Genomic DNA, 101,105 nt, shown 5'->3' with positions numbered 1-101,105 from the left:
AAACTGGTTCGCTCAGAGCCCTCTCCAGCCTCCTCCTAGCATGCAAATACTGTTATTGCACTAACTATATGCTACACACCATTTGAATTGCTTTATACTTATTAACTCACGCCATCCTCATAAAATCCCTGTGAGGTAGATACCACTATCATCCCCATTCTCCAGACTGAGAAACTGAGGTAAAGAGAGATTAAATGACTCTCAAAGTCACAGAGCTAGTAACTCATGGAGCCACAAATGGAACCTATGCAGTTTGGGTTCAGAATCTGTACTATTGATCGCTACATTATGCTACCATGGATCAAAAACAACTATGTTAGCTGAAAATGGGGAAATCCATTGTCCTAAATGTTCAGTGATTTAGATTCATAAGTATTTACTTAATTTTAGTGACCAAAAAAATCAGAACTTGTAGTGCACACCCATTTCCTAAAAACAGAGCCTTGTTCCCAAAAGCATCATCCAAAAGTGAAAATATATAACAGTTTTTATTAGGAAATCCTTGGTGATCTGCTAATCAGATGGTGGCAAAATTACTTATCACCAGCTTGGTAGTCACAGCTCTCTTAGAAAGATCTGCCAGCTCTTGTGAGGTGTTTCCTCGTGAAATTTCTCTTTTAGCTTGTGCACCTAGAATGTCTCCAGCTCAGCAGCAAGTAGCCTTTATGTCATGAAATTTATGACATGTTCTCAACACGACGTAGCTTGGACTGAGTGTATCAGCCAACTATTGCTTCGTAACGAATTATCCCCAAATTTAGTAGCTTAAAACAACAAAATTTTTAAAGTTATTTCATAGCTCCGGTAGGTCAGGAATCTGGGCATGGCTTGGCTGGGTCCTCCGGCTCAGGGTCTCTTACAAGACTGCAGTCAGGGTTTCTAGTGGGGCTGTAGTCACCTCAGTGTTCAACAGGGGGAAGAGCTGATCCAAGATCACTCATGTGGCTGTTGGCTGACCTCAGGTGCTCAGTGGCTCTTAGTCAAAGATGTCAGTTTCTTGCCATGTGGACCTCTCCATAGGACAGCTCATAAAATGGCAGGTTGCTTTCCCCAAACCAAGGCCTCCAAATGTGAGAAAAAGAGAGAGAGAGAGAGATGTAAGTCACAATCTTTTATAATCTAATCACTTTTGCCATACCCTAGTTGTTAGAAGAGAGTCACTAAGTCCAGCTCATACTGCAGGAGAGAAGATTAACAAGGATGTGACCACTGGGAGCCATTTTAGAGGCTGCCTGCCATACTGCCCATTAGTGTTCTTATCATCCTGCCATTAGATGGATTAGGCCATGCGATATGGCCAAACTAGTCAAACCAGTCCTGACAATTCATACTTCAAGCACACCCTGTATCTTTCCACTAATACAATGGTGTGCATATTTTTAAACAAATATATAATGGGGTGGGGGTGGGGAACCTTTTACAGCAATCTCGTTTGGATGTGTTCAGGTATTTAGACTCCCAGATCAACGATGTAACATTTGGAGGCAGGAGGCTCCGCTCCCTCAGAACATGCCTATCTCCTCTCCAGTATGTCCTTGAAAGCTCTTTGCCCTACCCACGCTCTACTGAATGTCAATGAGTTCGAACTAACTATGCAGGACAAGACTCAAAGTTTCCCCATGAGTGCCTGGGTCTAGGAAATGCAGCTGCATAGAGTACCAATGCCACGGACTGTCAGGTTTGCTATACTTTCAAGACTCTGTTCTGAATAGTCTGAGGGACACAAGCACAGATGTAGAGAGGACTTAAGAAGGATGGGTGGTTTGGCAGGGGAGAAGAAATGCAATGGACAAGAAGTTCCTACAGATGCTCTGCGAAACCCCCGGGGGGAGTTTAGCAAGTCATGTCACCCCTCTAGGCTTGAGTTTATCCTCTCTAAAATGACAGAGTTGAAGCAGATAATCTACATTTTATGGGTTAATGACTAGTAGAAAGAATTTCTGAGATAGCTAGTAGAGAATGAGTTTAAGCTGTTTGAAAATGAAAGGGATAAGTCAGCGCTGATTTATGAGTTACTGAAAAGAATTTATGAGATTTAAAAAATAACATATCCTTTTTTCTAATTTTAATAAAATGCTATATTGTTGTGAAGATTATTGCTTTGTAAATACAGAGCTCCTTTCCTTCTGGAAACAACTGCCTAGTATTCTTCTCTTCAATCTCTCCCCCCCGCCCCAACCCCGGGCTACACACACACACACACACACACTCCATCCACATGATTACCACAGAGGGCACCATGTTAGTGCACCGTGATTCTGCCCCGTCTGCAGGTGAGTGGTCCAGGGTGGCGCACTTATCCGAGCTGGGACACTTTCAATCCTTACCTGGAAAGTTGGATCTAGAAACAGGTGAATTCTAGTCTTTCTCAAGAATCCCAGGACTATAAACTATGAAGTCAGGGGCTTTCAAGGACCATATTTTCTCTCACTCAGACCAGAGAAAATTGGTCCAGAGAGAAAGTAGGGAGGAAACGAAGCAGACACACTGAGAAAAAGCCACTGAGATGGAGAAAGAACACAGGCTGTATTTGCATTTCTGCTTCCAGTAATTGCTGAGGTCTGGCTGCTTTCCTGTCATTGCGTTCCTGAGATAGAACAGGATCCTCATGATAACTTGCCCCTTTGGGTAAAGTGTATTTGACTTGGGTTTCTGTCCCTGGCAACCAAAGAGGGGAAAACCTAACTAATTCACAAGTTCATTATAGAAACAAATGTCAAATTTTTTAAAAGATAACGAAAACAGAAAATGACCAATAATTCTACTACTTTGAGAGAATTTCTCCTAACATTTTGGAATATTTTTCCTGCCACTTTTCTATGCATCTACGTAAATGAAATTAGATTTTTTTTTTTTGAGGAAGATTAGCCCTGAGTCAAGTACTGCCAATCCTCCTCTTTTTGCTGAGGAAGACTGGCCCTGAGCTAACATCGTGCCCATCTTCCTCTACTTTATATGTGGGATGCGTACCACAGCATGGCTTGCCAAGCAGTGCCATGTCTGCACCCAAGGTCTGAACCAGCAAACCCCAGGCCGCCAAAGCGGAATGTGTGCACTTAACCGCTGCGCCACCAGGCCGGCCCCAAAATTAGAATTTTGACAGGAGTTTTAAATTCATGCTTTTTTCACTTAAGGATTATATTGTGGGCATTTTCTTGCGTCAATATATTTCTCAAAAATATCATTTTCATGACGCTATGACAACTTCACGTTCATGAGATTTTAATAAATATATTCATGTGGTATGAGTGCAAAGAAGAATTCAGTTTGATTTGATCCATTTCTGAGCACACGATCCATGATGTAATTAACAGGAAAGAAGGACGTCTGTTAACAGGGAGGGGAGATTTACTGATTTCTGTGAAACGGGAGAAAGAATAAGGCCACGGCATAAAGTCACGTCCTTGGAAACCTGATGATTGGTAAAAGCCCTTCACCATTTAGCCAAACACAGGGAAGCAGTTCTAGAAAAAAACAGAACAGTCAACATTCACTGAGCACTCACTATCCAACAGGCATCGTGCTGCGCATGTTAGGCGGACTACTTTTTTTTGTGGCAAGAACACAACATGAGTTCTACTCTCCTAACAAATTTTTAAGTACCCCGTTCAGCACTGTTGACTGTAGGTACCATGTTGTACCGCAGATCTCTAGAGCTTACTCATCTTGCTTCACTGAAACTTTCCGCCCATTGATTAGAAACTCCCCATCTCTCCCTCCCCCCAGCGCCTGGCAACCACCATTCCACTCAAATTCTATGACTGTGACTATTTTAGATGCCTCATATAAGTATTTGTCTTGCTGGGACTGGCTTATTTCACTTAGCATTATGTCCTCAACATTCATCCTTATTGTCATATCCGTATTGCAGAATTTCCTTCTCTTTTTAAGGCTGAATAGCATTTTAGTTCGTTCATCTGTCAACAGACATTTAGAGTCTTTCCACAGCTTGGCTATTGTGAATAATGCGGCAATGAACATAGGTGCCAATATCTCTGCATGATCCTGACTTCAATTCTTTTGGATACTCAGAAGCAGGATTGCTAAATCATATGGTAGCTCTATTTTTATTTTTTTGAGGAAAACCCGTACTGTTTTCCACAGTAGCTGTACCATTTTTCATTTCCACCAACAGTGTGCAAGGATTCCAATTTCACCACATTTTCACCAACACCTGTTGTCTTTGTTTTTTTGACAACAGTTATCCTGACAGGTGTGAGGCATCTCTTTGTGGTTTTGATTTGCATTTCCTTGATGATTAGTGACACTGCACACCTATTCATACACTTGTTGGCCATGTATAAGTCTTCTCTGGAGAAACGTCTATTCCAGTCCTTTGCCCATTTTTTAATTGGGTTATTAGTTTTTTTGCTACTGAGTTGTCATGGACCGCTTTTAAAATACTCAAATATTTATATGTAACATCCAGTTAACAAATAGGTATTTCAGATTTCCCTCTTGTTACTTACTGCAAGAGAAAAGAGACGCAAATTAATCCTAGATAAGGTTTCAGAATAGATAAAATATTTCATAATAAAACTAGCATTAAGTTAATACAAAAGTTGCAATAAAGTATGCAGGTCATAGCCAAGGCCTGATTAAATTGTCTTACCATGAGAGCAGCTTTACATGCCTTCAAATGGACTGCTAAACAATGTGTTCATGTCTTCTGTCCTGGGATTCTTTCTCAGACCTTTTCTGATCGTTGATTTTACCATGTGGAGGCTGGCAGGAGCCAGGTCATGGAGCGCCTGTATGAGGGGTAAGGATTTGCATCTTTATTCTAAGGCAATGAGAAGGCCTTAAAGAATTGTATGTGAGTAAGTGACCTGATCTGAATGGCATTTTAGAAAGATTCAGGCTGCACAGTGGGGATCAGATTGGAGAGAAACAGGTGGAAAAATGAGATCAGAGACATTGATAGAGGATTCCAGGTGACTGCCCATGCTGGTTAAGACCAGAGTAGTGACAGTGGGGATGCAGAGAAGTTGAAGGGCTCAGAAGAGAAGAGTCACTGGACCTTCGGAGTTAATCAGGGCCAGGGAGTAAGGGGAAACAAGACATCTAGAGCAGCTCCCAGCTTTCCAGTTTGGACAACTGAGTGAATGGTACAGTCATTTTATTAAGACAGAATTCTGAAGGAGAAGCAAGTTTGGAAAGAATAAAACAAGTTTAATTTTGGACATGTTGAATTTTCAGTGCTTTGCAGACATTCAAGTCTTGATACATGTATGGGTTAAAGAAGGAGATAAAGATTCAGCAGTCATTTGTGTCTACAAGGTAATTAAAGCCATAAGAATAAATAGCATCACCCAGGAAGAGCGTTGAGTGAGAAGAGACCTAAGGAGGGTAGAATAAAGAATTTCTCCCACGGAGGCTAAGAAGGAACAGCCAGAGGGGTAGGAAGGAAACTAAGAAAGTAGAACATCATCAAGCCCGAGAGAAGAAATTCTTTCAAGAAGGAGGAAATGCCCATAGTTCTAACCAATGAAGGGGCCAAGCGAGGTCAGGCAGACGTTGACGGTAGTCTTCCCAAAGTCCATTCTCTCCTTCTTCTTGGCTTGTCATGCTCAGTCCCAACTGATAGACAAGATGAGAACTGAAAAGTGTCCTTTGGGTTTTGTGGCTTGGAACTCACTGGGGCCTTGGGAGAATGGGCTCAGAAGATTGGAGCAGACTGAGGAGTGCGAGGCGGGACAGCGAAAACCTAAATGAAGATGACTCTTTCAAGAAGTTCAGCTGGCTGGTAGAGGGCAGGGCATGGGGTGGGGAACATAGTTTGAGGAGGAAAATAGGATCAAGGCACCGGTTTTGTTTGTTTTGAGATAAGCTAGAGTAGGGCTCATTGAAACAGTGATGGGCAGGGTCAGTAATGACTAAAGGCCCAGGGAGACAGAAGATAATAGAGAACAAAGGTTCCTCAGAGATAACAGGTGATGGCAGCCAGGGCACAGGTGCAGGGACGCCACACAGACAGAAGAAGGCCAAGGAGGCCAGTCTGGTGGTGTAGTGGTTAAGTTCATGTGCTCTGCTTTAGCAGCCCAGGGTTTGCTGGGTCAGATCCTGGGCGCAGACCTACACACTGCTCATCAGGACATGCTGAGGTGGTGGCATCCCACATACAAAATTGGAGGAGGATTGGTACAGATGTTAGCCAAGCAACAATCTTCCTCAAGCAAAAAGAGGGATATTGGCAATAGATGTTAGCTCAGGGCCAATCTTTTTCACAAAATAAAAAGAAGAAGAAGGCCAGTCTTCCACTGTAACAGGAGGGACAGAGGGAAAAATGGTGGGATAAAGGCAATGCGAAGCCAGGGGTGATGGGGAGTGTGGACAAGGAGCCATAACCTCTCTGAACAATGCTATTAGAGCTAGCATCACAGAGCTAGGGAGGGTTTTCCTTCCTATCTCCTCTATTAGCAAAACTGCCCATTTAATCTCCAGTGACGGCTCTATTCACAAATAATAAAGCCGGTCTTTTATAATAATATAACAAATCTGAGACCAAATTGTCTAAATTCATCTCCTCCTGAATTAGTTTCTTCAACATGTATTTACTGGGTCAAAATTAGATAGCTTGGTTACAATGCCTGGGCACACCATTTCTGTATCCCACAGGATGCCTCTAGCTACCATGAGCCTCAACTGCCAGCATCTAGAATGGAAGAGAGGCCTCAAAAAGAAACTCACATGGATATCCACACGGAATAGAATGAAGTTGGACCCTTACCTCACACCATATATAAAAATTAACTCAAATGGATCAAAGATCCAAATTTTAAGAGCTAAAACTGTAAAACTCTTATAAGAAAACATAAGGGTAAATCTTTGTGATCTTGGATTTGGCAATGGATTCCTAGATATGATACACCAAAAACAAACAACAAAAGAAAAATAAGTAAATTGGACTTCATCAAAATTAAACCTTTGTGCTGCAAAGCTACATCAAGAATGTGAAAAAGGGGCCGGCTCCGTGGCCGAGTGGTTAAGTTAACTCGCTCCGCTGCGGCAAGCCCAGTGTTCGGATCCTGGGTGCAGACATGGCACTGCTCGTCAGGCCACGTTGAGGCAGCGTCCCACATCCCACAACTAGAAGGACCTGCAACTAAGATATACAGCTATGTACAGGGGGGGTTTGGGGAGATAAAGCAGAAAAAAAAAAAAAAGATTGGCAACAGTTGTTAGCCCAGGTGCCAATCTTTAAAAAAAAAAAAAAAGGAAGATTGGCAACAGTTGTTAGCCCAGGTGCCAATCTTTGGGGAAAAAAAAAAAAAAAGAATGTGAAAAAAAAAAAAACAATCTACAGAATAGGAGAATATTTTCAAAGCATATGTCTGATAAGGGACTTGTATCTAGAATATACAAAGAACTCAACTCAAAAAGACCACGTGGTTAAAAAATAAAGGATCTGAATAGACATTTCTCCAACTCCAAGGAAGATAGACGAATGGCCAACAAGCCCATGAAAAGATGCTCCATATCTTTAGTCAGTCACTAGGGAAATGCAAATAAAAAATACAAAGGATACCACGTCACACCCACTAGGACAGAAAGAGTCAAAAATCAGATACTAACAAGTGCTGGTGAGACGTGGAGAAATCGGAATCCTCATGCATTGCTCATGGGAATATAAAATGGTGCAGCCACTTTGGAAAACAGTCTAGCAGTTCCTCAACATGTTAAACAAAGAGCTACTATTTGACCCAGACGTTCCACTCCTCGATACATACCCAAGAGAAACGAAAACATGTGTCCACACAAAAACTCGCACACAAATGTTCATAACAGCTTTATTCATAATAGCTAAAGATGGAAACAATCCAAATGCCCAGACTGATGAACGGATAAACCAAATGTGGTATATACATACAAGAGGTGATTATGAGGCCATCCAAATGAACGAAGTTCTGATACATGCTACAATGTGGATGAACCTTGAAAACACGATGCTGGTGGAGGAAGTGGAAAAAGCAATTACAGAAGACCACATACGTGATTCCATTTATATGAAATATCCAGAATAAGCAAATATATAGAGACAGATAGATTAGTGGTTGCCTAAGGCTGGGGGAACATGAGGGGTTGGGGACTGATAGGCAAAGAGTATGGGTTTAGGGGCTGCCCCGTGGCCAAGTGGTTAATTTTGGCACGCTCTGCTTCAGTAGCCTGGGTTCAAATCCTGGGTGCGACCTACACCACAGCCTTCAGCATGGCCATGCTGTAGAGGCATCCCACATACAAAATGGAGGAAGACTGGCATAGATGTTAGCTCAGGGTGAATCTTCCTCAGCAAAAAAATAAAAATAAATAGAGTATGGGCTTCTTTTTGAGTTGAGGAAAATGTTCTATAATTGATTGTGGTGATGGCTGCACAACTGTGAACATGTGAAAACTACTGTATTGTACTCCTTAAATGGGTGAATTGTATGGTATGTGAATTACATCTCAATAAAGCTGTTACCAAAAATAAAAAAAAAAAGAAACTCACAGCGGGAGGACAGCTTCCTTCTACTCAGCCTGTGCTCTCTGTGAGTCACAGATACCCTCAACCACCCGGTCTAAGTAGAGAGGTGGCCAAAACTGGGCGGTTGGGACAAGCCACAGGACTGTCCTCTGGACTGAGCAGCCGTGAGCGTCATGCTGGAATTTGTGTGTCTAAGTTGCCCTTTGTCTGGACAACTTGGCTCCTTTCTGCCTGAGTCAGTCCAGGATAGGTTCTCCTTGTGCCGACAGCACACTGAGCCCTTATTCCCCGGCATGTGTTATGCTCTTGCGAAGAAAACCGACAAATTTTGAATCTCCTCACACACAACTATACATCAAAACGGCCATGCAAAGGCAGGAAATGGCATGTGTTATGTTACGTTTTTCTTACCACCTACTATAAACAGAGGCTGTTTAATTTCTTGGCTTTTAACTCATTTTTTTTTAAAAAAAAATCATAAAACATTTATTTCTTGAATTCCTCGTGTCCTTTCCTAGCGCTCCGTTGTGTGGAGGACCTTCAGGTGGGGCTGCTCGTTTGAGGATGTCACTGTGTTTCAAAGGGTTGGCAGGGGTTCTTGAAATCGGATAACGAACGTAGCGGTGCTATGTGAATGGAAAACACTGCAATTATTTTTATTTGATTTTATTTTATAAAAATTTCAACTTTACAGTAAGGATTGAATCCCATAATCGTCTGGTTAATTTTGCCATTTCCTGTGAGGCAAGGCACAGGGTGGGTCGAATGTTCAAGAATTCTGGGAAATCAGGCCCTGTGACCAGAGGCTCTGAGGCGGGATGAAACTCAGCCTCCTGGTAGAAAAAGGAAGGGTATTCATACATGCTCACAGGCTCTGAGGATACAGAAATAGCACCCCTTTATGAAGACATCAGGCACAGACGGTCCCACATTTGGAAGCTGGGGAGAAATCAGGGAAGTGATCTTGAGGTCGGTGAGAGCCAAAAGCTTCAGCGAGGAAGGGGCTTGAAGGGGCAGCTGCACAGCCTGCTGTGACGCTGTCTGAGCGCTGTTAGGGAAGGACGCACCGGAACTCTACCACCTGATTTAGAGGAACTTCTATCCACAGGACGATGCTGAGTGAGAAAGGCGAGATGAGAGAGGTTCCCCCAAATTCATATGATCTCTCGGAGGGTCCCCAGCAGGACTGAGCCCCCGCTGCCCACAGCGATACCTTGCTTTTAATGCACTCGACTGTTTTCCCTCCTGTCCTACTTTCCCACTTGTTCAGAGCTGCCTGGATCACTGGCCAAATAAACTACTTGCACCCCAATCTTCGTCTCAGAGTCGGCTACCAGGGGAATGCAAACTAAGACGGACAGACCTTAGGCAGCAGCCAAGATGGACTGAAGGTCATAGACAGACTTCATATACCCTAAGACTCCCAGAGAGCTCTAAAGAATGAGGGAGGAGTCCCTCTAGCTTGGTAACTACGAATGAATATCCAGTAAATCTAACTATATATAATGACTGAATTTCCAGTAAATCTGGGGGGATGTCATGAATTGACCTAAGTCAATTTGGCCATTCAGCAATTGTGACGTTCTTCTGGTAAATGGCAGTAGCTTCTGGAAGTCAGAAGTCAGCGGGGCTATAGCTCTCTGCCACCATCACTACAACCTCTTTAGCAGACGGTGATATACAATGAAAGCCAGCCTTGGACCAAGTCTACCAGATGTGTGAGTATTTATTAATAGCACCAAAGAATCGTATTTCCTGTTCTTAGGTTGTGGGGAAAGACCCTCTCTCTGTGCTCAGGCCTCTACCCAGTACTTTGCATCAAAGTTTCACTCCCAAGATAGATGCAATGAGAGAGCAGAAGGAATTAACCCTATGGTCCATCAGGTGATGTGGAGGACCAATGGAGTTTTTAGACCTCGTGCTCTGCTCCAAAGTGTGTACACTTCTGGACTTGATGGATATTTATATCCTGTAGGTCTGAGGATGGGGCCTCAACGCCATTTCCAGCCAACCACATCTCTCAAGTACTTACTCATTTCACCATTGAAAGCTGATTTTTTTTTTTTTTGAGGAAGACTAGCCCTGAGCTAACATCTGCTGCCAAGCCTCCTCTTTTTGCTGAGGAAGACTGGCCCTGAGCTAACATCCATGCCCATCTTCCTCTACTTTATATGTGGGACGCCTACCACAGCATGGCTTTTGCCAGGTGGTGCCATGTCCACACCCGGGATCCGAACTGGCGAAACCTGGGCCACCGAACTGGAACGTGCGCACTTAACTGCTGCGCCACCAGGCGGGCCCATGAAAGATGATTTTTAATGTTCCTTGTGCTGCTCAACAAACCCTCAGGGGTAGATTTTGAAAACATTTAAAGTGCTTATACAGCCAGCTTTGAAACTTGGATTCCCTGTTTAGGGTATTTCAAATGCTAACTGCTCCTGGGGTGGAGAATAAAGTTAATCTACGCACACCAATCCCTCTGTTTACATGAAGTATTTGAAAGACCACATACACCATAGCAGTTAACATTTATTGAGCATTTACTATGTGATGGGCACTTAGAAGGAACTTATCTTTAACCTTCCAACACTCCAGTGAGCTGAGTTCTATGAACACTGCCATTTTACCGATGAGGAAACTGAGTCAGAGGGATGCTAACTCCTTTGCCCAAGTCCCACAGTTCCTAAGTTGCAAAGCAGGGGTTCAGACTCAGGCAGTCTGGCTCCAAAGAGCTCAGATCTTTAACCACTGCACTACACAGCCTCTGATGGGGGCCCGTGCCAGCGTTAATTTAGAGAAATACAAAAAAGTGACATTCATATTGTTACAAACTTTGAGGATCTGCCAGAAAGATGACTGTGTCACAAATAGTGAGCAGTTAGTAGCCATCAGTCTTTGCACTGGGCAAGTCTTTTGCACTGGGCACTAGGAAGCCATGCATACATCACTCAGAGCGAGTGGGAACAGCTCTAGTGCGACGTGAAGACCTTGCCTCAAAGCTGGCTGGCGCAGACTCTCTTCCCCCAGAATTTGGAATGAGGACCAAGATTCCAGCTTCAATCTGACTGTCTCTTAAAAAAAAGCGTTCCTGTGGAAGTTTCGTCCCATTTCATTAACTGGAAAGATGAGAAAGTGGTTGTGCAGAGCAAGAGCAGCAAATACCACTCCGAAAAGACTCCACGGGTTTCAGGTACTGAGATCCAACAGCATCTATGACCTCAACCTTCACACACACACAATTCCTCTTTTTGACTTAAGTTACTGCATCCGTCCATTTAATGGATGCATCTATTAAAAAGTTTTCGAGCCAAACAATGACATGACTACTTTAGGAAGATTCATCGGCAGCAGTTTATGAGCTACATAGCAAGAGGAAAGGGACCAAAGGCAGAGAAAGGAGCTTATAATAACAATCCAGGCAAGAGAAAATGATGACGCAGAAAGACAATGGAAATGGAAAAGGGGGATGAAAGACGGGATGGGGAACATAAACGGTCTAGTTCCTTCTCCAAGTTCCATTATATCCTTGCGCTGGCCAGGTAGTTTGCTAAGGACAGGATTTCTCTTTCCCATAAGGGACTGATGTACTCCCTATACTTTTGTGGTTTTTTTCTTTTTTTTTGAGGAAGATTAGCCCTGAGCTAACTACTGCCAATCCTCCTCTTTTTGCTGAGGAAGACAGGCCCTGAGCTAACATCCATGCCCATCTTCCTCCACCTTATACGTGAGACGCCTGCCACAGCATGGCTTTTGCCAAGTGGTGCCATGTCTGCACTTGGGATCCGAACCTGCGAATGCCGGGATGCCGAGAAGCGGAACGTGTGAACTTAACTGCTGCGTCACTGGGCCAGCCCCCTTTTTTGTGTTTATAAATAATTCTTGAAGGATTTAAGACTTTTTTCCAACAATTTATTATGAAAAGTTTTCAACATAGCAGTTTAAAGGATGTTATGTGGAGACCTATGCTCCCATGTGCCGAGCTCTTGATCATCTCACTGGTGTTTTACTTGATTTATCATATATCTAGCCATGCCCATCCCTCCATCCATCCATTAATCCATCTGATTGTTGGTGCCATTCAAAGTAAACTGCAGACAACAGTACACGTCCTCGTAAATAATTTGTGGGAATATCATTAACTAGAGTTCAATATTTGCTTAGTATTTTCTTTTAACGTAAAAGTTAAATACAATAAAATGTACAAATCTTAAATGTATGTTTGCTGAGTTGTGGCATACACCTGTATAACCCAAACCCTTATCAAGATACAGAATGCCACCATCATTCCAGAACATTCCCTCACGGCCCTTCCCAGCCCATCCCTGCCCCTACTCCAGGCAAAGTCTACTGATGGTTTTCCACCCCACATAGTTTGGGGAAGGGCTGTGTTCAATTCTCCTTGAGGCTACTGCAGTAGCATTTCAAGCCGCAGTCCTCAGGGTCAGTGAGAGGAATAAAATGTGGCCCATCCGCATTCCTTCCCACTCAGGAATGAGCACATGTTCTGTCCTTTCAGTGCTGGTGACAAATGAGCACTACATTCACCTGGCCCCAGACCTCTGCGAAGATGATAATTTAAAAAGTCTTCCAGTCAAGATTTCAAAAAAAAAAAAAAAAAGCCACACAGCCGTTAGTAAAAGTAATACTCAAATCTAAATTTAAAAAATAGTAACTGCTTAACAAAAACTAGACTGGCTAGCAAAACTGTAGTGTTTCTTTTTAAAGAAGGCCAAAAAGCTTACTGTGTGTATTTCCACGTGATTATACACTTCATATCCTTCAATTGCTAAAGGCAGACAATGCAACAGAAGGATTAAGAAGAAAAAAGAACCTGCGCCTGAACCACAAAACAGGCTGAGATGTTTGTGTTTTTAAAGACACAAAACCACCACTCCAACAAATTACTTTCCTCTTGAGTATATAAATGGCATTTGAAACAGGCATTTTGCATTGCCCACGGCTGGCCTGTTTGTCCACACACTCAAGTATAAACACTTGCACACATCCCTGGTTATACTGGAACGCACGGCTCCCATCCTAATCTTCTTTTAAGGGCAGTATATACACTGGCTGTGTGTGTTGGGGAGGTTGTTGGGAGGGCATCTGTGGAAGGCCATGGTCACTAGAGACCTTGACCCTCCAGTGGGGCGAAGCAGGGGTCCTGCCCCAGGGTCAGCTTCACAGATGCCCGAGAGCCCCAGTGGGCAGCAGCATGGCTGAGGAGACTCTCCTGGTTGAGTAACTTTGACCACCATCACAGGAGGAGCTCAGAAAACAGGCTGTAGTGGAGGCTCCTGCTGCCCCTGCTGCCCCTTCCAGGACAGTAGGTGACACGAGGGCACAGAAGTGCCCCCTACCCCCTCGCCCCTGCCTTACTCTTACCCTACCCCCATCCTCACCTGGAAACAGGCAAAATCAGAAACAAGACAGCTGAGGCCACCAAAGGGTCAAGAGCCATTAAATATGGAAAACAGGACTAGAGTCTGCTCATCTATAGGGTCATAAGGACTACTTGGGAATTTAATACAAATATCAAAGAACTGAAACATGTGAAAGAATGTGGTAGCAGTGAGGACTTAAGTTCCAGTGATGTCTCAGAGCTGGCTTTGTGCCATACAGTGGGGGCAGGCAGAGGAGGGGGACGCCTTCTCTCATCCTGACGGAAAGGAGAGGGCTGCCAGGAGGAAAGGTCAAAGAAATGGACTTTCTCCCAAGAAACACAAGCGACAGGTCTCAATCTAGTGTCGAAAATAATCCATAACTAATCTATAGATGAAAATTTGGGTGAGTTTATTCTGAGCTAAAACGTGAGGACCATGGCCCAGGGCCTTTCTTCCCGAAGGAAGAAAGGGCACCAAAGAAGTGAGGTATACAGAGTGGTTATATACCCCCAAACAGGTTGTTTCACATATGATTGAAATGTCCCTCCCACAATAGTCATAAGACTGCTCTGTCGGCACAGCGCTTGATGGACAGAGCAGGTAGGTCTGCTGTCTCGGTGGACACAGCAGGGTGGCATGGCAGGTCTGTTGTTTGGGTGGTCAAAGGTGAGCGCAGCAGTCAGTTCCCAGCCTAAGGAAGGATGCTTATCCTTAAGGAAATGCCAATGTGGGGGGAAATTGCACCTTTATCTTAAGGCGATTTGTTCTTGCCATGGTAAATGTTTAAAGCAGATATACAATGCATGCTCGATGGCCACGTCAGGCCCTTTTGGAAAAACAAAGTCAGGCCGAATTGGGTTTACACCAAATGGCTTCCTCATATACTTCAATATATCCTACTGCTTGCCATTTCTATTTGTCACTAGTGTTAAACAAAACGAAATCCTCTCCTCAAACCCCAACTCAGTGCTGGCTTGCTTATCTTCTCTGGAAGGAAAAAACAAGCCCTTTTCTCTTTCATGGCTTAACTGCGCACAGATCTCTTCCAGCGACAAAACAGTAGAATTCTCATTTTATGTACCCCTATAAAAGCAGAGGCAGTAATACTTAATTCTAGGGATTTTAAAAACCCTTTTCCTTTAATCACCCTTACAGGGCTCACACCTTATTTCATTTTTCTTCACAGCATTTTATCACCACCTGAAATTTTAAATATTTGTTTATTGATTTCCCACTACCAACCAACCACCCAACCAACCACACGCGCACACACACGCACGCGCGCGCCCGCGCACAAGAAAGCCCCAAGAGAGCAGAGCTTTGACCTGCTCACATCTCCTAGGACACTGCCTGGCACCCGGGACACGTTTAAAAACATTTCCTGAAGGAATGAAAGTAATCACTCCATGTGCTTTATCAACCACACCAGATACAGCACTGCTTGTAAATTGTGCTTTAATTTCTGCAATCAGATATGACGCAGTGAGATACAAGTATAAACTTTCATTGTACATCCAGAAAATAAAAAGCACATTTATACAGACTTAGCCCAACAGCTTATTCCCTTTAAAAAAAAGTTTTGAATGTAATTAAAGGTAATTTATCTTCAGTGTAAAAACTTGGAGGTATAAACAAACTCAAGATATTATATACAGTAAATTAATGTACATTTCCAAACTTGCACAGTGCAGCATTTTAAACAAAGTAAATGGTCTCATTTCAGCTTTTCCTGTTAAGCATAATCCGCGTCTCAATCTTGAATATAAATGTCACAATATATAAACCCACTGAGAACTCTGTACACAAATACAAGTTTATAGAAATCTGATTTCAAATATAAATACATAAATTGCCATGACCTTACATGTTACAACAGCTTACTTATTTTTCTATTGTAATTAAAAAAAAATCATAGAAAAATATTTCAATGCACATTCAACTGCTATGACAAAGGCCATGACCTTGTGCCTTTAAACCATACTTTGTGGAGTGTAAAGCATCACACCGGGCATTTTTGGAATGAAAATTACTAAGATCCTAAGACTGAAGAGGCTACTGTATAAATATTCACGTTATAATACGGTAACAAAAATAGTCAGCTCCATAGTGTATTGGGGAGGCAACGGGGTGGAGAAGTGAGTGGAGGTTAGTGCTAGTTTAAGAAGGCCCACAGAATGTACGTGAAGGTAGCTAGTGAACTAGTGTACTCCGAAATTCCCTACCGCAAGCCTAACACTGACCTCACTGCTGAGACTCTTAAGGCAATTGAGACCGGACACGGGCTGGCCCAGTGCAGGATCCTGGCCCCCCCGCAGCCTCTGTCATCTTGACAGACCAACCCAGCTCCTGTGTGACATGGAGCGCGGAGAAGAGCAAAGCAATTTCTTGTACGTACAAAAGATGATTCAGTGCAAACTGAGAAACTTCTTTGTTAACAGTTTCAAAATTTCTTCTCGCCCTTGAGCAACTGAAAGTTTTTCTAAACATGTTATATTCAAATTGGGATCTATACGGAGAAGAAAGGGAGATATAAAAGGCAAACATTCCATAGGAAACATTCTAACGTGAGATTTTTTTTCCCTTCCTTTTGCGAGATTTAACAAGGTTCCACTAAGAATGAAAAAACTGGTCCTTACAAAGTGTACTTTCCCGCATTTAAAAATAGATATCATCTAGACAGCAGATCCAAGAAGGTCACCAGGCATAGTCAAGTTTCTTCTATGGCTTTTTAAATCGCTGAGGTACTATGTGATAACTGTCACTTCTGACATTTACGCTTAACTGCTTCCCTACGAAGCCACGTTCAAAAGCGACCCTACTCATCAGTCTGGAGGGTAACAGAGAATTCGAGGAAACCATGTGAGGGGCTGCTGCAGAGGACTGTGGTCACAAATGCTCCGAAGCCTCGGCACGCTGTTAGAAAAAGGCACAGCAATTGCTTTCAAACACTGCGAGCCTCCGAGAGAACAGAAGCTGGTCTGGGCAAACCAGAGATTCCCCCAGTTCAACCAACAGGTTTACTAGCAGGATCCTGGGACTATGTGCACCAAGATGGGGAGCAGAGGGATGGCGGCCAGGGGTAAGGAGCAGGCCAGAGAAAGACCTGGAGCTGTCAGCACACGCCAAAGAGCGGTGGGGTTGGCTAACGCATCCACTCCGAAAAGTGACACAGTCTACGCAGGAGGGAGGATGGTCTGAAACGGCAGGATGGGTGACCTGGGTGGAATTTCCCCAGCCTTTTATGGGGAAGAGGACGTAGAAAGGAAAAATTCTATGGTTTGTTTAAATGAATTCCATACATCTTAATACCTCTATTTGAATCTTTCAATTCACCATGCACACGTCACATAAAGCACAACTCGCTCCAAACTCAGATGGGTTAGAGAGACACTACTCCCCATGATTGGATAAATTATCTTGGCACAGAAAAGCTCTGAAGAAAGTATCAAGTCCAAGAACATCTTACCAAAGCCCTTTCTAGTAGTAAACAGGCGACTGCGGGTTCTGTATGATACGCACGCATCAGACAACGGCCACCATTCGATTATGGGTCAAGTAGTAGTTACTTTCAATTAATAATACTAGAGATATGATTTCAATTGCATAGTCTTTCAGGACCACAAAAAAAAAATGAGAACCAGCTCTTTTCCCAAAGGCCCAGTCTCGCTCAGTGGAGCACTGGAGGCAGGCCCTCCCTCCCAGCAGTGTGCTTCAGCCGACACACCAATCCAGACACCAGATGCGTTTGACTACCGCCCCAGGCCTCAGCACTCCTCTTTCACAACCACTGAACAGACGAGTCACAAATCCCCTACATCCACAGACTCATCTTCGCGTCTGGCCAAATCTTCTTCATCTCCCAGAGCTTTCCAGCCGCTGGTGGGCAAGACCGGCTTGGAGGAATGTCGCTGAAGCAGAGCAAAAGGGAACAGAGAGGACAGCCGGGCAGAGGCCCGCAGCAGGGAGGAGGCCTCCGCCTGGAGGGCCACCTGGCCGTGGTGTCTCTCGTCGATTTTCTCTTGTAAACTCTGTACTTCCTCCATCATTTCCAAGAGTTTGCTCATGGTGGCCACTCTGCCACCGCCCAGGATTTGGGCTTCTGGAATCCAACGCAGGTAGCGCTGGGCCCAGACTTTGATCTCCGGCCCCTCGATGTGAGGCAACAGCAGGCCGTGGTAGTCAGTGGGCTTGCTATGCCAGCTGTCATAGAACTCTCGAAAGTTGTCTTGCAGCTCATCAGAAGAATTAATTAGTTTGCTAATTCTCTTGCCCAGAAGGTTTTTAATTAAGTGATCTGTTTCTTCCCTGAAAAATCCTCTTTTGGGAGATGATTTAGACTGGGTGAGTGGCAAGGAAAGCTGTCGTTGATGCTTTGAGAGAAAACACAAATAAAAATCTCTGGTTAAACTGAGAGCACAATTACAGTCGTTCCCATCAAAAAAGGGGCACAATCCAGCCTTAACAACAGTCATGCAACATCAGAATTGCCATGTGAACGCAAATTCATTAAAATGCTGTAACATACAGAGAGGAAGGGGCATTTGTGTTTATTCCATGATGCAAACGTGAGGTGCACATGGTAATAATAAACGGATGGGTGAAACCAGGTGCAATGGAGCTGTGCAGAAAGGCAAGTTGTGACGTTCAATTCCCCTCTCCTCTGTCACAGGGGCACCAAAGGGCACTACATACTTTTCAAGAACAAGCTTAACTTAAGACAGGTTGATAATCTAGGGGAGTTTGGGGTGAGGCTTATTCATTCTTTGAAGGGAGCAAAATGTTTCTTCTTTGAGAACTTGAGAGTGCTAGCTTCTATAACACTCTCCACACCCGTGAGGAAGCAGGGCTGACTACCTGAAGGTCCCATCCCTTTAATGAAATAACTTTATAGCTCGTCAGGCATCCAGCAGGCGTTGAAGTCTAAGTCACAAAGATTCTTCTGGACAAAGAGACAGGTGGGAGCAAAAGGAATTTGAAGAACTGGCTAAGTTGACCAGATGTTCTTGACTGACAAGCTTCAGGGAGGAGAAAAACGTGAGCGCATTTCCATTTCTTTCCTCCTCAGTAATTCTACCTGCGGCAAGAGCAAGCTGTTGCACCTTGGCGTGTACTGTGAAAGGCTTGTGAAGATGAGGTAAGTGGTCAGAAGGTTACTAAGAATCCCCAGAGCCCAAAGGAGAAGGTAAAAATGTGAGGAGAAGCTGTTTCTCCCCAACTCTTTTGCTCCTCAGATGACCATTCAAAGTAAGAACAGATAAAAATTTTATTTTCAGGCTAGCCTTATAACTCTCTAACATCTTTCTGCTAGTGGTTCTTCCTTGTAAAAAAAAAAGGAAAGGAAAGGATTCTTTATTATAAAAGAAATACTTTCTTAAAATGGAATATAGAGTTACAATAAAAATATAAAGAAGAAAGCAAAACCATCCACAATACCACAACTTAGAAATGACCAGGATTTTGACTTTCCACCTGGGGATGGGAAAGCCAAAGGCCAGGAGTCAGAGGCCTCTCTTCTCTCTGGTGATCCAGGTGAGGAAGGTGTGGCAGAGGACCAGGGAATGCAGGTGGAAGCTAAGTCACTGAGTGTTTCCTGCCTGCAGCTTCTGTGCTCAGTGCTCTCCATACATCAAAGTCACCATTTTACAAAGGAGGAAACTAAGGCACACAGGTTAAGTGATGTGGCAAAGGCACGAGCTACCAAGTGCAGAGGTGGCTTCATACACAGACAGCCTGGCTCCAGAGCCTGGGCTCCTAACAGAACTCTAGTGTCGTGGAAGGCCCTTCTCTCAATCTCCTAAATGAAGGGAGCATTCAAGACGGGCCAGGTGGGAGCAGTGCCCCATGCTGGAGCCTGGTCAAGGCCTGGGGCTGAGGTTGAGACCACACATCTGATGAGATGAGATGGGGCGCGTTCAGGGTGCTATGGCCACAGATGAGACCACACGCCTGAGTAGGCTCGTGGCCTCCCACGGTAATTCACAGAGCGGCCAGCCACAGCTTCTTCAGTCTCTACAGACCATCTCCAATGCCATCTGTCCACATCGGGTCTTCTAACCCAAACGCTTCACAATTCCTCACTGCCCCAGCCCAACTCTGCTTTCACTAATACAATCTGAGATTCTCCAACCCTTCAGCTCAAACCTCTCCCATGGGTCAGCTCCAGGAACCTAGGCCATCTGCTCCTACCTACAGGGAGAAGGGACATTTAGAAAAACGGGTCTGGGCAAGAAATGAAACCCAGTCTTAGAAGGTGGAGCCTTGGTTTCCTCCCATGTAAAATAAGGCGTTAGGCCTTTGCCTCTCCTCCGGCCTGGGGCCGTTCTGTCCAGGCGAGATATGTGCATGCAGCCACCAGGGGGCACAGCACACTGAAGAAAAACTGCCCTCTGGCCAAGCTGTTCCGGAGCTCAGGGCAGTTCTGGTTCAGCTGGCAGGAAAGAGGTTGAACTGGGAGAGGAAATACGCACCCAAGGCCTGAGGACCCTTGAAAGGGCAAAGCAGCAGTTCTAAGTTGTTCAGCAGCCGGCACCTTCTGCGAGCGCTAGCTTTCCTCGCCTGGGTCCCCAAGCCTCTTTAGAAAGGAGCCGCCTCCATGCCAGAACTGGCAGGCTCCCTGGAACCCCTCAAGGGCAGGCGGGATCAGAAGTACAGTGGTGAAGAAGGCAGAGACACATACTGACTTGGGATTTACCACCACTGCTCTCACCTTTGGGAGGTCTGTGTGGGAGAGATTCCAGGCCAGGAGACAGAGTTAGGAATTGCGATGTAAATCATGTATCATTTAGGGAACTTTGGAGTTTTCACAACTAGTAAAATCAAGAACAAGTATTTGAAGGGAAACCCAAATAATTCGAGATTTGCGGTTTATAGCACAGATCAGCAAACTGCAGCCCGCGGGGCAAATCTGGCTTGGTGCCTGTGTTCGTAAACACAGGAACACTGCCATGCCCACTTGCTTACGTACTGTCTGTGTCTGCTCCTGTGCCACAAGGATAGAGCAGGACTGTGTGGGCCTTGACAGAAAAAGTTACAGGTCATCTCATGGAGAAAGGTCTCGCTATTGAAGACATGAACTGCTACAGATGGAGCAAAGCCCACACAATGTTCCTCTCACTCTACTGACCATACACGCAGGCAGGGGAGACGCAGGAGCCCACGCAGCACGACTACTGGACAGCAGCACCCCAGTGACATTCAGCAAATGGCCATGCCTCAACAGGGCAAAGGCTGATTGGCTGAAAGCAAAGGACTCTCGTGGGCCCTGACAATCTGCCCGTCACAAATCTCAACTCTGCAGACTGTTTCCAGAATCCACGTGTACCTTTCATCCTTACATACATAGGGATCTCTGGGCAGACGAAGGGTGTCAGACATGTGCACATCTTACTTTGAACCGCATTCCTTTCCGCTGGCCTTTGTCCAGTTTCGGCTTTTCCACATAAAGAGGGTTTTTGAGCAACGTCTGGGCTTTCGGCTCAAACTGCACAGACCAATCCCACACGGTGAGCAGATTCAAAGGCTTGCCTTGTGTATCCTGGCTTTCCCTACCCTGCCAAAACAAGCACAGGTCACGATGGCTCCCAGGGAGGGCTGAGGAAAGCAAACACACAACACTGCGAGGCGGGCTCCAGAAAGGCCCCATGCTGCCCTGAGACTGAGCGTTCAGGAGCACTGCATCCTAAAGGCTGCGGCCATCAGTGCTTGTTCATGAAAGGCTGGGGGGGGGCGCGGTTAAGGGGGGGGGGGGAAGGTCAGGTTATTTTTCCAACAGGCCATATGTCAGCCACTGTGCTGGGCACTTTCACAACAACCTTGTGAGGCCGCTATTATTTTTCCAATTTACATTTGAGGAAACTGAGGCTCAGAACACTGAAGTGAATTGCCTGAGGTCATGAAGCTGGTGAGTGGCAGGGCTGGGATCTGAAACCAGGGCTGTGTGACTGGAAGCCCAGGTTCTGTGTTTCCCACTTGGATTTGGTGAAATCCCTCCAGGGGGGCCAGCTAAGCCAACCCTGAGGCCGCTGAAGGCTGCTCAGAGCACTGAGATCAGGGAGGGAGTTAACCGCCGGGAGCAGGAGAGGCTCAAGAGAGGCTCAAGGGGTTTAAGATGGAAGGTGCAGGCCCAGCTCCCCTGCTCTGCCTTGTCTCCTTTCTCTTCTGAGGAACTCCAGGCATCAGGAACATGGGAGAGAAGGCTGACTGTCTTCACAAAGGACAGCTTTTAATTTTGCTTAATTCCCCAGCTCCAACACTTGCTCCCAGCTCCAATATTTACTGTGTGAGCTTGGGCAAGTTACTTATCCTCTCTGTGCCTCAGCTCCTCAGGGATAATAATAATACAGACCATTGATATTTAATCCTCATGGGTGCCATGAGGATTAAATATCAATACACAGAAAACACTCAGAATAGGGTCTAGTATACTGTCAGTGTTAAATAAATACCATTTTTATCGTTCATCTTATTGCATCCTACTTGTGAGACACGGCTCCTTCAATACACAGGTTCCTCAGAGGGACTCTTACCATGTTAGTATCTTTTTGATGAGGCGAATTGAAGAAGAAGGTGCTAAAAATAGGTATGTAAAGGCTATCTGACAAAACAGTCAGGTAAGTCTCCGTGAATTCAAATGCCGGGGGATGCTGGTGCACCAGCTGCCAGACACAATCTAAGAAAAGCAGGAACACAGGAACCTACGTGAAAACAAGACAGGCGTTACTGAGAGGCACCAAGAGTCCAACGTGGGCTGTCCCAAGTTCAGGGGCAGCCATCTCAACAGCCGTGGAATAAACACTTCTGAGCACGATATTCTCTGGGAAACACAGTAGACTCTATCCTGTTCCAAGAGATAAATACGCTCAATTGAAGCCACATTAATAGATTAATATCAGTACTTGGCAGTACCTAACTGTGTGAAAGACATTTCCAAGATGAAACATGTCAAATCTCATCGATCAGCATTGACAGATGAGCATTTGCAACTCATTTTGATGACAAGGAGCACTAACTCTAATCCCCAATTAAAGGAAATGTTATCTCCCCCCAAAAGAATTCCATTCTTCCTGTTAGTAGCACAGTATTACAAAAAACTGTGCTCAATTATTTTGAATTTTGTCAATAAAAAATTGTGGAGGAAAAAACCGCCAACCCATTGCCTGCCCACATGCTAACTAAAGTCAGGGCTTGGTCCTGGAGTCTGGGCTAGATGGAGAGGGCTCCCTTCTCCACCCCCCACAATGGCCCAGAAGACAAAGAGGACAGGAGAGAAGGCAGAAGCAGCAAAAATGAGTTTCTGACATTTTTTTCACAATTTTTCTTAACTGATAGCCCACTTTATTAGCCACCTAGAGGCAAGCCCTTTATTAGGAGAGAGAGGAATTTTCTGGGAGCTTTGTCATTTACAAAGTGCTTATCCTTCTTGAATCACCAGTGACCCCATCAGGTGGACAGGACAGGCTACGGGCAGTCTCCCCTTTACAGAGGCTGGCCAAGGTTGCACGCACAGCTCACAGAGACACATGAGCTGAGAACCCAGCTCTTGAATTGAAGTCCAGTGCTACGTCAATTATACCACAAATTAGACCACCGATTTTCCTTCAAAACTCCAATATGTCAATGTTGAGATGCTGAGAAACCTTTATATAGCAACTTTATTTCACACCTCATTCTATGCTCAATACCATTAGATGGAGTGGGAAATATCTGAACCTCACTCTGCAGGTAGGGGAACGGGCTCAGAAACCATGGGCACCTTCTCCAAGGGCTGAGGGAACAGCAGATCAGATCTTCTCTTGGACTCTTTCTCCACTAGACATGGTGTCCATCAGTCCTCGTTTTCTCAAGATATGCAAAAGCACACTCTTCCTCACACAGTATCAGCTCTCTGCCTATCATGTTATTTGAGTCCCATCAACCTTTCAAATCAGTTTCTCAGAAAGGCAAGGTCCATTCCAAGATTGAAAGGTGGTGATTTCCATTCAGCTCGAAAGGACACAGATGAGTACAGACCAGGCTTGCAAGAAACCTAGCGAGAGGGGCCTGGGTCTCCCAGGAACACACGGAGTCCTTACGGGCAAGAGCCACGGCTCTCTATCCCCACAGCATGCTGTGTGAAGCTGCTCTGCACCGCAGACAGACACGCTTATTATCTGGAGTAAGAAAAACCACCAGTTACGCTACTAGCCTGCGGTAGCTTTGCAGCTGATTTAATTAAAGAAAGTTCACCTGTTTTCATTTTTCCTTCCACAATCATTAACATTGCAGCCAAAGGAGTTTGTACAGCTATAGCCGGGACAACTACACAACAATGTGGGGGTTCATTTTCACTAACTGAACTATACTGCCAACTCTCCTGTGCCATAATTCAGGGCTCAGGCCTGGAGGAACTCACACAGAAGGCAGAGAAAGCTGCGTGCTCAGCTCACACACACTACTGCTAAGGCCCTGGTAATGGACATTAACTTAACTCTATGCTTTATTTTGAAAAGGTTTATGTGCAAGGACAATTTCCTTCATGTTATTATGTATTTTCTGTAGGAAACTTGTACACTGAATATTCATTTTTTTTTCAAAGACTAATAACTTAACAGAAATTACAGGAGCCTCTCCGAGTTAATTTTTATTTAAGTTTTACAAATCAATATTACTCCCATCATGAAATTGAAATGCACCCTTGGTGTACACAATTTAGAAGACTCTGAATGCATCTGTTAATAGCCCTGTCCTCCAGGAAGGGTTTCAGTCCTGCCTGAGGCACTCAGCGTCATCCAGCAGTGAACTGAACAGTCTTCCTCACAAGCTCGCACAGCGTGCACTCTGTGAGCAGTACCCCTTCTCCCGACGGCCTCTTCTCCTCATGAATGAACCGGTCTGTGCTGAGGACACTCACCTCCTCCTTGTCACTCTGACGGAGATGGTTGCAGCGATCCAGGAAACAGTGCCCGCCCATGATCCACTCCTTTTGGACGAGGCTTTGGAAACCAACCCTGGTTCTACAGTGCGGGTCCATCATCACTTGCACCAGAGAGGAAATGAGGCAGCAGAGGTCAGAAGCGTTCTCCTCTAGGAGGGTGCAGCAGCAGTGCAAGGGGAAGGAGGGTACAAAGTGTTAAAAACTGCAAGGACTGCTTGCGCTTGCCCAGTTAATACTGACTTCCCAACACCAAGGTCTGCCTGCTACTGACAGCCAAGCTCCAATTCCCTAAAGGCCAGGGCCATTCGATGGGGAGAAAACCTCCTGTTTTCAGGTTGAGGGACAAACTGCCTCTAGCCTGTCTGGTACAGGTCCCAGCATACACTGGCAGTAAATATGGATTTGCTTACTGAATAAATAAATGCAGCACGGCAAAGCCACGGTCAGCATGTGGGTGCCCAGATGTGCTACACAATGAGGGCAGATCATACACATAATGGTGACCTGCTGGGCTCCCCAGACCGAGTTCAAAACGCTTCTGCTGGTGTGTGAGTCTCCAGCACCGAACTCACTGTCCAAGGCCAGCTGCTGCTCAGACTCCCCTCAGAGCCCCTGCGCTCCGCTCCCGACTCCTCCACGACCTCTGCTTTGGAGAAAGTTTCCTAGTTCTGGACTGCACCAGAATGCTCTCTTGTTCTCAGCCCACGGCTCTCCCCGACTCCGTCTGAGAGTGCAGAGGTGCTGCTTCTCCTTGCCTGGCCTACAGAAGCTCTCCACGGTCTACTTCCACATGCCCACCCCCGAGTGCACTGTACAAAACCCACACGACGAAAATTCCACTCACATACGTGTTTAACACTCACGACTGAGAGCAAATAAAAACATCTATCTACGCCCAGGCATTTGTCCCAGAGTTTTAAGATCCTAAAAGTCAGGGTCTCCATCCCCGGGCGTTCCTCTTTGCAGCTATTTTTTAATTAATTAATTTTTTTTTTTTTGAGGAAAATTAGCCCTGAGCTATCTACTGCCAGTCCTCCTCTTTTTGCTGAGGAAGACTGGCCCTGAGCTAACATCCATGCCCATCTTCCTCTACTGTATACGTGGGATGCCTACCACAGCATGGCTTGCCAAGTAGTGCTATGTCCGCACCCGGGATCCGAACCGGTGAGCCTTGGGCCGCCAAAGTGGAACATGTGAACTTAACTGCTGTGCCACCAGGCCGGCCCCTCTTTGCAGCTATTTTAAAATGTCCGTGAAGATGATGGTGCTGGTATCAGTGGAGTAAGAGAAACCTGAGAATGAATTCTAAGCAGGGAGGTGTAACACTCTTAACACTCTCATTCTGACCCTGAAATCATGGAGCACCATGGGGCCAGGCTTACGCTTGTACTTTTTCTCCTGCAGGAAACAAGCCTAAACTACGGGAATGCATGAGTTTAAACGAAACTGATTTTTAATTCTGTCTTTCTAGTGCTATCCAGCTTTCGAAACAAGTTTCATTTTTAAGAGAATCTTCCTTCTTGCCCCTGAAGGGCATTAATAATACACCTGTAGGTAACAGGAAGTGGGGCTAGAAAACTCGATTTCAAATGAGAGAGAACTCAGCAGTCCATTTAGAAGCAGGGGACATTGCAGCCACATCAGCGAAAGACTCGGATTTCATTTCAAGCAACTCTGTGATTAGTGTGGTCTGGCCCTGGGGACCTCCACCTCTCAGACCCCCGACCTTTATCCCTCTCCACGTCACCAGTTACTGGGTTCTCTGTTCTGACATTGTTGGTTAGGCCTTTTTCAATAACATGCTCAGACCAACTCTCCCATTAGGTTGTAAACGTCTAGAAGACTCAGGTATGAAAGTCTACACACGGTAGGTGTTCAATGAAGGAACGAAAGTCAAAGTCAGCGAGCCAGGGTCAGGTGGTACAGAAGCCACAGGCAGACAGTTTTCCAGTCTGCCCATAGACGCTAAACCTCAGCAGTCAGGGAGCACGTCAGAGAAACGATAAAAGCTTGAGGGGATGAAAGCACGAGATAGTCGACTTAATTTGAAGCGTAGGGCTATAATATACTTAAAATATTCTAAACAGTAGACGTAGTACTTTAGCTCAGCTCTAACCAACTGCAGCAACAATCCTTGTTGCCTGGTGGTTACACCTGCTTTTACACATTCTGAACGTTTATGCCCTGTCCTCACATACAGCAAGTCAAGCCCACTGAGGAAATAAGAGACCACAAAGGTTCTGTGGCAACTGCACAGGGTTGTCAAACACAAAGATACAAAAATAACAATTCAACAATCCATGAGGCTCTTTATATAAAAAGGATTATTCAAAGATTTTAACTTTAACCAAGTTGAGTTAATATAAAACAAAATTCAAAATATTAGGAAATGTGAGCTTTGGTAAAGATACCAAACAATTCCTTCTTGGGTTGTGAATAGGTCTGCCAAGTTCCAAGTGGAAGATTTTATTTTTAAACCATAACAGTGAAATCCAACTCAAAGGATTCCAAGGTCAGGGTAGAGAAGAATGGGGAGGATTTCTACACTAGTTCTTTCTTTTTACAAGACAGTTCCAGCTATATCAAGCTGTATCTACAGAAACTGAAGCTCAAGGGAAGGAAAATGGAAACACCCTTTATGCTATAAATATATTACCTAAAAGAAGAACGTTCATGTTTTGTGCTTCTAGACATTCTGTAATCTCTATTGCTTTCTTCAGGCAACGTCTAAACAAGAAAGAGACAAGAAAAAAAGGGGCATTAGTTCCTGAGTTTGGTATCATAAACATAAGAAATTTAGAGACAGTTTGACTTGATTGTCAGTTTTCTTTTATTTTTTCATGCTAAAATCCTCCAGAAAAATTCCACTTACACTATTCAGATACTGCAGATACACTCATCTGCCTATTGGAAACTTAAAATTTTCAGAAGGGAATCCCAAAACTGATGTAAAAGTGCTCCTAGGTGATTTCTAAACCAGAAATTCTTATTGACAACTCATACCTGAGTCTGCTGGTGAGTCCTAGTAAGACCCTTAAACGCCCATGTCTGGAGACCGTGCTGCATGTCCATACTGTTTAATTCAAGGTCACCTGCCAAACGTGTTGGTGTGGCTGAAAAGGTCCAATATACCTAGAAATCGTTTTTGTCTCTCCCTCAATACAGTATTCCCTTCGAGAATGTTGCCACTATTTGCAGCTTCAACTTTTATTTGTGTGTAACTATGGGCTTCACACCTGCAGTTTCCTGCCTCTAGTGGTGCCCTTCATCTGCTTAGGGACGCTCAACCTTCTCTGCCTGCCCCATATGAAGAAAGGTCCTTTTCTCTTATAACGTGTACCACTGTTTGCAATTATATATTCAAATCACGGGACATGTAGCAGGCTCTTCAAAACAGATTTGTTAATGAGTGTTTGGAGGTCTGAGGCTCCTTTCCACAAAACTCACTGGTGGACCTGAGAGAGAACGCCGTGCTGGCTAAAAGGAAGAATTCTTCTTTTTCTCCAGGTGTTCCCCAGGGCTGGAGCTATTTCTCACCCCTGACCATTTCTGTCTTGTGCCTTCCCTTTGTCCTCTCCTCTGTTTAATGGCAACAGACAGGAGCTAGTCAAACTATGAAGTAGGAAAGGAATAGAATTCTGTTCTCTGGGAATCTCAATCTAATTCCAAAAGCAAAAATGACTAATTGACATTAATCATGATTTTAAAAATCTTTAAATAGGTAATAAACATGTAAGATACAGAATTCTTCTAAAAAGGTATTCAGTAAAAAGCAAGCATCCCTCCCCTTCCCCATGCCCAGGATCCTCCCTGGAGGCCAGCGCTGCGGCCTCAGTTAGAATTTTGGGTTGCCACGCCCCCTTTTTGTGGTCCTTCAATGCCTATAGTCTAGAGATCTCTGTGAGCAGAGAGCATGTCTGCAAATTCTGATCAAATGTGCACAGAAACAATAAATAACAAATGCAAAATCCAGCTGAGGCCTGAATAGAACATGCGATCTAAGAATATGTAACTATGAAATATAAAACAGTTAAATCATTTGTCACTTTGCTTTACTACTCTGAATTAGAGAACTATAAAATTCATGAGCAAAACAAAAACAATGGCTTGAAATACCTGATTATGTCAAGCCAGCTGCTACTTTCCAACAGGGAAAACCATTTTATATCTGTGTCCCAAAACTCGGTACTATTATCTGAAAAATGAAAAAAGAGTGAAGAAGTCAGGTCATCATTTGCTGATTTGTCTGCCATAAAAAACCTGTGCTACTCAACCGTGCTGTTCAGATGAGCGGTCCTAGGCCGAAACTGCGGATCCAGGAGCAAGTCTCCATTTTAAGTCAGGACATTTCAAAACCTCAGTTGAAATGGCTTTTGAACTGTAAGCCCTTGGAACAGTGGGGTAGTCAAAAATAGACTTTTATTGCTCAAATAAAAAGTGCCCTATGACATCTATACACAGCCACAGTCTACCCTGTAACTCAAACGGGGAGAATAACATGCTTTAGGCAGAAATAGTCAACAGGCAGGTTGCTGTTCCACAACTGGAAAACCCAACAGGACACACCCCAGTGCCACAGAGGCCTAAGGGGGAGATATGGCTTCCTCTGGAATCCTAAACACACAAACACCTTCACCTTGCACACTGCTACACAATCCCCCAACCCACCTTGCTACAAAGAGCCCTGCATTTTACAGAAATCTAATAAGTTTCAAAGTTGCAAACTCAAGTCAATGAAAAGGCAGCATACTCCTTCAAGTCCTGGATGGTGAAAACAAAAGTGGAGAATCACAGTCCTGTATCAACTAGTACAATTTAGCACTCTCTCTGCCAAGTCCCTGCTGTTCATAAATCTGTTTTATACATGCATCACGTGTTCTAGTCAGAGGAGTACGCTTCTGTTTCCCATTGTGTCACATTCATCTTTATCGCCGACGCCTAGTATAGTTAGTGCATATAATGGAAATTCAATAAATACTGGCTGAATGAATGAATGCATCCTAAATTAGTTAGAATTTGCTAGGCTAAAAAGCCCAAGTTAGGAAAAGTTACCTGTAAGTGTGACAAATCTCAGAGGGTAAAGACTCATTCAAAAATGAAGAGAATTAATAGGTGACTGAGCTTGATTAAATATGATTCAAGTTCTAAATTATCCATAGTGGGCAGCCTGGGCAGGCAAGAGGGGGTGGCTGGGATGGGAATATTTCATTTTCTACTTGGTACATTTCTGATTAATTGAAATTTTTTACATTGCTAAAAAATGTATATACTCAATCAGAAAAGTAAAATATTTCCACTTGGGGGGAAAAGTCCATTCAGTAAGCTGCTAAGGAAAACAAACTGATCATTCATTTTATAAATCACTGCAAGCAAGGGAATGATTCTAGGTATTGCACGGCTTCACAATTTTCAAAGGGAGAAGCCCAATGCTCACCACTGGGGAAAGGAGAGGAGAGGAGAGTGGCTTTGTGTTCACGGCTAGAGAAGGGGCAGTGGGGCAAAAGCCTGGAGAAAAAGAGAGGAGGACGGTGGCAATGGCAGCCGGACTCCTGGCTAGCATCCTCCACTCCACGACATGGCCATGAGCCTCTGTGCACCACCCTAAGGAGCCCAGGGAAAAGGCAGCAACTTTCACCCGTGTGGCCCAGCGTTCTCCTCACCTATCAGAAAGAGCTGCTTGAATTTAGAGTGTGCGGTCTGGATGTCCTGCAGGGACAGGAAGCTGCTTGATAGGTCTTCAGTTTTAACAATTTCATAGGGTGGCCTGTGGATGGTCTTGTAAACTCTAGGTATCAAAAAGTAACAAGAGATTAGAAGAGCAGATGTGAATTAAAAACAGCTTCTTTTTCCCCTGAGCACTTACGATGTGCCGAGCTCTGTGTGAAGAGCTCCAGAGGTATCCTCCCATATAATCCTCACGAACAGGGTAACCAGCACAGGACTGACACTCCCAGTTAACGGAAGTGGGCACAGAGGCGTGTGGAGCAGAACTTCCTGGCCCGAGATTATGAAGTTTATAAAGTGATCAAGTCACATGTGAACCAAGGCAATTTAACTCCAAAGTCTACTCCTTTTCTGTTTTTAATGTATCCACTTTGAGTTTCTTTCACTTTTTATTTTGAAAATTTCAAACACGCAGAAAAGTAGAAAAGGACAGTGATATATTCCATGACCTACATTTGACAACTGTTAACATTACAGACCTCATGCCACTTCCCCCTAAATGTTTCTGCGTGCATCTCTTAAAACAATGCAGTTGACATTCTTGATGATTACGTTATACTGACTCCTTTCAAAGTAATTAAAAATGACCACTCTGGGGGCCGGCCCCATGGCGTAGTGGTTAAGTTCGCCAACTCCACTTCAGCAGCCCAGGGTTCGCTGGTTCCGATCCTGGGTGCGGATCTAGCACGGCTCATCAAGCCATGCCGAGGCAGTGTCCCACATAGAAGAACTAGAAGGACCTACAACTAGGATGTACAACTAGGCACTGGCGGGTTTTGAGGAGAAAAAAAGAAAATGGGAAAACAAGGAGGGAGACTGGCAACAGATGTTAGCTCAGGGCCAATCTTCCCCACAGAAAAAAAAAAGCATACCCTTAAAAAAAAAAATGTGAGCAATATGTTCCAGCAGTTGTGTGCATTAAAAAGTAATCAAACACTGAAAATTAAAAAGAAAATGACCAGTCTAAGTTGTGTTCCCAACACTAAGCTATCAGCGGGTAAACAGAATCAGATATACTACTAAGAACTGTTTCCTGCTTCTTAGAAAACAACTGATCTAAACAAAAACAAGATGTGGAAGAGTACTGACCCATCCAAGAAGATCTTCTGGACTTGTAAAACGGCGTCATCCTGTTCTTTGGGCAGAGCTGACATTTTCAAAAGGGCACATCCATTGTGGCAGGACCAACACCACATCTGCAGAGGGAACAGAGGTTTCCAGACACAATATACACAACTCAACAGGGGACACGGAAGCTTTGCATTTAAATTCATACCGGGAAACTTCTAACTCCAGTAAGAAATGGCTGGATATACTCAACTTTGTCAAGCCAAGAAATAGTCACTCACAATGAAACGACTGAGTTAGTCTTAAAAAAACCAAACCAGGTCTAGGCGGTCACACTCAGACTCGCTTACAGTCTAACATACACCTTTTAACTTGGCTTTAGCGCTGGGAACCTGGATGATGGGAACAACAACATTGTTATTATTAGGGTAGTAACTGTCGTGGAGTGCAGCTTATGATGTCAGGCAAGTGACATGAATTAACTCAATTCTCACAGTCACACTCTGAGACAGTAAGATTATTAACCGTATTAAGAGCAAGAGCCTGGGGCTGGCCCCAGGGCTGAGTGGTTGAGTTCGCGCACTACACTGCGGCAGCCCAGGTTTTTCACTGGTTCAGATCTTGGACGCGGACATGGCACCGCTTGTCAGGCCACGTTGAGGCGGCATCCCACATGACACAACTAGAAGGACCCACAACAAAGAATATACAACTATGTACTCGGAGGATTTGGGGATAAAAATCAAGAGCCTGAGGCTTGGAGAGAGAGAATAACTTCCCCATGTTGCACAGAAAGCTGCAGCAGCCTGACTTGACTCTGGAGGCCGTGCTCTACCTGGACAGAGCGCAGGGGGAGCTCCCGTTATTAAAGAAAGTTCACACTAGAAAGGATGGGAAGTCGGCTATTCAGTGTACACTGATACCAGACTTGCACACGCAAGCCACTACATTAGGGTGTGAGAGGAGGTAGAGTGTGCTAAGATACAGTGTCTACCTTCTAAGAGCTTCTACTCTCAAAAGGGAAAAACGTTTACAAATAGAATAGAAGGGAGAATGTGATAAATGACAGAAGAGAATTTCAAGGAACAACAAAGGAGGGCAGAGGAGGAAGAAATCATATGAACAGCTGTTAAGTCAGAGTTTCAGGTGGTCAAGGCGGTTTTCCTGGCTTCAGTGGGAGTTTCCATTTGTTTGCTTGCTTTGCAGAGAGAAAAGGAGATGAGAACTGATCTTGGGGCCAAGTCACCCGCCAGTGGAGCTTGGGATGGAGGAAAGGGAAAGGGTGGTTGGGGCAGGTGAGTAATGTAATGGACTTCGTGCCCCATAAAGCCCTGGCTAAGGGCTTCACTGGCTCAAGCCCCACCAGTGCCCTGGCTCAAAGGTAAATCGACAGAAGAAAACACCTTTTGTAATTCTGCCGCCCAGAGGGGCACCTTTTTGCCATCCACCTGCAACGTATAAACACGTGCTGGAAATGCCAGCAGCAGCCTGGGCCGGGACATTAGAGATCAACACACAAGCCAGGTGACACTCTCTGCACTACACTTAGAAAGTGCGAAAGGCGGAAAGAGGAAGACGATGAAATCAGTGCCGGAAATGTGGGGCAGCTAATGCTGTGTGGAGATCTTCATCCATGATGAGGAATATGAGCTTAGGAGAGGCAAGCCTGGAGCCCGGGACATGGGAGCTGACTGTTAGCTGACATGGCAGAGATGATGAGCTTGCCCAGAGGGCGAGGACAGAGGAACAGAGAACTGCTTCAGGAACTGCCAAAATGAGCACTGATTCCCCTCTTGGGACTTGGGGCCACGTCGTACTTTGACTCTTTAAGATTTGTAACGAGGTGGAAGTGTTAGAACACTGAGACAAATCAAAGGGCCCTTTGCTGTCCTCTTACTCGCTTTTCCAATGTCATGCTAAGCAATGTGCAGGAACCACCACACAGTTTTCACTCTGCCACATTTCGCATGCCCAAGCAGTCCTGCCCTCTAGTTGGTGCAGCTCATTTGAATAAAGGGGGAGGCACCTTTGGCCATGACTGGGTAACAGGGTCTAAGAAATTAGGGTTCTTAATCCTTTTTATCTCCTCTCCTGGGGCAGAAAGGGTTGGTTCTTGGTGATATTCAACCCTAACTCATTTTCTATTTGGGGCACAACCGTAACTGTCTCACCTCAACTGAGGCACTCAGGGGTAATTCCCTTACTATTCTCTATTTGAAACAGTCAATAGAAAACAAGCAAAATTCTTGGTCATAGAGAGACTTCTTACAGGAATTTACCAAAAAGTACATCTTCCCCTACTGTAATATGTACAATTTCTATCTGGGTTCTTTTTTTTTTAGGAAGATTAGCCCTGAGCTAACTACTGCCAGTCCTCCTCTTTTTGCTGAGGAAGAGTGGCCCTGAGCTAACATCTGTGCCCATCTTCCTCTACTTTATATGTGGGACACCTGCCACAGCATGGCGTGCCAAGTGGTGCCACGTCCGCACCTGGGATCTGAACCAGTGATCCCTGGGCTGCTGAGAAGCGGAATGTGTGAACTTAACTGCTGTGCCATCGGGCCAGCCCAATCTGGGTTCTTAATATGCATGGCTGACAATACACAAAAATAGTGTGTTAATCCCATTTATTTAGAAAAAGGAAGAGGGAACATGTACAACTGGAGACTAGAAAGCAGAGTAAGAAAGAAGGAAAGGAACTATTACAGAGGTGAAAGGACCAAGACAGCACAGTGTTTCCAAAGCAAGAGAGAAATTTAAAAGACAAACAGGGAGGACATAATCACTGTGAAAAACTAGCAATGGTGTGGAGAACTGGGGCCACGCAAGGCTCAATCAGCAGAGTGGGGGGAGCAGAACTCATGTTGCAAGAAGAAAGCAGTAGAGAGGTAAGTAGAGACAAGTAGTACAGACTCTTTCACTATGTTCAGGTGTCCAGGGAAGAGAACATAGCTTGACTCTTAAGGAAGGGATTCTTCAGGTTAAGGGAGAGGTGAGCAGAACTCATGGAAAGATACATGTGGATGAGGAAAGACTGACAGGAGCAAGTTCCAGACAAAGCAAGGGGAGACAAGATGAAGAGCCCAGGCAGAGGTTTAGATTCAGGATGAAGGAAACAGGAGCACAGAGAGAAACAACAGGAGGTAGAAAAGAAGGAAGCTGGGGTAGAAGGAAGCTGAGGAGTTGTCCAAGGTTCCACTGATGCAGGGGAAAGGTCATCTCTCAGTAAGAGGGTTAAGCGTGGAATCACAAACTTAAAAGAGAAGGAGAAAATGTTTACAGCAGCCCCAGAACGATACAGGAACCAAAGGAGTTAAGCAACAGACTGCTGAGCAGAACAAGGGCCCAGCGAGGCAAGGTAACACAGAGCTTTCATGTATCCCATTAAGTACACTCTGCTGTTCGGTTTGAATGATCTATAGCAATGTTCATTAGCCCTACAGCAAAAAAAGATACATGCTCAGGGCTGGAGAACAGCAGAGGACCCAGGAGGTCAAAGTCCCTAGGACAGCAGCAAGGTAGGACTGAAATGACAAATGATGCAGGTCTTCCCTGAAGAGGAATAAGTGAAGGCAAGGAAGAACAGACTAGGTGAAAAGTCAAGGGTGGCTGCACAACACCGCAAATACACTAAATGTCACTAGCGGTCAACTTCACGTGACTCGAGAGCTCTGTGTTCCCTGGGTAAACGTGCAGATTCTATCTGTGCAGTATCTTTCTGCTGTCCATTCATGTAAACTCCACTGACGACTTTGAGGACACACAATTAAGGCTGATCTAATAAAGCGAGAACACCTTCCTACAGTTTCGATCAGTTATGTTGCTGGCTCCTCATCAGAACATTTTCTAACTTCCCAGCCCCAAGGCCTGGCTAGAACACAGAGTATGGAAATTTCCTACAATGCCGGGTGGAGAAGCAGCCCATTCCCACATGTGTAAATAATTCATCTTTGTTTCTTCCCACAGAGCACATCCTCTTTTCCTAGATTCATCTATGAAAGGCTGAAGGACGAAGACTCTCATTTTCATTCTTCTGGAACAGAGATTATCAAAATGCAGCCTACAGGTCCAAGGGGTCCCAAGACCCTTTCAGGTGGCCTGAGAATAATACTAAGATATCATTTGTCTTTTTCACTGTGTTGACATTTGTGCTGCTGATGCAAAAGCTCTGGTGGGTAAAAGTGCTGGTGCCTTAGCACCACTCAAGGCCTTGCTGGCAAACAGCACTGGTCCACTGTATTCTTCACTGCCACACACTCACAGAAAAGCAAACTGTTTCACTTGAGAAGGTCCTTAAGGAAGGACTAAAAGTTATTAATTTTATTAATCTTGACCATTACATATTAATATTTAATATTATTTTTTATATTCTGTGTGATGGCGTGGGAAGTAAGCACTGAAGTAAGTGTTTGTCTCAAGGTAAAGCACTTACAAGACTAAGCTGAGAGCTAAACTAGGGGCTTTTCCCATGGAACTGAAAGAATGAGTGACAGACAAACTACAGGTGTTCGGACTTTGGTATTTGGGAGAAATTTATTCTTAAAAAAATAAAAATGAATGAAGTGAGCCTATCACTTCAAGGAAAACAAGTGACAATTTGTTGCTAAGGATAAAAAGTGAACTTTCAAGCAAAAATTAGAAGTTTGGAAAACTAGCCTCTTTAGCTAGACAGCTTCCCAATATTTACAGACTTCTCTGATGACACAGAGGTGATATTAATGAATGTGATTTTTATATTATACAAGGAAATATGTTAATATTTGAACAATCTATATAACCTAGTGAACCAATATTTCCCAATGACCAATGTACAGTCATGTGCTGCATAACGACGTTTTGGTCACCGATGGGCTACATATACAACGGCGGTCCCATAGGATTAGCACCACACAGCCTAGGTGTGGAATAGGCTATACCACTAGGTTTGTGTAAGTACTCTCTATGATGTTCAGACAACGATGAAATCGCCTAACAATGCATTTCTCAGAACCTATCCCCTTCGTTAAGTGACGCATGACTGTATTATGTTGTAAAATTTTTATACCATGTTTTAAGATCCTTTCAAAGTACAAGACAGACCAACGGATTTTAATTTAGCAGTGAATGAAAAGTTCACTGATTGTTTTCAGATTCCTTATTGCAACTAACCCTTATGAAACCACCTCATCAATTTTTTGGTGTACCATCAAAAAACAATATTCTCAATTACCTGAAAAGGCTATTAAATATTCTTCCCTTTCCCAAATATGTATCTGTGTGAGGCTGGATTTCCTTCAAATACTTTCAACCAAACCCAGACATACCACAACAGACTGAATGAAAGAAGCCACTGTAAGAACATAGCTGTCTTCTATTTTCAAAAATGTAAAACAGTGCTATTCTATTTTTTTGTTTTGGATAATAGTTATTTTTCAAAGAAATATGTTATTTATGTTAACAGGTCATGAGTTTATTACCACAATAAACATTAAAAAACTTCTCAGTTTTAATTTTTAATATGGCAAATCTCAATAGATAAAACCACATAAACAAAAACTCTTTGAGATCCTCAATAATTTTTAAGAGCATAAAGAGTCCTGAGACCGGAAAGTTTGAGAATCATTGCTCTAAATCAAAGGTTGCAAACTTGTGGGACATGAGCCAACTCTGGCCCAAAGACATATTTTTGAAACATTTGAATCAGTTGCATACATTTAGAAATCGGAAAAACTCACATAAAAATCTTCAAAGAAATCAGGACATCTGGCAAGATCAGGCCCATATTTCCATATGGCATGAACCAACTGGTACAGAAGAGCAGCCACCCCCTGGACCAGGCAGAAGGTCTCTGGTTCAGTGCAAGGGCCATGCTCATTACCTGCCTGGCCTGCTCTCATTTCTGGGCATGTGACCCCTGCTTAGACATTTTGCCTCCGACACAAGAGAGATCTTTTTGTTGAACCATTCATGTGCACAGCACAGCATTTATTTGTAATTCTCATTCCTTACTAAATTCCCTGCAGGCTTGGCAACTCCCAACCACCAATTGGAAACTGGGGTAATTGCCAGAGTCTTGCTTTCCTTGATCAGTGACACATTAAATATGGCTCCCATCCCAGTCTATTCTGTGAAAACTAAGTAAGCTCTCCATGTTGTCTCTGGGAGAAAACACTGCCACACCCACACAAAGATGAATGGTGCAGGACAAAAAGAATCTTAAACTCTACTACCATCAGAGTAGTTGGCTCAGCCTCAAAATGACTTAGGTGTTAAATCAGGCTGGCTTTCAACACTAGTCAGATCTGTAATCCTCTTAAAGCTGTTCAAAGATGTCTCTGCTAAGAACTCCAGTGCATCTGTGAAAACTTTAGAAGTCTGTCCCAGGAAGCCTCACGTCCAAGAGACTCCTCTAGGGAGTCCCTAAGATATTTTTGGATCACTCTTGGACTGAGGACAAACTCTTTAGTACCAAAGCCGAGGGCTGTAAGTAGGATAATTTGCCAGCATGGGCTGATGAGTGACCCATGGCAGTTGGATTTCTAGATGCACTTACTGGTATGCCGTGACCCTGAAAGCGTGGCACATCCTCTTCAGGAAGAGGGGTGGGGACAACAAAGTATTCTGGCAACCTAGAAGAAAGAGATGTCATCAGTTTCAGAACTAGAGGTAACTCACTAAATATGAAAGTTTGACTTCAATGAACACAGGACGCCAAGCAGGGTGGTATGACATGTACCACATTTCCCTGTTAAGAAAAGCCAGTGCAGATGAACTGTTGCTGGTCAAATCAGTTGGGGATCAGAGTTCAAATCCTAGCTCTGCCTCTGGCTATGCATAACCCTAGGGAAGTTATTCCACCTCTCTGGGTCTGTTTCCTCATGCATAAAATGAGAGGATTGGAATACGTGATATTCCTCATCATATAGTGACAATATAAACACCTGTGTTGCTTTCAGTCAGTCTAACACAAAAATCAGTAATTATGACAACTGCTGCCAAGACACTTTATCAAGTGCTCTGACAACAACATATAAGTGCTTACTATATGCCAGACTCTCTCTCGTTCTAATTACTTAACACAAATTATTCATTTAATCCTCCCAACAACCCTGTGAGATATGCATTATTATCATTTCTGTTTTACAGATAAAGAAAGGAGACATAGCACTAAGGCCCTTCCCAGGTTACACAACTAGTCAGCATTAGTGGAGCTGGGACCTGAGCCCAAGCAGTATGACTTTAGTTCTACAGGAGAAAATTTAGGTTCTCACAAGAACAAACCTCCTAAGTAGCAGGACGTGGAAAAGTCAGGTTTTCAGAGTTGCAGTGATCAGAGATATATGGGGACACCATCTCTTCCTCTAATTAGCAGAAGCAGGTTTTATTAATAAGGCCACCTTAGTTCTACCACTGTGGAGCTGTAAACATCTTTCTCTCCAAAAGCTCGAAATAAAGGCTCATGAGAAATAAGAAGGTGCCTATGGTGTAAGAACTATGATGGAAAATAAGCAGATGGTGTTTGTATGCATGCTGCATGTTTGAAGTAAATCTCTTAAGTATTAGCTCATGCATGGGAAAGATGGATTTCCTGAATGGAAGAGATCAGAATTTGACTGTGATCAAGCTGTTAGATCTAATCAATTCAAGGGGGATGAAGCAACATTTTAAACCTCATCATGGAGATGTGATCATCAAAACCCAGACTATGGGAAACTATCAAAAAATGGCCTGGTTTCTTCAAATAAATTGCAAGAAAAAGATGATTCTATGAGAATCTATACATTAAGAGACTTCAGAAACCTATCAACCAATCGCAAGATACCAATCTCACTGAATCTTTATTAATAATACAACAGATAAAAAGATGAAAGATAAATTAATTAAAAAATTTATAAAACAATGGGGAAAATTTGAACACTCACTGGGGACTGAATGATGTTGTTAATGTCATTGATTATGACTCCTAGCAACGCTGTGACGGCAGAGCACCTGCTCAGTCTTTTTGTGCCACCCTCTCACCTTCCAGTACTGTATCAGACAATGCTCTGCTGCTATTCACAGGGTTTTCATGGCCATTTTCTATAGCAGTAGGTGGCCAGGTCCTTCCTTCTAGTCTGCCTTAGTCCAGAAGCTCTGTTGAAACCTGTCCACCATGGGTGATGCTGCTGGTATTTGAAATACTGGTGGCATAGCTCTCAGCATCACAGCAACACGCAGCCACCACAGTATGACAACCAACAGGCAGGTGGTGTGGTTTCCTGACCAGGAAATGAATCCGGGCCACAGTGGTGACAGCACCAAATCTTAACCACTAGACCACCATGGTGAGTGATATTAAGGGGTTAATGTTAAATTTGAAAGGCATGATAATGGTTTTATGGCTATATTTATAAAAAGAGTCCTTGGGGCTGGCCCCATGGCTCAGCAGTTAAGTTCACACGCTCTGCTTCAGCAGCCCAGGATTTCACCATTTCAGATCCTGAGTGCAGACCTAGCACTGCTCATCAAGCCATGCTGAGGCAGCATCCCACATCGCACAACCAGAAAGACCTACAACTAGAATATACAACTACGTACTGGGGCACTATAGGGAGAAGAGGAGGAGGAAGAAAAAAGATTGGCAAGAGATGTTAGCTCAGGTGCCAATCTTTAAAAAAAGGAGTCCTTAATTCTTAGAGATGGGCACTGAAATATTTATGAATGAAATTTGATGAGCTCTGGGGTTTATTTCAAAATAATCCAGAGGAGTGGGGGAGCAGGTGGAGGCATAGAGAAAACAGGAGTAGCTATGAGTTAATAACTGTTGAAACTGGGTGATAGGTAAAAGGAAATTCATATTCTCTTCTTTTACATTGCTTGAAATTTTCCATTAAAACAACCTAAAAAGTAATTAAGAAAAAAGCCCCCATGATATTGTGATGTAAAACCAGGTTTGGGAACCACTGGTCAAGGCTAAGATACCTCAAACTATCAAACCCTGGAAGAATTACTTGGCTTCTGAGGTTGTGAAGCAGATGGAATATTTTCTTCTACGTCTACTTGAGTGGGTGGGCAGAAAGGCATCCCTTCTTCAGGTGTTGTTGCTGAAGTAAAAACCTCTTCACAGACCCATGGCTCTCAAACTCAGGTGGTCCATTAAAATCATACGGGAAGATTAAAAAACTCCCAATGTCCAGGCTCCAACCCAGAACGATTTAATATCAGAAGCTTAAAAGCTTTCCAGGTGTGCCATCAGGATGAAAGCTGTGGTTCTAAAAGACCCTGCTGGGGGCCAGCCCTGTGGCAGAGTGGTTAAGCGGTTAAGTTCGTGTGCTCCACTTGGGCAGCCCAGGGTTTTGCTGGTTCAGATCCCGGGCGTGGACATGGCACTGCTCGTCAGGCCATGTTGAGGCAGTGTCCCACATGCCACAACTGGAAGGACCCACAACTAAAATATACAGGTGCGTACTGGGAGGATTTGGGGAGAAAGAGCAGAAAAAAAGAGAAAGATTGGCAACAGTTGTTAGCTCAGGTGCCAATCTTTAAAAAAAAATAAAAAAATAAGGGACCCTCCTACTCAAAGTATGCAGCAGTATCACCTGGATGCTTTAAGGAATGCAGATTCTCCAGACAGACCCCAGACCTACAGAATCAGAATCTGCATTTTAACAAACCTCCCAGATGACCTAACTGCACATGGACTGTGAGCAGCACTGTTGCAGATGGCAATTTACAAATAGACCACTGTTTCTCAGATAGTACAGCCGAGTCCCCATGGGTTTGTTTAAACCAGATTCTCAGCTCCTTCCCCAGAGGCTCATTCTACAAGGCTGGGATGGAGCCACATTGGTTTAAAAAATTTGCATGTCTTCCCCTACTGGTGAGGTTGAATATTTTACGTTGGTTAACCAATTAATTTTCTCTTATAGTCTTTTACTGAAGGGGAAAAAAAAATGTCAGAACCAAGTACATTAGCATACGTATCATGCAGTCACTCAGGAAAGGAGGTTGCGCAGAGATGGATAGCTGCACACCAGTGAGGGGAGTCTGAGTTGTCCCTCCCATCTCAATGAACTTGAGGTGGTTCTATGGAGCCTCTGCCATGAGACTCTGGTGTCTACAAGCAACGAACCCTCCCCCCTCCTTGGAAAGCACTCATTTTACTCATTAGGATGAGTTTCGAATCCAAAGTAAACAGCCTCTCCAAATATGGGACAACTTTACTCAAGAGAAGTTGTATGATCCACTCAGGCACAGCCCTACTTAGGGCGCAGGAACCCCCAGAGTGACAACATTAGAGTAGCAGTGTCTTCCTGTGGCAGCGTCAGCCAGGTCATAGGTTCCCTCTGTGTTATAGACACCCCACAGGGTTCTGGACCTTCTGATACCTTCACAGGGAGGTGGGATGAGAGAAAGGCTTTTCTGAAAGCACAGGCTCTGGGACTGCAAGAGCCAGCTCTGACCTTGGGAGAAGGTGGAGAGGACACTCAGTTTCTTATTCTTATCCAAACTGACTGAAGCCCCGCATAGCTACAGGGGCTTTCATTCATTCATTCAGTCAGTCTCCTATTTACTGAACACCTCTTACAAACCAGGCACTGTACTTGGCTCTGAGGATATAATGATGAGCAAAACAGTATCCCTGATTCCCCAGAGTTGACAGGTTGCAGAAACAAGCATTAACCAAATGGTGACAGATAAAAATAAACTCACAACCACAGGACGTACTGTCAGGACAGGCCTGCGGTGTGCAATGAAAGCTCTCACAAGGAGACCTGACCTAGTCCTGGGAAGGCTCCCTAAGAAAGTGACACCTGAGTTACGATCTGACAGATGAAGTGGAGGTAACTACACTTGTGTAGCTAGAAGTAAAAGGAGCATTCCAGACAGGAGACAGTACAGGCAAGGTCTATGGTAGGGTGTGGTATGGTGAGAGAGGTATACGCAGTCAGAGAATCAGGCAGGAGTCAAACCACAGAGGGCCCTATAGCACTCGTTAAGAGCATTGCCTATATATAGACCAAGAACAGCGGCGAGCCACTGAAGCAGGGGATAAGATGATCAGATGCACACTGGAGATGCTCGCCCGGCTGGCTACACAGAGTGCAAGCTGGGAAACAGAGAGATAGGAGAGTCCACGCAGGCAGCCACCACAGTGGTCCAGGTGAGAAACAAAGCACGGCTTTTCCCGTATCAGCTCCACGTGACAGAAAGGCAGGAATGGGGAGTGCATGGCTGGGGCAGTCCAAGGGGAGTGCATCTGCACTGAGCACGCTGAGCACCAAAATCTTGCTACAGCTCCATTCTCTCCACTGACCACTAATTAAAAGCTTCCCTCCTGCCTTCTCTACTGGGTTCATTATTGATGTGCTGACATCTACGCAAATACCAATGAATTCAACTGGTATGTGGCAGGATTTTTTTAAAAGCAATTCTGGGAATGGGAATGCCTTCTATCAGTATCAATATCACATTACAAAATTTTCCCTCCTAGGAGCGGGGGTTTCTAGCTTTTCCTTTTCAAGCTTTGTGGCTCTAAAGAGGGGAGGGGGCGGGGGGGGGAGTGTCATACAGACACTTGCCCGCAGGCCGCTCCCCAGTCACCCCAGTTTACGCTGTGACAGGAAGGCTAACCTTATAAATGTTTGAGAGTGATCAAAACCAAAATTGATCTGAAGAGGTCCATCAGAATCATGAAAACAAAGTGCTCCATGAAAATACAAGTTTATGAAACTGTTGGTAGGTATTGTGGAGTATGTTTCAAAATGATACGATTCAAGTTTCTAAACGAGGATTATGCAGAGTCATCCTTTAAAAATGTAGGTCAGAGAACATCACGCCTCTGCTCAGACTTCTCCTCATTGCAGTAGAGGTTCTTGGGAAAGCCTCCTGACCTGGCACCCCCAGCGCCCCTCTCTGCCCTGACCTCACTCCTATGGCTCCGTCCCTTGCTGGTTCCTCTCCAGCACCTGGGCTCCTTGCTGTTCCTCATGCAAGCCAGACAAGATTCCACCTCAGGGCCTTTGTTCCTACTGTTCCCTCTGCCCGACCAACCCTCCCACCAACACCTCCAGCACTTCCTAACCCCTTGCCTGATCTGTTTTTCTCCATAGCACTAATTACCTTTTATTTATTTTTCACTTTAAAATTTTTTTTTAAGATTGGCACCTGAGCTAATAACTGTTGCCAAACTTCTTTTTTTTCCTCCTGCTTTTTCTTCCCAAATCCCTCCAGTACATAGTTGTATATTTCAGCTGTGGGTCCTTCCAGTTGTAGCATGTGGGATGCAGCCACAGCATGGCCTGATGAGTGGTGCCATGTACACACCCAGGGTCCGAACCGGTGAAACACTGGGTCACAAGAGCAGAGCACAGGAACTTAACCACTCGGCCATGGGGCAGCCCCGGGGCAGCCCCAGATTACTTTTTAATACACACAATGAGTCATTAGCCTATCGTCGTCGTTTTCCTCCCTTGAGAAAGCAGCTCCAGGAGGGCAGGCATTTCCGGGCTCTCTGTTTCTGCTGCATCTCTAGCAGCTGGGATGCTGCCTAGCACACGTGGGCACTCAAAAAATTTTATTGAATGAATAAATGAAGTGCTCGATAAAAGGAAAGCAAATACATAATATAAATTCAGAAATGCCTCTAAGAGTTTTACACTTAGATTACAGATACAATAATGGGGTGAAAAAGACACAAATTCACTTTTGAATGTTTTAAGGAACGCTTCAAGGGTTTCTTTAAAAAGCAGAGTATCGATGTGGAGAAAGTGGAACACTCATACTGCTGATGGGAAAGGAAAATGGTGCAGTTGCTGTGGAAAACAGTCTGGCAGTTCCTTAAAAGGTTAAATGCAGACTTACTATATGACCTATGACCTAGCAATTCCACTCCGAGGTAGAGACCCAAGAGAAACGAAAACATGCATCAGCACAAAACCCTGTACACAGATCTTCATAGTAGCGTCATTCATAACAGCTGAAAAGTGAAAACAACCCAAATGTCCATCAACTGATGAATAAATAAAATCTGGTATATCCATATCATGGAATATTATTCAGTAATAATTAAAAAATGAAATTCTGGGGGCTGGCCTGCTGGCGTAGTGGTTAAGTTCATGTGCTCTGTTTCGGTGGCCCAGGTTTGCCAGTTTGGATCCCAGGCATGGACCTACATCATTCATCAAGCCATGCTTTGGCAGCGACCCACATACAAAAAATAGAGGAAAATGGGCACAGGTATTAGCTCAGGGCTACTCTTCCTCAAGCAAAAAGAGGAAGATTGGTAACAGGTGTTAGCTGAGGGCCAATCTTCCTCACCAAAAGAAAACAAGGAAATTCTGATATATCCTAGAAAATAGATGAGCTTTGATACATTATGCTACGTGAAAGAAGGCTGGCATAAAGACCACATGTTATATGATTCCATTTATATGAAATGCCTAGAATTAGGCAAATCTATAGAGATAGAAGTAGATTAGAGCTTGCCTAGGGCTGGAGGAGTAGGGGGCACCTGGGGAGTGACTACTAAGGGGGGGTATGGGGTTTCTTCTTGGGATGATGAAAATGTTCTAAAATTGACTATGGTGATGGGTGCACAACCCTGTGACTATACTAAAAACACTATATTCTTCAAATAGGTGAACTGTATGGCATGTGAATGAAATCTCAATAAAGCTGTTAAGAAAAGCCCAGCCCTGAAGGCTTACCTTTCACTGACTCGATAGCCTTCATTGACCCTCACTGCCTTGTACTTCATGTTGCCCTTGGTCCGCTCCAGTTCCCAGCACCAGTCCTGAAGTGTTTCAAACATCACGGTGTGGTTCTTGGGATCGGTGGCTAACAAAACAAAATTTAAAAAGACAATAAAATCTTGTCCTGAAGCACCGGTATTTTAATGATGTGAGAGTGGATCCTCAGGCCCAAATTTCCTCCACTAAGCCCTTTTTTTTAAAAAAAGATTTTATTTTCCCCTTTTTCTCCCTAAAGCCCCCCGGTACATAGCTGTGTATTTTTAGTTGTGGGTCCTTCTAGTTGTGGCATATGGGATGCCACCTCAGCATGGCTTGATGAGAAGTGCCATGTCCGAGCCCAGGATCTGAACCAGCGAAACCCTGGGCCGCCAAAGCGGAGTGCGTGAACTTAACCACTTGGCCACGGGGCCAGCCCCATACTAAGCCCATTTTTATCCAAGCAGAATGAATTCACTGCTTAGTCCTAACCTTTTTCTTTCTTTATTTTTTGGTCATTAATCCAAAATTACAACCAAAGCTCTGTCTTTTTATACTGGAGAAAAGAAGTTGTTCTTGTTCCATTCCTTGCAAAAGTAATTTATAGCTTCACTTTCAGTCATCTGACCATGAGATAATTTATATAACATAAAAAGATCCTGTGAAGTACTAAAAGACAGGGCTGGTACAAATGCTAAAATAATAAAATATTTTTAGCCTTACCAGTGTGTGCATAGGATGGCAAACGTATTTGAATAGCATGTCAGACTCCTGAATGTAAATCCTCCTTCAATTGGAAGATGCACTGCCAGCAGGAGGACTCTCCAGTGTGACACCTGGTTACTAAAGGCCATGAACAAATCAGACAGCCACAGCGAAGGCCAGGGCCTGCCAACTGATGGCCATGTCACGCTGACAGGTACTATGACCCTAGCCATGCCCTGCTACTACCTGCCAGGAGATGCCCAGGCACACTGCTCTCCAGCCTGGCAGATGTGTCCTTGCTCCTCTCCTGAGCCACAGCATTGCTTGCTGGGGGTGACACGCACCACAATAGTCTTGGAAATTCACACAAATCAGTTAGCTCAAGCCCTTGCATATCTTAAAAACACAAGCCTTCTGGGAAAAATAAAATCTGATAAAACTCCCACCTGCTCCTTTTAATAAAATCAGATCATTGTTAAAAGGATGATAATAAGAATAATGATAAAACCAGCAGTTAAGCTTATGTGTGCCAGGCACTGTTCTGAACATACTACCTTTATTAACTCAATTCTCACTACCGTATCGGGTAGGTAATACTATTTCCTCCATTTTACAGATGTGGCACAGAAAGGTCAAGTAACTTGCCCAAGGTCACAGAGCTAGGCAATGGCAGAGCTTGAATTCAAGGAAATTTCCATAAGGTAATAAATGCAAAAAAAAAAATTCCCCATGGACATAAATAATAATACTCCAATTCAAGCATAGTAGGTCATTTTCCTAGCAATATAGATAGGTCCTTCCCTAAAATCCCATGTTATAAGCATTTAAGACCTTTCATCTAAAGCACATCTGTAAATATTAAGCCTGAGAATAATTAAAGATGTTCAGATTGCAAAGCACCCACCTCTACAAATCCTTACTCAGTGAATAAGCTAATCAGTCAATTCACATCTACCAGTTGTAACGTTTACTTCTAAAAAAAAATGGAGGTTGGAAGGAGGAGAAAAGAAGGATGGAATCATACTAGAATAAAAGAGATGGAACATATCCTGAGCCTTCTGGCACAAAAAGCCACCATAAGGTAATGAAACTGCCAGTGTCGATCAAGGTAAGAGTTTCCGCACAGAGATCAACATATGTTGGCGAGCCGAGAGACTGTCCTACGCTGGGTCCAGACCAAGAATCAGGATATGAGGAAGAGGCAGAACTCCTAAAATTGAGTATGATTTTTCAAACGTAAACCAGTAAAAGTTTATATAAACTATAGTAATCAACAAAGAAGTCATATTTTGTGTATCTTTCATTGCAACAAGCTGTTGTAAGGTAGGACCCAGTTAATTAGCAGTTGGACACACATCGACAGTGAAAAGATCTGTCATTCACAAAGATGAACTTACTGAATTAAGTAACACATTTTACGTTCAGCCTAATAGTCATACTAAGTATATTTACGTCAATCTAATTCTCTGAACATAATCTGTCCTGAATAATACGTAGTTATACTCCCAACCCTCACTTAACAACTGTACCCAACGTGCCATGCATTTAACAATCTACAATCTTTACAACACTTCAAGGGAAGTATGAACACTGCTGTTTTTAAAATGAGACACAGAGGCCCAAGGGTTAAGTGCCATCCCTAGGATCACACAGCTACTAAGCAGCTGAGCAAGGATTTGAACTCAGGTGGGACAGACCTCGAAACTCATACCTTTTCTACTAAACCACCATAGTTCCCAAAACGTAACCTGCTCTCCCAGATATCTACTCTGCACATGCCAATCCTCTACCTAAAATACTCCTCTGGGCATAAGAGACACTCCCACACCCTCCACTATCAGCTCAGGCATAGCCTCGGCCCTCTGACTGCCCTCCCTCCCTCAGTGGGGTCGGAGACTTCCTGCTTCTGTCCTCATGGCCCCTTCCACCAGAGGATACACTGCTCAGCCGCCTGTTGACTTGATGCTCTTAGAGCGCAAGGATTCAGTACTGTTCAGCTCCATATCCCCACACTGCTTGACCCATAGCAACCATTAGATAAACGTTTCCCAAATGAGCAGTTAGTGAGAAAGCATCTCTGCACTACAGAAAGTCTGATCTATGACGTTAAAATTAACATGCCGCTTCCCTGACGAAAAGCACATGGCACACAGGATCACAAAACATCAACTTCCTGTGAACAGTAATGGGCAGAGCAAGTGAACAGATGGAGGGGAGCGGTCTAGAGAAGGAAGACGGACATCTGTGGAAACACTGCACAGCGCTATGCATTTTTAACGGCTAATTCAGATGACTGAAGTTTCTTACTTAAAGACTGCTCTCCTTCAGTGAACTAAAGAGAAAACATTTGGAATCTCAAGTTTTCTAACCAAACTGGGTTTTTGATGTGCTCTCTTATGTACAACTGTTTCATTTCCCCCAAAATATCTGTTGTAAAGTACATTCTGGTTTCTTAAAAACTTTCTAGAATGCAAGAGTCTTATTTTCTAGAGTCTTATGAAATGAAATCAAGTATATTAAAGTAGAAAAAGAACCCAGGACAATCAGGTTATTTTATAAAATAACCTGTATATAAAATATATATACAAAAAAGTGTGTGTGTGTGTGTATATATATATATATACATATATATTTTTTTTTTTTTTGGTGAGGAAGATTAACCCTGAGCTAACATCCATGCCAATCTTCCTCTATTTTGTATGTGGGATGCTGCTACAGCATGGCTTGAAGAGCAGTGTATAGGTCCACACCTGGGATCCAAACCTGTGAACCCAGGCTGCCAAAGCCAAGCACACGAACTTAACCACTATGCTACTGGGCCAGCCCCAGTAGGGTTGTTGTAAACTTGTCTCAATTTCATTTCTTTATAGACTCACATTCCCAGTTACAATATATTGATTTTCTCTTTCATAAAAAACAAATAATCCCTCACAAAAAGTGAACAACCTAAAAGATAAGTTAAAGCAACAAAGATCACAGGAAAAAAAATAGAAACTTTTTTTAAAGGAAACTTGAGTCACCCAAGCAAGAGGTCACCAATTGTTTGAGAAGAGGAAAAACAAAACTCATGGCTGGGTTTTCTTCCACTAGTTTCAGGTAGGAATTGAAAGGGTCCTGCCTCCCCACAAATTAAAACCCAGCGACACTTACCCGTGCTGTTCCGTGCTGCGGCTGCATAGGAAAACAGGAACAGTCGTTTCAGCAGTTTAGGGGCCTGGGTGTGATGAATGATGCCACTCACAATCTGGAAAAGAACCAAGCAATGTATATAGTCAGGCTTTTGGCAGATAACACTGAGAGAGACAAGAACCAAGGTGTCTAGGTTTTCAGTCATGCTAACTCTCACCAAGGTCTGTATCCGTGACTTCATGTCTTGGAATAATGCTAAACAAACAGAATGCTAACTATTTTGTCAGGTTTTCTAAAAGCTTTGAACTTCTAGGGAAATTTTTAAAACACAGTCTAACTTCCTAAAAACGAAGTGCTAAGAAAACTTAGCGCCATATTCAGATACTCTAAAAATCTGACATGTCAAAGACATACAGCTGATGTGAGATAATAACCAAGACTCATTGCTATTCTGATCTACTTGTTGCAGCCTTTAGGATCTTCTAGAAGATAAGGTAAAGAAATCAATCCACCACGCTTTTTGTGCGATGTTTCAAACAAAAGTATGTTTGCAGAGATGACTAAAATCATCATTCAAAATGAAAGTTTCTGGCTTCTCAGGGAATTTTCCATATCTACACTGCTCCTTTTCTGCTCAGAATAGATACTGGAATCGTGTTTATTATTCTAACTGAACGGCCACACCACCTGGAAGAAAATGAAGGGGTTACCTATAAAGTATGCATAACTCACTGCAGCCAAGGACAACAGAGGAACTGGCCTCTCCCTGGCTTTCCCCTGATGTATTCATCACCATGACAGTGGCAACTTTGAGACCTTCAATATCTTCATTAGAGAAACCACTATAACCAGCTCACCCAGTGATACACCTCAATTTGCTGTGGCAACCAGACTAAGTTTACTAAATGTCCAAAAGCACAGGCTCCTTTGGTGATTCGGCTTTGCCCACATGACCCACGTACCTCCTCCTCCTTCCACACGCAGCCACTACCTCCCAGAGGGAAACCCATTCATTCCACCAGGGGGTCCCTGCTACTGCCTTTCGAGAAGGCTGTTGCAGGCTGGGGAAGAGGGTGCTTCCAGCTGCTCCGTCCTTCCCTTTCCCGACCGCGTCCTGATGCTGGTTTACCACCTCCCACCCTGTAGAGGCTTCAGGAATAAAAATGCTATGAAGTAAAGGGCTGAAGGTAGTATGTGCCAAGATAATGCAGTCATGTTTACCAAATTATCTCTCAATTCTAATCAAAGCATATGAGATTATAGTCAGATTCAACTTTACAGAGTAAAAAGTGCCCCTCAACCTTCATGCAATGTAAGCAAAAACTAGAGTTAGAAGGGAAAATCTGACGGGAAATAAAACCTGAAAACACAGGCAACTAGTTACCCTTTTGACTTCCTCTTCTTTTGTGTACCTCAGACAAAAGTGGAATACCCGGAGGTCCTTGCAGTGGATGATGAGTTTCTCAGGGTATTTCTTCAGTTGTCCAAATAGAGTTTTTTTTTTCTCATCAAACACTAGACATCAATGATGAAATCAAGAAGGGAAATCATGTTATAAGGCAACAAGCTAACATTAAAGAAACAAGGTAGACATTAACTTCTTAGACGCCTCTCAAAAGTGAGAGGAAAGGTGCTACCTTCTAGATACTGTCAGCACCAAGTGGTTGAGTCCCACTCAGCAGGGGCCCTGGCTCTCTGAAAACAGTCAGGGTTCTTCATTCCTCCGGGGTAAGCACAAGACCAAAATGGACAGGCCACTGATGGCACAACGGACTCCACTGATGTGCAGAAAACCCAGCTCCGAAAGCTGGGGTTAGAAAGGTGGAAGGGAGATCACCAGTGACGTGCTTTGGGGACAGTCAACTCCTGGGTTTATGGCTAGGGCCCATCCTGACACCTTCCTCCCTGTCCCAGAGTTTGGACCACACAGCACCTACTGGTGTTGGGAACATCGTAAATGGCTACTGAATGATTTCTGAAAAAGCCCTGACCTCAAAAATGGAGAAGTGGAGCAGAGAGAGGCTTGTTTAGGAAGCAGAAAAGACATCCAAGTGCAGTACAACAGACCCTTTTCAGACTCGCCTTTAAAGTAAAACCCACACAGCTAACACTGATAGCAAAAAGTATGACCAACATCTAGCACATAAAGGCATCGTGGAGCATTAGAAAAAACAGGTTCCAAGTTCAAGTCCAAGCTCCTCCAGCTGAGTGACCTCAAATAAGCCACTTCACATCTCAACTTTATCATCCATAAAACTGATTTAAACAGGATAAATATGTGAAGAAATTTCAGTAAAGTATAAAGGACCAAAAAAACATTATCATTATCAGCTATACTTTCAAAGGCTGGCAACACCCCAGGGAAAAACAGACACTTACCTCCATAAATCTGATCAACACAGTGGAGTGTAATGTCGTTTTCTCCTATAACCTTATTCTTAAACTGGGTTTCCTAAAAGATTCAAAAGGAAACAACTGTGACTCATTTCTATGCACTAGACATTTATAGGCAGAGCAAATCATCATTCTCCACTTGCACATTAAGGGAAATGGTGGGGGGATGGGGGGGATGGGTGAAGGGAGTCAGTCAAAGGTACAAACTTTTGGTTATAAGATTAAGTCCTGGGGATGTAATGTACAGCAGGGCGACTACAGTTAACAACACTGTACTGTATATTTGAAAGCTGCTAAGAGAGTAGATCTCAAAAGTTCTCATCAAAGAATAACTTTTCTAACTATGTGGGGTGATGGATGTTAACTAAACTTATTGTGGTAATCATTTCAAAATATGCACACATATCAAATCATTATGTTGTATACCTTAAACTAATGCAATATGTCAATTATATCTCAATAAAACTGGAAAAAAAATAAAGAGTGTACACCTTAAAAACAAAAAAACACAAAAAAACCCCAGGGAAATATAGCCACCTCCCTAGGAAAGGGACGATGGAGCGTGTGAGAAATGCTGGTGAGCACTTGATTTTCAAACATGCCACTCCTGGGCTGCTCCCAGGCAAGCCTGCCATGCCACACATGATCACTTTGAGAGGTGCTGGGAAGTGGCATGCAGGCTAAGATTTCTCCACATACATGCAAACAGGTGAGTGACAGTGAAGCCAGCTTTAGGAGAAAACACCGGGAGGTTCGAGTTTCTGTAAACAGTGTCTTTATACAGGACCAAGCCGTTCCAGAGGACAGCGGCACAGGAGACCACCCTGTAAGACAGCAGTGCGGCTGCTGTTTAAGAAGTGAGGGCGGCCAGGACGGCCGGGTTTCCACGAAGGCACAGTGCTCTCCGAGTGGGGTGGGCCGTTCTCTCCTCGCTCCACTGCTCGTTCTTCAGAAGCAGGGACAAGTCTCACAGGGACACTGCTACTCCACGCAGAGTACATAAACATAAAGTAAACCCAAATTCAAGTGCTGCATTCAGCATCGGTTTCATAACTAAATTCACTTCCTGAATTTGAGAAAGAGTTTAGTATAGAGACAACAGGGGGAACTAGTCTATTTGGGGAGATGTAATTCCAAGGAGCGATATACTGTGCCGAAATACAGAAGAAATTAAGAAAAAGTTGGTGTCAACCTATAAAGTCAAACACAAGCCAACCTGACATGAGGCACAGGTGGGAAACTTTAGAACAGTCCTCCCAATGGAGAAACCCCATAGGATAGAGAGAGGCCTAGTGGTGAGGACTTCTGTCCTTTGTGTTTCTGTGTATTGAGGGGGAAGTCATTGAGAAGCTGGGAAAAAGATAAAGGGTCTGCATTTGCACTGCTTCCCCAAAACTCAGCCAAATGCAGCTCATACATACATCATTATCCAAAGCAGATTCGTCATCACCCAAGAAAGCAATTTTGAAGTCTGTGCAGACAAGTTTCCCATAGATGCCACGCTGACAGGAATCTTCCTGGACATACTTTAGTACTGTGCTGGCTTCACAAAGCAGCTGTTCACCTGATCGAAAGCAAAACAAGTCCTCAGGGAACATACAGTGTAAACAGTAAAAGCTTCCCCAGCCCTAATTACGCAAAGACAAACGGACCATACAGTGCAGCACTCCAGAACTTCCCACTATGGCAGGCGTTGAAAAACGTAGAAGATGAAGCAGAGTGGGGACCACTGATAACTGAAATCGAAATGGCTCAGGTACACCTTCACACAGGCATTTCTCTATCTTCTTACTGTGAGTGATGGAAGTTTCCATGTAGGTGGAAATGATCTCAGCTATACTTGCAAGCGAAGATCATAGTGTTTTCATTACTCGGATGCAAACAGATGTTCCACAGAAGCCATACCCTAAATGAGAGCCAGAAAGGCTCACTAGTGTGCTTTAGAATGTAGATCTCAAGCACTTTCCTGTGAGAGTGGGCCATTTCTCACTGTGGAATTGCTAGAAGAGAGCGGGGAGTCTCCCTGGCCACAGGGCTTCCAGGCAGCTTCCTCAGATGCAGAGTTGCAGCATGACCACACTCATTCTGGCTCCACAGACATGGATGGGAGGAAAAGGGAGGTCAGAGGTTTGTGGGAAAAGAACTGTTTCCTGTCTTTCTTAGTTGAGAGAATTTCCTCTCAGTGTGCCACCTTTCCTGCTCTATCTGCAGGCCCCCAGCTCACAGGAGAAGCCATATTTCCTGGAGATAGAGTACCTCCCTTTACAGTCAAGAAGATTAGGATGGAGGGGTAGGTAAGCATTCTCTGCTCCCCGGAATCAGAGGGGCTCATGAGGGCTGGAGGTCTGTCGGGGGAGGGCAGGAAAAGAGAAGGATATGGGAGAAATGAAAAACTAAGTGTAAATACTTCACAACGAAAAAGAAAAGGAATTTTCTTCTCCTCCAAAAGACAATCATCTCCCCCTCAGAATTTCCCTCTGGATGTCTCCTTCAATGTCTTTAAATTTACTTTTTGGCTAAAAATTCAATATGAAAACAAAGAAGAGCTTCAGACACTAAGACTATCAAGGAACACATATTATGGTATCTTTTTTCATCCTCCAAGGGGTTAATTACTAAGAAAATATTGGAAGATGGCTCAGTCACTAAGTCAGCCTCTAGAGAGAGCACAGAGCTTGAAGAAAACAATGAAGTCAAGGCCTCATTAGGGTTTAAAATAGTCCCAGAAAAAGTGCCTCAGCTAAGTCCAAGGTGGATGATACATGAGCAAGGCTTCTGTGCTTTCAACTCCCAGCGTGAAAGAACTTTCAATAGTGAGTGTCTCCCCACGACCAGGCAAGCTGTCTCAGTCCATGGCCATGAACTGGAGACTGGAAATTGGCATGCAGTGGCTAATCCAGCACCCAGGTGAGGCTGTGCAAGCATGGCGTGCTGCTCCAGTTATCAACTCATGTGTACAGACAGAATCTTGATCTCAATCCAGTCTAGCAAACTGGGGCTCAGAGAAGTTAACTACAAGCTCACAGCTGCACACCTAGAAGGGACCATCAGGTAATCCAGAGGATGGGAGAATGTACCAAACACTAAGCTAAAAATAAAAGTTGATTTCAGGAACTATAACCCAAGAAAAGGAAAGACAACAGGATGTATGGACTAAGGTTTAGGCCATTATTATAGGAAAAAGCCTTTGAAACTGAAAAACATTTAAAAAAAAGTAAAGGGTTCTGATATATTTACCAAATAATGTGGATCAGTCAGAAACTTGCACATATTCATATCCCCTCAATAAACTAGAATAAAACAAAAAGTACCAGAAGCAGACCATTGTTTTGGGAAAACGTCCCTTAAAAACTTATGAAGAAAAAGCTGTTTGAGATTGGAAAGAAGAAAGTGGAAGAAGAATTGAATGCGCAGCTCCCAGGATATCCCATATATGGAGAGGCTACGCCACCAAGTAGTTTCTGTTTCTGAATTCAGACATGATCAAAACTTGACTGAAGTTACAGAGTCCCTGTCCTCCATCTCAAAAATATCCAGCCAATCCAGGCTCTTTGGTGATGACTGCAGAGCAGAGCCTGGCAGCCCCGGGGCTGGTAAACCCCAGCATGTATTGAGTGTAGCGTTCTGAGAGGGACCAGGATTTTTCTGACTGGGGACCAGAATACTGGATGGGGCCAAGAAAGGCAACCTGAAAAAGGCCTCGTTTCTTTGTGAAAGAAGTGAGAATTTCCCAGGTTTATTTTTGTCAGCTTGGGGGAGGGGAAAATAAGAAAAATTCTTTGCAGATGTTGTCATACTCAGACCCAGGTGTGTGGTTACTGAACTAAAGACCTTGATATTTCTGTCCAACTCATTACTGTCACATGCTGTCTGGAGGAAAACAAAGGAGTTTATATATAGTGATACTAGGGATGACATAATTTATCATTGGCTTTGAGCTGCACATGAGGTAGGATGCTAGCATGACTGTTACCTGGCAACAAGTGAAGAGTTACTTCCTTCTCTGTTACTTCCTTTTCATTTGTGTGAATTTCCTAAAAGAGAAGAGCAAATGGTAAGATTTTTCTTTGTTTAAGGGCTCAAAATGAGTAACATAAAGCCATGCTTTCAGAATATACACTAAGAAAACATTTACCCTCAGGAGTTTTTTGTTTATTTGACAAGCTAGTTACTTTCTTAAAAAGTATTTTTAACTAAAGGAAGACAGAAAATTCCAACAAATTAGTTCAATGTATTAAACTAATTACTTAGGACTGACAACTATTAGTAGTCCCAAGCAAAGGGGCAGGGATGGGCACTCCCTATCTAAAGGAACAAATGTCACACGGCAGCTCAAAGTAAGGCAGCTCAAACACAGAGTCAGAAAGAGAACAGAAGACATTCCACAAAATGATTCCCCTCTTCTTCCAGGGAGAATCAAGAATTGAAAGCAAAAGAAGGCTTTTGAGAGAAAAATGGGCATACGTAAAGGGCTTAAAGGTAAGAATAGGAAAATATGAATGTATCAAGTCAATACTGATCCATCTCGGCTGTGGCATACCATGACTCACTAAAGACAGCTGGGAACACTGCGCATCCTAAACTATCCAAACCCACGAGACAGCGCCACGAGATACAATCACTTCTAACGAGGAATCAAGGCCAGCTTGTGTGTCATTGTCTGTCAGTGAAAATATCTTCAAGTGCCTCCATGTTGGGTCCAGTGTTTATTGGATATTCAGAGATAATCAGCATAATCCTTAATGAATTAACGAACCAAAGCAACAGTCAGAAATGACTGTTAACACAAAAAGAGAGGCATGATGGGCCTCCCAATCTACCACATCATCAATGAGGTATTCTTGCCAAAATATCTAACCTCAACCTGCTGGAACTTCTATATTAATCTACCAATTTATAACAAACACTGGACAGAGAAACATGTTAAATGACACCACAGGGACGCAAACAGTCAAATCCTGACTGGAAAATTCTACAAGACACAACCAGTTTTGTCAACAAATAAAATAGGAAGGTTCTTGTTTTGTTTTGTTTTTTTGGCAGAAGGCTCTGGGTGGTATGAGTTTTCTGAAGTTGTTAATCCAGACTAAAATACAGGATGAAAAGAAAGGTGGGAAGAGCTGAGGCAGGGAGAGATTAGACAGCCCATTTTGAGGCTGAAGAAGAAAGTCCAGGCTGTTTCAGAGAACCCATTTTGAGCATGGTCTATTTTAGAGATGGCTACAATTTCCATCCCAGGAGATGCCAATAAACCAAGTCCCTCTGAGGCAGTGCTTCCCAATCTTGGGAGTGTCAGGTCATTTGGGGAGCTTGTTCCCTCTACAGACACTGAGGCCCCACCACATGCCTGAGGAATCAGTGTAGGGGAGGCAGCTGGGCCTCTGGTTTTGCAAAAAGCTCCCCAGATGAATCTCATGCATTGCTCTAGGTGATGCAAGAGGGACTATTCTTGCATACATAAACGATATGAGTATTTGGTAATTTAGAAATTCTCACTGAGAATTTTCATCATCTGTCATTGGCAAAGAACTAAATTGAAGTATAATTATTTTTGACAGGTCTATCATCTTTCTCTGAGGAGAGAGCAAAGCTCTTCATTAAATTCTATTAGCTGTTAGAAAACTCTAGTAATCATCTTGACTAGTGCTTGGAATTCAGTTCAAACATGAAGCCAGAGTGGAGAAGACTACCCTACTGTTACGTCCACAGAAGGATCATCTGATGATGATGAAGAATTTATACTATCCAAAACTTCCTACATCAATGGTTAGTGGATTCTTTTTTCACATTCCAAAAACAAAACAATTAGGAGATACCTTTTAGGATTCTGTCCTACTCCAAACTGCCTTTCCCCAGACAACTGGTCCCGGCTGCTCCAGCGTCCTGGAGTGAACCACCTCCTCCCCATCAACCGCACAGGGAAAAGGACAGCAATTCCGCAAAGGGCTAGTCATTTTCTCTCTCCTAATAATTTAGAAGAAGAGCTAAGAGAAGCTAATCAAGCTGGCTGCTTAAACTACAGACTTGTAGATTTGGCCACAAATATGGGGAAGCAGAGAAAGCTGTTCTGCAGAGAGTAAGACACATGAAGAGGATATGTGGAGATGCAAGCCCAACCCTGGACACACACAAACAACCATGGCCAAGACTCCCACGGCTTTCCAGGCTTTAGTGAGGCCCAATCGCACGCCACACCTTTGAGCCACAGTTCCATGAATCACACCTGTATGTTTATAATAAAGCTCTTTGTTAACACAAATAGCTACAGTGGGTTTCTGCTGATTGCCACCAAGGGTAGTTTTGACTTAGGTCAACGCATTAACAATAAAGAAACCACAAATGACCAGAATCATGTCACGCAACATGTCAAGGTACAGTATATCCAGAGCCATAGGATTAGGAACCAATGTCATAGCCACTACCTCATGAGTAAGATGGGCAAGAAAGAGTAAAATGCCAGAACTAGCATCCACTGCCTCAAGTGTGTGGGTTTTAGACGGAGTGAGGATGTATGAGGCCCCCAAACCATAAAGCCTCATAGGATTTTGCCATTATTCAGCTGATAAAGCCCTCTGAATGGCTTTCCATTGCTGCTACCCACCACAATCCCTGCATGACCTCTCTGCATGCAGAGGCACATACCCTGCCCCCCACCCCAACTGCCATACACACATCAAAGCAGAAGCTAACTTAAAAAACCAGTATCACTCTTAGCCTTGTCATTTCCAAACTAAGGCATATATATATATATTTTAAAGCAGAGGATGATGAAGATAGTTGAGGTTTGCACATGGAAAGGGACAAAGAGATTTATAAGAGACAAAGATAATTTAAATGAATCCATACCAAGCACTAGTAAAGAGGAGCTTATGGTCCCGTGGGGAGAAGAGACAATACCAACACGCCTGTCCAACCATAATACCATATGATGGATGCCATAATGAAGGTACTGACATGGGGCAACAGGAGCACAAAAGAGGGGACCTAACTGTGTAGGGGGCCAAGAGAGGGAGGAGAGGGAGACTGGTCAAAGCACGTGCTTCTAGGGAAGCGGCTTGTAAGGAATGTGCAGGAGTTCAACAGATGGACAAGCAGACAAAGAGGAAAGAAAAGAGAAGGTGCAAAGACATGGAAGCAAGCACTTCTGCAAGAGAGGTGAGAAACACGGCTGGGCGAGTGGTGGCTTGTAGGCCATTTTAAGGAGTGTGGGCTTTACGCTGTGGGTAGTGGGGAGCAAATGAAGGCTTTTAAGCAGGGGAGTGAATAAAGCACATAGCATTCACTTTCTCCAATAAATGTCTTTCAGGAAAAAGCACAGGACTAAATCAGGAACCTGGGTGGGTTCTAGCCTACAAAGATATCAGGAGGATTTTGGCTGAGTGTCCTGACCTCAATGCCCCCATCTAAAAGAATGGAATTAAGAGCTGTATTGCCTGCCTTGTGAGATAATGCGTAAGACACCTATCCAAGATCAAAATTATGATGGTGAAGTGAGCTTGAATATTTGTGTCCTAAAGGAGGCAGGGTCCTAGGTGGCTTTCCCTCACTAGAAACAAAAAAGGAAGACTTCTGTAGACCCGCTGTCTCCATTCCAAAACACTCCATCACACCACGGAACTGCGTTCTCAGAGGAATGAGCATCAATCTACTAGAGCTGTTCCTGGAAGCAAAAAGGACAAGGCTGGAGACCTTTTCCAATTCACCTTCATCTTTGTCAAATGCCCCAAAAGCTTAGTACGCATTTTTTATTTTAAAAGTACTGACTCCTCTTCTTCCCCAGAATAATGTTAAATATATTTTGATGTTGACAACAAGCTGCTGACCAAAAATTGATCTGATAGAGAAACGGGAAAACACACACAAACCAGCTGGCTAAGTCACTGAGGGGCCACATATTTTATGAAGCATGTGGGAATTTCAACATTGGAGGGGGATGACAGAAAAACCACCAAGATTCCTAACAGTGCTCAACTTCCTCCTGAAATTGCGGCTATTCATCAGACTTCCTTCAGCACTGCAGACGGGGAAGGAGAGGTCTGAATAACACAATAAAACATACACTGCCGCTGAAAAGCCAGCATCCAAGAAAAGGCAATCTAATCATCAAATGCATGAGCCACTGCCTCAAATGCCACTAAACAGATTATAACAAGACTTTATTCCAAAACATAGATGATACAGCAACACCAGCCATTTGGAACACTGTCGAAAATCATAAACTCACGACTTCTGAGCAGTAAAAACAGATGCGTCCAAGTTTGTGCAGAGCGATTGAAGCCCTCCACAATCTGTTAGGCTCAGCCGCCACTTCACCTGCATGCTTGTAACTATAATGATAAGAGCCAATATTTATTAAGCTTCTATTATGTGCCAGATAAATACACTTCATGAGTATCTCATTAATCCTCACAAGAACTCTAGAACTGGTATTATCTCCATTTTACAGATGACAAAACTGAGGCTTCAAGAGGTTAAGGAAGTTTCCTTTTATAGGAAATAAGTCACTAACCAAGGGTTCAGCCCAAGCCCTAACTCCAGATCCCATATTCTCTGCCGTGTACCAGTTCTAGAAACACAGTCTCCAGGTTCCTACTACAAAAGAGAAAACAGCTGTAACATCCACTGCCTATAGTAGGGAACCAGTTTCCTATTACAAAAGGGATGAGAACAAATTAGAAAAATTTCCTTAAGAGAACTGTACTTCACTGAACAAGGACCTGCCACAAACAGGACAAAACCACATGAAAGCTAAAGTCAGCTAACACGCCTGAGAATCTGCTGAGAGGCTGAAAAGCAGCCTGGGTGTTTTCATTCCATTGGTTCTCAGAAAGTAAATTCTCTAGTTTCTTACCAAGTTCACAATCAGGTTGCAGATCTTCTCAAAAGTGTGATAGACCAAGGATATCTCAGGAAAGGCAGAAAAGGGAACGGCCCCATCAGAAGATCACTGATCTTGAAAAGAATGAGTTGGGGTTTCCCGACAATGAAGCTCGCACAGGCCACAGTGCTTACAATGTTCACATCAGCCCTTCACTGCTTATGAGGGCTTTGAGTTGAAACCTGAAGCTGTTAGTCTCAGTTTAATTTCATCCAGCCAGAAGGGCAAATTCCAAGAGGCAACAGCCCTAATGGTTCCAAAACACAATTTCTTTCTATTACATTTGGCACCAAAGTGCTAAAAAGACATAACACAGACATTTCATTTCCTCAAAGTCTCCCTACTGCTCTAAAATGGACAATTAATACTCTTTTTTTTCTCCACTAAAATAGAAAATCTGAGGGGGGGAAGTATTTGCATCCACGTTAGATGGGACTCCATATGTATCTTAGAACAAAATTTACCTTTTTTTAAGGCAGAAAGTTGTATTTTTAAGACAGCATAGTAGTAATAATTTTTATCTTTCCCCTTGTTTCTCCAAACTTGTCTCTGTGCATGTACTAAAAACAGAAATAACACAGACTTGGAGCCATGGTCCAAATCCAGCTCTGGTACCTGCAGATATGACCTTGGGCAAGTCATTTAACCTGAGTGAGCTTCTGTTTCCTCCTGCGTAAATGGAAACAATACTACCCAATATGAAGATGTGAAGAGTGTGTGTAAACGCCTGGCACACACATTCAGTAAACAGGATGGCTTATAACTGTTGGACACAGCAGTCTCTGTGCTTCCTCTTGATTTCCTTTCATTTTCTCCTCTTTCCTTTGATGAGTAGACAAAGAATTCAAATATACTACTTCAGAGTTGCAATTATTCAAGATTCTGTCACGAGTAGAATAATTTCTACTTCTCTCTCCATCCTGTTTCCCACATTAAAGTAAACTGACTCTTCTCAGGAGGCGTCTCAATTTTTTTTTCTGTGGATCAGAAACTCCTGTAATTAGCAACACCCAAGTTGGCCCTAACTCCATAAGACTGTGACTACATAGGACTATCTGAAGCCATGGAGAAAGAAATGTCATTTTTCTATTAATAGGATTTGTTTTCTAAGAGCCCACAATAACCTAGGTCTGGTCATTCTGTGCCTTATCCTCTGCAATAGAAAGTACTTCGAACCCACTACAAGACCAAAAAAGTAGACTAATGGCTCTCTTAAGAGAACACCACACTCGAGTAAGGGACTGCTCACGCATGCCCTACAAAACGAAAGCTTTCTCAAAGGCTGAATTTATTGAAAGTAGATTAAGTTGCTGAAAGCTGCTAACAAATTGAGAATAAAAACCTACATAAGCACTTGAGCACTGGAATTTAAGGAGCCACACTGTAGGCAATCATCACTAATAGCTAACCTCTCTCTGGTCAACACTTCAAAAAAATTTCAAACATACACTATCCAATTTTTACAAATAATCAACTCAGGAAAAAAATAAATACCACTACCACTATCATCATTCTCCCCATCCTAAACCAAAGTATATACCAGTCCTGGGGCCAGCCCGGTGTTCGCCGGTTCAGATCCTGGGTGTGGACATGGCATCGCCTGACAAGCCATGCTGTGGCAGGCGTCCCACATATAAAGTAGAGGAAGATGGGCACCGATGTTAGCTCAGGACCAGTCTTTCTCAGCAAAAAGAGGGGGATTGGCAGCAGATGAGAGCTCAGGGCTGAGCTTCCTCAAAAAAAAAAAAATATATATATATGTGTATATATATATACACACACCAGTCTGGAGAAGAGAAATAACCTAGAGGACTTGAATAAATCAGGGTATATAAAGAGGAATCATAAAGAAACCCTCCCCTCAAAAAACTGAATTTTTCCTCTTAATTTGGGATGCTATCTATTGGGGGTGGGGAGGATGTAGGGAAGACAGAATGGAGAGTACTCAATGGCTATGTCCTATAGTTCCTTCACCTCTGTATTTTTACAATAGTTTTTCAAACTCCATAAGAAAAACAAAGAAAGAACTAATAAATACAGGGATAATGCCTCAATGTTTGTGAGAAAGCGAAAAGAGTTGCAACTTTCGTTGCTTGCTGATCCAGGAGAATGAACACGGTTGAATGGAGGAGGGGCAGCAGTTACCAACAGGGGTACAGGAGTGCCCACGTCTGGATGTGCTGGGTCTGGATATGGATCTTAAAGTGGGTTACAGGACATGATGAAATTCCTACGTGTGCATCCTACTCCTCATTATGCTTCATTCAGAATTCCTCTTTATATACCCTGATTTATTCAAGTCCTCTAGGTTATTTCTCTTCTCCAGACTGGTGTGTGTGTGTGTGTGTGTGTATAAGGTGGGCAAATTTATTGGATGAGTGATTAAAGGCTGTCCAACTTGACCTTTACAATTGGGCAAGCAACACAATCTCTTCCTTACTGACATGATGAATTACTACATCACGACTACAGAAATCACAAATGTCCAATTTGTGAATGCCAAAGTGGGTACGTCAAGGGCCAGCCCTCACTGAGGTTGAGAGGTGAATAATGATAACAAATGTTTCTTCAGCCTATGTGCCAGGCATTATTTAAAGGGCTTTATAGGCCGGCCTGGTGGCGCAGCGGTTAAGTGTGCATGTTCCGCTTCAGCGGCCCAGGGTTCGCTGGTTCGGATCCCGGGTGCGGACATGGCACCGCTTGGCAAGCCGTGCTGTGGTAGGCGTCCCATGTATAAAGTAGAGGAAGATAGGCACCAATGTTAGCTCAGGGCCAGGCTTCCTCAGAAAAAAGAGGAGGAGCGGCAGATGTTAGCTCAGGACTAACCTTCCTCAAAAAAAATAAATAAATAAAAAATAAAGGGCTTTATACTTATTTACTCATTTAATCTTCACAGCAAGCCTCTGAAGCAGAGTTATTATACTCACTATTATTTCCATTTTGCAGATGAAGACACCCAGCTAGTACATGGTGGAGGTGAAAGTCAAATCCAGTAGCTGGCTCAGCCTGTGTTCTTACATGATGCCATACTACTTTTTATGTGGAATGAAGGAAAAACAGGAGTGAAAGATCAGTGAATGTATCTGCAGACCCACCTGCAACTAGGTAAAAGTAAGCATCACTGGAAGTGCCCAGGGAAAGGCTGAAAGTGTTGTGGAGAGGCAAAAGGAGGCCGAAGGGAAAAGCAAAACACAGAACACCTACCCCCCAGGAGTAATGGCCGGCTGCATGCAGAAGAACTTTGGGGCTTCTTCAACACCAGCTGAAAGAGTTACCTCTTATGACTCACTGTACTGAGTCCTCTAAGGCATAAGTCTCTGATTGTCACCCCAACCAACCCTTGAGGGTTCAATGGGAATCTGTGGATTTACCACACTCCAGGACAGGCTCTAACCACAAATAACACCGCTATGCGTTGCCTGGACACCTGTGCTTCCTTTAAGAGCATGGAGTCTGTAGATCACTCTAAGAGTCCCCCTTTACACCTCCTTCTCCTTCACCCTCAATATCCAATCGATCACCAAATTCCATCACTATTACCTATTAAATATTTCTAGAATCCATGTTCCTCTCTTATCTCCACCAGCACTACCCTAGTCCAAGCCATTATCATCTCCCACCTGGACCATGGGAACAGCTTTCCATCTGTCCTTTTTCTAACCCATTCTCCACCCTAAAGCAGCAATGATCCTTTCAGAACACAGTCTGCTTTGGATTATTGGTGGGATGAAGGCAATGCCCTGACATGGCCTATAAGGCCCTGCACAGCCTGGCCCCCTACCTACTTGTCCAATCTGGTCTCTTACCATCCTCTTCCTCAGTCTGCGTGTTGGCCACCCCAGCCTTCTCTCACCCTCCCATACCTGCCATGCTCCTTCCCATCCTAAGCTGTTACCATCCTCTTCCTCAGTGTGCGTGTTGGCCACCCCAGCCTTCTCTCACCCTCCCATACCTGCCATGCTCCTTCCCATCCTAAGCTGTTTCCACAGGAAGTTCATTCTGCGTGGAACACTTCCCCTTTCCCTCTTCGCCCCGTGAATTTTGTCTATCTATCAGATCTGTTACTAGGTTCTTACAGCCCCATGTATTTCTCCCTCCTAGCACTTGTCACAATTGCAATTTCATATTTGTTTATGTAATTATTTAAGTCTATCTCCCTACCAAACTATAAACTCTTTGACGGCAGGTCCTTTGTCTGGTTTTTGCTCACCATATAACCCTAGACTCCAATACAGGCCTTGCACACACAGCAAGTGCTCAAAAGATTTCACTGAATAATTTAACTAAGAATGACTTTAAATGGTTTAAAGGCTTTAAAAACACTCCAGCAGGAGCCAGAGAAACAAGGGAGATTAAGATCTAGGTTTGGCATTAATAAGGATGGCATCACCAAATGCTCTAGTCCTACTGTAAAGACTGGAGAAAGAGTGCATGCCATTGAAGACTGTCATGAATGTGGTATTAATCCAGAAAGACCAGAAGTTGTGAAGCCTGTCCAGTAAAAACCAGGAGTGCAAGAGCCGTGGATGGGCCTGGCATCATCCCAGGATCTTGCAACCCATTTAACCAGCATCCAGGGACTGCTGCCTCTGTCCTATCCCTGTCCTCTGGGCAGTGGGAGCTTCTTAAATTGTGACCTGGTTTCAGTGAGGGGCCCAGAGTCCCCCTTAACCCTTTGCTCCTTCTATCTCACAATTCAATTCTGACACTCCCTGCCCAGCTGCCTACTCAGCAAATGGTGACAAACTTACTTCCAGAGCTATGAAACACGGGATGAAATTCCTTACTGATCCCAATTAACTATCACGTTCCACGTGCAGGAATAAAAGGTAGAAAAGCATGGTTCTTTAATAACCAGCAGAACTGGTTCTACTAGTTACACTGACAGACTTTTCTCTGCAAAACACCTGAAAACTAACTCAGTTGAAAGTAACGCAAATTTTCAACAAACGCGGCAGCCCATGTGCCGTGTGTGGTACCTCTTGCTACTCCATCTGAGTTGGACAAAGCTTGCTATTATGGCACAAAAGAACAGCAAAGACTGCTGGCACTGGTCACAGCACGTCCAGGTTTTCAAAACTAGGGCATCTCAGTGGCCTCAATTCAGTCAGAACAGCGGCACGAACACAAATGGAGAGTAGTTTTGCCAGAGTGGGAGGATCGGGGATGGGGTTTTTGTGTTAACTCTTATTTCAAGATTTACCCCAATGTTATGGCCGCTCATTTTGTTTGTTTTAATTTAAAAAGAGGATAAGGGCATGAGTAACAAGTCTTCCGGTTTCTGCATGTTTTACCCCACAGATTGAAAGGAACCTCATCTGATCCTGCTCCCAGTGTATCAACACTTCCCAGGACCCACAGCTGCCACTGCCCTCACATCATCTCAGAGCCTCGCCAGTGCTGCTCCAGAAGCACTCCCATCCTGGCAATGTCTCTGCCAGAAAAGCTTATGGCTCAAAGTAGACACACTTACTGGAACCCACATCATACAGCTGGCTCAGCATTACAAAGTTGTTAATCTGATCTCTTCTTAGAACTATGTTCCTGAGGCGTGGCCCAAAGCATGGGCTCCAATGAGCCTGAGGAGCGAAATCTCAGTGAGTGAGTGAGTCAACAGTGAAGTTGCATGTCTGGTTACTCAAAACTGCAAGACGACCAATCTCTAATATATACCAATTCATTTCAACAAACAGCTCCTGAATATCCTAAATACCAAATGCTGAGGATAAATGATGAATAAGAATTGACTTCTGCCCTCATGAAGTTCAGACCAACAAATAAAAAATAATAATTGGAACACTGGGTAATCACTGCAATAAATACTAGAAGTATTTATTGCCTGCAAAAGATTCTCTAGCATCATCTCATTTAGTAATCCTCTCAACTCAACTGCCATAGCTGTTCTCATTTTAAAGATGAGGAAAATGAGGCTAGACAAGGTTAAGCGAAGTGGGACTTGAGCCTCGGTTTACCTGACCAGAGCCATACTCTTCACTACAATACAACTACCTCTCCCTGCTGTCACGTCCTCGCCCAGGACACTGTCTCCTCCCCCTTGCCTTTCACACACTCTTTCACTGACTGAACTGTCATTTCTTCCACACCTGCTCTATTCCAGCACAGCAAACCAGAAGTGAACACAGAGCCCCAGCTTTCCAGAGTGCACAGGAGTCCAACCACAGCACGAGCAACAACCAAGACATGTGCGAAGTGCCACGCTAGGGGAAGTACAGGCTGCGATGGGAACCCAGCAGAAACACCTGACGACATTCAGAGAGGGTCAGAGAAGACTACTACTCTCAGGAAGTGTCATTTATACTGAGACCTGAAAATCAGCGGAAATGAGTTCCAGGCTAAATGACCAACACTCTCTCCAGCTGCTCTTCTCAAGTCTCCTTTCTGGGCAGGGTCCTCTTCTCTCCTCACAAGACCTGTGTTCCCTGCATGAGCTCTCCCACTCACGTCATTGCCAACAATATAGCAATGACCGCCAAATGGCTCTTCCCTCCAGATATCTCTTCAGAACTCCAGACCTGGACACCCAAACAGCCTCCTGGCCACCTGCACTGGAATGCCCCTTAGAGCCTCCAAATTCACACTTCAAAATTAGCTGATCAAATATCATTCTCAACGGAGAAAAACTGAAAGCCATCCCTCTAAGAACAAGAACCAGACAAGGATGCCCACTGTCACCACTCTTATTTAACATAGTATTGGAAGTACTAGCCAGAGCAATCAGGCAAGAAAAAGAAATAAAAGGGATCCACATTGGAAAAGAAGAAGTGAAACTGTCACTCTTTGCAGACGACATGATTTTATATCTAGAAAACTCTAAAGAATCCACTAAAAAACTTCTAGAAATAATAAAGGAATACAGTCAAGTCTCGGGATACAAAATCAACGTACAAAAATCAGTTGCTTTTCTATACACTAACAACGAAGTAGCAGAAAGATAAATTAAGAATACAATCCCATTTACAACTGCAACAAAAAGAATAAAATACCTAGGAATAAACTTAACCAAAGAGGTGAAAGATCTGTACACCGAAAACTATAAAACACTGTTGAGAGAAATCGAAGATGACACAAAGAAATGGAAAGATATTCCGTGCTCTTGGATTGGAAGAATTAACATTGTTAAAATGTCCATACTTCCTAAAGCAATCTATAGATTCAACTCAATCTCTATCAAAGTTCCAACAACATTTTTCACAGAAATAGAACAAAGAATCCTAAAATTTATATGGAACAACAAAAGACCCCGAATAGCCAAAGGATTCCTGAGAAAAAAGAACGAAGCTGGAGGTATCACACTCCCTGATTTCAAAATACACTACAAAGCCATAGTAACCAAAACAGCATGGTACTGGCACAAAGACAGACACACAGATCAATGGAACAGAATCAAGAGCCCATTTATGGACAGCTAATGTTCGACAAGGGAGCCAAGAGCATATAATGGAGAAAGGAGAGTCTCTTCAATGAATGGTGTTAGGAAAACTGGACAGCCACATGCAAAAGAATCAAAGTAAACCATTACCTTACACCATGCACAAAAATCAACTCAAAATGGATTAAAGACTTGATGTAAGAATTGAAACCATGAAACTTCTAGAAGAAAACATAGGCAGTATGCTCTTTGACATCAGTCTTAGCAGCATATTTTCAAGTACCTTGTCTGACTGGGCAAGGGAAACAAAAGAAAAAATGAACAAATGGGACTACATCAAACTAAAAAGCTTCTGCACAGCAAAGGAAACCATCAACAAAACGAAAAGACAACCTGACAACTGGGAGAAGATATTTGCAAACCATATATCAGATAAGGGGTTAATATCCAAAACATACAAAGAACTCATACAGCACAACAACAAAAAAACCCAATAATCCAATTAAAAAACGGGCAAAGGATCTGAACAGAGATTTCTCCAAAGAAGATATACAGATGGCCAACAGGCATATGAAAAGATGCTCAACATCATTAGTTATGAGGGAAATGCAAATCAAAACTACAATGAGGTATCACCTCACTCCGCTCAGAAGGGCTGTAATCAACAAGACAGGAAACAACAAATGTTGGAGAGGATGTGGAGAGAAGGGAACGCTTGTTCACTGCTGGTGGGAGTGCAAACAGGTGCACCCACTATGGAAAGCAGTATGGAGTAGCCTCAGAAAATTAAGAATAGATCTACCATATGATCCAGCTATCCCACTGCTGAGTATTTATCCAAAGAACTTGAAAACACAAAGGCATAAAGATACTTGCACCCCTATGTTCATTGCAGCATTAGACAAAATAGCCAAGACTTGGAAGCCACCTAGGTGCCCATGAAGGGATGAATGTATAAAGAAGATGTGGTATTTATACACAATGGAATACTACTCAGCCATAAGAAATGATGAAATCCGGCCATTTGTGACAACATGGATGGACCTTGAGGGTATTATGCTGAAATAGAGGGAGAAAATCAAATACCATATGATTTTACTCATAAGTAGAAGATAAAAACAACGACAAACAAACACATAGCATTGGAGATTGGATTGGTGGTTACCATACGGGAAGAGGGGAGGGCAAAAGGGGTGATTAGGCTCACACGTGAGGGGATGGACTATAATTAGTTTTTGGGTGGTAAACATGATGTAACCTACACAGAATTCAAAATATATTATGATGTACATCCAAAAGCTATATGATGCTATAATCCAATGTTAGTGCAATTAAAAAAACAAACAAACAAACAAAATTAGTTGATCACTTCCCCTCTGCCCCTCACCAAACCTGCTCGTCCTTCCCCAGGCTTTGGCTCAATGATGGCTCTGCCACGCACCGAGCTAGGCATGCCAAACACCCAGGAGTCATTCTTAACTTCTCCCTGCCCCTCACGTGCTGTCTGCTCTGCTTTCTTAACTAAGGCTCCAGAATCTGTCCACGTCTGTCCACGCCCGTTGCTGCTCTCTTACTTCAGGCCACCATCAGCTCTCACCTTGCCTGCTCGGTGACTGCAGGTGCACTGCTTCCACCCAGCCCCCACTACACCCACTGGGCCCACCCAATCTACTGTTCCCGAGTCCTGTTCATCCAATTCATTGTCCAATCCACTGTCCACACAGTTCAAGTCCTCGGCAGTTCTTTCTTTGATCCAGTCTCCCTCCTGTATTGCAATAACCTCTTACCTTGTCTGTTTCCCCAACCAATGATGCCAACTGGGGGCTGAAGCTGTAACTTTATGTATTTTTAGCCTCAACTCCTAGCGTCTAATTCCTGACAAATAATTGTCAAGAAAAGTCTGCTGAAAGGACGCATAAATGAAAACATACAAAGAAACACATAATTCTTGATCTTGGTAATATTCTTTAATCCTAAGCATTGTTCTTGAGAGATTAAAGAAACAGCTATTAAAAATTACTACATAAGTATATGCTTAGTGCCAGGTATTACTCAACTTTTGTCACACTCTCCCTTAGCTGGCTTTCTGAAATACATTCTAGTCTCACTAATAGGGCAGAGGCATAGCCAGAGCCAGACTTTACATCTGAAGCCTTATAGCTGAGGATACAGACTAGAGACTACACAAATCCACTGTCCAGTTCTAGGGAGCTAGAAATCAAAATGGATGTGTTTCTTGGAGCTGATTCCCAGGGCTGTTGGCTCCCTGCTCCTGGGCAGAGGGCTTCCCTCCCTCTGAGCCAGCCTAACAGGCTCATTGCCCTCTGAAAGCATGACCAGGTAACGGCTTTGCTGCTGACCACAGTTCAACTCTACTAACTAGACACTGTCTCTGGCAATTACAAGCAACAATTACTCTGACAATAAACTAAGAAAACAGTATCTGCAGCCAGGGAAGCAGACATGCAGTAAGAGGCAAAGTGACATCTCTGTCTGGACTCAAGGTAACAGACCACAGATAGAGCCATTCGGGACGTGGTCTTTAAGGACTCTGCTATTTACTCATCATGCAAATCAGTTGTCAGCCATAAGTGTTCATTTCACAGGGCTAGTTGGGAAATCTCAAGAGCATTTCAGACTAAGTATTTATTATCCACAAAAATATTATGTCTAACTTAAACACATAAATATATAATTTGCTGGAGGTTTTACTATGTCTACTTTCACATGTCCTATGTCATTTATCTTGACAACAACAACCCCCTAAGGGATTTTCATCTCCACTTTACAGGTAAGGCCATTGAAGCTCCAAGAGATTGAATAATGTGCCTGTGTTCACATGGATAAGTAGGTGGTAAAGCCACAACTCAATCTCAGGAGTACTGACACCAAGTTTAGTACTTCTGATTTTTTTTTTTTTAAGATTTTATTTTTTTTTCCTTTTTCTCTCCAAAGCCCCCCGGTACATGATTGTTTTAGTTGTGGGTCCTTCTAGTTGTGCTATGTGGGATGCCGCCTCAGTGTGGCTTGATGAGCGCTGCCAGGTCTGCACCCAGGATCCGAACCGGTGAAACCCTGGGCTGCCGAAGTGGAGTGCACAAACTTAACCACTTGGCCACAGGGCTGGCCCCAGTACTTCTGATTCTTAAACTTCATTTTTGTAAAAGCTTCTTTTTTTTTTTAAGTTGACCTTGAGCTAACAACTGTTGCCAGTCTATTTTTTTCTTCTCCCCAAAGCCCCCCAGTACATAGTTGTATATTCTAGTTGTAGGTCCTTCTAGTTCTACTATGTGGGACATCGCCTCAGCACAGCTTGATGAGCGGTACTAGGTCCGCATCTAGCATCCAAACTGGCGAAACCTTGGGCTGCTGAAGCGGAGTGCGCGAACTTAACCACTTGGCTGTGGGGCCAGCCCTATAAAAGCTTTAAGACATAATTTACATACCATACAATTCATCCATTTAAAGTGCACGATTCAGGGGTTTTAGTATATGCACAAAGTTTCTATAACCATTACCACAATCAATTTTAGATCACTTTCGTCACCCCCAAAAGAAACCCCGTACCCATCAGTAGTCACCCCCCCCATCCTCCCTATCCCCACCCCCAGGCCTAGACAACCACCAATTTTAATTTTTTTCCTATTACAGAACAATACCATCAAGTTTCTTTCAACTGTAACAAGTCTCCAGGACAGAGAAATAGGCACAGCCTTTTACAGTGCCCCACCTTAACGGCTAAGCAATACTTGCTCATGTGTCCATTCTAAACTCTTTCACATTTAGACTGCTTTTTTCCCTTAGCTCAGATTTTTTTTTAAAGGAAGGAAGTAATTGCTAAGACACAAAGTAAGTCCCTTGCTGTTTTGACAGCTCATCATTTATTGATCAGCAGTGAAAGTATTATTCACGCTTCTTAGCAAGAATCACTCTTACCAGGCATTCGCTGGGCCTTTAAACAATCCAAACACTTTATGAAACTCTCCCCAGTAAGAAACTCAAGCTAGAGAAGGAATAGTAAGACCCAAACACCAGTGTAAACCTCAACCCAAAGATCTGACCTCACCAAATAGCAGGCTCAATTCCAACCAAGAGGGTCTGCCACTTGATGGAATAAGAAGCTGCCTGAGGAAGCAAAGGGCAGCCAAGACACATCACAAGGAACAACTAGGCTTCAGGCATCCATGCAGGTTACTGGTCTAACAACCTCCGTGCCACAGTGACAGCTAAGAGGAACATTTTAAGGCAAAGCATCTCATCCCAAAGCTGACTCTTGGGGCATAAAGACCAAGAGGAGAGTCAGTGATCATACTAAAGGCCTAACTAGTTTTCAACCTCAACTCTCCAAATCACTCTGCAGGAGAAATTTAAAAAAGACTTCTGAATGATGCTCCCACCAGCCCTCTGAGGCCCTCTCTTGGATGGCTCAGGGCCACAGTCTATTCAGCCCTCTTGGAAGCCACCTTGAGGTCCGCAGGCCACACTGACTGGCAGGCACTACAGCCCTGCCCTCAAGGAGCTTACAGTTCTGGTGGAGAAAAGAGATCCACAGACATAAAGCAATTATACAGAAAGGAGTGGAGAATAAATGCTCAACTGCATCACCAAGAATCCAGAGCTACAGCCAGCATGTATCATGGATAAAAAGAAAGGAGAATGCCGGTTATGAGGAAATCCTTGAGAATGCAAAGCGGCTGAAGTGGCAAGGGCCTCTGATACTGCCTGGTCTGGGGCTGTTCAAACTGTGTTCCTAGCACCCTTTCTCTTCTTTTCGTTCTCTATTTTTGGGGTTCCTCTATGATTTCATTTGAAACAGCAGTTCTCAACACGGGATGAGGGAAGAGATCATAGTCACCTGAAAAAAATGTAGCTTCCTACTACAGGTGTCCCTCCCCCCACACACCCTTCCCTGCACCTGGGGCATATCTGAATCTCTAAAGCAGGACTTGGGAAAGCGTATTTTGAAAAAGTTCCCCAAAGAATCATACTGTTTAAAAAAAGAAGTTCCCTGAGCGGAACATGTTTAAAAACTCTCACCTAATCCAATTCTAACAATCAGGAAATGAGACCCAAAGAGGTAAACGGGCTCTCTCAAAGTCACACAGAAAAGAAATGGCCAGCGCCCAGGGCCTCCCAAATCCAAGCTAATGGTCTTTCAACCAACCAGCAGGGGGCAGAATCTGTGGTGAGCCTGGAAAGCATATTAAGATTTGGACCAGTGGAGACAAAATGCAGTATCCATTTATGATAAAAAACTCTCCACAAAGTGGGCACGGAAAGAATGTAGCTCAACATAATAAAGGCCATATATGACAAATCCACAGCTAACATACTCAACAGTAAAAAGCCGAAAGCTTTTCCTCTAAGACTGAGAACAAGACAGGGATGCCCACTCTCTCCACTTTTATTCAACAAAATATTGAAAGTCCTAACCACAGCAATTGGGCAAGAAAAAGAAATAAAAGGCATCCAAACTGGGACAGAAGAACTAAAACCGTCAGTATTTGCAGATAATGATACTATACATAGAAAACCCTAAAGACTCCACCAAAAAACTATTAAAACTAATAAATGAATTCAGTATTTGCAGGATACAAAATTAATTATACAGAAATCAGTTGTGTTTCTATACACTAATAAGCTATCAGAAAGAGAAATTAAGAAAACAATCCCATTTCCAATTACATCAGAAAGAATACCTAGGAATAAATTTAACCAAGGAGGTGAAAGACATGTACTCTGAAAACTATAAGGCACTGGTGAAAGAAACTGAAAATGATACAATAAATAGAAAGATACACCATGCTCATGGATTGGAAGAATTAACATTGTTAAAATGTCCATACTACCCAAAGCAATCTACAGATTGAATTCAATCCCCATCAAAATACCAATGACATTTCTCAATGAACTAGAACAAAGAACCCTAAAATTTGAATGGAACCACAAAAGAGCTCGAATAGACAACCTTGAGAAAGAAGACAAAGCTCAAAGTATCATGCTCCCTGATTCCAAACTGTACAACAAAGCTACAGTTATCAAAATGGTATGGTACTGGCATGAAAACAGACACATAGAACAATGGAATAGAGAGCCCAGAAAGAAACTCATGCACATATGGTCAATTAATCTACAACAAAGGAAGCAAGAATATTCAATGGAGAAAGACAGTCTTTTCAATAAATGGTGCTGGGAAAACTGGACAGCTACACGCAAAAGAATGAAACTGGACCACTCACTATCTCACATCACATACAAAAATAAACTGAAAATGGATTAAACACTTGAACATAAGACCTGAAACCACAAAATTCCTAGAAGAAATCATAGGCAGTCAGCTTTGACATCAGTCTTAACAATATTTTTTTGACCAGTCTCCTCAGACAAGGCAGCAAAAGCAAAAATAAACAAATGGGATTACATCAAACTAAAAAGCTTCTGCACAATGAAGGAAACCATCAACAAAACAAAAAGGGAGAAGATATCTGCAAATTATACATCCAATAAGGAGTTAATATCCAAAATATATAAAGAACTTACACAACTTAATATCAAAAAACCCAAACAACCCAAGTAGAAAATGGGCAGAGGACCAGAATAGATATTTTTCCAAAGATGACACACAGATGGCCAACAGACACATGAAAAGATCCTCCAAATCACTAATCATCAGGGAAATGCAAATCAAAACCACAATGAGATACCACCTCACATCCATCAGAATGGCTATTACCAAAAAGACAAAAGTAACAAGTGTTGGTAAGGATGTGGAGAAAAGGGAACCCTCGTACATTGTTGGTGGGAATCTAAATTGGCGCAGCCACTATGGAAAACAGTGTGAAAGTTCCTCAAAAAATTAACAATAGAACTACCAGAGCCAGCCCTGATGGCCTAGTGGTTAAAGTTTGGCATTCTTACTACTTTGGCGGCCCAAGTTTGGTTCCTGGTCATGGAACCACACTACTTGTCTGTCAGTAGCCATGCTGTGGTGACGGCTCACACAGAAGAACTAGGAGGACTTAAGGACTTACAACTAGAATATACAACTATGTCCCGGGCTTTGAGGAGAAGAAAAAAAAGAGGAAGAGTGGCAAGAGATGTTAGCTCAGGGTGAATCCTTCCCAGCAAAGGAAAAAAAAAAATAGAACTACCATAGGATCGAGCAATTCCACTTTTGGGTATTTATCTGAATAAAACAGAAACTCTAATCCTCAGAGATATATGCACCCCTATGTTCAAGGCAGCATTATTTACAATAGCCAAGATATGGAAGCAACCCAAATGCTCATCAATAGATGAATGGATAAGGAAGATGTGGTATTTATAAACATACATACATACACACACCCCGAATATTACTCAGCCATAAAAAGAATGAAATTTAGCCATTTGCAACAACATGAATGGACCTAGAGGGTACTATGTTAAGTGAAATAAGTCAGACAGAGAAAGAAACCATACAATTTCACTTACATGTAGAATCTAAAAAACAAAACAAATGAACAAACAAAACAGAAATAAACTCACAGACGCAGGAAACAAACTGGTGGTTACCAGAGTGGCGAGAGGTTGGGGGTGGGCAAAATAGGTGAAGGGGATTAAGAGGTAAAAACTCCCAGTTACAAAATAAATAAGTCATGGGGATGTAATGCACAGCATAGGAAATATAGTCAATAATATTATAATAACTTTGGATGGTGATAGATGGTAACTAAACTTATCATGGTGATCATTTTATAACGTACATAAATATAGAATCACTGTGATGTACACCTGAAACTAATAGGATATGGTATGTCAGTTATACTTCAATTTAAAAAAATAATTAAAAAAAAGATTTGGACCAGTGGAAGTGGCAGAAGGAGCGGAGGACTCTTAAATAGGAAAACGACACTTGAAGGCTGCATCCAGAAGGAGCCTGGCTGTGGTGTGCGGGGTGTCTTGGGGTGGTGCTTCTGAAGGGACAGTGGTAGGTGGAGAGACCAGTTAAGCAGTGGTCAGTGGTCCCAGGCATGAAAGGAGATGCTAGAAAGGGAGAGTGGCAATGGAAATGAAGATAGACCAGCACGGAGGCCCCCTCAAAGGGCACCCTTGGGACACTGACTGGTTTGGAGTACAGGTGACTGGGGAAAGAAGGGCTGTTGGCAGCAGCTGGGAGGCTGACTTACAAAGAGGAAGGCCAAGCTGAACTGGAGGTATAGGCCCCGGGTATAACACGGTCCCCAAACCCCTAGAGACCAGGGAAGATACTGTTAGAGGACAGAAACGGAATCCATGACACAGCTTACTGAAAAAGAAATCTATGCCAGGGTGAGGCCCTCCTGGTAGACAGAAACGGTACCCATTGTGGGTATGGCACAGTCCTACAAAAGGGACCGCCCCCTGGCTTCAGACACAAGCCTGTGGAGAGTGCAAAACGAAGAACAATGATGGAAGGGAATGTAGGACAAGCCCTGCAGGCACGTGTGAGCGCGCGCACGTACAAACACACACCCCCCCCACCATTCTGGAGTGGTATAGAGTGATAGTGACTTACAGCAATTAACATTTAATAAGCGTTTACTACATGTCACGTATTGTGTTAACAGCTTTCCATGGATTGCCCTACTTAAGACTAACAACAACTTTATGGGCTAGATACTATAACTTTTATTCCCATCTCACAGATCAGGAAACTGAGGCTCAGAGAAGTTAAAAACTCAGCTCAAATCCATGCAGCAAGCAGCAGAGCTCTAATTCCAAAGCCATGCTCTTAACCACCACATTACATTGAAAGCAAAGAGGGTAGCGTTGGAATGCGTACAAGTGCTAGAAGAAAGGTGTCAGGTGGCAGTTATGGGCTGTCAGAGACTTATAATTTAAGCTAACTGATGTGACTAACAGCAGCTGCAGAAACACATGGCATTGCCTTCTGTGCCTCCCCCGGCCCCTCCTCCTCCAGAACTGCTATATAAATACTAGGTCAGCTGACTACCTGGCGAGGAGCTAAAAGCCTTAGAGAAGAAGCTTTTCCATGGTCTTGGAGGGAGAGGGAGCAGGGGCCAATGAGAAGGTGCCTTAGGCTCATGAAGGGCCAGACTGACCTAATGGTAAAGCAGCATGTCACAGAAAGGAGGAAACAATTCTGCACGTCCTAGTGGGGCTCCTTGATTCTATCCTTCAGGATTTCTCTCTCACTTGCACACCCCCGCGCACACGCCTTATGTAAGGGATGAGGACAGATGCTCCAACCACCCAGTCCCAACATGCCTTTCAAGTTGCCCCTCCTGCCTGTCCGCTACATCACCCCTCTTCCCACACCAGAGCCCACTTTAACGCTGCCCTTTCCAAGTCCTACACAGCCTTCAAATGAGGCCACATGCTGCAGCAGGTTCTGCGGCGAGTCCTCCTCTGTGCTCCGGGAGCATTCTGTGCACTCCTCCCACACAAACAGGCAGCACCTACCTCCGTGTGTCAGAGCCATCTGTTGACCTGCCAACTCCCCAACAGAATGTGACCCTCCTGAGCGCACAGACTATTTCTTTGTACTCCTAATTCTAACACAGCACTTAGCAAATGGCATTACACAATAATTCTCCCAGTTCCAGTGAATTTGAATAATAACAGCATCTAGCAGTTGTTGAGGATCTGCCATGTGTCAGATCCTGGGCTGGCTATGCGTGGTATTTCTTCTCATGCTCAAAAAAGCCTGCGGGGAAGATGGTTATCCAATGTTACAGGTGAGCAAAGGAAGTCTCAGAGAGCTGAAGCTGCACTGGGAAGTGGACCTCAGGGATTGAAGCAAAACAGGAATTTCATGTCTGGAGAAATGGTGGGAACAGTTAGGCTTTTTTTTTTCTTTCAACAAGTTTTTATTGAGCACCTCACAGTGAGATTTCTGATTCAAAAACCTGGGCTCATTCCCTTCAGGGTATTCTCAGGAATTTTAAAACTCTTTTAGCAGAAACAAAAAACTTAGCAGCTCAGGACCATTGTCTAAAACAGGTGGTGGCAAGCTGTCACAAGGGAAAGGCAGACTTCAAAGTATCTCCCCATTGTGACCAGGACTTCCATACACCAGCCTCGCTGCTTCTTAGAGCTGAAACCACCCCCCCGCAACCCCCTCCACCCCGTGCCCAAAAGCAAACAACTGAAGGCTTAAATGCCAACTCTGAAAGGCCCACTCGTCAGGTCAATAAGGAATGATGGAGGACAGGGGCACAGGAGGAAAACGTATTTACAGATGAAATCAAAGCAGCATGGTCTTGCCAACGCCTTTGAAACAGATACAGTTATTACTCCCAGAGGTAATCTGATTCTACTTACTCATATCTTAAGTAAATCATCGAACAGATGTGATAAACGCACAAAATTTGACCTTTGATATAGAAAATTGTTAGAAATGAGGGAAGAGGAAAGATAAGTTCACAGAATGAAACTAGCAAAATGTCAAAGGCGAGATGTTAGCAAGGGAAAAGTCAACTACTAAGTGTTCTCATTAGGTTGGAATTTTACATATAATCAAATCATTCTCAAAAGTATAAAGGAACAAAGAAAAGAGGAAAAGAAAGTTTTAGATATGGTGAAAAATACTGTAAGAGAGTTACCACACAGTGAACTTTCCTAGTATGATACCACGGCAACAAAGACAACAGCTAAATATTCCGCTTTCATGAATACCTTAGCTGGCAAAGATTTCTGTATCCCAAGATTAAGGATCAAGCATTTTCTGAAAGCATCCAAGTGGCTCTGACCAACAACTTCTGAATAATAATAACAACGACAGCCCACAACTACTGAGAGCCAAGTATGTGCCAAGTGTTCTGCTAAGGACATCACGTGCATAATCACAGTTAATACTCATAAATACTCACATATACCTACGAGATAAGTTGGCATTATTATTATTCCCATTTTTCGGGTAGAAACACAACCAAGCCTTAAAGGACTGGCCTTCCTCACAGCTAGCAAGGGAGAGCAACTGGCAAGGGTTTGCCATCCCTCGAGCTGAGGTGTGACACTTGATGTACATAGAGGGGACAGGGGACTAAAGGAAAAGCGAGGCTCTGGGGTCGTTCCGCTCTCACCCTCCCTCCTAGAGTCCCTCTCCATTTTTCCTCCCCTCTTCTTCCTCCCAAAGCAACAGAAGATTAGAGGTTATAAGAATTATTCCAGTTCAATGCTGCCTCCCAATCTATCTCAAGAGGTTTCTTTTCTTTTTTTAAAAGATTTTATTTTTCCTTTTTCTCCCCAAAGCCCCCTGGTATATAGCTGTATATTCTTAGTTGTGGGTCCTTCTAGTTGTGGCATGTGGGACGCTGCCTCAGCATGGCTTGCCGAGGGGTGCCACGTCCGCACCCAGGATGTGAACTGGCAAAACCCTGGGCCACCGAAGCAGAGCATGCGAACTTAACCACTCGGCCACTGGGCCGGGCCCTCTAGAGGTTTATTTTAAATGATTCATTAAACTGCAAACCTACTGTTCTCCTTGTTGTCTCAAAAAAGCACATCAGAAGGCATAAGCGTAACTTGAGGAGAAACTGAGGGTGGTTCCCTACTGGGAAAACAACTCAAAGTATATGCTCTACTGACACGTATCAGTAGCACCATCTTCAAACATGACAACTACACGCAGGTTATAAATTTTTACACGTACAATTATTGCAACCATTTAAGATACACATACATGGACAAAGCCTGGAAATAACTGCTTTGGTTAGGATAGCATAATTAAGGGTGACTTTATTTTTCTAACTTTCAAACTCTGCAACTTTATTACATTGTCTTTATCATAAAAATAAGATATGTATCTTTTATAGTGATAAAAAAAAAATTTGGCCCTTAAAAATCTAGTTCTTTCTAAAGCACACTGTCACACAGGATGGTTGTAATGTGGAAGTATCCAAGAATATCATACATTCTGGTGAGGATGTTCAGAGAAGGATTTAGAACTTTAAATTTCTAAGCACAGGTTCCCCAGAGCCTACGATTTTGACAGAAGCCCTAGTTTTGACATTAGAGACGGAAGTAGAGTGCAGAAGAGCGTCCGGCTCTGAGATGGTGGCTGTCCATGTGGCAGCTGTTTGACCAGGCTGCAGGAAGTGTTGCTTGACATAGCCTCATGACATCTTCTGATGCTCCATCTGCAGAAGTGGTGTGGTGTTGGATATGACCCAGGGACACGCTACAGGAAGCACATGCAGGAGAGAAAAAGCAGAAGCTTCGGACAGATCATCGGGCTAAAGCCACAGCTAAGAAAGTGATCATTTTGGGAAGAACTTTTATGCCTTTCAATGGCCTGTTAAATCACTAACAATGACCTCTAAGCTCAAAGAGCAAATTCTGCCATTAAAAAATTAATTTGGAATGGAGAAAAAGTTATAGAGTATTTAAAAAAAGATAATGGATCTAAATTTTGCTTTCAAAGGAATTTTTTATTGACAGACTGAGGCAGGAGGTCTGTTTTAGGATAAGCCAATCTTTTTTTGTCATTGATCCGTCAGTCATCAAAGTTAGTAATCCAATACAGCAGTGTTCCACCAAAAAACAATCTCAATCATTCCATCTGTTTTGTATCCCCAACATTTCGAACAGTGCTTGGTACTGGCAAGTGTTGAGCAAATATCTGCTGAATGAATTAACGCTTTCCAAAGGGTCCAGTATCCATTCACCGTCACCTGGTGGATAACCTAAAAGTCAAGAAAGAAACTACTAGAGAACACGAATGAGAAAGCACTCTAGTGTGCAAAAGCCAATCACGACTATCAGCAGGTTTCACTAGTAATATTCCCTGCACCCACAAATATAAGGATATGAGGATGGCCCTGGAGTCAGACTGCCCTAGTTTAAATCCTGGCACCACTCCTGCAGTTGTGACCCTGAGCGGGGCACTCACCTTCATTGGGTTTCGCTTTCCACATCTAAACACAAAAAATGGAGGTAACAGTACTACCCACTGCATAAGATAGTTGAAAGGATGAAATGAGATAAGCGCAGTTCCTGGGACACAGAAATGCCTACTAAATATCAGTAATTAATCATCTTTAAATTTTCACATATACCCACAGTCACTTCTCTGGGAAGAATACAGGCTCACAGGTTCACTTCTCCCCACCGAAAGAAACAGTCTTAAATGAAGACTAGGCAATTGAATGCACTCTTTTCCCTGAGGGAAAAGTGAAAAGGAAAAAAATCAGCTCTTAAGTCTGGATTTTTTTTGACCCTTCTCAATCTTCATCTCTCACGCCTTTTCTTTCCACGTCTACATCAAACTTTTCCTGAGCTCCTGTGGGCCTGGCTAGCCACTGGCACTGCTGATCTTAGGAGAGACTTAACTCTGTTCTGCAATGCTGCTGTGCCCCTGGGCAGGACATTTAACCTCGGGGTGGGGGTGGGGGGACACCTCATTTCCACATCTGTATAACAGAGGGTACCGTGGTGGAGTAGATTATCTTTAAACTCTTCCAAATCTAGAAATCCATAAATAAGTAATTGATAGCCATTATCAGTACATTCAAGTCAAGCACTGACCTAATTAAATTCTACTAGAAAGTACATTTTAACCATATTTGGAATACCACACAAATATGGGCACAAGTACAGCAGACTCTAAAAACAGATTTTTCCTGGTCTCAGTGTTAGAGAACAACATATGAGCACTCTGCAGCTTTTATTCAACTTCCTTATCACACTGGAATGAGCTCTTATTAAATCAGAACCACTCTCTCTTTCTCTTAGGGCCACCTAATGGTCCTTTCAAGCTTCTGGGTACAGACACTAAGCATTTCTACCAAACCAGTGCTTACAATTTCAAGGTAACCGAGCAGAGAACTAACAGCCTTGAAGCATCAGAATTGTCATTCAGCATCAGAGAAGGTGACTAATTAGAAAACCATTTAAAAATCACACTACTTTCTTTGGATCTTTGCGCTACCAAGCATCTCCCCATCACATTGTGTGTTTGTTGAAGAAAATATGTCTTAGGTAAAATGACGTTACAGGTTAACAACTGACATGGAAAGACATTTACAATATACATCACTAGTGAAAAAGGCAGATTACAAAATAATATGATCAGCAATATTAATCTCATTTTGGTAAAAACATACACTGACACACATATCTAACAGGGTGCACTTCAAGCTGTTAATAAGTTTATAATTTTTCTTTAAAAAATTTGTTAGCATATCTGTGTTTTCTTATTTTTCTACAATGAACACTTACAGCTTCTGAAAAAATGATAATTCAAACAAGTGCTTTAACAAGAAAAATGGATCTGGCAACCAAACTATAACCAAACGCCTCCCTAAAGTGGATCTGATCAGGGTTCCCCTACACGGAGGTGCGACATCTTTTGCACCTTGTGCCAAGGGCTAAACTAGGGTAGAGGTGCTGAGATGTTTCTAGGTACCAGCCATGAGGAGGTACCAAGACAGGCCCAGATCTCTCCCTCCTGTTTACCTCAACTTCCAGAGCCAAGCTTCCCACTTACTAGCATTACCAATTAGTAACCCTCTGAGCAGAGTTTACAAAATACAACGAAAAGTCCTAAATTACAGTTCAGGATTTTAACTTTCACATTCACTGATTTAGGAGAATCACTGACAGAAGGGCCTTCAGTTACTCTGGCAGAGACCCACTTTTAAAAGGTGGATTAACTACTACTACTCCTTTTAGGCTGTCCAGTGCCAGTTGCTTATGATCACAAGAAAAAAAAATAAGCCATCATGTTTAAAAGCATCATCTTCAAATACTTTATCCAGTTAAGCCCTCCTGTTTTTAACACAAAGTGCTAACTTTTGATAGACTCTTTGGCATAGTGAAGGCAGCCGCTGTTGACCCTTCCAGGATCTGATCAGCCAAGAGCAAGCTCATCACCAGGCACAGGGACCGTAAGGAACATGACATCGTAAAGCGTGAAGGTTGTTCTTGCAGCTCAGTGATCTACCAGCAAAAAGGTGGACATCTTCTATTTCCCGGTTAACAAAAGAAAAGTACATGCAAAGAAGTAAGTGATAGGAAGACATACATGAAAGGCAGTAAAGATGAAGGCAATATGAGGGAAAGGAGTAGAACGACAGTCTTCAGAAAAGTGTTCTGAGGGACTCCTCCTGAGTGAGCCAAGGGAAAGTCACCAGACCCAGTGCTCTCAGAGACATACAAGCTACGCCTCACAGCTGCTCACACGCATGTTCAATAATGGGATAACCAGCAGAAGCTACATATTTAAAAACAGATTTTCTTACCCCCTCAGTCCCTTACCTTTTAAAAACCATTCACAATTAAGGTCAGAGCCTTATCCTCTGTTAGAAAATATTTGTAGAGACAGATTATAACAAAGAAGTATAGTGTCTACACAGAATTATTTTACTGCAAGAAAACAAAACTGCCAACTACAAGGATCTGAAAAATGTGACCATTTTGAGCTTATTTTGGGGCTGAACCACTCCCCTTCCCTAATTATCCCTCAAAGGAAATACATCAGGCACTGTGGGCAAAGAGAGAAAACATGTTTAATTATAACACGAGCATTTGGTGGATGAAAAATATGAACATTCTTGAACTCTGGCCACGTTTCAAGAGGACTTTCCACTTGTAGCTTAATCTCACCGAAGAGGAAAGTTTAAAGTTCAGTTATACCTCAACCAGGGCTCAATTAAAAAAAAAAATATGAAGAGAAACTGACCACATTACTTACCAGTGATACTACAAGGGAAGTCTGCTAAAAATTCAAGATGACCCTGACTCCTTATCAAGCATTTACAGAGGAAGTGTTTTTTTATTTTAAAATTAAGACCCATTTCAAGAGTACTCTGCACTGGAGAAAACACACACATCTTGAATTTGGAAATACATGTGCGAAGGCCTCAGGCTCCAGGTGGTCTTACAGAAGCAGTCCCTCATCAGGACCTCTCATCTACGGCCCATCTGCCTTTGCTTTACAGAGATGGGAAGACACCCTAAGTGCAGTTTGGTAGCACTTCTGCACATTGCTGATTAAAGTGCTGGAGAGAGGACCAGAAAAAAACCTTCAGGAACCGAAAATGAGAACGCTCTAATTAGGCATCTGGATTGGGAGCAGTTGCTCAAGAAGCCCTCAGCACGACCTACAGGTTGTAATCTCTCCGACCTCTTCTCCTTTGACTCTCCCCCTCACCCACAGGGCTTCTGCAGGGCTGGCTTCCTTGATGCTCCTCCGGCACTCCAGATTCTTCCCTCTACCTGCCCTGCTCTTCCCTCAGGTCCCAAGCATCCTTCAAGTCTTTGCTTAAATGCCACCGTTGCAAGGAGGAAAAAGGTGCCTTTTCTTTTCCCATGATACTCATCACCTAATACACCATATAATTTACTTATATCTGTTATTTTCCCCTCTCTCCCTCAAACAAGCTCCAGGAGAGCGGGGATCTTTGCTCACTGATGTATACCCTAAGCGTTTAGAACAGTGCCTGGCACAGAGTAGAAGCTCAAAAGATTTCCTGAATGAATGAATGAACTTGACAGTAAAACTCCAGGAGGAAAGCAAGAGGGGGTGGAAAGGGTGATGTGAGGGGGTGAAATGAAAGGGGGAAGAAGCGACAGAGGCGAATCACCAGGGAGAGGTAGAGACTGGGGCCGAGCCACAGTTTCTCCCTGCAGTGCTGAAGGGAGGCGGGAGGCGGTATCCCGCCGGCGGCATCGAGTAGCACTGAGAAGCAGGCAGCCGAGACCGCCGAGCTCTGAAGACTCCCCAAGAAATTCCAGGGGCAGGACAGACCCAGCCGGGCGGTGGGCTCTGGGCAGGCACCCACGGGGGTCCGGACCCCCAGCCCTCCCCTCCCGCGGCGCCCAGAACCCCAGCTCCATTCGAATGTGGTCAGGGGCGTCCCTGGCCGCAGCACCCTTCCGGTTCGGGCCCCCTCACCTGGTCGCCAGCGAGCCGGGCCCTGCACTCCGGCACCTGCCTGCCCGCGCCGGGGGCCCCCACCCCGGCCCGCGGGGAGGCCCAGAGCGCCCCTGCGGGCCCCACCCCGCCGGCCCCCCTCCAGTACACGGGCAGGAAGCACCCGCGGCCCTCCCTGCGGCGGGGAAGGGGCAACCAGTGCCCCTAGCCCGGGCCGCCCCAGCCCGACGCCCCGCCCGCGCGGCACCCCCTCACCTCGGGGCGCACGTACGACACGAAGGAGGGCTTGGGCGCCTTGGTGCCGCCGCCACCGCCGACTACCCCTTTCCCCAGCATACCGCCGCCCTGGGAAGCAGCGACGCGCGGGAGCAGAGGCGGCCGCTCGGGCTCCGGCAGCGGCGGCGGCCACCAGCACTGGCGGCTGGGGCTCCGCCCATCCCCAGGGCAGCGGCGGCCGCGGCACCGCCCGCATCCGGCTCCGCCGCTGACACCGCTCGCCCCGCCCAGGCCCGCGGGCCCCACCCACTCCGCGCGCTGGCCCATGGAGTCGGACGCCGGAGACTGGAGGCCACGCCCCCTCCGTTCGCGACCGGCCGGTTTGTAGGGTGGAGACTCCCCTTCTGAGATAGGCTCCGCGCCACCCTCTTGCGGCAAAGCCCGCCCCTATGCGTTCTCTGATTGGCCAGAATGCGCTGCCGGCCGAGACCCGCGCCAAACCCCTTCTTGAACGAACGTGGAGAGATGGTTCTTCTGACCAATCCAGAGAGCGTTCTTTCCGGACTCCCCGGCGATTGGATAGCAAGAATGTCACCGTCGTCCAATGATCCTGCGGTCACTAAGTTGTGAGCAGTGTTCCTTGTCGTTTTGTAATAAAACTTCCAAAAGTGTGGTGTAGCGAATCTCGCTATAGGAGTTACAAAAACACATCAATGACGTTCACGTTTATTGTATCATGTGGCGAGAAAAATGAGACAAACCAAGTGTTAACAGGCACTTAGGAATAGGTTTGAATGTTTGATCATAAAAGGTCTTGTGCACTTCATTTTCCCAAACTGTTTTTTCTTTGTTTCTAACAGAATATCAAAACCCCTTAAGAGATTTTTTATCCACCCTCCCAAGTTACTGATAAAATCCTCACTTTTAGTGAAGATTGCAAAGAAAATAAAGAATTTAAGTTATTTAAACATTTGGCGCCAAGCACTGTATTAGACACAGATGAATAAGACAGGACCCCGCCCTGAAGAAATGCAGTCTAGTGGAAAAAAACTACGTATTTGCAGTTAATTTTTTCGGTGTCAGACACTGTGCTAAGCATTAGAATCATTAGTGACAAACGCTCTTTACTGTCTTCATCTCCATGAACCCCGCCCCCAAGCCACTCCAGATAAACATCAAATCTAAGAGAAAACGAATGTGCTTACTTTTGCAAACATAGCTCCAGGACAAGTCCTGTGGCCTCATTTCCAACTAGACTGCCATCGTTAAGCCTATCTAGTAGAGCAGCGCTTGGGCCACCACTGAGTGCATTATCCCTTTTTTCAGATGAGAAAAGAGACACAAGTAATTTGCCCAGGTCTCACAACTAGTTGCTGACAGACCTGGTATTCAAAGTCAGGTTTGTCTGATTCCAAAGCCAAAGTTTTAACATTACAAATATACAAATTAGGAAGGAGCACAATGAAAGAGTGGTCAGTTTTACTTGGGAAGGCCAAGTCAGGCTTTGTAAAGAAAGACACTCCTTACAGAGGTGTTGAAGAATGAAGTTATTTGTCCTGACTAATATCACCTTATCCTTCACAGTAGCTTTTACTTTGCAAAGTGAAACAGCAGGGCAGATTTTTACAGTCTGAGCAAATTTTTGCTTTCTTAGTTTTCAAAGGACTTTGAATTTCCATGATCTTTCACATAGTCAGTATGTTAGAGTGGGTACTATGGCCAGGGCTGGCTTCTTGGACGTGCAGCTAGTGCAGCCACACAGGGTCCGCACTGAGAACGGCTTGGGTTTAATGCTCTGCTCTTGCACCCTTCAAAATCTTAATCTCATTGTCTTTGAATTTGTGTGTTTGTGCGTGTTTTTTCTTCTCCTCAAAGCCCTCCAGTGCATAGTTGTATATTCTAGTTGTAGGTCCTTCTGGTTGTGCTACGTGGGATGCTGCCTCAGCATGGCTTGATGAGCAGTGCTAGGTCTGTGCCCAGGATCCAAATTGGCCAAACCTGGCCACCGAAGTGGAGTGTGCAAACTTAACCACTCGGCCACGGGGCCTGAATTTGTGTTTTTTAAGTGAAATTTGATACAATGATGGAGCAAGCCCAGGGGTTTTGGAGCCTCAGCTTCTGAGCAGTCTCAACTCCCATCCTCTCCCTACCTCCTCTCAGGTGCCCACTCTGCTGGCACCCATCCTTTCCCCAGCCAATCCTACCACTGCTGCTCACCTCTGTTGGAGCAGCAACTGCACCACATTGCCGGGAGGGGTGAGGGGGAAATCTCATGTTCTGCCATTGCCCTCCACCCCTAGCCCCCATGGGTGCCTCGGCACTGACCAGGAGATGATCAGGGTCAGGCACTGCTTCCCAACCCCTTCCTGTGTCTCTGAGTTGGGTAAGCTGCCATCCCTGCCCTAGGCTGGCAGCACCACGGCAACTGGCCAGGGCCTCTCATCCACCCCTGTGCAAATACCGAATGTGGCCAGGTGCAGAGGCACCAATCCCTTAGGGCTTGCCCATACCCTGTGGGAAGGGGTCTTGACATCCCTGCCTCCAGCCAGGACCCCACATTTTCACTTTTCACTGGGCCCTGCAAATTAAGTAGCTGGCCCTGCCTATGCCCTTTATTATCTCTGTGTCCTTGAGCAAATTACTTCATCACTCTGTGCCTCCGCTTCTATCTAGGATGATAGTAACAGCAATAATAATTATCTCAAGGTGGTTGGAGATTGTTGTGAAGATTAAAGGTGATCCAGATGATGCCTTGGAAGCAGCAAGAACTAAAGAGGTGATGGCTGTCCTTAGTACAATCCCACAAAGCAGGACATAATTTACTCCTTTCCAGGGACTGTAGAAAGAGAAGCAAAGTGACTTCTCCCCGTAACCAGCTGAGGGACTTTGTTTGACAAAGAGATTTTGTTTGTTTGCTTATTTGTTTTTAACTTTTGGCCCAATCCTTGGACTAAAGCTAATGGCTTTTATTTCTAATCTACCACACCAACTGTCCCTCTCTTCAAGCCATGCTGCATTATAATAATTACTTTATTCTGCTCTTCAGCGTCCATTTGTGGTCAGGTTGGTTTGCAATGTGATGATTCTGGAAACTTGACACAACCACTGCATCCATACACTCTCAGAAAGCTATAGCCAGGAAGTGAGGAAAGTTTTTAAAGACTGGAAAGGCTGGCTGCTTCCAGGGGCAGTTTTGACTCAGTGATGAAACCCCACATTTTCCTTAAGAAGCATTTAGGAATGAGGACAGAGGATAAGCTAACATCTGTTTCCATCTTGCTCTTAAGATTCTCCAGCTATCATCATATTTTCACTTGATCTTCAGGGTGTGGGTCAAATCTCCGTGGGAGAGACTCTCTCAACTGATTGAAAAATTCCTGTCATGCTGAGGGCAAATAATTCTCCATCTATTAATAAACACAGATGGTAGCCCTTAGACTTTGAAATATTTTAATTTACACATAATAGTTTTAAGGTCACTCCTTTCTCCTAATGTTGCCCTAGGCTTTCTTGGAGAATTATAAATAGGAACAAATCTTAGCTCACATAGAAACGAGTGCCAGACCAAAGCCAGTGCTCTTTCCTCCCACAGACGCTGAAACCCACAGCACACTCCCAGATGGGGGAAGTATTGTCCTCTGGCAGATAGTCAAGCCTAGCTATTTGCATTTCCTCCTTTTTGGAGTCACTTGAAGCAGCCTACTTGTCTGTGTTGCTCATCTTTATCTAACAGGTGCCAGGCACCTAATAGGAATTCAATAAATATTTGCCCCTGAGTGAGTGAATGAATGGGGATTAAATGAAAAGCAGCCTGGGCATCAATTGATTAGTAAGGAGGGAAACAAGGGTTCAAATTCCAGCATCCAAGTTAGACCCTGCACTTCACTCGGATCACTCGGATACAAACCAGGACCTGATTTGAAAATAAATAAATAATATGTACAATATATTATGTTGTTATAATAAACAAATTACTAAACAAACAATATTCAAGGACTAAAATGCAAGTGTTATTTAATGGCCACCTGCCAAACTTCAATTTTAGCATATGGTCCAGATCTGAAGACTTGCCCTCTTCTTTCACTAGAAATAGAAAATTCCTTAGCCTCTTGCTGCTACCATGGGTCTTTCAACTCTCCTCTGAAGATGGTGAGGACTAGACCTGGATTAAGAAGCATTTGGATTGTTCTCAATCTGGCGGTGCCACAATATGAGGGCCTGCTGGGAAGACTCAGCCATTGTAAACAAGAACTTACCAGTGGGTTTTGTTTTTTTTAAAGATTGCCACCTGAGCTAACAACTGTTGCCAATCTTTTCTTTTTTTCTTTTGTCGTCTCCCCAAAGCCCCCTGGTACATAGTTGTGTATTTTTAGTTGTGGGTCCTTCTAGTTGTGGCATGTGGGACACTGCCTCAGTGTGGCTTGATGAGTGGCGCCACGTCCGCGCCCAGGATCCGAACCAGCGAAACCCTGGGCTGCCAAAGCAGAGCTCGGGAACTTAACCACTCGGCCACAGGGCCGGGCCCCTGTTTTCGTTTTTACAAAGCGCATAACCTAAGCTGGTCACATGGTGGGGGGCTTGAAGAGCCTACTCTGTGATCTGTAGTCTGTCTTCAAAACACAGGTTAATGGCTTGATTGATTTATTCATTAAATAAAGGTTTACCGATGGTCTGCTGCGACTCCTCTCTTAGCTTCTCCCAGTGAGACTAGAAGTTCTCGAGAGGAGGGATGGTCTCCTTTATAACTAGCACCGAAATACCCAATTGGCTCACTTAATTAGCTCACTTAATATTGTAGCATTGGGCACTACAACATTAAGTGAGCCCTTAGAACAGGAGAAACAGAGATTCTCATCCATTATGGGGGGTTGGGAGGGGTAAATTAATGGGGCCAGAGGGAGGGCAACTTTGCAATATGCATCAAAAACTGTATCCGGAATTTCACTTCTCAAACTTCTCCTACAGATATATTCTTACTGGTATAAAATGCCTTATGTCCAAGCTTACTCACTGTAGCAATTTTTGTAACAGCAGGAGATTGGAAAAAACCTAAATGTTCATCAATAGGAATGGGTTGAATAAATTATGGTACAGCCCTAGAATGGGATACTATGCATCTGTAAAAAAAGAATGAGAAAGTTCTTTAGGTAGAGGCTGTAAATTTAGTAGTTAAAAGCAAATATTCTGGGCTGGCCCTGTGGCCAAGTGGTTAAGTTTGTGCGCTCTGCTTCAGCGGCCCGGATCCTGGGGTGGACCTAGCACTGCTCATCAGGCCATGCTGAGGCGGGGGTCCCACATGATAGAGCCAGAAGTACTTACAACTGGAATATACAACTATGTACTGGGGGCGGGGGGGCTTTGGGGAGAAGAAGAAGAAGAAGCCAAAAAAAAAAAAAGGAAGATTGGCAACAGTTGTTAGCTCAGGTGCCAATCTTTAAAAAAACTTAAAAAAAGCAAATGTTCTGGAGTCAGACTGCCTCGGTTCGAGTCCTGGCTCCACCACTTATTAGATGTGTTACGTTTAACTAGGCATTCATCTTCCTGGACCTCAATTTTCTCACCTATAAAAATGAGGGTTATGAGGATTCTCTTTTTTTCGTTTGTGAGGAAGATTGTCCTTGAGCTAACACCTGTGCCAGTCTTCCTCTATTTTGTGTGGGGGACAGTATGGCTTGATGAGCGGTATGCAAGTCTGCACCTGGGATCAGAACCTGTGAACCCTGGGCCAGCAAAGTGGAACTCACAAACTTAACCCCTGCATCACCAGGCTGGCCCTGGGCTATGGGGATTCTAATGGCATCTACTTCATAGGATTGTGGTGAGGATTAAATAAGTTAATAAATAAGTATTTAGAGTGTTGGCACATAAAATGTGTGAGCCAAGATACATTCAGTGATTAGCGCAAGGCACAGAACAGTATGCGGAGTAGGCTACCATTTGTGTAAAAAAGGATGGAAATAAAGACTAAATATACCTATCTCTTTATATATGCATAGGACATCTTTGGATACATACAAAGGGAACTATGGCATTAGTTGCTTTTAGAAGAGGAAGCTGGGTGGAAGAAAGATTGAAAGAAGAGTTTTTACTATGCACTCTTTTTTCCCTTTGGATTGTGAACCATGAGACTTATTACCTATTCCAACAATAAATAAATTGAAAATTTAATATATATACACACACACATATATAGCTATCTCATGTAGTTTTTAATTGAGGCAAAAGTCACATAATAAAAATTAGCCATTTAAAAGTAAACAATTCAAATATGTTGAATTTTAATTTTAATTTAAAAACAAGAGGCTTTAACAAGACCTTGCCATCTTCTGCATCTGCTTGTCTTGGCGTTAGTCCCCAAATCATCTCATCCATTAAGGTCTGCTCCCAATGCCATCACCTCTTTGACACCTTCCTTAGAGACTGTTGGGACCAGTCCAGACCTCTTCTGAATTCCTAAGCATCCAGAATCTGCAGGCTGCCTTGGCCGTGAACTTGAATATGTCTTGGAACCACTGCAACAGGTCCACGTCTTTGTCTTCTTCCCTAGAACTATGCCCGGAGTTTCTCACAGTCCGAGGAGGCCCTCCTGTGCTTCTTGATACTCCCCACGGTGCTTCCTCAGTGCTTCGAAGAGATTATCAGACGGATGGAAAAGCCTTCAGAGCCTGCCTGAACCCTGGAAGCCTCTGGGACGAGGAAACCGCGCCCTCTACAGGGCTGTTTGAAAAGTGGTCCTCGAGGAACGTATTCTCGGCGCAGGCTGGGGAGTTCCTCAGCTGGGGCACAGGATCAAGGAAAATGATAAAGGTGCAGGCTGGCCCGTTCCTTCCCCGTCCTCCTTCACCAGGCCCCACCTGGGCACACTGACTGGGTCTGCAATCACATGAAGCATGCAGTAGAAACTCGGCTTGACTCAGCTGTGGGCTACCCCTGGAGACTAAACAACTAATCCCAGAGCTGGAAAAAGAATTCATTTTGAACAGCCAGGAGATCATAAGGACCAGAGAAACCAGTAAAACAACTTGCCCAAGATCACACTGCTGGTCAGTGCCACCCTGAGACTTATTTCTTTAATGCAATCTGATTTCTGAACATGAATTTTAAGCCACCCTGGCCTGACGCAGGCCACTTAATCTGGTTCTCTCTGAGCTTTATCTTTGTCACTTCAGGTCTAAGCCAGTCACAGTCCATTTTAGAGCTCCGTTGCATGTTTCTGCCCCTAGTCTCTGGGCTGAATTGAAGGCCCTAGGATGCACAAAGCCCCAGTCAGGCCTGAGGCAGGCTGGGGCAGGTTGCCCATCTCTCTGACCTGGTCCCATTGCTTATCCTGTGTGTTCCTGGGCAGGGAAGATGCCTCTTTCAGAGGGTGCTAACTTGGGCCTGCAGTCACTCTGTCTTGCCCCTGTGCAGCTGGCTGGCATGGCAATTCCTCAGATATGCGGCTAAATCCTGATCCCTGGCGTGGTTTGTGCCCTATCCTTGAATGGGTGTGCCCATTTCCTCTGCCAGGCAACCTCCCAGTAGCACCTTGGCCCTCTCTCCTAATTACTGTCTGGGTCTCACTTGGGGGCCATGGAAAACTGTGGATCATTTCTCGACCTCATGAGAGACGGAAGAATCAAGGGTTTTTGCAAGCTCTTTAGCATCTAGAAAGGCCATGTGCTATTTCGACTACTCTATGCCTGGGGGAAGGAGAGCTTTCACATGGCTGCCACACTCCAAAAGTCTCATACTGGGGTGCCAGCCTCAGGCCCACTCTTCTCTCAGTTCCCTAAAACGATGAGGTAACTGTGGAGCACAGGATAAGTGCAGGGACACTCCCTGCTTTGCACTCTGCTCTCTCTCTCCCAAGCTAGCTCTCTCCCCAGCTCACAGCCTGGGGTGTGTGTATGTGTGTGTGTGTGTGTGTGTGTGTAACTCTCTCCCCAGCTCACAGCCTGGGGTTTGTGTGTGTGTGTGTGTGTAACTCTCTCCCCAGCTCACAGCCTGGGGCTGTATGTGTGTGTGTATGTGTGTATGTGTAACTCTCTCCCCAGCTCAGAGTCCTGGGGGGTGTGTGTGTGTGTGTGTATGTGTAACTCTCTCCCCAGCTCAGAGTCCTGGGGTGTGTGTGTGTGTGTGTGTGTGTGTGTGTGTGTGGTGGGAGGGAGGAAGCAGCAGACAGAAAAACCTGTTATTTTGGTCTGCTCTCCATTTCAAATTTCTTTTGACTCACTCCAGGATAACAGAAGTCAAGATCTAGCATCTGATCCAGAGATAATCTCCAGGAGAGAGGCATGAAAAATCTTGCTGATGTCTCAAATTATTACAATTGACGCAACTTAATGCTTTACATGTCATCCAATCATATGAAAGCTGTGTATCACAAAATAAAAAGAATATGTTATTCCTTCTTGATTTTTAACTGAGATCAAAGCTTTAAGTTTAGGGGCTGGCCTGGTGGTGCAGTGGTTAAGTTCGCACGTTCCACTTCATGGCAGCCTGGGGTTCACAGGTTCGGATCCTGGGTGCGGACATGGCCCCACTTGGCAAAAAGCCATGCTGTAGTAGGAATCCCATGTATAAAATAGAGGAAGATGGTCATGGATGTTAGCTCAGGGCCAGTCTTCCTCAACAAAAAGAGAAGGATTGGCAGATGTTAGCTCAGGGCTAATCTTCCTCAAAAAAAAAAAAAGCATTAAGTTTAGATCTTAGAATTTCTGGTACTACAGAGCTGGTTGGGGAAAAATGAGGGACCTGGTATCCAGGCTGTTTATTCTCTAATTTGAAGGAAGATGGCACTGAGAGAATCTTTTCTTCTTTTCGAGTTTTGCTCAGGGCTGAATGTTTTGAAAATCTAGCAGAACAGTAGGAGGACACAATTATCCTCAGAGGAGGGCCACTCGTGTTAGGAGCCTATGATCTTAGCAAAGAAGGAATCTGTTGCTGTCATGAGGGCCGAGAGAACCTTCTCAAATAAAAACATGCCTCCCCACTGGGATATTTGATCTTTGCTCAAAGTGCAGTCAGGCCTGTTTTGAGCTTGGCTAACCCATTCCCACCCACTGAAAACCTGAAAGGCTTATTGTTCAGGTGGCTGTAAAAGAACACAGAGGCTGTGAAAGGCCCACTGTTTTATGTTTGAAATAGTCGTCTGTCCCGGGGTTTAAATGTAATCAAAATTGTTTTTTAAAAATCTTTTTTGTCCAAAGGCAAAAAGAGATTGTAAGGAAAGAAATGGCTGAGCTGCAAAGAAACATAGCACTATTTCTTACAGCGTAACTTTTCTGCTTGAGCACCGTTAATGCTCAGCCATTTCCCTGCTTCCCTATTTCCCTCCAGAACACTGGAGTCCATTCACCATTCATTCACCTGGTCTCTGGAACGGATTCTGAGGGCAGCCAAATACTAAGCAAGGCAGTCTCAGACTTTGCAAACATCTTTCATGGGTTCAAGAAATCTGAGACGAAGCTTTACGGCTCAGCTGAACTGGAGGCCCAGAAAGAGAAGGGAAAAAATTCATTCATTCTCTCACCTCATGTGAGACAACATCAACTGAAGAGAAAACACTAAGAGAAACTTAATTTGGAACCCAGTAAGGTCAGAGAAGTAATCAATTCACTTTTAGGAGGAAGTCTCTCTGCTCTACTTTTTTCCTGGTCTCCGCATGGGCCAGGGTGACTGACACCTTCCCCAACCCCAAAGGAAAGGCTCTTTCTCTCTGTCAGAAAAGGAGCGCCCTGCATGGGCTGATGATACCAGCTGACCTCTGAGGTAGCAGGATGTGCACCGTGTGGAGAGAGAGGGTGAGGGCTTTGCTCTGGGGGTTATACTGCATGTTCTAGAACAGGCAGTGGCAGGAGATGAGGCTGGAAGGACAGGTTGGAGCTACAGTGTTTGGGGTCCTGAACGTCCTGCTAAGGATTTTGGAATTTATCCTTAGGCAAGTGGAGCTATTGGAGGCTTTTTATACCATTTTCTTCTTTTTGGAGAATTATTATGTAGTAATTACTTAAGAATTATTAAGTACTCATTTATTATTATGTAGTAAAATTTATTATAAAAACCTAATCAAATAGAAATAAAAGCCCCAAACTGAACAAGCCATAATCATACTACAAAGGGGTAACCAGTGGAAACATTTTGGGGAAGAATGGTTATCTATTAAAACAAAAAGGGATAATATTTTACAAATGGTTTTGTAATCTGATGTTTTTCATTAAACATTATAAAGTAAATTTCTCGTCTTATTCTCTTACATAGTTACTTTCAACTTTTTTCCTGACCTAACATCCCTGCGAAAGCTGACACCCTCTCAGGAGTACCAGGCGTTGAACAAGAGTGGCTTTTAAGGAGGGGGCACTCTCCTTAGAATCACTGCTCTCTAACATCATTTAGACGGCTGAGCTGTATTTCATTAAAATGCTTATTGAACATTTCAGTTATTTCTAATCTTACACACTTGCCAATAATGCTTTAGTAAATATATTTAAATTTGTAGTTTTGTATACTTATCTGATTAGATTTAATTCTTTAAAATAAATTCTTTGAAGTTCAGTTGCTGGGTCAAAGGTACTATCTGTATATTTGCAGTAAAAAAGAAAGAAAGAAAGAAAGAAAAATAAATCAGATGTCGACTGAGCTAGCATCCCTTGCTTTTGCCTTTGAGATCCTGGTATTACTAGCTCAGACCTTAATATTTTCAATCTTTATAATCTTTGTCAATCTGGTTGACAAAAAGGCTATTATCTTTTTTTAAATTTGTATTTATTAGATTACTAGTAAGGTTGAAAATTTGTTTTCATATGGCTATTAGCCATTTATATGTCTTTTGAGAATTGTCCACCCATGTACATTACCCACTTACCCTTTTAAAGAAAGAAGCCTGTATCTTCCTATTACTTATTACCAAAATATTCTGTGTTCATTGTCAAATCATCTGAATCAGATAAAAAAGTCATCCAGGATCTTATAATCCAGAGATAGCCAAAGTTAATAGGTTTGAATTAGGACTTTTTCTATGTGTGTGTGCATATGTGGATCTATGTACTGCAAAAGTGGACCCTTACACAGATACTGGCTTTACATACATTATTTGTGAACATTTCAGCATGCCAATAAATACATAGCTACATCATTATTTGTAATGATCCACTACATGGATGTCCCATTTTTCCAATTCTTGACCATTTAGGTGGTAAATCTATACCTGTGTCCAATTCTTTTCTTAGTGGAATTAGATTCAAAGGATTTGAACATCTCTATTACTATCAACTCTTTGATATATTATGTTGTAATGGTTTCCCCCAGTTGTCTTTAAATTTTATTTATTCCAGGATACAGTAGTTTTATATTCTCAGTAATAAAATTCACGTCGATTGATTTTCACATATTGAGCCAGCCTTGCATTCCCAAGATAAACTCCACTTTGTTGTGGTATATTATTCTTTATATACATTGCTGGATATGATTTGATAAATCCTCTATTAAGCATTCTTCAATCTAATTTCATCGGGTATATTGGTTTGAGCTTTCTTTGAACTTTTTTACCTTGTTTTGGTATCAGGGTAATGTTGGCCTCATAAAATAAACTGGGGTAGAGCCCTGGAAAAAAGTTATTATAAAATTACTCATAACTAACTTTATAGGGTCACTTACCCTGGCTCCTCCTTCTCCCCAATCCGCTCAGTATGTTCCTTGGGACTCCCCTTTTCAATCCTCTATTTCTGGGCCTTTAGTTACTGCAGCTTGCCACACACTTCTGTGGCTATACTCCTGTCCAAGGCTAAGCAGTGTTTACCTCTGGAGGGTGAAACATAGCAAACTGTCAGACTGATGATATTTCAGTTCTGGTCATCTCCAATCTGCTTGCCACCAATTACATTTCCGAGTCATCAAATTGCTGTTCTATGCATTAAATCCAGATTTTACAGCTGTATTCAGAGGGAGAACCAGGGAGGAGGGTGCCTACTTCATCTTATTGGGAACTAGAACTTTTTCTTTTTTTGGGAGATTAGTCCTGAGCTAACATCTGCTGCCAATCCCCCCCCCCCCTTTTTTTTTTGCTGAGCAAGACTGGCCCTGAGCTAACATCCATGCCGATCTCCTTCTACTTTATATGTGGGATGCCTGCCATAGCATGGCTTGACAAGCGATGCATAGGTCCATACCTGGGATCCGAACTGGCGAACCCCAGGCTGCCAAAGTGGAACATGCAAACTTAACCGCTGCGCCACTGGGCCAACTCCGGAACTAGAACTCTTAAGTTTGGTTTCAATTACTAATTTAGTTGTAGCTCCCCTTCCACTTTACTAAATACTAAGCCCTCTCCTTTCATCTCTTTTGATATACACTGAGATTTCATAAAAAGAAAAAAATTTAAGAACTCATACAATTAAGAATCTTGCCATCTAGAAAAGCCTACTTATCTTTTAGCCCATTTTTGATCTCAACTCCCACAGCCTTTTCTTCCACCTCTTTCTCTTAGTCCAAAGAGCAGAAAAGAAGACCCGCAGGCTGCTCCAATGTTACTAGGAGGTTTCCAGGAAATAAGAGTTTGGTCTCTGCTCTGAAATAAAGGATTCCCTTAAGGCTGTAGCTTGCTTAAATTTCAGGCCTCCTTCCTGACATTTCTCTTGAAAGAATGAATGAAGGAAGCGCATCAAGTGTTTCTTTTGACTGTCCTTTACATTAAGTGTGGGAGACAAGTATCTTCGTGTATAGCGGAGAAACACATGATCACACGACCAAAGAGTTTGGAATAGAGAGTAATTTTAGAGATCGGGCCTCAGTCTTAACAGATGTCGTTGCACATTAAAATTGGGAGAGTCCATAGGTGAAACGGCCAGGGTCTGAGATGCAATAAAACCAAATGCCCACAGGACCAGCCTGGAAGACAAAACAGGGAATGGTAGAGGCTGTGGTAAACTGTCCAGAACAGACATTGTCTTAAATTTATCCTCTGGCGGGAGCAGCCATTACTCTCAGTTTTAGCTAATTGTTACCACATAAAAAGGCATGACCTCCGTCATTGGGTCTCCCAATTTTTCAAAAGAAGTCAAATTGGGGTTTCCATATGAAATCTTTAATATTGGCTCAGAGTTTCTAACAGTATTAGGGCCAAATAAGCCACAGCTATAACCTGGATATAGTGCATAAGGTATCATTCCCGACTTCTGGCTCAGGTAAAAGATAAAAATGCAGAATAAAGAAGATGGAATTCTCTTTTTCTTCCATCCTTACTTAACCACTGATCTTTAAAAGAGATATAGCGTTTTAAGTTCCTTAGAATGAAGAAGGGAAAAAAAAAGCTGATGGTTAGGCCTTAGTAGACCAAAATTGGGATACTTAAAATCTATTTGTACACCATGTCTTAAGTATTAAAATTCTACAAAAAGAGGCTTGGCTAAATGACACATCTATAGGAGGTACACGGCATAAAGGTTAAAAGTTCAGGTTTTGACGTCAACAGTACTTTGCAAGTATGTAGCTTTCTGACGATCTGACCCAATTCAAGACTGTGTCATCCAAATAATCTTTTATTGCAGCAACAGCAAATTGCTTAACCTCAAACCCTAGTTTGCTCACGTGTAATGATCACCTCCCATGTAGTAATGTTGTGAGGATGAAATAACGTATACTGTTTAGCACAGTGACGTGGAGTCACTTAAAGGTCTTTTGAGTAGCAGTGACATGATCAGATAGATACTTTAGGAGGAATAACCTAGGGGTTGTAGGCTGAATAAATAGTATAGAGATTGGAGGCAGAAAGAAAAAAAGCAAGACTGGACTTTGGATATAGACAGATTTGGAAACAATTTTAACAAAGGGAGTATCTGAAACTTGGAGGATGAGGAGATCATCAATAGCATGTACACATACAGAAGATGCTGATGACAGAACCATGGGAAGTTCTACTTAGAAGCAGAGAAGGAATGTTCAAAGACGTAGGGGGAAAACCCTCTATCTGTAAGTTGAAATCAATTTAGTTGTCTTTTCATTCAACAGTTTTTTTTTTTTTGAGGAAGATTAGTCCTGAGCTAACATCCGTGTCCGTCTTCCTCTACTTTATATGTAGGACACCTGCCACAGCATGGCTTGACAAGTGATGTGTAGGTCTGCACCTGGGATCCAAACTGGTGAACCCCGGGCCGCTGAAGTGGAATGTGCAAACTTAACCGCTGCGCCACCAGGCCTGCCCCAGATTGCCTTTTTTTTTTAAAGATTTTATTTTTTTTCCTTTTTCTCCCCAAAGACCCCCAGTACACAGTTGTATATTCTTCGTTGTGGATCCTTCTAGTTGTGGCATGTGGGACGCTGCCTCAGCGTGGTTTGATGAGCAGTGCCATGTCCGCGCCCAGGATTCGAACCACCGAAACACTGGGCCGCCTGCAGCGGAGCGCGCAAACTTAACCACTCGGCCACGGGGCCAGCCCCTCAGATTGCCTGCTTTTTAACAAAGCATTTCAGATTAGGTTAGATTAGCTACTAAACTGATTAAATAGTCCTCTCCAAACTGAAGACCCTATTTCTCTAAGTACCACGTCTTACTTGGGACTGTATTAGGATAAAGTGAATATAGTAGCTTTGTATTTAAGACAGAACCAGTTTAAGTATTCTTCAAAAATAGTATTCAGGCTTTAAGTTAGTCATACAACTGCTTCCTATTTTCAGATTTTATTTTACATCTAGTATTATTACACTAAGCAAGATAAAGGAAGACTAAAATTACCCATACACTACAGTTAATCAATAAAATTACTTAGAGAATGGGAATATGATTTGCTGAATATCCCAATTAACTTATTGTTATGTATCTGTGGCTGCTAACAAAATACCTTTAACACTGGGGCTGGCCCCGTGGCCGAGTGGTTAAGTTTGCGCGCTCCACTGCAGGCGGCCCAGTGTTTCGTCGGTTCGAATCCTGGGCACGGACATGGCACTGCTCGTCAGACCACGCTGAGGCAGCGTCCTACATGCCACAACTAGAGGAACCCACAACGAAGAATACACAACTATGTACCGGGGGGCTTTGGGGACAAAAAGGAAAAAATAAAATCTTTAAGAAAAAAAAAAAATACCTTTAACACTAAATTAAAAATTTAGTTTTGGACTCTAGAGTACATTATGGTTGCTGCTTTAAAGGATGTTTATTAAAGCATGATTCATGTACCACTTGCAAGGGAACCACCTATAATTAAAGAAAAAACCTAATTTGGAATGACTCCATAGTGATTGTTAAAAATGCAGTTTTCCTATGTGATTCATATGGAACAATCTCCAAGATTCCAAGATAAATTAAGTGAAAAAAAGGCAAGGTGCAGTACAGTACTCACGGTATGCAGCCATTTGAATAAAGAACAAAGGGGTGCCCACATTCATGCTAATATGTGCACAGACCATGTGTGCAAGGATGTACAAATGGGTAACACTTCCTGCTTCTGGGAAGGGGCAAGGCAAGGCAGAACACATTTTATGCCATATACTCCTTTACACCTTTTGACTTCTACAACATGTGTATGAACCATCCACTCAAAACGTAAGAGAAAGCCATCTTAAAATGCACATTCTCAGGCTTATCCTGGCCCTCCTTAGTCAGAATCCTTGGAATAAGGGCTTAGAAATCTTAATTTTTAGAATGTTCCCAAATGACTGTCATGACAAACCATTGCTATCAACATTATCTTTTTATGACACTACAAAATTTGCCCTCTATTAGGTAAAACGAAAAATTTGATAACTGTCAAATTCAGTATAAAAAACGGTGGCTCCACTAAAGCAACTGTTCATAACTTAAATTCATAACATATTGACAACATAATAGCACAACCAAGCAAAACCAAGACTTATCCTTTTTGTCAATAAACAGGAAGAATGATTTAAAATACTCGACTTAAAAAAATCTTTTGCTTTGCTGTTCATGCAACTTTGCATTTTAAATTCTAGCTTAGGGGCTGGCCCCGTGGCTGACTGGTTGAGTTCGCGAGCTCCGCTTCAGCAGCCCAGGGTTTGGATCCTGGGGGCGGACATGGTACCGCTCAGTAGGCCACGCTGAGGCGGTGTCCCACGTGCCACAACTAGAAGGACCCACAACTAAAATATACAACTATGTACTAAGGGGATACGGGGAGAAAAAAGCAGGAAAAAAAAAAAAAGATTGGCAACAGTTGTTAGCTCAGGTGCCAATCTTTAAAAAAATAAAAATAAAAAAAATAAAAAGAAGTACCAATTCAGTTTACCTTAAAAAAAAAATTCTAGCTTATTCAAAGAAATAGAAAAAACAATAGGGAAGACAAAGAAAATTCTAATTGGAATGCATT

The 101,105-nt window shown here is 43.6% G+C and overlaps 1 protein-coding gene across 1 annotated transcript; it reads right to left on the bottom strand.

The window, feature by feature from the left end:
- Positions 1–15,283: 15,283 nt before the first annotated feature.
- Positions 15,284–85,096, bottom strand: MTMR12 (myotubularin related protein 12). The gene is made up of 16 exons (XM_014834960.3): positions 84,847–85,096; positions 55,439–55,499; positions 52,887–53,029; positions 51,451–51,523; positions 50,456–50,586; positions 49,093–49,186; positions 45,217–45,346; positions 38,082–38,157; positions 31,571–31,677; positions 30,418–30,542; positions 28,874–28,952; positions 27,414–27,484; positions 24,734–24,906; positions 22,371–22,538; positions 21,233–21,394; positions 15,284–18,215 (listed from the first exon to the last, which is right to left on the bottom strand). The coding sequence occupies exons 1-16, from the start codon at positions 84,925–84,927 to the stop codon at positions 17,646–17,648; spliced, it is 2,244 nt and encodes a 747-aa protein (XP_014690446.3). The 5' UTR covers positions 84,928–85,096; the 3' UTR covers positions 15,284–17,645.
- Between the last annotated feature and the right edge of the window lie 16,009 nt (positions 85,097–101,105).

The sequence above is a fragment of the Equus asinus genome, chromosome 10 (genome assembly GCF_041296235.1).
Source record: "Equus asinus isolate D_3611 breed Donkey chromosome 10, EquAss-T2T_v2, whole genome shotgun sequence".
Taxonomy (NCBI): Eukaryota; Metazoa; Chordata; class Mammalia; order Perissodactyla; family Equidae; genus Equus; species Equus asinus.
Note: the sequence above shows the minus strand (reverse complement) of the source record. Positions and strands in the feature narration are given on the sequence as shown.

Bases quoted from the DNA above. Each gene is read 5' to 3' on its own strand.
- MTMR12 (XM_014834960.3), bottom strand. From the start codon at position 84,927: ATGCTGGGGAAAGGGGTAGTCGGCGGTGGCGGCGGCACCAAGGCGCCC. The intron at 49,187-50,455 runs GTAACTAGTTGC...GTTCTTTTCCAG, and splicing joins AAGAAGAGGAAGTCAAAAGG to ATTGTGAGTGGCATCATTCA. The intron at 45,347-49,092 runs GTAAGTGTCGCT...TTGTTTTGTTAG, and splicing joins CGCAGCACGGAACAGCACGG to CCACCGATCCCAAGAACCAC.